Here is a 138,378-nt window from a genome sequence, read left to right as displayed (position 1 = left end):
AGGGCAAGTGAATTTAAAAGTTAATGTCTATCCCTGCAACCCAACTATTATCTTTAAGTTCATATTGCTGTTATACTTGGTGAGTCATTTTAATCAAATATGTGTAATTTAAATATTATTTAACTAAAGATGAATTTAACGAGTGAATGTAGAGAATGAGAGTTTCTTGGTAATGTTATAATTGTATATCATTATAGATCACCTAGCTGTACTTGTGGAAACCATTTATTGGATATTCAAATACAACAATAAATTCAGTGTCATTTCCACGAAAAGGCCTCGGAGTTCTTGTTCCCAAATGTAGCTCAGAATATTACCGTATTTCACGGAATTTTGGTCGATACTTTTTTCCCCTGACATGTGGACCTCGCCCTATTCATCGCTTCGCCCAATTTATGTTTTTTTTTTGGTTGGAATTTTGCAAAAATTTATGCAACCCTCCAATAAAATCATGAGTGTTTACTGTAATACTGCTTGAATTTCTGTGTAAAAATCGTATGGATTTTAATCAATATATTGTAGTAATTTATCATTTAAACAAAATTAAATGTAAATAGATTTATTTCTTCTTACATTTCTTACTTAGATCACTGACTGAATCATTAAATGCTGTCATGCATTTTGATCGTGTGCTTACGATAAACAGGAAATCGATTTCGCGCGGTAAAAGTAAAATGAGAACCGTACAAAGGGTAATTACGGGGGGAAATATCGTCGGGTAGAAATAAAAAAAAAAAAATTGTTTTTATAATAGAATACATGAACAAGTCTTTTTCTGTATATTCAACATAAAACTTTCGATGAAATTTTAGCCAGGTGTCTCTGAAATCAGTCTGGGTAGCGCTGACTTTATTTATACACAGTTGAACTCTCGGCACGTGCTACTCATGCCTGCAGGCTTCAATAAGATCAGAGGTTGACTCATGTATATACACAGTATAAAGTCACATAGAGACACAGGGTGGCATGTGCTACCGTAGTCATGCCTCCAGGCTAGGTAACTATCCCCTGGTTAACACCAGTTTGTACACATGGCAGGGAAGTATAAAAAAACGATCTTAAATTAAAACCGGCCGTACTGAATTATTTGGTTTGAAAATTTTGACGCAATTTCAGACATTTTCTTACGATGTTTTCAAGAAATACATTTTATTTCCCTTTTGTTTAAAACTGTGAAATAAGATTAAAGGCTACTATATGATAACGTTATTGGTTTAAACCATTTATTCATTAGAACTAGCGGTAATTTTTCGACCAATTCTTCGAAGTCGACCTATTTATACTTTTTTTTATTTTATGGCTAAAAACGGCCTCCTTCGCCCAATAAACCGTATCGACCTAAATTCAGTGAAATACGGTATATATCAGCTACCCCTTGACAAAGATATATGCTCTGACTACTAAGTGTTCTAGATATTTCATATTTGGTATTCTGAAGACAGTCAAAAGCTTTTTTGGTCAGTTATGGCTATTGTTGCTCAGGTGAGTGATGTGGCCCTGGAACTATTGTTAAAATTATTACTTATACTCCAGTTATTTTGTGTAATATAACTTTTTCTCATAATGAGCAAATGTTTAAATGAAATCAACTCGATCCACTAGTCCTCTAACTAACCTAAACAAAAAATACCCAAGTAGAGTGCATATAATAATAGTTAGGTATAATGTGCACCATTAAACTTTTATTAAACACTGGAACAGGTAAAAGTCAAAGTAGAAATTGTGGAAGGATGTGTATTCACACAATCGTGACAATTGTTCTGTACAGTAATATTTAAAAAAAGTTGGGATTATTCAAGAGAACTTAACTTAGGCAACATAAAATAAATTTTTAGATCCTCATCCTTGCCTGCCCCTCTGAAAATGGCCCGCCCCGATGTATTTTATTTTATTTTGAAAAAAAATGTGTGGAAAAATATTTTCAGGAAAAAAAATCGAGCAAAGTATACAAAAAATTCATAACATTTTTAATAATGGATGCTTAAGATGGGATTACCATTTAATTCCAGTCATGTTTGTTATCATGAGCATACAAATGTCTTCATGCATTCACAGTAAGGTTGAAATTAAATAGCATTAAAAGATTACAAATGGGTTTGTGTACTCAAATTTTAAGAAAATAGAGCAGTTGTCATTTCTAGAACATGAACTGTGAAAAAGATGTTCTTAAGAAAAATAATAAATAAAATCCACCCCATATTTTTAGCTCACCTGAGCTGAAAGCTCAAGTGAGCTATTCTGATCACATTTTGTCTGTCGTCCGTCTGTCTGTCTGTCTGTCCGTCTGTCCGTCTGTCTGTAAACTTTTCTCAAGAACCACTGGGCCAATTTCAACCAAACTTGGCACAAAGCATCCTTAGCCTAAGGGGATTTAAATTTGTGAAAATTAAGGATCACGCCCTTTTGCAAAGGGAGATAATTAGGAATTTATGAAAATTTTCGAGAAATTTTCAAAAATCTTCTTCTCATGAACCATAAGACCAGGAAAGCTGAAACTTGTGTAGAAGCATCCTCAGGTAGTGTAAATTCTAATTTGTGAAAATCATTATCCCTGGGGGTAGGGTGGGGCCACAATGGGGAATCGAAGTTTAACATAGGAATATATAGAGTAAATCTTTAAAAATCTTCTTCTCAGAAACTAATCAGCCAGGAAAGCTGAAACTTGTGTGGAAGCATCCTCAGTTAGTGTAAATTCATAGTTGTGAAAATCATGATCCCCGAGGGTTAAGTGGGGCCACAATGGGGGATCAAAGTTTTACATAGGAATATATAGAGTAAATCTTTAAAAATCTTCTTCTCAGAAACTAATCATCCAGTAAAGCTGAAACTTGTGTGGAAGCATCCTCAGGTAGTGTAGATTCAAAAATGTGAAAATCATGATCCCCGGGGGTAGGGTGGGGCCACAATGGGGTGTCGAAGTTTAACATAGGAATATATAAAGTAAATCTTTGAAAATCTTCTTCTCATGAACCATAAGACCAGGAAAGCTGAAACTTGTGTGGAAGCATCATCAGGTAGTGTAGATTCTAATTTGTGAAAATCATGACCCCCGAGGGTAAGGTGGGGCCCAAATGGGGGGTCGAGATTTAACATAGGAATATATAGAGTTAATCTTTAAAAATCTTCTTCTCATGAACCGTAAGACCAGGAAAGCTGAAACTTGTGTGGAAGCATCCTCAGGTAGTGTAGATTTTAATTTGTGAAAATTATGACCCCCGGGGGTAGGATGGGGCCACAATGGGGGGTCGAAGTTTTACATAGGAATATACAGAGTAAATCTTTAAAAATCTTCTTCTCATGAACCATAAGACCAGGAAAGCTGAAACTTGTGTGGAAGCATCCTCAGGTAGTGTAGATTCTAATTGTGAAAATCATGACCCCCGGAGGTAGGGTGGGGCCACAATTGGGGGTCGAAATTTAACATAGGAATATACAGAGTAAATCTTTAAAAATCTTCTTCTCAGAAACTAATCAGTCAGTAAAGCTGAAACTTGTGTGGAAGCATCCTCAGGTAGTGTAGAATCAAAGTTGTGAAAATCATGATCCCCGGGGGTAGGGTGGGGCCACAATGGGGTGTCGAAGTTTAAAATAGGAATATATAAAGTAAATCTTTAAAAATCTTCTTCTCAGAAACTAATCAGCCAGGAAAGCTGAAAATTGTGTTGAAGCATTCTCAGTTAGTGTAAATTCATAGTTGTAAAAATCATGATCCCCGGGGGTAGGGTGGGGCCACAATGGGGGATCGAAGTTTTACATAGGAATATATAGAGTAAATCTTTAAAAATCTTCTTCTCAGAAACTAATCAGCCAGTAAAGCTGAAACTTGTGTGGACGCATTCTCAGGTAGTGTAGATTCAAAGTTGTGAAAATCATGACCCCGGGGGGTAGGGTGGGGCCACAATGGGGGATCGAAGTTTTACATAGGAATATATAGAGTAAATCTTTAAAAATCTTCTTCTCAAAAACTAATCAGCCAGTAAAGCTGAAACTTGTGTGGAAGCATCATCAGGTAGTGTAGATTCATAGTTGTGAAAATCATGATCCCCAGGGGTAGGGTGGGGCTACAATGGGGGGGGGGTCAAAGTTTAACCAAGGAATATATATGGTAAATCTTTAAAAATCTTCTTCTCAGAAACTAATCAGCCAGATGATTCTTATTAATTGTTAAGACTTTGGCCCCAGGACAATTCTTAGCCCTCACAAGAAGGTTCAGAGTTTATGTACGTTTATATCCCATATATAAACAATTGTTAAGGATCTTTTTGAGAACTGCAATACTCAACATATGATATGACTATAAAATCATCCTGTTAGAGAAGGGACTAATGATTATAAACATAAGAATATCCAGGGGAAAAATGGATTTTATTTATACAGGATCAACATGTATTATTGTATATTGTCCAGATAGTTTGTATTATGACTCCATTAAGCTGATTTTATCATACCTATTGTTCCTCAGGTGAGCGATGTGGCCCATGGGCCTGTTGTTTGTAAATCAGGATGAGAATCTAAAAATTTATTTTATGTGGCCTAAGCAATCTATGTGAACACTTTTTGGACCACTCAGGACATTTTGGTCCTGTGTAATCAATACACATTGGGGCACATGGCTCAGTGGTCATAGACTTTAGACCAGTAACCAAAAGGTCGCTGGTTCAAACCTCACTGTGGTCACTTGATGTTGTGTGTTGTACACTTAAAAAGGCATTTATCTAAATTGTCTCAATCCACTCAGATGGAATCGGCATATGCAGGGAGTTAACCTGCAAGGGACTGGTGTCCAATCGAGGGGGAGTCAATGACTCTCATCCACTTAATGGAAACTGGGGATAAGTTCGTATATTCACCTTAATGGCATGGAGAAGGAATCAATAAACACGCAGGACCAAGCCAAATTTGAAATTTGTGTCCAGAAATTAAGTTTGTCACATATTTAGTGACTGAGTAAATTGTAGCTATTGATCATTATCTGATCTGGATCGCAGTTTTAGTAATTTTTACTAAACTCACGGTCAGTGTTATGTTTTATGAAATAAAGTCCCAAGGATTTAGATTTAACAGTTACAGTTACAGACAGAAAAAAGAAAGTTGGAATTATTGCAGTTTGGATTTATTAAGAAAGGAAAGAAACCCGACAGCACTAATTAAGATGGAGGATAAAAATAAAAATAAATATCAAAACTGGACAATGAGACATTGGACATTCCAATCTGGTTTTAAAGAAAAAAAATGATGCATTGGACAAGAGGCACTGTACATCGGTCGGGTCCGACAGTCCGATTTTATTTGCATCGACTGCCTTAGAGTTAACAGAGCTTTAGATAATAGATAGAACATTTTCCATGAAATTGTATATTCTACAAATAGTTTTTTAAAAGACAAACATAGTTATATTAGTAGTAGTTAGATCATATTGCATATTATATCTCTTTTATTTATTGCTCTCTTTGCTGTGTATCAAAAATTAACATCGTTTTGAACTTGGAGTAATTATTAAAAGCATCACCTAATAAAATATTAAGAAACTGAAATTTAATGAAAAAGTGGGTTATTTTCAATAATAGTATTTTTTTTACAGTAAGTCATATATAAGTTATATAAGATGCAATTTTAACAGGGTTCTCCAAAGGAAGAATCCAGTGAATGAAATATTGAAAATGTTGTGTGGGTGTGTGGGGTACCCAAATTTTCAAGATAATATGTTTTACGGTGCTACCGTTCTGGCGAGCGCAGCAAGAATTACACATACCTTGCATCATTGTCAACTTATAGTTTTATTTAGGTATCAACGAACGTCAAAGAATTTTTGAGAGAGTATTGCTCTACAATAAGTATGCCAAAGGTACTAATTTTAATGGTTATGATACATACAGAGCAACCCCCTTCCCAGAGAGAGAGAGAGAGAGAGAGAGAGAGAGAGAGAGAGTCCGGTACCTGTTTGTAGGTGTGTATAATTCCCCACTTTTAAATTTAATGGTCTGACTATATGCAATATCTATATAATTTTTTTAAGTGTTTATTTTTTCATTTTATTTAGTTCAAAATGTCCTATTGTTTATTTAAATCCTCCCTACTTATGCATGCACAATTAGCTTAAAAATGGATCGATATGACAGTAAAGTATGGCCCTTGCTAATATATATACATAAAATCTGTATATTAAAAAAAAAAATAATAATCATATGTCAATGAGGCAGGTATCGCAGTCTATACTGAAATAGCTAGTACACGCATAACAGATGTTTGATCCACCTCTAAATTTATCGCGGGAAATATAGCGCGAGTGCACTGTGACGTCATCCATGATTTTGTTCGTCTTTGTTTACGTTTCTCGACTCAATACGGAGGTATGGAAGCATGTAACAAATCTTTTGAGTCTCGCCAAAGCATATGCGGTACTCAAAACGTGTCTTCAAACTTTAGTCACTGTAAATTACGAGTTAAAAGTCGGCCATTTTTGGCATAGCACCACGGGTGAAAACATTAGAGAGCATTATGGGACGTAGACAAAAAATTTTATTTGATGAACCGTAGGTTTAGCTCGTTCTTTTTCCCGCGCACACTGGTTCTTAGAGCTGCGCTCGCTATTAGAAAGTTTTTGTTTTGCTTATCAATTGTACATAAATCATGTGATTTAAAAACAACCTGAGCTTTCAATCCAAAATGTGGCATTTTGTTAAAAATGTACAGCTTGTGTATCTTAAAGGGACTTGGACACGATTTGAGATGAAAAATTTTATTTTTATTTTTTATGTATAAAATGGTTTACTGGTGCATTTTAAATGATTGACCAAAATATTGAATGTTAAAGTCAAGTTACGAGAGAGATACAGAGGTAAGAATTGGTTGTTATGTAAACAAAGCTCGAGTCTTATAGTTGTTTACAAAAAATGTAATGTAGAGAATTACCATTTCTTAGACAAAATGACATGTAAAAACAATTTAAACTAATTCAGTATCTTCATAAATACTATTATCAACAAAAGAAAGATACATTTGATTGAAACTTACACCAATACAACACATATGTAAAAATGACAATATTCGAGCTTTGTTTACAAAACAAAGAATTATGAACTCTGTAACTTGCTTATAGTTTGATATTTGACTTTTGAATTTTGATATAGCATAATAAACTTCTATATTTATCAGAATAAACATTGAAAATGGAAAAATAAAATTTGAAAATTTGAAGTTAAATCATGTCCAAGTCCCTTTAAGAATTTGATACGTTCTAAATCATGTGGATTTTGAATTATATGAAATATTGTGAGATAAATGTTGATATTATGCCTGTAAGGAAATACATTGTAGATTAATATTCAGTAGCCTGTGAATACCAGCAGTCTTTAGTCAGAACTTTGCATTCTAATGAATCATGTATGTACATAACTAAATTTTGTGTAGTTGTGAAAACAATAAAGTAAGGTATAACATTATATAAATAGTGCCTGTTTGGGAGGGTAACAGTTGAAATTGACACCCCGAGGAAACCATTGTCAACCGACGCGAAGCGGAGGTTGACAATGGTTTTCGAGGGGTGTCAATTTCAACTGTTATCCTCCCAAACAGGCACTATTTATTTTGCTATACTGAATGTCTTAATTTTTAAGAAAATTTTACTGCTTTTATATAGGAATAACGTGAATTCTACAGCGAACCGTACGCGCATTATTTTCGCGCATGTAACAATTTTTAATGTTACCCGTTGCTAAGTGCATTGCTAACGCTGAGGGTAATAGAACGGATTATGAACTGCGTCTTAACCAACCAGATTTCAGTATTTAACATGAAAGTATAACAATACAATTTAGCATTTATAGTAGGAAAATTGTAAATGACGATCGTTTTAGTATAAGTGTTAGTAAACTGTTTGATGAGTCATTTTATGAATTAATGAAGAACAGATTTCATTCAAAATGATATTTTGAAAAATACTCCTTATTTTAATATGATGTCAAATCAAAGATATTTCTTTAGGATTAAATTTCATTGACACAAAGAATTCTGTTCCTCAAAGTAATATATTTTGATATTTATTGGGTATTATATATCCAGCATTTTGAAAATTCTATTCCAACAGAAATTTCTCTTTTTCAAGAGTTTTAATGAGAGTTATTTTTCTGTATCAAGTGATATCTATTTAAATTGAAGATGTCCCCATTCTATATATCCTTTAAGAAAAGCTTGACATGAATCTTTGCTAAAAAATGGCAGCAACTGTTGATATAATGCTTAAATGACCTTTCACCTGCTTATTTTGCTTTGCACCTGTCAGTGTAAAGTATACATACTATTCTGCATTCTGTAATGACTCTTTGTGAAATAAAATGATTGTAAAAACATCATGCTTACTGAGTTGTTCTGCCATTTTACAGAGGCTGGTGAAGTGACTGTGGATAGAGTAGATAATGCATGCAATAGTCAGACTCACTCAACTACACACTGCACTCAATGTGAGACTAATCCAAACCTCACTGGTGAGAGTGACATGTCCACTCCTGCACAAGCTCAGAGTAAAGGTGAGACCAATAAGAATTATGGGAAACTGGCTGATGACAAAGAAAAAGGAGAGAAAAATAAAATAACACCAATAGAACAAACTGAGAAACCAGATTCAATAGAAACAAACATTCAATCTGTTGAAAAAGTTGTAAAAATCACAGAGGAAGATTTTGTTGCTGTTGATGCTATGCAGGGAAAAGACAATATTCCATCCAGTAAAAAATACCACGAACAACATTTTCATGAGGAAAAAGGGAAAGTTCTTCAAGCTACACCAGCAGCAGATCAACATTATGGTCAATACAAAAGTAGTAGAAAAATCCACAGAATGGAAGATGTTGAAATATCAACATTGCAAGCAGAGAATCCAAACCTGGTAGATGTTACAACAACATCACATTCAGAAAATTTAAACCTTGCAGATGGTCCAATATTATCACATGCAGACAATGCAAATCTAGGAGATTGTTCAACACTATTACAGGCAAGCAATTTAAATCTAGGAGATGGTGCAACACCATTACAGGCAAACAATTCAAGCCAAGGAAATGGTCCAACAACATCACAGGCAGACAATTCAAATTTAGGAGATGGTCCAACACCATTACAAGCAGACAATTCAAGCCAAAGAGATATTACATCACAGGCAAACAATTCAAGCCAAGGAAATATTACATCACCAACATCACAGGCAAACAATTCAAGCCAAGGAAATGGTCCAACAACATCACAGGCAGACAGTTCAAATCTAGGAGATGGTGCAACACCATTGCAAGCAAACAATTCAAGCCAAGGAGATGGTACAACACCATTACAGGCAGACAGTTCAAATCTAGGAGATGGTGCAACACCATTGCAAGCAAACAATTCAAGCCAAGGAGATGGTACAACACCATTACAGGCAGACAGTTCAAATCTAGGAGATGGTGCAACACCATTGCAAGCAAACAATTCAAGCCAAGGAGATGGTCCAACACCATTACAGGCAGACAGTTCAAATCTAGGAGATGGTGCAACACCATTGCAAGCAAACAATTCAAGCCAAGGAGATGGTACAACACCATTACAGGCAGACAGTTCAAATCTAGGAGATGGTGCAACACCATTGCAAGCAAACAATTCAAGCCAAGGAGATGGTCCAACACCATTACAGGCAGACAGTTCAAATCTAGGAGATGGTGCAACACCATTGCAAGCAAACAATTCAAGCCAAGGAGATGGTCCAACACCATTACAGGCAGACAGTTCAAATCTAGGAGATGGTGCAACACCATTGCAAGCAAACAATTCAAGCCAAGGAGATGGTCCAACACCATCACAGGCAGACAGTTCAAATCTAGGAGATGGTGCAACACCATTGCAAGCAAACAATTCAAGCCAAGGAGATGGTCCAACACCATTACAGGCAGACAGTTCAAATCTAGGAGATGGTGCAACACCATTGCAAGCAAACAATTCAAGCCAAGGAGATGGTCCAACACCATCACAGGCAGACAGTTCAAATCTAGGAGATGGTGCAACACCATTGCAAGCAAACAATTCAAGCCAAGGAGATGGTCCAACACCATTACAGGCAAACAATTCAATCCTTGGAGATGGTCCAATAAAATCACAGGAAAACAAATTAAACCTGGGGGATATTACATCACACACATCACAGGCAAACAATTCAAACCAAGGAAATGGTCCAACAACATCACAGGCAGACAGTTCAAATCTAGGAGATGGTGCAACACCATTGCAAGCAAACAATTCAAGCCAAGGAGATGGTCCAACACCATCACAGGCAGACAGTTCAAATCTAGGAGATGGTGCAACACCATTGCAAGCAAACAATTCAAGCCAAGGAGATGGTCCAACACCATTGCAAGCAAACAATTCAATCCTTGGAGATGGTCCAATAAAATCACAGGCAAACAGTTCAAGCCTAGGAAATATTACATCACCAACATCACAGGCAGACAATTCAAACCAAGGAAATGGTCCAACAACATCACAGGCAGACAGTTCAAATCTAGGAGATGGTGCAACACCATTACAGGCAAACAATTCAAGCCAAGGAAATGGTATAACAACATTGCAGGCAGACAGTTCAAATCTAGGAGATGGTCCAACACCATTGCAAGCAAACAATTCAATCCTTGGAGATGGTCCAATAAAATCACAGGAAAACAAATTAAACCTGGCGGATATTACATCACCAACATCACAGGCAAACAACTCAAGCCTAGGTGATGGTACAACAATATTGGAAGCAAACAATTCAAATCTGGGAGCTATTACATCATCAACATCACAAGCAAACAAACCAAATCAAGGAGATGGTCCAACACCATCACAGGCAGACAATTTAAACCAAACACAAGGAGATAATCCAAACCAAAAACAGGCAGAAATTTCCGACCAAAGCGATGGTATGACATCACTATTGGGAAAATGGGAGAATACTAATAGAGGAGGTGCTGACAACAAACAAACGGTTGAAAATAATGAATTATCTGAATTGCAGGCAGGGAATCTACACAAGCAAAACCTACCGCAATCTAGCAACCAAGCGACAGATTATGCCAGTTGTCAGAGTGAAGAAAGAATGACTCCATCAGAAATTCCCCATATACCTTTTTTATCCAGCCAAAGTCAAGTTGATTTTACTGTAATAAAATATCAGTTTGAACAGATTATTGATGAACTATTAGATGATAACACACTTAATGAAAATAAAGAAGAATGGAAGAAAAAATCAAAGAAGAAACTTAAAGATTTTTTACTTACCAAAGTTGAAGATGGAACTCTGTCTCAGAGATCTTTCCATCCTAATGTTACCCACATCATGCCCTTAACAAATGTTGATTCAGATATTCATTTTGCAGGTAAATTGACCAATAAGCATATCGCATGTGAAATTAAAAAAAATAGGTAGAGTCTTCTCCCTGATTTGTTTTACTTTGATGAGGACTAAGCTCAATGAATGCAACATACATGTACTTTCTATATAAGATGAAAAACCCTTCATAACACAACAAAAAAATTGCTTGTTATATAAAGTTTTGTGTTTTTAATACCAAATTAACAGTTACTGTTAATTCATGCAATTACTATTCATATAATTCAAACCATTGATCTTTTTTTTCTGAATTCAGATGATTTTTCTGACAAATATCTTAGAATTTTTGTAAAAATTTGACATTTTGAAATAATCTTATTACATGTTGAATCTCTAATGTCTGAAAAAAAAATGTGCAAAAAGGCCAAAATATTTCATTTTGTGATAAACTTTTTTTTTTAAATTATGATTAATTTATTAATGTTTGTATTTGATCCCACGATTAATTCCTTTAAAAAAAAATAGAGGAAAAAGCAATTTATATGTAAGTTGCACTTTTATTAGTTAAATGCACTGTAGGGCTGTAAGAAGCATGAAATATACCCCAATTTTTAGCTCACCTGAGCTTTCCACCTGAGCTGAAAGCTCAAGTGAGCTTTTCTGATCACAATTTGTCCGTTGTCTGTCGTCGGCGTTGTCGGCGGCGTTGTTGTTGTAAACTTTTCACATTTTCTTCTTCTCCAGAACCACTGGGCAGATTTCAACCAAATTTGGCACAAAGCATCACTGGGTGAAAGGGATTCAAGTTTGTTCAAATGAAGGGCCACGCCCTCTTTAAAGGGGAGATAATTGAGAAATATTGAAAATTTGTTTGTATTTTTCAAAAATCTTCTTCTCAAAAACTATTTGGCCAGAAAAGCTTAAACTTGTGTGGAGGCATCCACAGGTAGTGTAGATTCAAGTTTGTTCAAATCATGGTCCCCATGGGTAGGGTGGGGCCACAATAGGGGGATCAAGTTTTACATAGGAATATATAGATAAAATCTTTAAAAATCTTCCTCTCAAAAACTGTTTGGCCAGAAAAGCTCAAATTAAAATGGAAGCATCCTCAGGTTGTGTAGATTTAAGTTTGTTCAAATCATGGTCCCCAGGGGGTAGGGTGGGGCCACAACAGGGGGATCAAGTTTTACATAGGAATATTTAGAGAAAATCTATAAAATCTTCTTCTCAAAAACTGTTTGGCCAGAAAAGCTAAAATTAAAATGAAAGCATCCTCAGGTAGTGTAGAATCAAGTTTGTTCAAATCATAGTCCCTGGGGGTATGGCGGGGCCACAATGGGGGAATGGATTTTTACATAGGAATATATAGAGAATATCTTTAAAAATCTTTTTCTCAAAAACTATTAGGCCAGAAAAGCTCAAATATGAGTGGAAGCATCCTCAGATAATGTAGATTCAAGTTTGTTCAAATCATGGTCCCCAGGGGGTAGGGTGGGGCCACAACAGGGGGATCAAGTTTTACATAGGAATATTTAGAGAAAATCTATAAAATCTTCTTCTCAAAAACTGTTTGGCCAGAAAAGCTAAAATTAAAATGAAAGCATCCTCAGGTAGTGTAGAATCAAGTTTGTTCAAATCATAGTCCCTGGGGGTATGGCGGGGCCACAATGGGGGAATGGATTTTTACATAGGAATATATAGAGAATATCTTTAAAAATCTTTTTCTCAAAAACTATTAGGCCAGAAAAGCTCAAATATGAGTGGAAGCATCCTCAGATAATGTAGATTCAAGTTTGTTCAAATCATGGTCCCCGGGGGTAGGGTGGGGCCCCGATTGGGGTTTGAATTTTTATACAGGAATATTTATAGAAAATCTTAATTTTTTTTTTAAACTACCGGTATTAGGCTAGGAAAGCTCAAATTGGTGTGTAAGCATCCTTAGATAGTTTAAATTCAAGTTTGTTCAAATCATAGTCCCTGGGGGTAGGGCGGGGCCACAATGGGGGATAAATTTTTATATAGAGAGAAAATCTTTAAAAATCTTCTTCTGAAAACTATTAGGCCAGGAAAGCCCAAGTTTGAGTGGAAGCATCCCCAGGTCGTATGGATTCAAGTCTGTTTAAATCATAGTGGCTAATGGCTTCCTATTAGGCCAGGAAAGCCCAAGTTTGAGTGGAAGCATCCCCAGGTCGTATGGATTCAAGTCTGTTTAAATCATAGTCCCGGGGTACAGTGAGGCCACAATGGGGGATGAATTTTTATTAAGGAATACATAGAGAAAATCTTTAAAAATCTTCTTTTAAAAAACTATTTGGCCTGAAAAGCTGAAACGTGTGTAGAGGCACCCTCGGGTAGTGTATAAATTCAAGTTTGAAAAATCATAGTCCCTGGAGGAAGGGCAGGGCCGCAATGGCAGGTTGAATTTTTACAGAGGAATATATAGAGAAAATCTTTAAAAATATTCTTGGAAAGTTTTCAGTCCAAAACTCAGTATTTTGTTTGAAACCTCAGGTTATGTAGATTAAAGTTTAATAAAACCATGATTCCATGGGGCCACAAAATAGGGGGGGGGGGGGGTATATAGGATTAGACAAAAATCTTCTTAGAGGTACATCAAAAGGGGCTTGATATTTACCAAAAAAAGATGTGGATAAAAATTGGCAGATTTTCAATTTTTTTTAGCAAAATCTACTGTACTTAGTTGTAAAGATATTTTGATTTCAATACTGTAATGCTAATTTGATCAGTTAAGGCTCAGGTGAGCGATGTGGCCCCTGGGCCTCTTTTTTAATTTTTGTTAAAGCTGACATGAATTCTTAAAAGCCTTTGGTCGCCATATTAGTTTCGATCACTCCTCAACTGCCACTGGCGTATATATATCGGTTGAGAAAGTTAGGGTCGGTTGCTTTCCGATTGAGGCATTCAGGTTGCACGAACCTCTACATGCATGAACTACACATCGTAGGAAAATGTGTGTAATAAAGAATAAAGGAAACAACAATCAATGAAATACAAAATATATTTATTCTTTGAAAGGATTTCCAAAATCCGTTCTAAAATCCATGCGATTATTGACATTGCTCGATCTGCCACCGTGTGTGGTTTGCGCATGTGCGATGTTATAACATTCACAGGAAAACGTTCCCCAATTATCAAGGAATTTTTAAAGTATCTGCGCCTGGATTTCAGTCTGTCTTGTTTCATCGTTTATTGGATATATCTTGCCAGTGAAGTGGTTGTCATATTATTATTCTTCAAAATGCTTTTCTACACGTCTTTCCGTCCAACGTAACGTGTTCGGATGTATGAATTTCCTGATTGCGGTGAAGCATAAATAGTGCTCTTGGCTTTATATAAAGGGTGTGTAGCGATGAGCAGTACAATAAAAATTGACAGCTAATATGGCGGTAGTCAGAGATAAAAGGGAAATAAGCATATTATGAATTCATGTCAGCTTTAAGGTGTGTTTTAAGATTAAAAATATAAAAATCAAAAATATAAGTTTTTTTTTTATATTTTTGATTGCAGGTTTTCAAAAAAAATATAATATTGGAAATTTGTTTTTCATTTGTTTTTTAGAACATGTAGAAACACGCGCAGAAAATGCCAGAGGGGCCAGGGGGAAACAAGGAGATGAGGGTGGAACTTCTCCCACTTCATACACCCAGTCTTACAGTAAATTACTTTGTTGCCAATTTTGTTATTGTTATTCTTCGGATTCTTTTTCTTCTTTTTTTTTCTTAACACTTTTTGTGCACGCAATATCTCAGAAAAGGCTCAACCGATTTGCACGAAATAAATCAAATTTTCAGATCTTACTACCTATGTTCTGAACCTTATTGGAATTTTTTTTGGTTGATGACGTCATTTCCGTTCTTGAGATATTGGCATTTTAAGGATTTTTAGGGGGTTGGTTTGTCCAAGAGTGTTCTCATAAACTACAAACGATATCGATTTCAAAATTTCAAGACAAAAGATTGTTTGTATGCACAAAAGCATGCATGTTTGCCTAGCACAAGAAACGCCGGAGCTCGATAGGGCTCTACAACTGAGATAAAAAAGCGTTATAATTTTGCTTGGTTTTTAGCTCACCTGAGCTGAAAGATCAAGTGAGCTATTCTGATCACATTTTGTCCGTCGTCCGTCTGTCCGTCTGTCTGTCCGTCCGTCCGTCTGTAAACTTTTTACATTTTGAACTTCTTCTCTAAAACCGCTTATCCAATTTCAACCAAATTTGGCACAAAGCATCCTTATGGGATGGCGAATATAAATTGCAGAAATAAAAGTCCGATCTGTATTCAAAGCGGAGAAAACCTTGAAACTGTAGAAAAAGGGGGGGTGCATTTTTAAAAATCTTCTTCTCAAGAACTACCGAGGCAAATTCAACGTAGTTTAGCATAAATTATCCTTATGGGAAGGAAAATATAAATTGCAAAAATTAAGGTCTAATTCAGTTTCAAATCTGATTTATTACGAAAATAATGATAAAGGAAAGGCGTGTTTCAGCTTCGGTTCTGTTCGGCATCCGGTAAAATGGGTAGGCAAGACTTGGCCTGGTCAAAACTAAAGATTGGCAGTTATTAATCTGCCATTCTCATTAAAATTTCAGGATATTTGATGGACCAGTTATATTTGTATTCGCTGTAAATATTGCCGCAAAATAATGCGTATTTGGAATTGACGATTGCCGATCTGCCCCGGCTTTTATTTTGCCAAGGCCCGGGTTTGCATACCCATTTTACCAAGACTCGTATTCCATACTTCTAAAACGAGGTTCTTTGTTTAAAGCAGCCATGACATTATACGAAAAAGGGTCGATCTGACTATGATGAATTTGCTTGTTATGCAACGGGAAATTTTTGAAACATGCAAAATATATTGGTGCCGATTTTGTGAAGTAAATTGAGGCTAAATATTTCAATGCGTTGACAGATTTCACACATGACGTTGGTGTTAGCTTGTTCTGATTTTTGTTTCGTTTTCATTATTTATGCTTTGTAATTTAACCTGGGAACTCTCGTATTTCGTGATTTTTACGTATCAATTCAAACAGAGACTTCGGTAAATCAAACAGTTAACTGTTTACCTGCGCAAATTAAGCAAAATCTGATGTATCAAAAAAAGTACTGAAATACAATTCATTCTATTGGTAATTCGGCATTATCTTTTGCGTAATGGTAGATTAATGGAATAGGTTTTGTTGAGATCGATGCTCGGCATTTTCTCGAGTTTATTCAGTTTAAATAGAGTTTGATATCGCTGAAGGAAATATGTAGGTATATATACATGTATATATATGATTCATTTCGAAAAAATAAATTGTGTTCTTTATTTGTTATAGTGCATGCATGTTTCTTGCGTTTAATTGTTTACAATTTCTATTTACTAACCATATTTGAGTGTTAAGCTTCGAATTATAAGCAAGATACAGAGATTTGCTCACAATTCTATGTTTGTACACAGATCTTAAAAACTAAAGATTAAAAAAGAAGAAAAAATTGTCAAAATTTATTAAGAAAATTTTCAAAGTCTGTTCTTCCAGAAACCAATTTTAACAACTTATTGTATTGTTAACTTAACCTTTTTTCGTCATTATTACTCCTACTGTACATGTGATCCTTGACTGTGTTTGTGTACATTTATATAAACTGATTTTGAACCTTAAATACCAATGAACTGGTCGTGAGTGAATAAAAGAATTGAAAATCTTAGGCCATTCTTTTTTTCCATTTTAAATGCTGAATAGGTAATACCAAGTTAATAATCTTAAGCTGAATGTAATAAAGTCATGTCAACAAAATATGACTCAAACCTAGGGAAACTGTGAGCTCTGTATCTTGCTTATAATTCTACGATTGACGCTGAAATTTTGGTTGAACATTAGAAATTCTATATGAATTAGAGTATGTTAAATACTTGTACAAACAAAATAAAAGAATGATATTCTGTATATACCTACTCTCTTGGGTCCCCTCATTATACAATGAATAATGTGAAATCTACATCAATTTTGATAGTTTTTCAGACACGAGTAAATAAAAACGACATCTTTAAAACAGTTTCCATAGTTCTGACACATTTCTGTTATGGGGATATAATAATTATCGCTATTCCTAAGAAAATATCACAGCGTTTGTACGCACAGTTTGTATGCGAGGTAAATAACAGTCATTTAATTATAATGGAGAAGACAAATTAGATTTTTGAATGTTTTAATTTGAGGAATTGAGCACATTGAGGTACAATTTTCTTCTTCACATCTATACATGTAGGATTTTTTAAATAAAATACAATAACTATTATATATTTTTTTAAATACAATAACAAGTAAGTAGTTGATGAAACAAATGTACCTATATGCTCTCATATATTTTGATCGCTTTACAAATTGGGGGGGGGGGGGGGGGGAGGGCAGAACGAAAATACAGGGAATTGGAAGTTAACAACTTAACAGTGTACCCCTACCAAATGTTTAGTTTTATATCTTGCGTAGGATTTTCTTATTCTGGTAAAAAATAGTATTTCATGGAGGTACAATGTCAATGATTACTTGTATGCAAAAATAAGTGTAAAATTCGAATACTTGACAATATTTATTTTTTGTTATTCTACCGAGGGACCATATGGCACAATATCTTTTGAACGCCCATTGTTGCTCAGGTGAGCGATGTGGCCCCATGGGCCTCTTGTCTTTATTTATTTCTTTTCTCGCAAATATTTTGTAAAGACATGTAGAAGAAAAAATATTTTAAGTTAAAAGATCTTTTGTATGACACCAAGAAAAGGGGCTTTGCAGCAATGTTAAGGCGTCCCGATGCTAAAATACGGCTAGAAAACGATGTTTTTTGAATCTTTGCAAAAATATTTTGACCAGGAGTATTTCTTAAAATCTATGTTACATTTTTGACACATGTTACACATTATATTTAATGCATTTTTGTGACGTCATACTGTGGTTTCATTAATATTCAAGGGCATCAATTTTCGTGGATAAAGTGAAAATCACAGTTTCAATGATACGTAAATTCGATGCCAATGACCCTATCAATACAAAATGATAATACAAATTGAACTTCAATGAACATTTAATTTCGTGGATCAACTAAACAACGAAATCCACGAAAAATGGTATTCAACGAATATTGATGAAACCACAGTATGCACTTTGTAATCACGTGACGTGCGAATCCTAATATTGCAAATGATCTATTTAAATCGCATGGGCGCAGGTGATTAATGACATTAAATCATACATATTTTTAAGAAAAATACTTTCTTAAGTCATATACTTTGAAGTTCTTGCTTAAGAAAGAAATAGATATTTTGTTTATGGAAGATATTGTTGAAACATTCCACAAAATCATTAAGATAATGCACATTTTTACAAATCAAAAGCGATTTACCAAAAATTGGGGCTAATCCGTAGGTTTCCCAAGCACGATTCACATTGGTACATATATTCTCCACCAATTTTACGTAAAATATTCGAAAATTGTGTTGATCTTTCACCTGCGCCTAGGTTGTTTTGCATGCATTAAATTTATTTTCTTCATTCAGTTATTTACACGTATCAGGGAGAGTCTCCAAAACACTAGTTTATATTATGTTCGGTTATTACATAATATGAGTGTAAAAAGCTAGACTTGTTACCATGTATTTGTGTTTTATTTGGCAAATAAACAGGGTATTTGTGCGTATAACTGACATAAAAGGTACCAGATTACATACGGAAAGTGTTTAAACATATAGTTATTTTCTAGTGAAACACGTAATGTTATGGACAAAAGAACTGCTTCTATGCAATTCATTTGAGTTGCATTTAAAATCTAGCTGGATTCCGAGCTGTGTATGTGAACAATTATGTATCTGATCCCTTGCCCGCGGCCGCACGACTATTTAAAAGAACAAAAATAGAGTCGTGTACATTTGTACATTAATAGTTTTGAAGTGAACATTGGCCTGATTAGGCAACATCCGGTTACGAGGACAGTGTAGCAAATTAACTAAGTATTTAATGCAATAGCTCTTGATCTTGTATTCTTGCAAAATTTTCAATTCTTCTGATATATATTAGATTCCATCAATCTTATCTAGGGACCAATTTTAATTTTCGGTTTTTAGCTCACCTGAGCCAAAGGCTCAAGTGAGCTTTTCTGATCACAATTTGTCCGTTGTCTGTCGTCGTTGTCGTCATCGTCGTCGTTGTCGTTGTAAACTTTTCACATTATCATCTTCTTCTCAAGAACCACTGGGCAGATTTCAACCAAATTTGGCACAAAGCACCACTAGGTGAAGGGGATTCAAGTTTGTTCAAATGAAGGGCCACGCCCGTTTTAAAGGGGAGATAATTGAGAATTATTGAAAATTTGTTGGTATTTTTCAAAAATCTTCTTCTCAAAAACTTTTAGGCCGGTAAAGCTTAAACTTGTGTGAAGGCATCATCAGGTAGTGTAGATTCAAGTTTGTTCAAATCATGGTCCCCGGGGGTAGGGTGGGGCCACAATTGGGGGATCAAGTTTCACATAGGAATATATAGAGAAAATCTTTAAAAATCTTCTTCTCAAAAACTATTTGGCCAGAAAAGCTCAAATTAAAATGGGAGCATCCTCATGTAGTGTAGATTCAAGTTTCTTCAAATCATGGTCCCCGGGGGTAGGGTGGGGCCACAATTGGGGGATCAAGTTTTACATAGGAATATATAGAGAAAATCTTTAAAAATTTTCTTCTCAAAAACTATTAGGCCAGGAAAGCTCAACTTTGAGTGGAGGCATCATCAGGTAAGGTAGATTCAAGTTTGTTCAAATCATGGTCCCCGGGGGTAGGGTGGGGCCACAATTGGGGGATCAAGTTTTACATAGGATTATAAAGAGAAAATCTTTAAAAATTTTCTTCTCAAAAACTATTAGGCCAGGAAAGCTCAACTTTGAGTGGAGGCATCATCAGGTAAGGTAGATTCAAGTTTGTTCAAATCATGGTCCCCGGGGGTAGGGTGGGGCCACAATTGGGGGATCAAGTTTTACATAGGAATATATAGAGAAAATCTTTAAAATTTTCTTCTCAAAAACTATTAGGCCAGAAAAACTCAAATTAAAATGGAAGCATCCTCAGGAAGTGTTGATTCAAGTTTGTTCAAATCATGGTCCCCGGGGTTAGGGTGGGGCCACAATTGGGGGATCAAGTTTTACAATCCTTAAAAATATTCTGGGAAAGTTTTGAGTCCAAAACTCAGTACTTAGTGTGAAAGCACAGTTTATGAGATTAAAGGTAGATTTAAGTTTGATGAAACCATGATTCCCTAAAGAATAGTGGGGCCACAAAGTGGGGAGGGGGAGGGTTTATAGGAATAGAGAAAAATCTTCTTACAAGTACAACAACAAAAGAGGCTTTACTAAAAAATAAGAGGTGGATAAAAATTGTCAGATTTTCAATTTTTTTTTAGCAAGATCTACTGTACTCAGTTGTCAAGATATTTTGATACTGTAATGCTAATTTGATCAGAATTAAGGCAATTGTTGCTCAGGTGAGCGATGTGGCCCCTGGGCCTCTTGTTTTGGAAAACAATAAATTCATAATGGATTTTTTATCAATAGCTCTTTACTGAGAAATATTTTGTGAAAGATCATAAAAGCAGATATGTTAATGATTTTATGATGTGTTACGTTATAAATTAAACTTAAGGTTTTTGGAGGTCAAATGTCCAATATTTTAATCACTCATAGATCAGAAATGACCTATCTTTGGAAATGCAGTATAGAAAAAAAGATGCTCAAAATGATGTACTAAACAATATTAAACCTTCAAAATGTCATTAAACGGCCCCTATTAGGAGATAAGGAATTGGCCCCTAAAACTTTCTTTCCCATATATTTCAGGAACGGTAATGAATTTCTAAACACTTGTTGAACAAAATGTGTTTAAAATTAAAGACCTTTCATTTGATATTAAGAAAAAAGGGGCTGACCCCTCAACTTAAGGGACCAGAGGGCTCTAAAGACTTTTTTCTAGTCCTTTACTGAGGATTATTTTTTGAAATGTCATTAAAGCATATATGTTACAGTTATGTATCCAAGCAATGTAATGATTTTATCGTGTGTTACCTAATTAGGTGTTTTTAGAGGTCAAATGTCTGTAAAATTAATTACCCATATTTCAGAAAGTAAAAATCTTTTGAAATGCAGTATAGAAGAAAAATTTCGTTAAAGAGCCCATAAAATAAGGTAATGGATCAGCCTCTAAAACATTTTTAACCAGGTTTTCCAACGGAAAAATCCGGTTATTTAAATGGTGAAAATGGCGGGCGGGCGGGCGGCTGCCAAAAGGGTACCCTCATTGTACGGATAACTTATCCTACAGTTTTCAAGATAAGTTGTTCTTTTGCAGATCAATTGTACATATATCAGAGGTACGCATATTGCTAGGATTTTCATTTCTGATAATTTATCGAAAAAATACCACCTTTTGAAATTAGTCATTTTTTGGCAAAATATTGCATATAGGGGACCCTCATTGTACGGATAACTCATCCTACAGTTCTCAAGATAGGAAGTTGTTCTTTTGCAGACCAATTTTACATATAACAGAGGTGTAGATATTGGTAGGATTTTGATTTCCGATAATTTATTGAAAAAATACCAGCTTTTGAACTTAGTCATTTTTTGGCAAAATATTGGATATAGGGTACCCTCATTGTACGGATAACTCCTCCTACAGTTCTCAAGATAGGAAGTTATTCTTTTGCAGATCAATTGTACATATATCAGAGGTATGAATATTGCTAGGATTTTCATTTCTGATTATTTATGAAAAAAATACTAGCTTTTGAACTGAGTCATTTTTTGGCAAAATATTGCATATAGGGTACCCTCATTGTATGGATAAGTCCTCCTACAGTTTTCAAGATAAGAAGTTGTTCTTTTGCAGATTAATTGTACATATATCAGAGGTGTGCATATATCTAGGATTTTCATTTCTGATTATTTATGAAAAAAATACCAGCTTTTGAACTTAGTCATTTTTTGGCAAAATGTTGCATATAGGGTACTCCATTTCACTGGATACGGGTTGACATGGATTATGGATACAGTTCACATAAAAGAAAACCCGGTTTGCTGTCACATTGACAGCTTTTCACTTGTTTCCCATATATTTCATGAACATTAAGGAATATCCAAAGACTTGTTGAACAAAATATGTTTAAAAATTTAGACCTCCATTTGATATCAAGAAAAAGGGAGTGACACCTCAAATTAGGGATCAAGATGATCCTAAAGTCTTTTATCTATATAGTCATTTACTGAGCGATGTCGAAAATTAAATTCGATGACGTCATATCACCTTCTGAAAATCGAACAGAAGACCTCCTCATTGCTTGCAATGAGATCGTATATAGTTGGAATTTATGATTGTTAGTTGTAATCTATTGTGTGTTAAACTAAATGATCAAAAGTATTCTATTCCTTTCTGTCTCATTGTTTTGTAGAGATGATAGTTGGCATGTAATATGATTATTTTCAGTATTAAAAACATACACTACCGTAAATATACAATCTAGAATTTTCTTCTACCCAGACATAAATGAATGCTATAATTAAGGTATATCTACTGAAAGCATTTTCATAAAGTTGATTACATTTCCACCCGAATGTTTTTATTAAAGTCCAGAAGTCCAGTACTGAAATTTTAGGAAGGCTAATACAGAATGTTGTTTTCTATATGAGATAAACTTGAATCAAAACCATAAAATCTTAACCATTTAATTGTTTTATAAAGGAAAGACAAAAAAGGCTCCCACTCCTAGAGCTGATGGGGCATCTTTATCCAAGTCTTCATTACCAAGGATATCAAATGGTAGGATTTAAACACTTATTTAATTATAAAAAGTTTTTTAGCTCACCTGTGCTGAAAGCTCAAGTGAGCTTTTCTGATCATATTTTGTCTGTTGTCCATCTGTTTGTCCGTCCATATGTCTGTCTATCCGTCCGTCTGTCCGCAAGCATTTCACATTTTCAACACCTTCTCCAGAACCACTGAGCCAATTTCAACCAAAGCATCCTTAGGCAAAAAGTTGTGACAGTTAAGGACCACATCCTTTTTCAAGGGGAAACAAGTAGGAATTATTGAAAAATTTTGAAAATTTTTAAAAAATCTTCTCAAGAACCAATTTGTCAGGAAAGCTGAAACTTATGTGGAAGCATATTCAGCGAATTCAAAATCATGACCCCAGGGGGAAGAGTGGGGCTACAATGGGGGATTACATTTTTACATAGGAAGATGTAGAGTAAATCTTTAATAATCTTCCTCTCAGAAACTAATCAGCCAGGTAATTTGTGTGAAAGCATCCTCAGTGTAGTGTATTGTAGTGTAGACTCAAGTTTGATTAAACCTTATCCCCAGGGGTAGCTTGAGGCCACAATGATGGTTGAATTTTTACATTAGAATAGATTAAAATCAACTCCCAAAAATGTAATTTCATTTTCTTTGTGGGGTTTCTTACCTTTACTTTTTATTGAAATGCCCTGGAAATTTTTGTTTTTATCTTTTTTGATATATAAGATCTTGATGATATGTACGCCTGTTTATGTGGTTAGAAGAATAACAGAGCTGATACACTTTTTAAAAATCAGGATGCCGAGCAATGCACCTTGTGTGCTCATATATGTAGCACACATAATGTTCAAACTCATAAACAAGAAATTCCTGAGTGCAAGAAAAAATAGGTCACAATAATACCGAACCGGGGACATTCCATTCTAGTTTCATGTACGTCACAATCCTCAATAAACACTCTTTCAAAATGACAACTCTTTACATCCATTTCAAGTTTCAATTCACATGTTGATGATGGCATTTTATCTCTGTTACTAAACGTGTGTAAAAATATAATGTGTCTCACTGACGTCAGCATCAGTGCTGCCCTCTCTTAGATGCTTAGAGATAACCCAGCAGGGAGGTAATGATTTTATCAATATGGCAGCGCTTATGAATTGCAAGAATTAGTTATTCAAAGTGGTATATCTTCCTACAGAGGAAAGCTCTGTCTAAACGGTTTTCATATATCTTTATACACATCAAACAGACAAATTTGATCCGTTGATAATTTTTTCATGTTCACTTCCTTTAAAATATTGGGCTTCTGAACCACAGATCATGATTTTGAATACGCCTAGAGCTTTTGTTCATGTTTACTGAATTAAATTTTCGAAAATGTAATTTTTCATCCAAAATTGCACATTTTTGTTGCCTATTTGACTTCAATATCTTCTTATCCATTATGATATTTATCATAATTAAGTAATTTTTTGCTGATTTGAGAAAATATTTGAAGGTGTAGTGAGCCACCTTAAGTCACTTGAGTAAACTAAGGTGACCTATAGCTATCCGTATTCATCTGCCATCATCTGTCTTGCATTAAAATTTTTAAAATTTTAACTTCTTTTTGAAAACTACTAGACTTTGACCCATGCGTGCACGGGTTAACATTGAATATATGATATGATATCGGACATTTACGAAACAGATACATCGACACACAGTATTGTTGCCATTTACATAATAAAGCTTCAAATCTACAATAATACTATTAATTTCACTACACTCTGCTCCTAGAATAATCTAAAAGTGTCTCGTGACAGACCTTTACCACAATTTAAAAATGGCTCCCATATACTCATAGTGTAGCAAAAAATTGCAGAATCGCTCAAAAATGATTTTGGAGAAAATTAACGAATCTGCATTGAAAATAACAGTCAAATTATCATTAATAAACCATTTCGAGGCTGCAATTAATACTTTTCATCTAAAAATTTAATTTGTATTAATGAAGAAATCAACACTTTCTCCAGCAACGTTTTTCATTCGCTACAAGTTGACATTCGGAACTATCGCGATTTTGCATATTAAATGCATGGAGTCAGAGTTATCTCCTGCATTTCCTTTGATGAACAGAATATATATATATATATATATATATATATATATATATATATATATATATATATATATATATATGACAAATTTTCAATGAAAATTTACACGTATTTGAAATATCATTTCCGAGTTTATCCATGAAAATGTGTTACGCGGCTATGTTAAGGCTGCCCGATTAATTTCACAGCGATATGTAGAGAGTCACTTGTCTGTACTTCATAAGATATGACGTCATAGTTAACTTTGACGTCACAATCTGCATTCCTTTCGATCGTTCTTAGGGAATGTATCGTAACGTAATAAGTGATATCCATTGTGCATAATAAAACCGCTTCATTCCTTTACATAGACACTGTTGTAAATGCTAGTGATACTAAATTCAATATCACCGATATAGAGTATAAAAAAAATCAACAGTTTTAAAGCTTCGTAATAGGTAAATAACTATTCATAAACTAATGGTTTTGAGACTCTCCCTGCTACGTGTAATCTAATGAATGGTGATATGTATATGCATATAAAAACGGCTTGGTGCAAGTGAAAGATAAAAATAATCTTAGTATATTTTACGTTAAATCGCGAGAGAAAATAAGTACCAATGTGAAACTTGCTGGGGGATACCTACCAATTGACCCGATTTTGTGTAAATCAAATCTAAAATGTAAAAATGTGCCTAATTTCGATGGCGGTGCGAAATGTTTTGACAATATTTCAAATAAACGAAATATTTATATGAACCCCCAGCAAGAACTGCAAAATACATTACTTATCGAAGGATTTTTCATAAAAATATTTTTGATTTAATGTCATTATTCACTTGTGCCGATGCGATTTTTATAGAGTTTTACCGTGTTAGAATACACCCGTCATGTGCTTAAGAAAAAAATATATGACGCCACAAAAATACATCAAATATAGTGTTGGATATCTGTTAATTTACATGTATGTAATAAAAGTTTAAAGAGACTCGCTCGGTTAAAGTTTTTTTTGATAACTAAAATAGTATCATTTTTCGATATATATTTAGCTTCGGACAGCCTTAACATAGCCGCGTATTGTGGAAACAAACACTAAAGTGCCTTCCGTGATTTTGCATGAGTGTAATGCGCATGCGCAAGATTGAAAAATCCGAAAAATCCATATGATTTCCGGATTTTTTAAAGGAATTATTAATAAGCGAAGCTTGATTAAGAAAAAATTAAAAACAAATTGGTAATCTGCAAGTGCCAATAATGTTTAAAATATATAAAACAAATGACAGTACTCTTCCGAATTTTCAGTATTAAAGCTAAAAATTTCGAGTCAATTATTTTAATGTAGTAGTATAGATAGGCCAAATTGCTACTATTTTATGTGTGGAGCATCCTTATGGTAAGTAGAATCTTAAATGTAAAATTCATTGCTCTATCACCCGGGGCAACCCACGCGGGGCCTAATATGCCAAAAAAAAAAGCCAAATTTTCAAAAATCATCTTCTCTACTCTGACATAAGGAAAAAACTGATTGCATGGTTATGATGTCCATGAATTCCTCTACCAAAATTTTGAAATTCATGGCCCCTGAATGAGTGGGGCCAATATTGTCATATAGTAAAGTATGTATTAAATCTTATTAAACTCTTCTTCTCTACTCCCATATATATCTGCTAAAAACTAAATGCATGGTTATGATGTACATGAAGTATTCTACCTAAATTGTTAAATTGTTAAATTCAAGACCCCTTGGACACCAGTTTAGGCAACAGGGCGTGGCCTTTAAAGACATATAGAGAAAATGTTTATGATAAAAAATCTTATTCTTTACTCTCACACATGTGGGGAAAAAACTGAATGCATGGTTATGATGTCCATGAACTCCTCTATCTAAATTGTGAAATTCATGGCCCCTGGGTCAGGGTTCAGGCTGTATGGGTAAAAGTGCAATATGGCCATATAGTGTTAAAGCATATAATGTTTAAAAATCTTTTTCTCTACTCTTGCACATCTGTAAGAAAACTGACATCATAATTATGTTAAACAGGAAGTCATCTACTGTAATTGTAAATTTAATGTTCTCTGGAGTATGGGTCTTGACTCTAGTTTGGTGCCAAAATGGATGTATAGTATTAATGCAAATAATGTTTAAATATTACCCTCTCTACTCCCACACACCTGGAAAACTGTATGATCTTAAACACTGGATCATGATTAGCTGTAACATGTGTTGAAGCAATCTCAGATACTGTAAATTCAAGTTTTTTTAAATCAGGATGCCCAAAGTTAGGGTCGGGCCACAATTTGGGGGAGGGGGGGTCATACTTTTAGATAGATGATATTAGAAAGGAGTGTAGGCCACTAAATTTTTTTTACCTTGACCTATCTTTTATTTCAAGGTCAGTCAGATTCGGAAAATATTGTACCGACCATACAATGAGATTCCTTAAACAAACCGACTGTATCATAATTACATGGTATATGACCCAGTTGAACCCTACAAAATATTTATCCCCCTTCGAAGAAGAGAGGGCATATTGCTTTGATGCTGTCTGTCTGTCGGTCCACCAATAGTTTCCATTCATTTTCATCGCAGAGGTTGCACGTATTGAAATGAAATTTGGTATACACATTTATTATAATAATATCTAGGTCAAGTACGATATTTGGTATGTTGGAGCAATTTTCAACAGAGTTATGCCCCTTGGATTTAGAAAAATTCCAATTATTTGCAGTTTCCGTTCATTTTCTTTGTGAATGTTTCCAAGAGAGGGGGCACAAGTGTTTCACAAACATTTCTTGTTTATCTTGCCTTAATATTTTTAATCAAATTCATATTAGAAAAAATGCATTCTTAGTCATTTCCGGAATATGCATTGACAGAAGGACTTCAAGCTTAAAACAAAGAACAATAATAATACATGTGCACTTAGATGTACTGTTGTTTGATTTCTTACCTTGACTTTAACTTAAGGTCAAATTAAATTAAATTCGAAATTTGGTCCAGGCCATACCTTTGAAATCCTTTGACTGATAAATTTCAAACTTTGAAAATAGATAGATGATCTAGAGAATATTTTACTTAAATCTATGTTGTATTTCAAGATCAATTACCTTATAAACCATATTGTCTACCCACATGCAGGAGTAAATATTCTTCTCAAGAATGTCATTGCTATCATGATATTACTATGAAAATATCATGATAAAAGTGTTTGTTCTTAATTTTCAAACAATAATTACCTCTTCAAAATCTATGGGGTCTCAAAAGATTTTGAAAAAAGAATACTTTGTACTAATATATAGGATATTTCTCTCAAGAACTGCATTAAAAAATATTCTTTTTATGCAAGAACTGCTATGGTATAATTTGTAGTATTATTTTGTATTTGAGCATCTTACTTTAGTTATTATTCTAAATTGTCGAAACAACACTAGGGCAAAAAAGGAGCTAAATGTTTAATGTAAGAATATGTTGAGAAAAATCTTTAAAAAATGTTTAAAACAAGATTTACTCTACTAAATCTTACAACTATTTTTGGTATTTGACTATTTAAAACTGCTTTGATGGTCTTTTGTAAAAAAAGAAATGCAATTATTGAAGGGAATGTTTTTTTTAGAGGAACAAATTTTAGAAAGATTCATTGTACTTCATTTCTTTTTACAATTGTTCCTATGAATGATAGGTTAAAACAAGGATGATTCTGCATCCATTGTAAAATGAATATGCTTATGTTTTTTGAGCTATTATTCTTGCAATTAAAAGTTTTAATTCTTATCTTAAATATTAAATATAGATACTTTGGTACAATAAATGATACAATTAATGTTTATTCTCTTCAGATCCTGAAATTTTACATATTCATTGGGATATGGAACAAGAAATAAAAGGGAAAGAGCCATTTGAAATATCACTGTATTATGGCAAACGTATTATATATGTCATTCAAATCACATGCATGCCTGAAGATTTCTACAGACTGAAGTTCATGTTTTGCAATACAAATACAGTTGAGGACCTTTCAAAGTGTTTATCGGAAATAGATTGCACACTGAAAAGTGTTATTTATGAAGTGCATCTTGGAAGCAAAATTATATTTGATAAATCAAAGATCATCACGGATAAAATTGAAGGCGTGATAAACAATGTTAAAGCAACCTCCAATATACAAGTTCATTGTGCAGAAACTAGTATTGCAGAAGATAAACTTTTTGAAAAATGTAAAGAATTCAGTTCAGAGTTTAAAAGAGGTAACATAGCAGTCTATGAAGAAGGGAAGCGTGTTTGGATAGTAGGTAGAAATGATGAAGAAATGGAGTTGTTGGAGAAACGATTGATAGAGGACAATGTTTTGCAAAAAGCTCCATATAGTTTAAAAGGTCTGTGCTATTTTTCAATAAGTTTATTTATGAAACTATATTAGTTTTAGACCTGCCAGTTTGCAGAAATTCCTATTGCAGAACAGATAAAGCAAAAATATTTTATTAACATGCTTGATAATAATTTCCTGATAAGCATTGTCACAATATAGAATTCTTATACAACACTGAAACACGTAAAATTATGTGATAGTATATGGTTTTAGAATAGGTGGTTTGTTCAGGGTTTAAGGGACTTGAACACAATTTGACCTAAAATTTTTAAATTTTATTTTTCCATTTTCAATGTTAATACTGATAAATATAGAAGTTTATAATGCTGTGTCAAAATTTGAAAGTCAAATATCAAGTTAAAAGCAAGATACAGAGTTCATAATTCTTTGTTTTGTAAACAAAGCTCGAATATTGTCATTTTTTACATATGTGTTGTATTGGTGTAAGTTTCAATCAAATGTATCTTTCTTTGTTGATAATAGGATTTATGAAGATATCAAATTAGTTTAAATTGTTTTTTACATGTCATTTTGTCTAAGAAATGGTAATTCTCTATATTACATTTTTTGTAAACAACTTTAAGACTCGAGCTTTGTTTACAAAACTATAAATTCTTACCTCTGTATCTCGCTTGTAACTTGACTTTAACATTCAATATTTTGGGCAATCATTTAAAATGCACCAATAAACCATTTTATACAAAAAAAATAATTTTCTTTATCTCAAATCGTGTCCAAGTCACTTTAAAACATCTGTTATTCTACTTGTAGATAAGTATATATAGTGCATGTCATTTGAATTCATTATCTTTCCACCAATCACATTTTTTTAATTCTGTCTATTTACATCATAAAGTCATAAAGATTTCTGACTTATGAGCTTTTTTTGTCCCCCGCCGCAACGCGGTGCGGGGACATAGAAATGCCGGGCGTCCGTCCGTGCGTCCGTGTGTCCGTGTGTCCGTGCGTCCGTGTGTCCGTCCGTCACACTTTTTTTGTAAGCGCTCTCATGCCTACAAATTTTGACGGATTTTCATTAAATTTATACCAAATGTTTATACCACTATTACCTTGGTCAAGTTCGAAAATCAGCATTGGTCGATACTTTTTGTTGGAGTTATGAGACTTTGACCACAATAATGACTGTTTTATCCAAAATTGACCTCGTAAGCGCTCTCATGCCTACAAATTTTGACGGATTTTCATTAAATTTATACCAAATGTTTATACCACTATTACCTTGGTCAAGTTTGAAAATCAGCATTGGTCGATACTTTTTGTTGGAGTTATGGGACTTTGACTGCAATAAAGACTCCGTTTTATCCAAAAATTGACCTTGTAAGCGCTCTCATGCTAAGAAATTTTGTCGGATTTTCATTAAATTTATACCAAATGTTTATACCACTAATACTTTGGTCAAGTTCAAAAATCAGCATTGGTCGATACTTTTTGTTGGAGTTATGGGACTTTGACCGCAATAAAGACTCCGTTTTATCCAAAAATTGACCTTGTGAGTGCTCTCATGCCTACAAATTTTGACAGATTTTCATTAAATTTATACCAAATGTTTATACATACCACTAATACTTTGGTCAAGTTCGAAAATCAGCATTGGTCGATAGACGCGATACTAGTATACTGCTTGACCGGCGGGGGACCCAGGAATTCTATTCTTGTTGAATGCACAATTTGAATTGAACACTTTTAAATTTGGCTATCATTGGGAGGTTGGCAATACTGATATACCCTTACAGGTGCAGATAATTGTGTAATTTTTATGGTGTCTATCGAACAATAAGTAAAAGTATTTAAAAAAAATATTGTTTTTATGCATTTAGTTTGCATCTTGTATAATTAAGAGAAAAATTTGTTTTTTCAGATTGTAAACCAAAATCTTGATAAAGAATGGATGAAGAATATTAATATACTTCCTTACTTTAGAAAAATAACCTGATATTTTGTGGCAACAGACCCCTGACATTGGATTAATCTGATACAATGTATTTTACTCCCAAAAATACAACATACTTCTTAACAAATTTATTTAATGCGTATCCCCAATGAATTTTTCTCTTAAAACAATGCTTCACAATTTTTTTTACCTTGAACTTCCCTTACATTATGACTTCACTTTTTGGGAGTTGATTTTAATCAACTCTCCTATGCAGTCACTCAGACAAACCGAAAGTGAAACAGTGTTTGGACCTCAGCACAAATCATTGCTGCTGACAAGACTTAGTTCTTGAAAATAATTGATGAATTCGATGTAATGTATTCTAAAGCATTGTTTTTAATGGAAACTTATTTATAAATACCTTGAAAATAGTCAGATTTTTAATGGTACGAACAATTTAAATATTTTTTGTAGTCGTATGTATTCCTACGCCAGAGTTCAATATTGTCTCGTCCAACTCGACGCTCGGCTGTCTCCGTAAATCCTTGTCAGAGATTTACGGTGTCAGCCGAACGTTTGGTTGAACGAGACTAGAGTTCAATATTGCTTGGATCCATACAATTTTCAAGAAATATTTCTATCACTGATACATAGTTTGATTGAATTAATTTTATCTTTAAATATTATTTAACATGATTCATATTGGGGTTTCTCGACATTCTTGTCGAAAAAGTCCAAAAATTCATATTATAAAAATGTGCGTACTTCAAATTAGAAACTACATGTACTTGTCATGCAAAATAACCTCTCATTGATTTTAAAATAAATAAACATCGACAAAATGAACTCCCGTCAGTTCTTCAGTACTTTCACATTTTCAACATCTTCTCAAGAACCACTCGGCCAATTTTGATTAAACTTGGCACAAAGCATCCGTAGGCTAAGGGGATTTACAGTTGGGAAAATTAAGAACCACGCCCTTTTGCAAAGGGAAATAATTAGGAATTATTGAAAAATTTTGAGAATTTTTCAAAAATCTTCTCAAAAACCATTAGGCAAGGAAAGCTGAAACTTTTGTAGAAGCGTTCTCAGGTAGAGTAGATTCAAATGCTGACCTTCAAGAGTAGGATTGGGCCACATTTGGAAGTCGACTTTTTACATAGAAAAATCTTTAAAAATCTTTTTCTCAGAAAGCAATCAGCCAAGAAAGCTGAAACTTGTGTGAATCTGAAGCATTCTCGGGTAGTGTAGATTCAACGTTGTGAAAATCATGACCCTTGGGGGTGAAATAGTGTTATTCAAATCATGATTCCCGGGGGGTAGGATGGGGTCCCTTATTTTTACAGAATATATAGAAAAATATTTTTAAATCTTTTTCTGAAAGTACGTTTGTCTAGAAAAGCTGTGACTTTAGTGAAAGCAACTTCAGATAGTTAAGATTCAAATTTGTTTAAATCACAATCTTTAGGAGTAGCGTGGGGCCACATTGGGGATTCAGTTGTACAAAGGAAAACATTTTAATTATTCACAAAAACTGAAATGTTATTATATATTCTTTTACTTATATGCAAGCATTTTTATATATTGCTGATTCTTAAAATTGTTTAAACTTTGGCCCCTGGACGATTATTTGGCCTCACAAGGGGTTCAGAGTTTGATGTAGGTTTATATCCTGTATATAAACAATTGTTAAGGGTCTTTTTGAGAACTGCAATGCTGAATTTGATATGACTATAAAATCATCCTTAGAAAGGGACTTGATTATAAATATAAGAATATCCAAGCGGAGACAGATTTTTTTGTACAGGTTCTACATGTATTATTGTACATTGTCCAGATATTTTGTATTATGACTCCATGAAGCTGATTTTATCATGCTATTGTTGCTCAGGTGAGCGATGTGGCCCGTGAGCCTCTTGTTTTCTTTTTCTTTTGTAAATTAGAGCTAGCTTTCATATTTCAACTAGTAATAATGAAGTGCCTGTCAACGGTTACAGACTGAATGTTCAAACTAAGCTATATGATGCAGATTAAGTTTGAAAGCTAAAACTATTTAGTTAATTATGCTAATAACAGCTGGTTAAAAGATAACAGCAAATGATTAAAAATATCATAGACTAAAATCTATTTCCTTCAAAATCAAATATGATTATACAAATCTGTAAATAATTTTTAATAAAAGTAGTTAGAACTTCTTGTTTTTAAATTGCCATATTTTATCATATAGATTCCAAAGGATACACAACTAGGTATGAAGAGAATCCTAGGGGTCCACCAGGACAGACAACATTGCCAGATTCCTCAGAAACAATGGATGCAAAATTACTTCATGGTGAGTCGTGTTGACTGCAACTTGTGTGATATCAAATCATTTTGATGTCATTACTTAGCAGTTTTAGGTCACCAAGACGAAGTTGTGGCGAGCTGATGCTATACCACTGGCAACGGTGCCAGGACCTGGTTAAAGTTTTTGTTGCAGGTCCTGTAGCTAAGTAATTACTTGTCCTATCTTCACCAAATTTGAATGGATGATGCATCTGGACCTTAATTTCATTTAATATGATGAGAGTGATCTCATGTAGGTGTTGCCTCATCTCATTGAGCGCTGACATTTCTGATTACCGATGTTTATGATGATGAATGCAATGTATAATGATGTTATGAACAACAACAGAGTATCATTATAAAAGAAATAGATGTAATAAATTAATACATAATATCACTAAATTAAGTCTAATTGTATCTCCAAACTTCGATATCAATTTGTTATCTCAGTTAATTTTATGTCATAAATATATGGTAAGTTAAATGACTACTGTATCAGTTCTTAAGGATTTGTGCAGGTACAGGTGAATCTCGAGAACTCAAACTTCAGGGGACCATGATTAAACTTCGAGATCAAGAGTTCAAGAGTTATGTCTCCCCTTTCAAAGGGGAGACATATTGTTTTTGTCGACTTTCTTTTTCTTCTTCTTCTTATTCTTCTTATTCTTCTTATTCTTATTCTTCTTCATCCAAATTTGTCCAAGCCGTAACTTAAATACCTTTTGACATTAAGACTTCAAACTTGGAACATAGGTAGATGGTATTTAGAAGGAGTGCACGCCACCAAAATGTTTGACCTTGACCTATTTTCTTTTTCAAGGTCAAGCATTTTATAAAAAATAGAGTTTGGACTATAACACAAGATTCCTTAAACATACAAACTTTTAACTTGTATCATAGATAGATGGTATATTGTCCAGTTGAACCTTACCAAAAATTTTGACCTTGACCTTAAAATTTTATTTCAAGGTCAAATCAGAAAAAACTTCATTGTTCACTTCCTAAATATTCTTTGACAGAAGGACTTCAAACTTTACACAAAGAACAATTATAATACACTGAGGTGTACTATTGATTAATATTTGACCTTGAACTTGTTTTACTCAAGGTCAACTTGAGAAAAAATAATTAAGTTTTGTCTGGGTGGTAACTTAGATACCTTTTGACATTAAGACTTCAAACTTTGAACATAGGTAGATGGTATTGGGAAGAAGTGCACGCCATCAAAATTTTTGACCTTGACCTATTATCTTCTTCAAGGTCAAGCGTTTTATAAAAAATATAGTCCGGACCATAACACAAGACTCCTTAATCATACAATCTTTAAATTTGTATCATACATAGATGGTATATAGTCCAGTTCAACCTTACCAAAATTTTTGACCTTGACTTAAAATTTTATTTCAAGGTCAAATTAGAAAAAAACTTCATTGTTCACCTCCTAAATATTCTTTGACAGAAGGACTTCAAACTTTACACAAAGAACAATTATAATACACTGAGGTGTACTATTGATAAATATATGACCTTGACCTTGTTTTTTACTCAAGGTCAACTTGAGAAAAAATAATTAAATTTTGTCTGGGTGGTAACTTGGATACCTTTTGACATTAAGACTTCAAACTTGGAACGTAGGTAGATGGTATTGAGAAAAAGTGCACGCCATCAAAATTTTTGACCTTGACCTATTCTTCAAGGTCAAGCGTTTTATAAAAAATATAGTCCGGACCATAACACAAGACTCCTTAATCATACAATCTTTTAACTTGTATCATACACAGATGGTAGTTAGTCCAGTTCAACCTTACCAAAATTTTTGACCTTGACCTAAAAAAATTATTTCAAGGTCAAATTAGAAAAAAACTTCATTGTTCACCTCCTAAATATTCTTTGACAGAAGGACTTCAAACTTTACACAAAGAACAATTATAATACACTGAGGTGTACTATTGATTAATATTTGACCTTGACCTTGTTTTACTCAAGGTCAAATTAAGAAAAAATAATTAAATTTTGTCTGGGTGGTAACTTGGATACCTTTTGACATTAAGGCTTCAAACTTGGAACATAGGTAGATGGTATTGAGAAGGAGTGCACGCCTCCATAATTTTTGACCTTGACCAATCTTGTGTCTCAAGTTAATTCATTTTCTAAACTGTATCATATATGGATTATATCTAACATATAGCTGACTTCATTCTTTTTCACTTTTTAAATTTGCCCCATATTACAATCCTTGGGGAGAAGGGGAGACATGTGTTTTTTTGTATAAAAAAACAATACCCACTAGTTACATTTATTTTAAATTCCCTAAGCTGATAAAACATTTCATAGCGAGAGTTAGTTTAAGATTGAGTGGTAGCTTTTACAATATTTTGAAATAAAATTCTTTCAAATTCTGTATACTAATGCTGCAGATTGTGAATTATGAAATTTATGCAAAATTACATTTTTATGATTATAGAGAAAGGTATGAAAAATGAAAAAGAAATTAGGAGACTACCAATTCCTCCAACGAGTGGATCAGGCGTAGCACATATGTCTAAGACCTACAGTAAGTCTATATATTTTAATATTTTTTATTTTTTTGATCTACGAAGATTTAATTAAGATAGTAAGGGACATTATTGTTTATCGAAATAAACAATACAACGAAGTGTAATTATAAAAGAACTGGTAGTTTCTTTCCCAATAATGTCACAATAATGTCACCTAACAGCGTAGCGCAGTGGTTTAGAGGGTTTACTACGAATTCGAACCTGTAACTCATGAGTTCGAATCCTGCAGATTGTCTAATTATAATCTACGGTAATCCACATTAATACTGACAGATGCCCCATACCACCTTAATACAGACCCTGAAATTTTCAAACACACCAATAAGAATGCACTCCCGTTGGAGAAACATTTAGCATTTTGTGCGAACAATGAAGCATTTTGTGTAAACAGTTTAGCGTTTTGGAAAAGGCATACAGTGTTTTGGGCAAAGTGACAATAATAGAGTGGTTTTATCAGATTTCATTTGGAAACTTTTCTTAAAATCTATTGTTTCAAAATTGCACCGAGTTTTACAACTTACCAAATGGTCTGCGATTGGCAAAACACTAATGTATGTATATTCATGAAAATAATGCAGAAAACAATAAACTACAAACTTGTACTCCTTTAAAAAAAAATAATATTAGGTAGGCTGTAAACAAAGATATACAGTTTAGAATTTATAATATAATAACTGTCAATAATAATATCAATGCCCAAGTGTTAACAAATACATGCATGTCTGTAAAATATAAGTTTTTTCTCCAAATTCAAGTCATTTTAAATCAATTCAAAATGTTTGAAAAATGCCGAACACTGTTTTTTTGTAACAGCTAGAGAAATCAAAGTACTGAAGAACTGACGGGAGTTGATTTTGTCGATGTTTGTTTATCTTAAAATCAATGATATGTTATTTTGCATGACAAGTACATGTAGTTTCTAATTTGTATTTAAATAACGCAAATTTTTATAATATGAATTTTTTGACTTTTTCGACAAGAATTCGAGAAACCCCCCATATGAATCATGTTAAATAATATTTAGAGTAAAATTAATTCAATCAAACTATGTATCAGTAATACAAAATATTTCTCGAAAATTGTATGGATCCATGCAATATTGAACTCTAGTCTCGTTCAACCAAACGCTCGTCTGACACCATAAATCTTCGACAAGCATTTACGGAGACATCCGGGCGACGAGTTGAACGAGACTATATTGAACTCTTGCGTAGGAATACATACGGCTACAAAAAATATTTAAATTCTTCGTACCATTTAAAATCTGACTATTTTCAAGGTATTTATAAATAAGTTTCCTCGAAAAACAATGCTTTAGCATACATTACATCAAAATCAATCATTTTCAAGAACTAAATCTTGTCAGCGGTGATGATTTGTGCTGAGATCCAAACACTGTTTCACTTTCGGTTTGTCTGAGTAACTGCATAGGAGAGTTGATTACAATCAACTCCCAAAAATCTGAGTGGACCAAATTGAAACGAAAATCGATCAATATAAAAGTGTGTCCAATGTGTGTGAAAAGCAACCATATGCATATTGTTTCGTGCAAGAAAATGTTTATGTAAACTGTTCAGCGTTTTGTGTAAACCATTTAGCGTCTCCGGCAAAGCTTGTAGCATTTTGTGTAAACCGTTTAGCAAGTGTGCTGCACACACCCACATATTATATATGTGCAATATTTGTTTTCCTTTAAAGGCATGTGATTAATTTATGAGGAATTTGGAAAATGAATAAGAATTTAAAAGTTTTTTTTCACATTTAATGCTGTAAAGACAACAGAAAGAAATTTTATGCTGAGTGATGTGTTTTCTTTTAAAGTTAAAGGACCCAGCACTTCATCCATGAAAGATTCAGAGATGAATCAACGTCATGAGAGGGACAATTTTAATCCTACACTTTCAACAACACATGGTAAATCTAGAACGTTATAGACCTTACAAGTTTATTTCATTGTTGTTAACTTTTTGCAATGTCTTCAACCAATTTTCAAATGACTTAAATGGTATACATGTTTATATATGTGTCAGCATTGAACTTATCAAAGAGCTTAAAGTCCATAGTAAATGGTTGCAGAAAATTTAATGGATTGCTGGTACATGTTCTTGTTTTTGCAATTGTTTTCATTAGAGGATCTAATAAATGTATTGCATGAATGACTTATATATACCCATATGTTGTAAATAATGATATTGTTGGACATAAGTCATTAGATGTAATTCTAAAAATTATTGAAAGATTTTGTTCTTGGATCATTAGGTCATTCCTTCCTTCAGTTAAAAGATCTTTTGAGTTTAGGTCCCGTGATTCACTCTATCGAAGTGTCTACTTTGGCTGATCAAAATAACTTAAATGTCAAAGGCCAAGGTCATTCAAAAATGTGTATGATAATGAGTTTTGATATATCTTTTGTTGAAGAGTGAAAAGGAAAATAATCAAAATGAAGTCGAAGTAAAGTCAAGATCAATAGAAAAAATCATACTAAATCTAAAGGAATGCAGGGAAAGAATTTCATCAATTTTATCAAAACAAAAATGCTTTGAACAGAAAAGATAAGGTGGAAAGACCTCTACTTGTTCGAGAACAAAAAGTCTATTAGTATGTTATTTGATATCTTTAAAGATAACAAAAGTGTGGTGGTTGAAGACAAAGGAGGAGGATCACCTATATCACCAGGTTCATTGAAGGCATCAGGTCATGAATCATGTGCTGGTAAGACATGGCATTTCGCCATGTGTAAAGCTCACTTTTACTTTAAGGTGAAATAACACATCATCAAAAAATGGCTGACTGCTGATCGAAACAGCATTTATATGTCTTATGATGCTTTATAATGCACATGACAGGCTTTTGAATACTTAATCTGAGCCATTGGTTTTGGACCAAATGCTGGAGGAGGTTAAGGTTTTTTAAACAGCTTAAAATGTTTGGAGATGGTGCAATTTGATGACTATATCTTAGTTATTACTTGTTCATACTTGTTTATTACTTCACCAAATTTTCATTACTGGTTGGTCTTATGATACTGATGCACTTGACAGGTTTAATATTAATCTGAGCCATCTGAGGTTTTTGGATGCTGGATGACGTTAAAGTTTTTGGATCTTGTTAAAGGTTTTGGAGCAGATGCACTTTGATAGACACATTTTATAAATGATTGGTTCAATCTTTATCAGATTTGGATAGAAAATGCATCTTGTGATACTGATGCATTCCACAGGTACTCTCCGTCCAAACACAATGTAGGCAAAATAATGGGAAAATGCGATATACCTACCTTATTGAATAATGGTACAGGTATATTGCAGGTATAAAACTTGTCCAAATTTTATGACTATACATGTGCCGAACATTAATTCAGAAAGCCAAAGACACAACCTAGCTGTAATGCTTTGTAACAATCTTATATAAATGTTGTATGAATTGAATACTCCCCAGTAAATCTATTTATACTTGGTTGGAAAGTGCCCATGCATGAAATAACCAGTCTTGAAGTAAACCAGATATTATGGAAACTATCGGAAATTAACGAAGTTAAAAACGTAAATAAATAAATTTATGTTTAAACATTCAAGAATACATTTTCTAATCAAAATGTTTCTGTTGTCACTGAAATTGTCTGCTTTTTACATTTTCATTTATAGAATACATAGGGTAATCCATTAAATTTGGCTTAGAAAAAGAACATCAGTGTGTTTTTTCAGGTGAAGGACCAAACCTTCTTACAAAAGGTGATGATAATAAAAAAAAAATATACAAAAGGGGATTTAAAAAAAAATTCTCAGTTATGTCCAAACTTTTGCATTAGCTTTTTGATGCATGGTAGTGTTTGCAGCTTTAGAGAGACGACTGTTCATTTTGCCCTTATATTAAGTAGCCTCTATTTCAAATATGCATATGACATCAATATTTATATCATGTAAGAATTGATTTCACACATATTACCATTAGCTAGTTTACCATAGAAGAAATTCAAACAATGAAACCGCATGATTTAATAAAGTTCAATTTGTTAAAATCAAGACCCCTGAGAGTTAAAAAGGTGCTATAAAGGCATGGTATTGAAAAGAAAAGGAGTTTTAAATACTTTTTCTGAAAAATATATAGACTAATTTGTAAATTACAGTGAAAACAAAGATTTGTAGAAAATGTTTTTTCATGCCATTTATTATGTGATAGCTGAAATCGAGGCGGTCCAATTCTATGAATGTATTCTTAACTTGCAAAACTAATGTTTTCTGAAGCTAATAGTTTGCAGGTCTGATAGGTTAAATTATCATTGGAAGGCAATATGAGGATTTAAAAATTTATTCATGCTATATCAACCTTATAAAGATATTATCTTTGATTGTACACATCAGATGCCAAGTTATGCTTTTCTGTAAGTGATCCTTTTTAAAAACAGTTATCTTCAACCTTTCTCTTTGGCTTTGCGCTGTTGTAGATATGTATTTTAATCAAATTGGTATCATCTGCAGGTCCTGGAATTCTATCAGTTCAATGGACCAGGGAACAAGAAACGATGGAATTTGAGATTGCATTATATCAAGATGAAACTTTGACTTTCATCATTCAAATTGCATGTAGGCCATCTGAAAACTACATTTTGAGGTTCATATTTGACAATGAAAATACAGCCAAAAACCTTCAGAAGATTTTATCAGAGCAAGGCTATGAACTGAAAACTGGTACTAATAAAATGCATATTAAAAAATCAACAAAACCTCCAGAGCTTATCAGAGATGAAATAGAAAAAGCAATTATCACTGTGAAAGGAATATGGAAAATACATGTTCACTGTACAGTGACCACTTTTGCAGATTATGAACTTGTTGAGAAATGTAAAACAATTAGTACTGCGTGTGCTGAAGGCAATGTAGCAGTGTATGTTGAAGACAAGAAAATATGGATGATAGGTAGAAATGAGAAGGAATTAAAGAAACTGGAAGAAAAATTGATGGAAAAATGTTTTGTGTACAAAGATCAGATTCAAGACTTGACTGAAACCATGTACAATTCAAAAGGTATGAGCTATTTTCTACAATTTTATTCATTTAAGTTTTATAAAATGAGCCAAAAATTATATCACTTTCATATACACTTGTGTACACCATTCACATGTTACTAGAGAAGCCTTTAGCTTTTCTTTAACTTTATTAATAAATCATTTCATAGATAATTTTTGTTGCTATATGACAATTGCGTTATACTGATACATGTTATTGATACAACATGTTCCATAATGCAATGAAGTAGATTCAATGTGTTCAATTAAGAAAGACTTTATGGTAGCATACTACTACATTAAGGCTTATACTGTTTAGGACACAAAGATGGTGATATAATTAAATGGTATGTGAAATTGATGTTATAGATCAATTTGATTCAGTATCATAACTCATGGTATTGGGGTTGTGAAATGCAGACCCCGATTTCAAATCCACATGATGCTTTCGTTCATACGGACTGAATCAAATTCTAGAAAATCATATTCCCCTTCCCCTGAATTGCTTATCTTCTCACCTATTTGACTTGTATACTTCTTACGCATCATGCTATCTTTCATAATAAAGGCATTTTCTGTTGATTTGAGAAACTCTTTTAAGGTAATGACTGCCTTAAAGTACTGAATGTAAGAATACAGTTGAAAAGTGGATTAATACTTCTACTTTTAAGTAAATTTACTTCATTGCCAGAATTAAATACATTATTGACATGCTATGCATAGAAATGTAAATCACAATTTATTGTATAATTTTGTCAGTATTTACCATATGTTAAGATAAAATCTATGTGTACTGTCTTATGTTGCATAAATAAAAGGAAATGCGATCCACTCCCCCCTCCCACGCCCCCCCCCCCCCCCCCCCCCCCAAAAAAAAAAACCCCAAAAAACCCCAAAAATCCCCAAATAACAAAAAACAAAACAGTATAAAAAAAATGTCCTTCAACTTTATTTCATAACTTTTGCAAGCATCAGGATTGTGTTTGCATGTTTGTGTGTTAAACTGTGATCTTTAAATAAGAAATAAATGATAAAAGTATTAGGCCCTTCACTCAGGTCTACCTCTAAAAATAGAATTCAAAATGAATATTGTAGTTACTGAAGAAATATGAATATTCGTCATTGCATGCTTTCCATTTATATAAATAATCTAAAATGCCATTGAACTTTGATATCTCAATCACTGATACCTTAATACAATAGATGTGTCGAAGTGATTTGTAAGTCCCAACACTTATTTAGTCCCCTACCGGTTTTCACCGGAGGGGACTGTAGCTTTCCTCTGCGTCCGTCTGTCCATCCGTCCGTCTGTCTGTCCCACTTCAGTTTTCCACACTTTTTTTCTTTATGCGTTTGAGGAATAATATGAAATTTGCTGAACAGCTTCAAAATGTCAAACTACAGATCAAGTTTACACTTTTGTAGCGTCTGGTTGACATATTTTCGAGAAAATTAATTTTTTATATTCCAATTTCTTAATGTTCGGGTTCATTGTTGGTTTCGGTGTGTATTGAATAAACGACGAAAGTAATATGTAGTCAGGAATAATATCGTGCATTACTTGAAGTGGGACAGACAAACGGACGGTCAGACAGACGGACGGACAGACGGACTGACGGACGCAGAGGAAAGCTTTAGTCCCCTCCGGTGAAAACCGGTAGGGGACTTATAATAATAATGGAAAGGCGTGTTTCGATCAGTTTATAGCTTCGGGTTCGGTATTTCGTATGAGTTTTGGTAAAATGGGTAGGCAAACCCAGGCCGGGACAAAATAAAAGCCGGAGCAGGTCGAGATTTTTAACTCGGTTTTCGGAAAAATCCGGTTATTGAAATGGTGAAAATGGCGGGCGGGTGGCTGCCAAAAGGTTGTAACTCCCCCTTCAGTTTTCAAGTTAGGAGGTTATTCTTTTGCAGATCAATTGTACATATATCAGAGGTGTGCATATTGCTAGGATTTTGATTTCTGATAATTTATGAAAAAATATACCCCTCATTGTACGGATAACCCCTCCTACAGTTTTCAATAAAGGAAGTTGTTCTTTTGCAGATCAATTGTACATATATTGTACATATATTAGAGGTGTGCATATTGCTAGGATTTTGATTTCGGCAAAATATTGCATTTAGGGTATTCAATTTCACTGGATACGTAAGGTAGTGTTTATCAATTTAGGGTTGACATGGAATATGGATACAGTTCACATAAAAGAAAATCCGGTTTGCTGTCACACTTACAGCTTTTCACTTGTTCAGTTAAAATCGATAGTAGTTAACCAATGTCATTGACATTTTCAGGATATGTTGCCGACCGGTATATTTGTATTCTCTGTGAATATTGATAGACAACAATGCAAATTTTAAAATTGACGATTGTTGATTTCCAAGTTGTTAAAATGGGTAGGCAAACTCGGGTCAACATTTTAAAAGGGTCTGTGGTATTTCTTAAGAAGAAATTTAACAAATCATATTTAATTCCATTCTTCTTAAACGAGGTTTGTTGTTTAAAGCAGGCATGACGTATGATAAACGGGTCGATTGACAAAGATGAATTTGTTTGTTGTGCAACAGTTTGCATGCGAAGGGAATCTTTGAAACATACAAAATATATTGGGGTTAATTTTGTGAATTAAATTTAGATTAAATATTTCAAAGCGTTGACAGTTTTCACATATGACTGTGGTGTTAGCTTGTTTTGATTTTCGTTTCGTTTTCATTATTTATGATTTGTAACCTGGGAACTATCGCCTATATTTTGTAATTTTTAGGTACCAATCAAACAGAGACTTCGGTAAATCAGACAGTTGACTGTTTACCTACGCAAATTAAGCAAAATCTGATGTATTGACAAAGTACTAAAATACAATTAATTCTATCTGCAATTCGGTATGATCTTTTGCGTAAAGGTTGATTAGTGCAATGTGTTTTGTTGAGATGCGCTCAGGATTTATATAGAGTTTAATAACGATGATTCAAATTGAAAAATAAATTGTGCTTTTTGAAGCGCTAAGCATAGCTGCAGCGCTTTTTTGTCGCCAGATTTCTAAACCTACTTCCACTTTCGTTTTCGCGTTTCCTATATACCGCCACCTACTGGCGGATGCTGGAGAGGTCGTACCCTGGAGATGACGTACTCTTGAAATATCATAACTTTGCAGTAGGGAGACTTATTTAAATTGAAGTTATACTGCATGCAGATGCATTTGTTCTACAAGTATTAAATTAACAATAAGTTTTAAATGTCATTATTATGTATCAGATACGGGTGCTCCAAAAGCCATATCATGATGATTTATTTCGAGAAAAAAATGGATTTTATATGCATTAAGTTGTGTTTTAGGTGTTTATTGATAATTGGAATAATTCTACAACATCAATAGGTTTTGAGTGTTTTAAATTTAATATGTTACAGTTATGAACACCATACTGTATATAAAAATGCAGAATTTTTTATACAAATTTTTTTTTATAAACACCTCTTCCACGATAATTTTTGCTGCTTTTTATTAACATTATTTTAGGCTTCGTTTTCTGTTTGCAATATTTCAGGAATAGTTTTCTATCAATTTGCATTGATATGTAATATTTTAATTCTCCAAAACCAATGATTTGATTATTATTTATAAAAAAAAATGTAACTGTCAGTTACTTGAAATACTACTGTGAATATATGTAATAATCTTTATAAAGTGATACCAGCTAACCTCGTTTAATTTGCAAATATGATTTCATTAATGATCTAATTTATGTGCAGATTGGACAAATTACGCAGTAATATAAACACTTAGTAACAGTAAAAACTGAAAGTGATTTGTAAGATTCAACATTGCTATGAATTAAATATACATGTAACTTATTAGATATTTAAATAAATTCGCGTATTATGTGATAACTGTACCCATTATATTGACATATATGAAATGAAACTGTGCTTGATAACGTCGAAAAAAACACTAAAAGTTTTTTATCTGGGTTCAATTTTTCTAAAAAGAACCCGTATCCTATTACATGGCTACGAGTTTTCTTTAATACGACCTCTGATACGCTGGTGAAAACAGTTCTTCCATCCAATGGCAACTTCTCGGGCCTTTCCGGCAGACCTTGTATGTATTGCAGGTGTCACTACAGTATTCAAGATTACTATATATCCCTGCCATAAATGCGCATCTTTAGATACAAGTTATAAATTCAAAACAAACATCTGCGAAAATCCTTTTGATATTTTTTAAATCAAAGCTTCTACAATTTAGTAGCAAAACACAGGTACATCCAGCAAGGAACGAGAGTTTGTTTAAGTCGAAGTTACACGTGTGCTCGAAAACCACAAGACCACAAGCCAAGAACCTATCATCCCTCTTCCCCACAGGGGCTTGGTTGTTGGATAGTGAAGTTCTTAATTATTTGTTCCCGAAGAAAAAAATGGTTAACATTGGTAATCTTAGATGTATTTCTGTGTATTGCATTAAATAAATACACTGAAACCCCCCGTTTCAGTCATGTTAAAAAAGTGTATTCAATGTACATTATATAAAAGTAAAGGGGCGACACTCGCCATCTTGGATTTATAGGGGGTCCTCGTTTCAAGCTATGTTTTAAAAAAGTTCTTCCATTTCTCCAACGATTTCTGACGAGATCTAGGTTGTAAAATGTTAAAATAACTTATTCCTATCGTCTGACTACATCTGTATGCTGCATAATAAACACATCGTTCCGAAATGTACTAGATACTCGCCAAACTTATCGAAAGCAACGGAAGTTGATGCAAACTCTCCATATAATCACTGAGGAGATCCGAAAGCATTGGATAAACCAAGAGGAATACCTTTTCGCGGAATTGTTGTCCTCTCTAGATTTATCATACATTTTCGGAACATCTCATTGATTATATAGAGAATTAACGTCACTCAAAAGTAAACTTCCGTTGCTTTCGATAAGTTTGGCAAGTATATAGTACATTTCGGAACGATGTGTTTATTATGCAGCATACAGATGTAGTCAGACGATAGGAATAAGTTATTTGAATATTTTCCAACCTAGATCTTGTCAGAAATCGTTGGAGAAATGGAAGAACTTGTTTAAAACATAGCTTGAAACGAGGACCCCCTATAAATCCAAGATGGCGAGTGTCGCCCCTTTACTTTTTTTAATGTACATTGATTACACTTTTTTAACATGACTGAAACGGGGGGTTTTAGTGAATTTATTTATTGCAATACACAGAAATACACATAAGATTACCAATTTTAATCACTTTTTTCTTCGGGAACAAATAATTAGGAAATTCACTATCCAACAACCAAGCCCCTGTGCTCTTCCCATAAAAATCAACACGCATCACGAAAATGACCTAGCTCGCATTATTACAAAACGTGAATAGTCTGACATCTTACACATACCGGTATTTTTTCATTTCATAAAAAGGTAGCAGTTTGAAACGGCCCAATTCGAAGAGGAATTCGAATGGTTTTGCCTCAGCTAGGTTTTGACGTGAACCTACATGTACGGTGAAATACTGTTGTGACATCTGCATAGGCGTCCATGACAACATCCTTTTAATAATACGTGTTAAAAACGCGATACCTTTTACGTCTGATGAGATGTGAGCTAGACTTCATCGAATTCAATCATATACCCTAAAATATACCCCAGAAGAGACCGTATAGTTGATGCTTAAATGAAAAGAATTAAGCGACTCCATTTTGATATTCTAACATCTGGTAATGTTTATTCATTAGGGGTCTTTGCATGGTGTATTATTAAATAAGGCTGGAAATGTTGTTCGAATACCAAAGCTTATATTTTAAAGAATAAGTAGCATTCCCTGCAAGGAAGATCTTTATTCCGATTAGTATTATCTTACTTTTGTCAAAACTTTTTGGCTTTTTATTTTGCAATAATATTGGTATCGTAATTTGTCACTGTATTTTTTAGTGTTCATCTTTTTTTGTTTGGAAGTTGTCAGATGCAAAAACAAAGAAATTATGAAAATTAGCAAATAAACATAAATAAATATTAATCATCATTTTAACATTGTTATTGGCGACAATCTAATTTTACAAGAAACATGCACTCAGTAGCTCTGTTAAACAGTAGCGAAATCTGTTTAAAACTAACCAGCAATATCATTATAAATTTACTACAAATGATCTCGATTTCAAGATATTGCTAAAATTTTAAAATCAAGCAATATCTTTTTAAACACTCTTTAAGGCAGATTGTTATATAATTGTAAATTTGAAATTTCGATTTTATATTAAGTGCATTTTTCTCAATAACGAACAATATGATTCTTTACATGTATTTTCATATCAATCGATATATTTTTAACAATTTCTTACCGGCTTAGCGCTTTTCAGTACTTTCAGTACTTTGATTATTTTTTATAGTGCAGGTTTCTAATATTTAATTGTTTACAATTTCTATTTACGAACCATATTTGAGTGTTAAGCTTCGTATTATAAGCAAGATACAGAGCTTTGCTCCAAATTCTATGTTTGTACACAGATCCAAGGCCATTTCGTTGTTGTTTCCATTTGAAATGCTGAATAGGAAATACCAACTTAAAAATCTTAAGCTTAAAGATCATATGAAACGATATCCTGACCAAATTGAATTATATACGGGATTGAGTTCATAAGTGCCTATTTAACAAGACTGACATTGTTTTTTGAATATTTTATTCATGATGTGGTCGCCACAGTCGATCAAAATCCCTTAATCGGGAAAAGGAATATTGACTTACGCGGCTTACCTCCCTTGTTTTTGACGTCAGTAAGACCCAATGGCCTTATAAGGCTATGTTGTGAACACAAATATCCAGGTCTTTTTGTGGTATTTTAAAAGAAACCATGGCAGTATTTTTTCTCTCAAGAAATGAAATCGTGTGAGTTTATATTTGATAGCGTGTACCTATTCAGTTTAGAGACTGCACGGAGAATGAATGATTTTCTTCATAGATCTACATGCAAGTATAATATAATTTTAATATATGCATGTATATATGTTTTATTACAATCTTTTTAATGAAATTGTCAAATTAAAAAAATAACTGATCGTTTTCTCCCATTTGCACGTTCATGCAATTCATTAAGAATTTTCTTTTCTAAAGAACTTATAGACCTCGTGGTGCCTAATTCGCTTCACGATTAAATTGTTTGTTGCGCTTTCAAATTCACAAACATGTTACCATTTAATTATTTTAAGTCTAAAAGAAATTTCTTCAAATGTTTTGATTTTGAAACGTGTACTTATATGTGTGGTGTTTTGATTTTACAGCGTAAACATGTGCGGTGTTTACTCACAGATCCCTTCTATTTACCTTTCTTCTGAAATGTTTTTCTTTCGTTCTTTTATTATTATTGATGCTTGTTCTTAATAAAATCTGTTGATTATCTTCACATTCGTTCACAAGAATTTTTATCAAACAAACAATTTATTTTACCGATACATTTCTAAATCCTTAAATGCCATATTTCCGCGATCTAATTTAATAAAACGTTAATGCACGTGTACAACAAAGTATTTTCTATAGATATTGTTACATGAATAAGTCATAAATTTATATTATTTTAAAATAACATTTGAGAATAATTTTGCGGCATTTTATAGCAGCTCTTAATTACAAACTATGTACACAATGCCTCAAACATTTTCATTGGCCTGCCTTATACTTTTTTATGTGACAAAATAAATCAAATGAATTAAATGCTTTAATTCCGTTTAAATGTAGCTCAATCATTATACGTATCGAAGAAGAAAATTATGTTTCCATTCAAAAGGATTAGGATAATTCATTAATCAGCTGTTAATGTTGGAGCATTTTTTTCGTTAAATTTTCACTGCAGTACGGGGTCTTCATCATGATGATCTCATTTGAAAAGAAGGACGCGTTTATATATGCAAAAATTACTTAAATCAAATCGATAAACTACTGAAAAATTACAGTAGTTTTGATGCATTGTTTACATCGGTGGGTCTGTGTGACGTCATAAATCCCCAAAATCAAGAACGATAAACGAGGGAGAATTTTTTCAGGTGCTGAGTTTTCACGGGTATTTCTCAGTAATGCAAAGGCAAAAATATCTTACTTCAAGTATTTCAACATTTGTTTATACCAAGCTTTATATTTATGAAAGAAAATCATCGTGTAAAAAATCGTTTTATATGACCTTTCATATGACCTTTAATGTAATAAACTTATGTTAACAAAATATGACTCAAATCTAGCTGAATTGTGAGCTCTGTATCTTGCTTTTAATTCTACGATTGACGCTGAAATTTTGGTTGATCATTAGAACGTAAATATAGGGAATTGGAAGAACAGTGTTCCCTTACCAAATGTTTAGTTTTATATCTTGCGTAGGATGTTCTTATTCTTGGTAAAAATGGTATTCCATTAAGGTACAATGTCAAAGATTACGTGTATGCAAAAAAGTGTAAAATTCAAATACTTTACAATATTTATTTTTTGTTATTCTATTGAGGGGCCATATGGCACAATATCTTTTGAACGCCCATTTACGTCATTGTTGCTTAGGTGAGCAATGTGGGCCCATGGGCCTCTTGTTATTAACTATGTTTCTAGGGTAATAGAAAACAATTCAAAACAATATTTAGTATTCTACTGATGTTGATATGAGTATTTAGATGTTTCAAATTTGCATAAGCTTTTTTATTCATTTTCAGTTTGAAATCTATTTTGGTTTGAATTCTTTTATCTTTTGAATTGTTTTCTGTCCTATACTTTAAAAAAGCTTTGTTGTCAAACTGCAATTAAATGCAGTGAAATACAATACCTTTAACAGTTTGTTTTTCATTTTTAGATGATTTGGTTATTGCACTAGGTGGAAAAGAAATGAAACTTGGATCTTTAAAAATAGGTTCTTCCCAAAAGTTAAGACCTCTGGAGATACGTTGCAGTAAAGAAGATTATTATAAACTCCTCCTAATCTTTGAAAGTGAAAGTTTTAGGAATAAAGCTGCACAGTTAAGATTCACTGGAAAGTTACCAGCGCTGACAATTGTATTAAATCCTTCATTTCGGGATGTTGATGATGGTGTTCGATATGTTGAAAACTTTTTAAAAAATATACTGCCAACTGTCACATCATCATGCCAAAAACTTAAACAGAAAGTGGTTGATTCATACATAAAAGAAGTTTTGAAGTGCTTTAATGGAGATGTGCAGGTGTATTATGATGAAGATGATAACACATGCTTGTGGTGTGTGTGTGAAGAAAAAAATTCTCATTTAATTGGCGAAGCTTTTGACCTGTTGGCTCATGGTGATTATCATGAAAGGGTCTCCAATGATCCACCAAGCCATGATCATGATGAAACATTGATAACATGTCGTTTGATTCCATTGGAATTGGAACTTTGCAAAAAATTCAATATCTCAGAGACATTGAGAGCTTATCATGGGAAAGCAATCAAACATATTTCTATTGATGAAGACAAATGTGAATTTAAGATTAGTGTAATAAATGGTGATGGCTCTGTTGTCAAAAAAGATATCCAACGCTTCCTTGATGTGAAGAAAGATACAAAGATGGCCATCAAAAAGATTCCTAAATGCTGCATTAATTTCTTGAAAATGCCTGTAGTAAAGAAAGAAATTGGCACAGAGGTGCCATACTATGTTCATGTTCAAAATGACGAATGTAATCCTGATGTATACAGTGATACACAAGAGAATGCCAACAAAGTTGTTTGCATAATTGAAGGCTTGTTTCTGCAGGAAAAGGTTGATTTGAAAATTTTTAAATGTGGTTCAGATATTTTAAAGACAAAGGTTGAAGAATGGAGAAAAGAATTGTCTGACATGGTTGGTATTGACTTTACTGCAGAGCACTTTGAAATATGGGGTCTAAGAAGATATGTAGAAAAGATATTATCTCAGCTGGAAAACGAGTGTCAACAAAATACAAAGGCATCGTCATTAGAATTGAGTGGCAAAGATAAATTTCTCACAGCATGTGAAGGAGGAGAAATCCCATTTTCAAAAGAAGAAGATGTTAATTGTTTGGAAAGTAGGGCCTTCCAAAACAAAATTGTAGAAATCCAAGATAAACACAATTGTTTAATAAAACTTGATATGGAAAATGCCTACCCTTTAGAGAATAGAATAACAAATGGATGGAGTTGGTATTTCCAAAGTGGACAAAGAGTCTCATTTGAAAATTCTGAAGTAATAGCTATGCAACCAAACCAGACATCATGTGTAGTCAAATTTCTTCCACAGACTCAACAAACAAAATCAGGTATGTTTGTTGGATAAGTTTAAAATTAAAATGGTCTATCAAGAACTTTCTTAATAATAGTAATAAGTGCTTCACATATGAGTTTTAAGATGACATGAATTAGATAGTTCGTATTATTACCCTATCATTCCAACTACTGCGCCTTATTATTTGTCAATTTTTTTTTTGTTCCCATAATTGCTACTCACCCTCTATATAAGATTCATGCTTCACCCAAACACATTACATTGGACGTGATGATTTATAGAAACCTGTATTGAAGAATATTTGACAGTCATTGCAGTGGTAGGGAATATCCCATGATTTGAAGAAAAAAACCAGAAATCATTCTCCCATTACAAAAACTTTCTTTGAAAATCAACATGGCTATTGAACTGTAAATAAGTATCACTACTGCCTTCAGTTAGGACTTTGCTTTCAGCAGAGCCCGACTAAACACCATCAAAATCATTTGCCAACAGAGAGTCATGTTGATTGTTAGTTATATCTAATTAGTTCTGATAAAAAATATTCTCTGAAAAAAACTTTTCAAAATCATTGGCCAATAAAGATGAAACTTTTAGAACCGTTGGAAAAATTATTAGGTTAATTGTGTTGATTCAAGTTTGTGCAAATCAATAGCAATGTACAGTAAAACTTGTTGAATCCGGATGTCGTGCAATCCGGCATGTTGTCCAATCCGGCTGAATTATTCAATCCCTTGACATTTTCTTATCATTTTATGTTAAAACAATGTTGTGCAGTCTGGATCTATTCTGTAAACTGGCCAGGATTAAAAGAACCGACTGCTAATAATAAGTGAGAGTTATCTCCTGTAATCCAGATCGGTAATATCGGTAAATTTTCCCATCATTGCTATTAATTTAAACAACTGTGGATGTAAATCCGTACTAGCAACTCATTCCAGTTTATTCCATTAAGTCTTGTTATAAATAAATACATATTTTTTTTGTCCCCCGCCGCAACGCGGAGCGGGGACATAGAAATGCCGGGCGTCCGTCCGTGTGTCCGTGGGTCCGTGTGTCCGTGGGTCCGTCCGTCACACTTTTTTGTAAGCGCTCTCATGCCTACAAATTTTGACGGATTTTCATTAAATTTATACCAAATGTTTATACCACTATTACCTTGGTCAAGTTCGAAAATCAGCATTGGTCGATACTTTTTGTTGGAGTTATGGGACTTTGACCGCAATAATGACTCCATTTTATCCAAAAATTGACCTTGTAAGCGCTCTCATGCCTACAAATTTTGACGGATTTTCATTAAATTTATACCAAATGTTTATACCTCTAATATGTTTTACGGTGCTACCGTTATGGCGAGCGCAGCAAGAATTACAATACCTTGCATCATTGTCAACTTATAGTTTTATTTAGGTATCAACGAACGTCAAATAATTTTGAGAGTATTGCTCTACAATAAGTATGCCAAATGTACTAATTTTAATGGTTATGATACATACAGCGCAACCCCCTTCCCAGAGAGAGAGAGAGAGAGAGAGCCAGAGAGAGAGAGAGAGAGAGAGAGAGAGAGAGAGAGAGACAGAGAGAGCCCGGTACCTGTTTGTAGGTGTTTATATTCCCACTTTTAAATTTAATGGTCTGACTATATGCAATATCTACATAATTCTTTTAACTGTTTATTTTTTCATTTTATTCCTTTTTATTTATTTCAAAATGTCCTATTGTTTATTTCCTCCCTACTCATGCATGCACAATTAGCTTAAAAATGGATCTTTATGACAGTAAAGTATGGCTATTGCTAATATATATATACATAAAATCTCTATATTAAAAAAAATTAAAAACAAATCAACCTTCAATGAGGCAGGTATCGCAGTCTATTCTGGAATAGCTAGTACACGCATATACAGATGTTTGATCCACCTCTAAATTTATCGCGGGAAATATAGCGCGAGTGCACTGTGACGTCATCCATGACTTTGTTCGTCTTTGTTTACGTTTCTCGACTCATTACGGAGGTATGGAAGCATGTAACAAATCTTTTGAGGCTTGCCAAAGCATATGCGATACTCAAAACGTGTCTTCAGACTTTAAGTCACTGTAAATTACGAATTAAAAGTCGGCCATTTTTGGCATAGCACCACGGGTGAAAACATTAGAGAGCATTATGGGACGTAGACAAAAAATTTTGTTTGATTAACTGTAGGTTTAGCTCGTTCTTTTTCCCGCGCACACTGGTTCTTAGAGCTCGCTTCGCTCGCCGGCGCTGCGCGCCGGCGAGCTGCGCTCACTATTACCTTGGTCAAGTTAGAAAATCAGCATTAGTCGATACTTTTTGTTGGCGTTATGGGACTTTGACCACAATCATGACTCCGTTTTATCCAAAAATTGACCTTGTAAGCGCTCTCATGCCTACAAATTTTGACGGATTTTCATTAAATTTATACCAAATGTTTATACCACTATTATCTTGGTCAAGTTCGAAAATCAGCGTTAGTTGATACTTTTTGTTGGCGTTATAGGACTTTGACCGCAATAATGACTCCGTTTTATCAAAAAATTGACCTTGTAAGCGCTCTCATGCCTCCAAATTTTGACGGATTTTCATTAAATTTATACCAAATGTTTATACCACTAATACCTTGGTCAAGTTCGAAAATCAGCATTGGTCGATACTTTTTGTTGGAGTTATGGTACTTTGACCGCAATAATGACTACGTTTTATCCAAAAATTGACCTTGTAAGCGCTCTCATGCCTACAAATTTTGACAGATTTTCATTTAATTTATACCAAATGTTTATACCACTAATACCTTGGTCAAGTTCCTAAATCAGCCTTGGTCGATAGACTTGATACTAGTATACTGCTTGACCGGCGGGGGACCCTGGAATTCTATTCTTGTTCAGCCAAAATTTGATCAATAGTGGGGGCTGCGTATTTTCCTTTATTCCATTTTTTAGGCCGTGATTCTGGATACCATGGGAGTACATGTAAACTGCCGATATATCGTTTGTAATGTTTTATGGTTACACTTACAGAGTTTCATTTTATTCTGTCAAAAATGCTTCATTCTTTATTAAATTCCCATGTATTTGATTATTTATACTATTTCCTGTTTCAAAAGTTCTTGCCATTACATAAACAGCCACCTGTTTACTTGTCCTATGGTCAATGTTTGTTAACAATTTCCGGTGACTCATGCACTTGTCTCGTGTTGGACTTCTCAGGTTAATCTGGTATTGGAAAACATATCAAGCACGATGATTTGAATGAAAAAGTATTTCCATTCATGATTGTACTTTTTCTGTAATGCAATTTTTGTTTTCAAAATAAAACATGAATATAAAAATTGGCTCTGTATTCGCGATTGAGGAGGTTTAATATATTTCCGAAGAATTTTAAACTTTGCAGTAGACGATAAAGACCTACTGCATGAAATACTAAAATTAATTTGCATCAGTGCCCTCCAAACCAAATGTTAATTGCTTAATCTGGCCTTTTTCAGAACCACCCTTGGCCGGATTAGACAAGTTTTACTGTATTCTTCTTAACTGTCAAGATATTTTGTATTTAAAGTCACACATTTGCATTGATCTAAGGTACAAGAATTGTTTCAGGGGAGTGATGTGGCCTCAGGGCCTTTTATTGTATTTGAAAGGTCATTTAAAGATTTTAAAAAATTATTTTTGAAGTGATACATATTCAAAAAGGCAACACAACCCACTCCAAAAATGCATTGCAAGCAACAATTTCTCTGCCGGTGTGGAGAGATGGACAAAGTAAGGAAAAGGAGTTTTTAAGAAAATTCATTCAATTGCTTTTTCTAAGACTTCGAGACCAAAATATTTCAACAGTTGTTTTCGAATTGGTGATGGATAGTACTCCCCAGTGGCCAGAAAAACAAGTTTTAAAATCCATTCTCTATTGGAGGCGACATTTCATGGATTTGACAGTGTTTTGTCATCCTGACAGCGACAAATACAAAAAACTTTTGCCTATTTTTCAAGAATTGAAAGGTAAGTTAGTTTATTATTATGAAGATTCGCACACATTAAATGATTTGATGATGATGATGATGATGATGATGATGATGATGAGAAAATAGTCAGAATACTATGTAAAATTGGTTTATTGGCTGGATGCTAGTTTGGCTGATCCTGGCGACACACACTTCATTACTTTTAACAGAATTTAATGAATAGTATTTAATATATGCCAGATAAAAGTATACCTTATTAACAAACAATTTTAGTTTCATTATTGGGAGTCTATAATGGATCACATGTCTCCTAAAACAACACAAGTAGACTCCACATGTCACTTTGGTTAATAATACACCTTACATGAAATCAAAGTACTGAGAGTACTGAAGGCTTTTTTTGTAATTGTCTGATACTTTGTCTAGAATTTACTCAATCCCGGCCTTCATAATTGTAGAAAATTGACACAACGGTATATTATGTAAAATAAGACCTCAAAGAAAAATTTTAAAAATTACATCTAACCGGGAAAATCAAAACAACTATATCAAAGTAGATAGTTTTAATCATTAGATTTATTCAATTTTGTGATCCAAAGGAAAATCCTTAAATGGGATGGTATCCGTAATAAAAGTTTTATGAAAACCCCAAAAACTCTAAAACTGCTGAATTAACAAACAAAGTAAACATTTGTGTACCGATAACAAACACAGGCACCTGACATTAGAAATATTTTTTGTTATACAATAAGATTCCAAGACAATAAAAAGATTTGTCACGGTCGCCTTTTTGATTTTTAATACCGACTTATCTGACACGATTTTCTTCATTTGCGATTCATGTAAATGTAATAGGTAAAAATAAATCCGTTCGCCACTTACTACTTTTTTGTGTAAACTCGTGCATCACCTACACGTATTATGGAACAACCGTTTCTTTCATTAACACAAAATCATTTACCAACAGACAGGACGGGATCAACCTTACTTTGAGAACTACAAAAGCAACAGCAATCTTGTATAAGTCATTGAATTTGATCCTGATAGTGAACATGAATCTGTAAATATTTTAAGCATGTTTTATTTATGAAATATTTACAAAAACTCTTTATTTAGTTTTAAATTACTTTTTTAAAACTTATTGACTTTTCACACAATAATGGTAATGCATTACTTTACTCATGTAATGGTAATGTAATGCATTACTTCAAGAAAATTAAGTAATGGTAATGGTTATTGAATGCCCTAATTAATGAAGTAATGGTAATGTAATGCATTATTTTACAATGTCATTCACTCCAAGCCTGATTCCAACTAAGCAGGAAAACATGAACATTAACATTTAACTTTTTTTTTTTCACATTACAAATCAGCCCATTAACAAAATCCAACTATCTCGGGCAAAGATAGTTAGTCATAGAGTAAGATTACATGTATTATAACAATTACAGCATATCTGCAAATTTCACAATATTAATTTTAAACATTTGTATTTTTGACATATTTATGTCTCCCCTTTCAAACGGGAGACATATTGTTTTTGTCGACTTTCTTTTTAGGGTCTTCCGTCTTCAGCGGAAGACCCTTCTATTATTCTATTGTTTCTTTTTCACTTTTTTTATTGTTAGGGTTTTCCGTTTTCAACGGAAAACCCTTCGGTTATTCTACTGTTTCTTATTTATTTTTTTTTTTCCCGCAAATTTTGTGAAGGCCATTTCTCGAACATTTTTTGTCTGATTGCTATGAAACTTTCAGGGTATGTAGATGATATTAAGATCTCTAGACGTTTTTTTCAGATTTTTAATATTCACTTCCGGTTATGAGTTATTGTCCTTTAATTGAAAATTGGGGGGGTCTTTTGTCCAGAGTTGATCTCGGGAACTACAGATGATAGGTGAATGAAATTTGGCGAAATTGTCTGTAACATTTTATAGTTTTGCTGGCATGAAAATTTTGGTAATTTCTTTGTTAGTTTTTGAGCTATTTGTCGCCAAAGTTTAAGATTTTTTCGGGGCTGAAATTTTGTTGCTTTTTGTATTATAACTTTTAAACTAAAAATATTTTGTTAAAACACATAGAATAAAAGTTGTTTAGAATAACAAGAGCTTTCATTTAAAATTAAGAAAAAAGGGCTGGCCCTATAATTAGGGGTCAGCAGTCCATAAACGTTTTTTTCTGATTGCTAAAAAAATTATCATTTTATGAAAAAAAAATAACTAGATTACTTTTAATAGATTAAATTTTGTCATTTGGTATGAAATCAAACAAGCTCTGTGCTATATTTATTTGTAATTTCATAAAACAAATATGCGAGAATCGTACATGAACGAGTTAATTGTCTACATAGACACACAAGCGAACAATGCCGCTCCCAGGCGTAGCATTTGTTATTCGGCCCGCCCATCCAATTGTATGCATTAAGATTACATGTAGGATATGTAAATGTACATTTGACTTTGAAATAACATCTGCTATGATAATTACTTTTGAAATGAACAAGAAACAACCTATTTCTACCTTTCTAAGGTATATATGCATAAAAAAAGTAGAAAAACATGTCAAATTTGAACATTTTTCATGGAAATCAACTCGATCTGTCTCCAGCTACCTTGGTGTGTTTGAATTTAATTTTAATTTAAGGCAGATGTCTAACTTGTAGGTTGTAACGTACTGTTTTAGCATGGTTAGAAGGAGACTAGAAATCAGAATAGATTAGATATTCACTAAATATGATTGTTAGCTTACTTTTTTCATGAAAACAAGAAATCACAAGCAGGACAGCTGTCTTTTTGTTTATTAAAATGGTACATATCATACAATAAACAAATAAAGATCAAATTTTAGAATCATTGATGATTGTTTTCAAATATATGTGAGAAATGACTCAAGGAAATTGCCACAAGTTTCATAAAATTAGGTAAAACATTTCAAACCATTACTTTTTGTGAAAATCAAAAGATGGGGGGTGGGGGTATACATATAAGGGCATTTCTAAGTGATGTGAAGCTTTTTATCATGATTATATCATGTAGATGTATGTTGTATTGAATAAGGTTTCTTTTTAAAGGTGGTTGAACAACAATTGACCTCTAAAAGGTCAGGTAATGATGTTTTACTATGGAGAACCATATAAATCTGTGTTTACTAAAGGAAATTGGAAATGGTGGGTTCACTTAAATGGCCATTTTTTTATTAAACCTCAATGGAATTGGCAATATGTGGTATTCTTTTTCTCAGAATTGCATTAGCTTTCTTATTCTAAGACAAACCGTCTTTTCATAAAATGTTAGTGTATAAAGTTAAAGGTACATGTACAAGGAACAGTTTCGGATAAAGTACCGTCATTATTTTTGTAAAATTGAGAGTGACTGTACTTGAAGGTTTATCAGTGTTGCATAGATTCATGAAATGAATTTTAATGATTATCATTAGTTAGAGGGATGTCTCTTGTTGGAATTGGTAAGCAATATTAAGGCCCTCTTGTTGGAATTGGTAAGCAATATCAAGGCCCCTAATTTTAAGTACATGTACATGAGAAGCAGTAAATAAATAAATTGTGAAACTTGCGACTATGACTGTTGTTTTGACTTTACACAGTGAAATTGAAGGTTACAAACACAGGTTATATAACATGAAATGTAGGTGGATGGGATATTATATACCTATTTACTGGGTATGAGGACAATAGCAAGTTTATTGTCCCCCAAGACAGCAACTATTTCATGAGGCAAAGCCAAGGGAAAGGGACATTAAGTGGGACAATAAACTTGCTATTGTCCGAATAGTCAGTTAATTTGTATTTTATTATACCAAAGAAAACTTTATTTGTCAGCGATACAGAATTTCTTGATGATAAACAAATTAGAGTTATCAAACTTTGTATTTAATGCAGTGATCTGATTAGGTCAGAGGTGTTCCTAATTTAAAAAGGAGGGAAATCGAATTCTGCTGATGAATGGTTTTGGTGACTATTCACCATGGGCAGATAGCATGGATACTATTTCAAATTAAGGTCAAGGTCAAGAATCATTAAAACAATTTGGCCGGACCATAACACAAGACACAAGACTCCTTTAAACAAAGAACTATAATAATACACTTAGGTGTACTATTGAATAATATTTGACCTTGACCTTGTTTTACTCAAGGTCAAATTAAGAAAAAAATAATAAAATTTTGTCTGGGTCATAACTTTAATACCCTTTGACATTAAGACTTTAAACTTGGAACATATGTAGATTGTATTAAGAAGGAGTGCACGTCACCAAAAGTTTGACCTTGACCTATTTTGTTTTTCAAGGTCAAGCTTTTCATAAAAAATATTGTCTGGACCATAACACAAGACTCCTTTAACATACAGACTTTTAACTTGTATCATAGATAGATAGTATATAACCTAGTATAACCTTTTCAAAATTTTTGACCTTGACCTAGAATTTTTATTTCGAGGTCAAATTAGAAAAAACTTCATTGTTCAACTTCTTAATATACTTTGACAGAAGGACTTCAAACTTAAAACAAAGAACAATTATAATACACTTAGGTGTACTATTGAAAAATATTTGACCTTGACCTTGTTTTACTCAAGGTCAAATTAAGAAAGAAATAATAAAATTTTGTCTTGGTTAAACTTTGATACCCTTTGACATTAAGACTTCAAACTTAGAACATAGGTAGATGGTATTTAGAAGGAGTGCGCGTCACCAAATGTTTGACCTTGACCTATTTTGTTCTTCAAGGTCAAGCTTTTCATATAAAATATTGTCTGGACCATAACACAAGACTCCTTTAACATACAGACTTTTAACTTGTATCGTAGATAGATGGTATATAACTTAGTTGAAACTTACCAATATTTTTGACCTTGACCTAGAATTTTTATTTCGAGGTCAAATTAGAAAAAACTTCATTGTTCTACTTCTGAATATACTTTGACAGATGGACTTCAATCTTTAAACAAAGAACAATAATAATACACTTAGGTGAACTATTGAATAATATTTGACCTTGTCCTTGTTTTACTCCAGGTCAAATTAATAGAAATAAATAATAAAATTTTATCTGGGTTATAACTTTAATACCCTTTAACATTAAGACTTCAAACTTGGAACATATGTAGATAGTATTAAGAAGGAGTGCACGCTACCAAAAGTTTTGACTTTGACCTATTTTGTTTTTCAAGGTCTAGCTTTTCATAAAAAATATTGTCTGGACCATAACACAAGACTCCTTTAACATACAGACTTTTAACTTGTATCATAGATAGATGGTATATAACCTAGTTTAACCTTACCAATATTTTTGACATTGACCTAGAATTTTTATTTCAAGGTCATATTAGAAAAAACTTCATGTTCAACTTCTGAATATACTTTGAAAGAAGGACTTCATACTTTAAACAAAGAACAATAATAATACACTTAACGAGGCCAGGTCTAATTTGTTTTGCCCTAGATTTTTGGATGAGACTTTTTACATGAATTTCTACTGATATAATTATTATTTTAAGATTAAAAAATAAGACATTTACCACACCGTTTGTTTAGGGGGTCATCTCAAAGTTTGTTAATCTTTAACATAGGACCCTATGGGATTTTGCTTGAACTGTATCAATTTTGCATATTTTTTACATTTTTTCAAAACTTCTGCCCTAGGGATTTCTTTTTCTGTTCTACATATTAAAGTTATTGCTAAAAGGTATCAAATGGTCAAATAAAAAAAACCTTTTACCTCCTGGTTTGTTCCAGGGGTCTTATCAAAGTTGATTTTTGTATGCCCAATTTCCCAGATTCGTCAGATAATGGCTATTTTTAATTTGACAAAGGCGGAAAAGGTGATCTATATAGTATTATTAAAATATTCAGACATATTTAAGTAATAAAAAAATATATAGCATCACATATTAAGGGTCATTAATATAAAATACATAATTACTGTCTTGAATTATATGAATTAAGCTATATTTAGGCGGGTTAAGAAAACGTGACAGAGGGCTAGGCTTGCTGAACCCTCTTCACGTTTTCGACCCGAGCCCTAATATAGCTTATACTTCGAGACATTTATGTTTATTCCACAATATAACATTCTTTTTATGCATCAAACGAGATATTTTCAACAATTTTCGCTGAATATCTGCAGTTGAAACTATCACGCCATGGCGTCAACCAAGCAAAAAGATGACGTCACAATACAAATGAAACGCTGCACGAAAGCGTGCGTACTCGTTCTGTACTCGGCCTCGTTAAGTGAACTATTGAATAATATTTGACCATGACCTTGTTTTACTCCAGGTCAAATTAATAGAAAAAAATAATAAAATTTTATCTGGGTCATAACTTTAATACCCTTTGACATTAAGACTTCAAACTTGGAACATATGTAGATAGTATTAAGAAGGGGTGCACGCTACCAAATGTTTTGACCTTGACCTATTTTGTTCTTCAAGGTCAAGCTTTTCATAAAAAATATTGTCTGGACCATAACACAAGACTCCTTTAACATACAGACTTTTAACTTGTATCATAGATAGATGGTATATAACCTAGTTTAACCTTACCAAAATTTTTGACCTTAGCCAACAATTTTTATTTCAAGGTCAAATTAGAAAAAAACTTCATTGTTCAACTTCTGAACATACTTTGACAGAAGGACTTCAAACTTTAAACAAAGAACAATAATAATACACTTAGGTGTACTTTTGATTTATATATGACCTTGACCATGTTTTACTCAAGGTCAAATTAGGAAAAAGATAAGAACATTTTGTCTTGATCTGGGTAACATATAGCTGACATCATTCTTTTTCAATTGTTTAATTTGCCCCATATTACAATCCTTGGGGAGAAGGTGAGACATGTGTTTTTTTGTTATAAAAAACAATACCCACTAGTTACAAGTACATCGATATTGTATCTGATATTGTTTTTCAAATATAAAACTAATTCATTATATGTCTCTGTTTTCTTTTGAGATCTACAACACATTTTATATTTAAATATCTTGTATGCTATGAATGACACAATAGTATTAAAATAGCGTATTTTTGTATTTCTTTCAAAATAAAAACCCAAAATAACACGTTTCCACTGTATATCAAATCCTATAACTAAGCTTAAAGTTGACCATATCATCTTAACATGTTCACACTCAAAAACCAAATGTTTTACATCTTCAATTTCGCTTAACATTTAACTTGGTTCTTCAATCGATAAGATTGTATATACTAGATCTTGATACGAATAACGAGTAGGTTCTCCGTCCTATTTTGTTTTTATATGATACGATGAAATATCAAAATTCTCTCCCAAATCTGCAATCTTGGTAAATCTAGGTTTTTTGTCCCGAGACCGGAAACGGACGAACGAAAGGGATTTATAAAATTAAAAGCTGTTTTTTTTTATACATTTGTCTAGTGTACACCACTGTTAATCATGGAAGATGAAACACCAAAGATAATCGGTTAAACTTGTGAAAAAATGAATTGTTTGAACTCTTTTGGTGAGCACCGGAAGTGACGGTTGGCAAAAGAAACCCCGTTAAATCGATTGTCTATCATTTATAAAAGTTCGTGTCTCAATCACTTACAGTGACTAAAATCTCGCGGTTAAAAAAATTGTAAAAAGGCTAGGTACCGAAGATATTTGATATTACTGACCGGAAGTAGAATATCTTTGCTTATTTAACATATATAAGATCGTGTAATTATATACCGGTATTTAGTTCATGCAAAAAAAAGAATAGGGAAAAAATATTTGAAGTAGTTTCGGTGACGACCAGAAGTGACGACAATTCAAACAAAAAATGTAAACACGGATTCATATTTAGGGCTATCATCCCACAAAGTTTGGTTGTTCAAGTCATCACCGTTTTTGAGATCTTGTGAAGTCATTGTTTTTTGTGTTTTTGTTTCTTGACAGGAAACGGACAAACGGAAATGCTCAGTCAAAATAAAAAGTTAGTATTTCATGAACATTAGACACTTATACTTTATTGTTTATCAATTTAACTAAAATTGTCAAAGAAAAACAGTGAAACTTTCAAACAGCTTGATTTGTTTGAACCCTTCCGGTGAGGACCGGAAGTGACGATTGACAAAATGAAAACGATTAAACGCATTTTCTGTCGAATGTCTATTATCTATATAAGTTTTGTGTATTGATCACTTGACTTTCTGAAATTTCGTAGGTAAAACATTTATCTAAAAAACGCTTTCTGAGATGTTTGAGATATCTCACCGGAAGTCGAGTTTGTTTTATTTAACATCGGATACATCACTTATGTAAGGATTATTACTTATATATCAATTTCATATGAATTAAATTTAATGCAAAAGAAAAAATAATTTTTGAAGTGCTTCCGGTGACGACCGGACGTTATGACGAACAAAAACAAAATAGTTGAAAGTCATCTACAACTTTAGGTCTATAATCCTACACAGTCTGAATGTTCAATTCCTTATCATTTTTGAGATCTCTGAGTGTCACAAGTTTTTTTTCGCAGGACAGGAAACGGACGACAGGAAATTAATTTTGAAAAAATAAAAAATGGATACTTCAGATATAAACTTTTTCTATCACTCCTCAAAATTTTAAGAAAATCTAGCGAGCCATCTCTGAGAAATCGTGTGTACAAAGAATGGGAACAAAATTCGTACCCAACTTTCGAGCCATAGTGAGCTCTTAAGAACGGCGCCAGTGGCGTAAAACAAAAACAATAGGCACAACTTCAGACTATGGTCTACCAATCCTGAAAATTTCATATTCATATATCTGATAGTTTTCGAGATGAAGCGTGCACAAGATGGGTCGAAAAAGTGACAAAATCACCAATAAATGGGTACCGGAAATGACGACGGCAAAAACATTAAAAACAAAATAAATTCAGATCACTTCCTATTAGGGCTGGGACGATACTGTACTGAGCCGATTCGGTACATATCACGATACATGAGATGCGATACGATACATATCACGATACATTGCAATTAAATGAAAACATGAATAAAAGTTTAAAATTTATTCAATCTGCCGATGTATTACCGCATGTCCAAAGTTATTTTGTTATATTCATAATGAGCGTTGCACAATTTACAAATTACTTTAGTCTCGTGTACACTAGTTTTTCATAAACAAGTACTCCAAAAGTTTTCTACACTCCATTTTTAGCTTCCTAACAGTTTTGACAACTTTACGAGGTTTTCCGCCATCTTTGTACTTTCATATTAGGCGCGCGGACTAAAAATAGCCGATATATGAAGCTCGGATATTTTTGAAAAATAAAAAAAGTTCGGTAAGGTATCGTTGTATTAATGGTAAACGTATCGATCTAAATATCGTCAAAATAAATACCGCGATGCACCGGTGCATCGGTGGATCGTCCCATCCCTACTTCCTATCATCTGTGAGAAATTGGTTTAAATCGGTTGGATAGTTTCCGAGAAATCGCGTGCACAAAATTTGTGGAAAAAAAATAATAACTATATACGATTTCGTTACGAGTAACGAGTAGGTCTTCCGTTGAGTTTTTAGCTCACCTGAGCTGGAAGCTCAAGTGAGCTATTCTGATCACTTTTTGTCCTTCGTCCGTCTGTCCGTCAGTCCGTCTGTCCGTCCGTCCGTCTGTCCGTCTGTCTGTCCGTCTGTAAACTTTTTACATTTTGAACTTCTTCTCTAAAACCGCTTACCCAGTTTCAACCAAATTTGGCACGAAGCATCCTTTTGGGAGGGCGAATATAAATTGCAGAAATAAAAGTCCGATCTGTATTTAAAGCGGAGAAAACCTTGAAACTGTAGAAAAAGGGGGTGCATTTTTAAAAATCTTCTTCTCAAGAACTACTGATTCCAATTCAACGTAGTTTAGCATAAATTATCCTTATGGGAAGGAAAATATAAATTGCAAAAATTAAGGTCTGATTCTGTTTTAAATCTGAGTTATTACGAAAATAATAATAAAGGAAAGGCGTGTTTCAATCAGTTTAATAGCTTCGGGCTCGGCATCCGGTAAAATGGGTAGACAAGACATCCTTATTGGAAGGAAGACATATGGGCAAACAAAAGATTGGCAGTTATTAATCTGCCAATCTCATTAAAATTTGATATTTGATGGACTAGTATATTTGTATTTGCTGTAGATATTGCTGCAAAATAATGCGTATTTGGAATTGACGATTGCCGATCTGCCCCGGCTTTTATTTTGCCACGGCCCGGGTTTGCATACTCATTTTACCAAGACTCGTATTCCATACTTCTAAAACGAGGTTCTTTGTTTAAAGCAGCCATGACATTATACGAAAAAGGGTCGATCTGACTATGATGAATTTGCTTGTTGTGCTTGTTGTGCAACAGTTCGCGAATGAAGGGAAATTTTTGAAACATGCAAAATATATTCGTGCCGATTTTGTGAAGTAAATTGAGGCTAAATATTTCAATGCCATGAATGCGTTGACAGTTTTCACACATGACGTGGGTGTTATAGCTTGTTCTGATTTTCGTTTCGTTTTCATTATGTATGCTTTGTAACCTGGGAACTATCGTCTGTATTTCGTGACTTTTACGTATCAAATCAAACAGAGACTTCGGTAAATCAAACAGTTAACTGTTTACCTGCGCAAATTAATAATACAATTCATTCTATCGGTATTTCGGCATTATCTTTTGCGTAATGGTAGATTAATGCAATAGGTTTTGTTGAGATGCTCGAACGGCATTTTCTCGAGTTTATTCAGTTTAAATAGAGTTTGATATCGCTGTCGGAAATATGTAGGTATATACAAGTACATGTATATAAATGATTCATTTCGAAAAAATAAATTGTGTTCTTAATTTGTTATAGTGCATGTTTCTTGTGTTTAATTGTGTATAGTTTTTATTTACTAACCATATTTGAGTGTTAAGCTTCGAATTATAAGCAAGATACAGAGATTTGCTCAAAATTCTGTTTGTACACAGATCTTAAAAACTAAAGATTAAAAAAGTAAAAAAAAATTGTCAATATTTATTAAGAAAATTTTCAAAGTCTGTTCTTCCAGAAACCAACTTATTGAATTGTAAACTTAGACTTTTTTAGCTCACCTGAGCCAAAGGCTCAAGTGAGCTTTTCTGATCACAATTTGTCTGTCGTCGTCGTTGTTGTCGTCGTTGTTGTAAACTTTTCACATTTTCATCTTCTTCTCAAGAACCACTGAGCAGATTTCAACCAAAGGACGAGTGCACTTATGGGCCCCGGTGAAAAGTGAAAAAATGAAGAATCAAATTAAGCATATTTTTATCCTTAATATTATCTATTGATATCTATTCCATAAGAATTAACAAGTTTTAGCGCTGAAATTATTGTTTATGAAAAGCACGAAGCTTTAAAACATAGTAGGGGTCAGCAGACATTCGTGATTCTGTATAGTAAATCGAGGACAGGCATTCATTTTAAAGCCTTTGTTTACTGTCAGCCTAACCGAGTACAAACTTGTGGAAAAGACAATATACGCATTATACATTTAGTAAACTCCTGTGAAAGTAAGAAGATTGTACTCGGTTAGGCTGGTACCTAAAAAATGAAAAACGTATGAAAATTTCAAGGTTTTTCCTATAGCAAGCGAAATCTATTACCTGCGTGACCCATGTTTGAACTCACGCATGGAATAAATTATTTCAAACAATCACGTGGTTTCTATCCAGGTAAACGTTTGTCAAATGTGCTCACTGTAAAGCATTGACACGTTTTAGATCGCTTTCCTTCATCTTTGTATGGTCAGGAATATTTGATTGTCACTATGGTAAGATGCAACTTCAAAGCTTCATTCAATTTTTTTTTCAGACGTAAAATAATGCATAAAGTATAATTCAGCAAACGCGCCAATCGATCCACCAACAGAGCAATGTTGATTTAATTGTCTCCTCCCTCTGATTTAAATAGACACAATTCAATTAGGTTCGGTTCGATTTTTCCGGATTTAGACTATTTATAGGCATTTAAAAATCCTCAATTTTTTTAATTGTATTCTAATTTTGGTAAATTTAAGCGTGCATATAAATCAGAAGTATCCATGAGTGCTTAACTATTATGAGAAAAAAGCAATTTGATGATATTTTCTACATATAAACGGCACTGAAAAAGGGCCCATTCTCTATAGCTTAAGTGCACTTGTTCTTTGGCACAAAGCACCACTTGGTGAAGGGGATTCAAGTTTGTTCAAATGAAGTGCCACGCCCTCTTTACAGGGGAGATAATTGAGAATTATTGAAAATTTGTTGGTATTTTTCAAAAATCTTCTTCTCAAAAACTATTCGGCCTGAAAAGCTTAAACTTATGTTGAGGCATCATTAGGTAGTGTAGATTCAAGTTTGTTCAAATCATGGTCCCCGGGGGTAGGGTGGGGCCACAATAGGGGGATCAAGTTTAACATAGGTATATATAGAAACAATCTTAAAAAATCTTCTTATCTAAAACTATTAGACCAGAAAAGCTCAAATTAAAATGGAATCGTCCTAAGGAAATGTAGATTCAAGTTTGTTCAAATCATGGTCCCTGGGGGAAGGGCGGGGCCACAATAGGGGGATCATGTTTTACATAAGAATATATAGAGAAAATCTTTAAAAATCTTCTCAAAAACTATTAGGCCAGAAGGCTCAAATTAAAATGGAAGCATCCTCAGGTAGTGTAGATTCAAGTGTGTTCAAATCATAGTTCCCGGGGGTAGGGTGGGGCCACAATTGGGGGATCAAGTTTTACATAGGAATATATAAAGAAGATCTTTAAAAATTTTCTTCTCAAAAACTATTAGGCCAGGAAAGCTCAAATTTGAGTGGAAGCATCCTCAGATAGTGTAGATTCAAGTTTGTTCAAATCAGGGGCCACAATTGGGGGATCAATTTTTATAAAGGATTATATAGAGAAAATCTTTTAAAAATCTTCTTCTCAAAATTATTTGGCCAAGAAAGCTTAAATTGGCATGTAACCATCCTAAGGAAGTGTAGATTCAAGTTTTTTCAAATCATGGTCCCTGGGGGTAGGGTGGGGCCACACAATAGGGGGATCAAGTTTTACATAGTTTTACATAGGAATATAATAGAGAAAATCTTTAAAAACCTTCTTTTTAAAAACTATTAGGCCAGGAAAACTCAAAATTGAATGGAAGCATCCTCAGATAGTGTAGATTCAAGTTTGTTCAAATCATGGTCCCTGGGGGTAGGGTGGGGCCACAATAGGGGGATCATGTTTTACATAAGAATATATAGAGAAAATCTTTAAAAATCTTCTCAAAAACTATTGGGCCAGAAAAGCTCAAATTAAAATGGAAGCATCCTCAGGTAGTGTAGATTCATGTGTGTTCAAATCATAGTTCCCGGGGGTAGGGTGGGGCCACAATTGGGGGATCAAGTTTTACATAGGAATATATAGAGAAAATCTTTAAAAATCTTCTTCTCAAAAACTATTAGGCCAGGAAAGCTCAAATTTTAGTGGAAGCATCCTCAGATAGTGTAGATTCAAGTTTGTTCAAATCAGGGGCCACAATTGGGGGATCAAGTTTTATATAGGAATATATATATAGAGGAAATCTTTAAAAATCTTCTTCTCTAAATTATTTCGCCAAGAAAGCTCAAATTGGCATGTATACATCCTTAGGAAGTGTAGATTCAAGTTTGTTCAAATCATGGTCCCTGGGGGTAGGGCAGGGTCACGATGGGGGATGCATTTTTATAGATAGATAAAATCTTAAAAAGTCTTCTTCTCAAAACTATTAGGCCAGGAAAGCCCAAATTTGAGTGGAAGCATCCCCAGATCGTATAGATTCAAGTTTGTTTAAATAATAGTCCAGGGGTAGGGTGAGGCCACAATGGGGGATGAATTTTTACTTAGGAATATATAGAGAAAATCTTTAAAAATCTTCTTTTTAAAGACTATTTGGCCAGAAAAGGTTTAAACTTGTGTAGAGGCATCCTCGGGTAATGTAAATTCAAGTTTGCAAAATCACAGTCCCTAGTGGTAGGGCGGGACCGTGATGGCGGTTTGAATTTTTACATAGGAATTTAAAGAGAAAATCTTTAAAAGTACATGTATTCTGGGAAAGTTTTCGGTTCAAAACTCAGTACTTAGTGTGAAAGCACAGGTTATGCAGATTTAAGTTTGATGAAACCATGATTCCTTAGAGAAAAGTGGGGCCATGAAATGGTGGTGGTGGTGGTGGGGGGGGGGGGGGGTTATATAGGAATAGAGAAAAATCTTCTTACAGGTACAACAACAAAAGGGGCTTGGTATTTACCAAAAAATAAGAGGTGGATAAAAATTGGCAGATTTTCAATTTTTTTAGCAAGATCTACTGTACTCAGTTGTCAAGATATTTTGATACTGTAATGCTAATTTGATCAGAATTAAGGCAATTGTTGCTCAGGTGAGCGATGTGGCCCCTGGGCCTCTTGTTAAACGATACGATTAAGATATCAATGAAATTTCAAAATTCCCCCTCAACCACTCCATTTCAGATAATGTATGCAATTGTCAATATCCTTTACAGTGATTAACAAAGTGTTTTGCTTTTTCACCTACAGCACATTAAAGATTTACGATTTTAGTCCCCTAAAATCCCTAAATACGTCATCAATCGATCTGGCAATGAGTTTTACAAACTGATATTGTTACGATCAATAACTTTGTTTCTATAATACATTACAAAATTTTGATCGTTTTTAAGGTATGTGTAAAATACTTTACGAGTCTTTTGGCCCCTAATTTAAGGGGCTAGGCCCTTTTTCTTAAGTTCATTTGAAAGGTCTTACGAATACTAACATTTTTTGTTCTTGCACACATCTAAAAAAAGTTGTTCATTTTTTAGATACAAATGATTGAATTTTTAGGGTCCAGACCTCTAGATCCTTAATGGGGACATGTATTGGTGTTTTAATAAGTGGAATCGATTAGAATTATCAATACTGACATTTGCTATTCTACAATGCTTAACAAATTTGTCTCCTTCTCTAGATATATTGCGTCAAAGTTTGAGTACTTTGGCCCCTAAGAATCTCTAATTGTTTAATAAATGGGCGTGGCAATGATTTTTTCTGATAGATATTGTTACGATCAACAACTTTGCTTCAATAATGCATTACAAAATCTTTATCGTTTTTAAGTTATTTGTAATAGAGTTTAAGAGTGCCTTGGCCCCTAAATAAATGGGCCAGCCCATTTTTCTTCATTTTGATGTAAAGAACTTTTAATTCTCTACCACTTTTGTTATATGTCTTAACAAAATATCAACGGATAAAAAGATACAGATCAACACGCTTTAAAAATTTGATTCAAAATTCGTACCCAATGTTCTTGCCTAGGCGAGGTGAAAAAATTGCGCCACTAGTGTAAAGCAACATAATAGTGCATAACCTTAAACTATAGACTACTTATCCTGAAAAATTCATAGTCATATCTCTGATAGTTTTGGAGATCAACTCTGCACAAAACAGGTCGTAAAAATGTACAAAATGGCCGATAAATCGGTACTGGAAGTGACGACTACAAAAATTTCATAAAACATATAAAATTCAGATACATCTCCTCACCTGTGAAGAAATGTTGAAATCAGGCCAATAGTTTTTGAGAAATCGCGTGCACAAAATTTGTGGAAAAGAAAACAATAAAAATTGGTACCCAATTTTCGGACGTAGGCTAGCTCCAAGAAATGGCGCCACTGGCGTAAAACGAAAACAAAAGGCACAACTTCAAACAATAATCTAGGTATCCTGAAAATGTCATGATGATAACTCTGATAGTCTCTGGGTCTATGCGTGCCCAAACTTGGTCGTATAAAAATTACAAAATCGGCCGTAAATCCGGACCGGAAGTGACGACAGCAAAAATTTCAAAAGCATATAAAATTCAAACGATGTTTCAGTATCTGTGAAAAAATGGTCGAAATCAGTCAAATAGTTTTCGAGAAATCGCGTGCACAAAATTTGGGGAAAAAATAAGAAAAATAAACAGTACGAAAACTAGATACTATCTCGTTACGAGTAACAAGTAGGTCTTCCGTTCAATTTTTTAACGATACAATTAAAATATCAAAGAAATTTAAGAATTTCCACTCAACCCCCCCCCCCCTTTTTAGCTCACCTGAGCTGAAAGCTCAAGTGAGCTATTCTGATCACTTTTTGTCCGTCGTCCGTCTGTCCGTCCGTCCGTCCGTCTGTCCGTCTGTAAACTTTTTACATTTTGAACTTCTTCTCTAAAACCGCTTATCCAATTTCAACCAAATTTGGCACAAAGCATCCTTATGGGAGGGCGAATATAAATTGCAGAAATAAAAGTCCGATCTGTATTCAAAGCGGAGAAAACCTTGAAACTGTAGAAAAAGGGGGGTGCATTTTTAAAAATCTTCTTCTCAAGAACTACTGATTCCAATTCAACGTAGTTTAGCATAAATTATCCTTATGGGAAGGAAAATATAAATTGCAAAAATAAAGGTCTAATTCTGTTTCAAATCTGAGTTATTACGAAAATAATAATAAAGGAAAGGCGTGTTTCAATCAGTTTAATAGCCTCGGATTCAGCATCCGGTAAAATGGATAGACAAGACTTGGCCTGGGCAAAACAAAAGATAAGCAGTTATTAATCTGCCAATCTCATTAAAATTTCAGGATATTTGATGGACCAGTATATTTGTATTTGCTGTAAATATTGCTGCAAAATAATGCGTATTTGGAATTGACGATTGCCGATCTGCCCCGGCTTTTATTTTGCCACGGCCCGGTTTTGCCTACCCATTTTACCAAGACTCGTATTCCATACTTCTAAAACGAGGTTCTTTGTTTAAAGCAGCCATGACATTATACGAAAAAGGGTCGATCTGACTATGATGAATTTGCTTGTTGTGCAACAGTTCGCGTATGAAGGGAAATTTTTGAAACATGAAAAATATATTGGTGCCGATTTTGTGAAGTAAATTGAGGCCAAATATTTCAATGCGTTGACAGTTTTCACACATGACGTTGATGTTAGCTTGTTCTGATTTTCGTTTCGTTTTCATTATTTATGCTTTGTAACCTGGAAACTGTCGTCTGTATTTCGTGATTTTTACGCATCAAATCAAACAGAGACTTCGGTAAATCAAACAGTTACGTTAACTGTTTACCTGCGCAAATTAAGCAAAATCTGATGTAGGAGTACTGAAATACAATTCATTCTATCGGTAATTCGGCAGTATTTTTTGCGTAATGGTAGATTAATGCAATAGGTTTTTGTTGAGATGCTCGGCATTTTCTCTAGTTTATTCAGTTTAAATAGAGTTTGATATCGCTTACGGAAATATGTAGGTATATACATGTATATATATAATTCATTTCGAAAAAATAAATTGTGTTCTTTATTTGTTATACATGTAGTGCATGTTTCTTGTGTTTAATTGTTAACAATATCTATTTACTAACCATTTTTGAGTGTTTGCTTCGAATTATAAACAAGATGCAGAGATTTGCTAACAATTCTATGTTTGTACACAGATCTTAAAAGCTAAAGATTAAATCAAAGTACTGATAGTACTGAAAAGCGCTAACCCAGCTTCTGTATGTATATAACAGATATATGTATATAGCATTTCAGCTTCTGTATACGCACTATATTTCCTCATCACTGCATGACAGTCCCTGCAATGATGTATGTAAGCCCCGTACATAAATTTCACAATAACCCGTAAATTAGATTCACAATAGCCCGTGCAGTTATGTGCATAAACCCCTGAAACTGGTTCCCTAACCAGTTTAAATGATGTATACTTTTGCTTAGAGGGGGCGGTTATTCGATGCACCGGAAGTTGAAGTCTAACGACAATAAAGGGCTGAGCTATGCTTAGCGCTTTAAAAAGTAAAAAAAATGTCAATATTTATTACGAAAATCTGTTCTTCCAGAAACCAACTTATTGAATTGTAAACTTAACCTTTTTAGCTCACCTGAGAATGGGGCCACAATGGGGGGTCGAAGTTTAACAAATGAATATATAGAGTAAATCTTTAGAAATCCTCTTCTCAGAAACTAATCGGCCAGGAAAGCTGAAACTTGTGTGGAAGCATCCTCAGGTAGTGTAGATTCAAAGATGTGAAAATGATGACCCCTGGGGATATGGTGGGGCCACAATGGAGGGTCGAAGTTTAACATATGAATATAAAAAGTAAATCTTTAAAAATCATCTTCTCAGAAACTAATTGGCCAGGAAAGCTGACACTTGTGAGGATGCATCCTTATGTAGTGAAGATTCAAATTTGTGAAAACCATGACCCCCGGGGGTAGGTTTGGGCCACAATGGGAGATCGACGTTTTACATAGGAATATACACAGTTAATCTTTAAAAATCTTCTTCTCAGAAACTAATCAGCCAGGAAAGCTGACACTTGTGTGGATGCATCCTCAGATAGTGTAAATTCAAAGTTGTAAAAATCATGACCCCCGGGGGTAGGGTTGGGCCACAATGGGGGATCGAAGTTTAACATAGGAATATATACAGTAAATCTTTAAAAATCTTCTTCTCAGTACCTAATTCGAAGGCAAAGCTGGAACTTGTGTGGAAGCATCCTCAGGTAGTGAAGATTCAAAGTTGTGAAAATCATGACCCCTGGGGGTAGGTTGGGGCCACAATGGGGGATTGAAGTTAAACATATGATTATATACAGTAAATCTTTAAAAATCTTCTTCTCAGAAACTAATTGGCCAGGAAAGCTAAAACTTGTGTGGAAGCATCCTCAGTTAGTGTAGATTCAAAGTTGTGAAAGGCATGACCCCCGGGGTAGGTTTGGGCCACAATGGGAGGTCGATGTTTTACATAGGAATAAACAGTCATCTTTAAAAATCTTCTTCTCAGAAACTAATCAGCCAGGAAAGCTGGAACTTGTGTAAAAGCATCCTCAGGTAGTGTAGATTCAAAGTTGTGAAAATAATGATCCCCAGGGGTAGGGTGGGGCCACAATGGGGGGGGGGGGGTCAAAGTTTAACAAAGGAATTTATAGGGTAAATCTTTAAAAATCTTCTCAGAAACTAATCAGCCAGATGATTCTTTATAATTGTTAAGACTTTGGCCCCAGGACAATTCTTTGGCCTCACGAGAAGGTTGAGAGTTTACTGTACGTTTATATCCCATATATAAACTTTTGTTAGGGATCTTTTTGAGAACTGCAATGCTCAACACATGATATGACTATAAAATCATCCTGTTAGAAAAGGGACTAATGATTATAAACATAAGAATATCCAGGGGAAAATGGATTTTATTTATACAGGATTTACATGAATTATTGTATATTGTCCAGATAGTTTGTATTATGACTCCATTGAGCTGATTTTATCATACCTATTGTTCCTCAGGTGAGCGATGTGGCCCATGGGCCTCTTGTAGATAATGTATACGATTGTCAATATCCTTTCAAATGCCTGACAAAGAGTATTGCTTTTTCACATATGGCACATTAAAGATTTAATATTTTAGTCCCCTAAAATCCCTAATGACGTCATCAGTTGGTGTTGCAATGAGTTTTACAACTAATATTGTTACCATCAACAACTTTGCTTCTGTAATGCATTACAAAATCTTGATTGTTTTTAAGGTATTTGTAAGAGACTTTACGAGTCTCTTGGTCCCTAATTTAAAGGGCCAGCCCATTTTCCTAGAGTTCATTCAAAAGGTCACACGAATACTAAAATTTTTTGTTCTTACACCACCTTAAATGGTTGTTCATTTCTGAGATACAAATGATTGAATATTTTAGGGGCCAGTCCTCTAGATCCTTAATGGGGACAGACATTGGTGCTTTGATTATTGGAATCGATTAGAATCATCAATGCAAACATTTTCTTTTCTATAATGCTGAACAAAATATATCTCCTTTTTTAGATATATTGCGCCCTATTATTAAGTACTTTGGCCCCTAAAAATCCCTTATTAGGTAATAAAGGGGCGTAGCAATACATTTTTCTGATAGATATTGGTATTATCAACAACTTTGCTTCTATAATGGATAACTATATCTTTATCGTTTTTAAGTTATTTGTTATAGAGTTTATCAGTCTCTTGGCCCCTAATTAAAGGGACCAGCCCCTTTTTCTTGAGTTCTTTGAAAAGGTCTTAGGAATATAAACATTTTTTGTTTTTACACCCATCTTAAATTGTTGTTCATTTTTAAGATACAAATATTTGAATATTTTAGGGCGCCAGCCCTGTAGATCCCTAATCGGGACAGACATTGGTGTTTTGATAAGTGGAATCGATTTAAATCATTAATTCAAACATTTTCTCTTTTATGATGTTAAACAAAATTTTTCTACTTCTCTAGTTATATTGCGTCAAAGTTTAAGTACTTTGGCCCCTAAAAATCCCTTATTACGATATAAATGGGCGTGGCAATAAATTTTTCTGATAGATATTGTTACGATCAGCAACTTTGCTTCTATAATGCATTACAAAATCTTTATCGTTTTTAAGTTATTTGTATGAGAGTTTACGAGTGCCGTGGCCCCTAATTTAAGGGGCCAGCCCCTTTTTCTTGATTTTGTTGGAAAGAACTTATGATTTTCTACCACTTTTGTTATATATGTTATAACAAAATATTAACAGATAAAAAGATACAGATCAAAACGTATGAAAATTTTGAATAAAATTTCGTAACCAATTTTCATGCCTAGGCGAGCTCCAAGAAATAGCGCCACTGGCGTAAAACAGCATATTAGTGCAAAACTTCAAACTATAGACTACCTATCCTAAAAATTTCATAGTCATATCTCTGATAGTTTCTGAGATCAACTCTGCACAAAAAAGGTCGTAAAAATGTGCAAAATGGCCGATAAATCGGTACCGGAAGTGACGACAGGAAATTCTATGTATGAAGTTTATCTCAAGTGTCATCTGCTGTGAAAAAATGGTTGAAATCGGTCGAATAGTTTTGGAAAAATCACGTGCACAAAATTTGTGAAAAAAAAAAAGAAGAAGAAGAAGAAATCGTACGAAAACTATAAGGTCGTCCGTTGGAAACGGAAGACCTTAACAATAAGGTCTTCCGTTGGAAACGGAAGACCTTAATAAGAAACAGTACGAAAAAATAAGGTCTTCCGATGGAAACCGAAGACCTTAATAAGAAACAGTACAAAAACTATATGGTCTTCCGTTTTCAACGGAAGACCTTAATAATAATAAGAAACTGAACTAAAACTACAAGGTCTTCCGTTGGAAACGGAAGACCTTATTAATAATAAGAAACTGTACCAAAACTAAAAGGTCTTCCGTTGGAAACGGAAGACCTTAATTATATGATTTATAAGTCTTCCAAAATGTATAGTCTACATATATGTATTATAGATTTTGCTTACAATGCATTGTTTAAAATTTAAATTCAGTTTAATCAACTAAAGAGCCAACGAACGAGAAGGCAAATTCAGACTTGTTTTTATTTTCTTTGTACAACATTCCTTTAGAGACGAACAGCAGTTATACTGCAGGTAGACTGGAAGCCAATGAAACACATATTTAATTTGTAAAACATCTGTGTATAATGTAAGACTTCTTCCGCAGAAAGTCTCCCCGTCTGTACTTGTTATTGACAAAGTCAAAAGTCCGGTAAAAAGCTTCACAAGTTAAGTGGATCGTATAGTGGTATCAAAGCTGGTCTAATTCCGTTATCATCTAATTCAATTCTCATTTACTAACAATTTGACATGCATATATATACCCTTTCGGCTGGGACAGACAGTTTCGGTTACTCATGACCACTTGCGCTGGTCATGAGTGTAGATTTAGTGATCAAATTCCTAAACAATATTTTAACTCTAAATACAGTATAAAAACTGTCAAACTGTCCATCACAGCGTCGGGGGATGCGGGCTTACAATCTCCCGCATCAGTACAAAACATGAGTATAGGTTAAAAGGTTAACAGAAAACATGTGCTATGTGACAAGCTTGCAATATCAGGACTCCATAGAGTCTGTAAATATGACAAATATAGCATTACTGTCCCACACCTGGACGTGTGAGATCATGCTGCTGCGCAATTTATTTCCAAAATATAATTTCCCAAGGACTTTCCAACATAGTGATTGACATATTAATAATTGCGCAGTTTGCATATACAGCTTACTTGTTCATTTCATAGTACCTATCAAGGTCACCTTACTGTAATATGTTTACAATAACCCGTCCCGATTTTAGCTTCGGCTTGCGCATGAAGTTTGGTAGTATTCAGGTGAAAGATTGTCAAAATTAAATTCACAACTTTTCAAAAATGGCACATTGCGTTTGGGAACTTTAATTTCACCTCTTCCATTGATTAATGAGCTCGTACACCGACTGAATCGTCAACGGCGATGTGCATTCAGTTACGTAACTCATTCCATATTTGAACCCGAGCAAGAACATTTTGATCAATAAAACTATTTGTTTATTTTTTAAGTAGAATTTTGTTTATACACAGAGGACTTAAAAAGATTTTATGCGTGTTTTTATGATACATATTTACGAAAATGCATGAAAACTTTCTGCACTATTTTCTTTCGCGTAGACTGAATTCATGTGTTCTACGCGTGCCTTCCGGTTTGAGACTTCGGCTGACAGTAAACCAATAGACGGGGTCACGTGACCCCGTCTAAAAAGTGATATGGTTTGTAAACAGTTGATCTTCTTATTTATAGTACTGTTTAAGAAATAAAGTACGAGTTTTCATGAATGTGGCAGAATAACCTCTGAGGTCGAGCAATGTTGTTTTGAAATATAAAAGCTGAGGCATTTATGTTTATTTTAATTATAATCAACTTGACAAATGCCATAAAAATTGTTTTTCTGTGACAAACTGTTAAACAAGACTAGTGTTTTCTGATTTTTAGTATTATTCAGTCATAATGTGGAATTTATGGATATTGACCATTCTTCTTGCAAACCACATGTTTTTCTCTTCTGTATTTTTTCATATTAGGAGGCAGTGCAGTTGATAAGAAAACCAATGCCTGAAATGATGAACATTTATCAGTATCAAATTTAATTTCAATAAATATCAATGAAAAATATTATGATAGGTTTCTTTATAGAAATATGATTTTTAAAAGCAACCAAATATACATGACGTTAGTGAGTAAAAGAAATATTTATAGCTAGAGTATCTACTTTTTATCAATACTCCAACAAGTGTTTTCAGTGGACCATTTAAATAACCCTGAAAATGAATCATGTGTCATAATTAGCAAGCTATTGTGCTAATGATAACATAAAAATGGAAAATTAATCTATTATTGTGCATACTAATGGCGGTTTCAATTTCATATTACAACAGGCTTAATCAAATGTTTATTCTTTTAAATGTGTAGATATTCAGTTTTAACAACACTTTGATTTTGTCTATTCATACAGTCATGTAATACATACAATCTTCATAAAAGAAGGCTGAATGAAATAACACAATTCTATTTACTTAAACAACAATACAATCTTGTCTTTATTCAATCCAGAGTCTCAAAGAAATCTTTGTAGTGCTAGCACATACAGTGTTTGGCCATGACTTTCTATTGATTACATTTTCTTTAAACATGGAGGAAATGCGAGCTAATATTATCGCGACATGAGACCAGTAAAATGCTACAATGAGCCTCAATGCTCTTTATGATGAAAATTAGCGAAACTCAGAACATTTACTTTGCCTGAACGAGCCACCAAACTGAGGTTTAAGCACAATATTGCATGAAAAACAAATTTAAACAAGTAAACATTATTTCGCTTTGTTTCTGTTTCATCCCACAGTATTAAATAATATAAAACAATATCTAGGGGAAGTACATATAAATCCTACCTTGTTCAGTTAAATCTTATGGCGATTTCCGCCCACACTGGTTGTAATTGAGTTTTAATTCCCAAATATACCACTGAAGTCCACATGTTTATTCTGCATCACAGCTGCAAGCGCTGATGTGACATATTCAACCTCGACACGTCATCAGACCACTTACGAATTTTATGATTTCGCAAGATATCATAGTTGATATTTTTATTTCAGTACACTTTTCTTGAACCAACCAAACCCAATAATTAATCATATTCATTTTGGTAGATGTTTGTTAATTACCAAAATACCACATCTCGTAAAATCTCAAGAATAAAGGGCGGGGCTTATGCAAATTTTTCTAAATAACACGTGGTAGAATTCTGATACCTTCCTTAACATAGCTGAGCGGCATCTCTTTGATCTCAGCAATAACTGTAGTGGAATTAGTTTTAATTTACGTAAACTTGTAATGATAAGGAGTAAACGTACAGTTGTATCAATAAAACTGTATGCATGTAGGAATTGTCCTTTTTTAGCCACCTGAACCAAAGGTTCAAGTGAGCTTTTCTTATCAACCGCTGTCCGTCTGTTCCTCCGTCCATCAGTCCATCTGTTCCTCCGTCCGTCAATCCATCTGTCTGTCTGTGAACTTCACAATTTCGACGTCTTCTCTAGAACCACAGGGCCAAATTTAACCAAACTTCGTACAAAGCATTCTTATGGTAAGGGGATTCAAAATTGTAAAAATGAAGGGCAAAACCCTATATTAAAGGGAAATAATTGCGAAACAGTGAAAATAGGGTGAGTGTCTTAAAAATTCTTCTTCACAAGAACCACTGCACCAGAAATGCCAATATTTAAAGCAAAGCTCTTATATATAGCGAAGATTCCAAATTTTTAAAAATTGTGACCCCCGATGTTCAGTGTGTAGAGAAAAAAGAAAAGATTATATTGGGAGAGATAAGTTGTATCACAGACTAAATCATTTATTTAGCAGTGCTTGCCCTAATTGTCTATACTATATACTATAGGTAAGGCAAGTACAAGGAGACTAGCTTGTACTGATTTATCAGTTTTTATACCCCCTGCAAACAAAGTTTGGGGGGGGGGGGTATATAGGAATCACCTAGTCCGTCCGTCCGTCTGTCCGTCCGTCTGTCTGTGCAATCGTCAATCGTGTCCGGTCCATATCTTTCTTATGGAGAAACATTGGAAGTTCTTACATCACACAAAGATTGCTTATGACTTAAGGGTGTGTCATGACCTTGACCCAAGGTTATTCGGGCAAGGTCAAGGTCACTGGCAGAAAAAGTGCAAAATTCGTGACCGGTCCATATCTTTCTTATGGAGAAACATAGGAAGTTCGTACTTCACACAAAGATTGCTTATGACGTAAGGGTGTGTCATGACCTTGACCCAAGGTTATTCGGGCAAGGTCAAGGTCACTGGCAGAAAAAGTGCTAAATTCGTGTCCGGTCCATATCTTTCTTATGGAGAAACATAGGAAGTTCGTACTTCACACAAAGATTGCTTATGACGTAAGGGTGTGTCATGACCTTGACCCAAGGTTATTTGGGCAAGGTCAAGGTCACTGGCAGAAAAGTGCAAGATTCGTGTCCGGTCCATATCTTTCTAATGGGGAAACATTGGAAGTTCTTACTTCACACAAAGATTGCTTATGATTAAAGGGTGTGTCATGACCTTGACCCAAGGTCGATAGAGAAAGATCAAGGTCATTGTTCCAAAAAAGCTAAATTCTGTCTGTGTCATGTCTTGTATTAATGGAAATTTTAGAAGCTAAAAATTAACAGTTTTCAAAAATAAAGCAGTTGTTATTTATAGAAAATGGACAGTTAAATAGATTCATCTAATATTTTCTAAAATAGCAAAAATACAAGCGTTGTGATTTTTTTCTTAGCGGGGGTTATCAATTGCGAGCTTGCTCACAGTACCTCTAGTTTTCTCTAAAGACAATTGTCAGGGTTTTGTTAACTTAACATTGAACCTCAAGAGAGCTTTTCTATTTACAGTTTGTCTATTTACGGATTTCAATTATCTGTCTTAGGTTTTGTTTTTAAGTCAACTGTTGCTTTAAAAGAAGCACATGCAGGGCCGAGTTCAACCAAAATTTACCTAAAAACAATTTTTGGATGAAGATGAAGGGCATTTCCGTTTGTTTAAATGAAGAGCAACATTCAGATTAGGTTTCTAAGTATATAATAAAAAGGTCATGTCGTAAACATTTTGAAGAGTCATTGCTTGTGATGTGCATACATTTACAGAAAAGCTTCATAAATTCCACTGAATAGCAATTGTGTATTTTAGGTATTCCCTCAAAATTGAATGTTTTGAGTGTCACAGTGACTCTTGTTTACAATCGAGTTATAATTATTTATAAAATCTCTCGTATGTATAATTAGGTTTGTGCTACGCTCATGTGTCGATTTATCCAAATGGGCTCTCGAAATGACAACTGTTTTAGAATATGGGGTGCAGATATTGATGTTTTTTTGCAATACTATTAGACTTGATATATTACTTCAGATTGTGAATTTGTAGAAAGTATGACTGATAGTGATCTGTGTGAATGTTGTTTCAACCAATGAACTACTGAGCTTTCAATATGTATTGATTAGCAACACAATTTCTTCTCTCTCACTCACAGACATTAAATAAGCAGCTTTAAAAGGCTGAAGATAGTAAGCACCCCTTTCAAATTTACTTGGTCTGTATACCCCTGCCTGTCAAATAACTGTTAGTGTAGCGGCTTAGATCAATATTTCAGCAAGATATTTCACTGGTGGAGACAAGCACCAAATTTTGCATGAAGGTTCCTTGAACATTACTTGATTAAAAAATATCGTTTTGCCATTCAAGTTTTGATCATTTTCAAGAAGGCCGCCTCTTATTTCAAAATGGCGTCTTTTTTCATAAAGTTTTCATGATATTTTAAATATTTCTAGATAATATTTTTATTTTCTGTGAAATTATGAAGAAGAATATGTTGTATGATATAATTTGATATTTATTCCATATATGAGCACTCTGCGCATGCGTTTAAAAACATGCTGCAGCTCATTTTTTAATGTACATGATCTAATCGTCTAAGCAGTCGCACTGCAAAGAGCAGTGCAAAATGTTTCGGACCTGAAACATTTGCATTCCCTAAAACACTAATATTACATCAACATTTCAGTAGTTTTTGACCTGAAGCCGCCGTTGGTGGTAAGAGTGTCCCGTGTGAAAACGATAAACCGCAATCTTATCCCAACCCCATCTGGAAGGGGACGCTGTGGTTTTTTACTTACATAGTAACTGACCCAATGTATGTTTATCTTGCAATACAGATCTCTTAATATGCTTACAAGAGCAGCTCTTGGGGGATCGAGGGATGCCATTGTATGGAAGCTGCTTACGAGCAAAGAGGCCAAGGTGCGTGTCATTTACTCTATTGGAAGTGCTAGACCGAACGTACAAAATGACTACAAATTCTTCTAGTTTACTAATTATATGTTCTGTCACACTGTCAACAAGGAAACTTTAAGAATCTGAATACCTCTGTTACGTTCTCAAACACATTTCAGCCTGCCATTCTGTCATTTTACCTGTCTCAACAAGTGGAACTCTGTATCCCAGTCAGTGAATGCATGAAAGAATGACAGTGCTTTGATCTTGGACCCAGTGATCTAACAATGTCATGAACTGGTATCCATCGCAAATCCTTGCCATTTCCAAATGTCACCCATAACTCATCAACTTTCAAATCATCAAAAACAACCACACCAATAACAACAACAATCTGTATCCGAACTTACTACAATGATTGAATTGATACTACGCAAGGCTGCATGTTTTGCATTTGCATTTTGCATTGATTTGCATTTTTTGCTTTGTTACAACTATACTAGTTTCTGTCGTAATAGTTGCAGATAAGATTTGGTCAGCTCAAATCCAGATGGTCTTGTTTTGTTCTCGTTACACCGAAGAAAAGTGTTTCAAGAGTTTGGCGGTCTAGTGTTTCTAGTTATCTTCCATCTAGATCTTATGCCTCGTTTTCGTTTAGTTTCACCTTTATGACTATCATCTTTGTAAACATTGAAGACAGTATCTACTCTCCAATGGACTTGCGCAAGCGAAGTGATGTGCGTTAAGATAATGTCATTGGCATAGTTATCAAAGGTTTGACATTGTTCGGTTGTTTTCACTACTGGCTCTAAAATCCCCTGTCCGTATGAAAACCCCCTGTCTTCCCCTGTAACCCCCTGTGTTTTCACTGTCATCCCCTGTACATCCCCTGTGTACCACTGTACAGAGCCCCTTTATACCCTGTCATCCCCTGTGCGCCACTGTACACAACCCATGTGTGGTACTGTAAGCCCCTGTCAGCCCCTGTACGCCCCTGTCATCCCCTGTAAGCCACTGTATACCCCTGTGCATGCCCCTGACATCCCATGTACGGTCTTTAACTGTTCGCTAAGTAAATAAATAGCTTTTAATTAATTCGGATTTTTAAAAATTTACATTTAGCATTCATGTTTTAGACGGTGCTTGTTTTTCTTTGCATTTCATAGAGGGTAATATTATTACAAACGTAAATAATTTTGACTCAACATTGACACAAACCAAGATATACTTGTATACCGATAAACCGCTTATTTTATTACATGCATTTAGACAAATGACCGTGTACTGTAATTTAAAAAAAAAAAAAAGAAAGAAAGAAAAATAAGTGGAGGAGTGCGTGAAATCTGCAATGTTCTGTTCCATGATTTGTAACATGACTGAGATAAAGCGCATATATAATAACACAACATGATCAGCACGTGCAGATAACCACACACCGATCGAAATGATGAAATGATCACCCATATTTTGAATGTTTTGACCAGTGTAATGATGAATAAAATTAAACAGCCTTTATGAAGTTCATGTAAATCGCTGATAATTGCTGTGAGTATTGTTTTTTTATACATCATGAGAGAGAGAGAGAGTTTATTTTTTTCGGAAAGGGGGATTAGACCGGTCCATTGACACTTTTAACTTATATCAGCTAGTGTGCATTTTCCAGTTGAGTTATCTATATGCATTATTCTATAGAATTGTCCTCATGCATATACACTGTAGAGCAATGATACCGTTAATGAATGATTTAATGCATGACTGTATGCAAGTGCCGGTAACGAGGCACCATTTAATTATACACACATGCATTATCTTTAACAATGGTCCGGGTTTCGGATCAGAAAAATATCAGGCATTTATCTAAATTTTATTTCATTTGAAAAATGAAAAATATAAAAGAGCAATATACAGTTTTATTTTATATCACTGTGCCAAATAAGTTCTGAATTTAAAGCTTTTCAATCTTTTCATGTTTGAAATTCTCAGAACTGAAAAATTAAAATTTTCAATTTCTTGTTTCTTTACTTGACACTCTGTGAAAATGGTCATAAAGGGTGTTTCAACAACATATTGCATTATTGTGTAGCATTACCGTGCATCCAGACCTAAGGACGTGTGTGTATATACAAGTACGCGTGTGTCTGTCACCTCATTGTTCTTAATCTCGCTACCGTGCACTGCAAACTGTCAAGGGTTGTATACAGTATATAGCTATTATATGATCACTGACCGACCATTCAGATCTGAGGAACTGTGTGTATATATACGTGTACACGTGTGTCTATCATCTCTTGCTACAGTGAACTGGAAATTGTCAAGAAGGGCTGTATACAGTAGCTATTATATAATCACTGACAGAGTGAAATAATGTCAACATCCTTTCCTTTGAAAACTGTAGCTTCAATCAGCTATTTGTTAATTATGTGTCTTCAAGTTTTTTTTATCAATTGATCTGGTCTAGTATAAAACATTGATGTATTAAAAATCAATATGACAGCTCTAAGTTAATCTAAATAATTATAGAAAATTGGTTATGAAAATTAATTAGGATTGCACGTTTACTTAATAGGAAATGAATTCCCGGTTAAACTATTAGTAACTTTTAATTCAAAATCAATGCAAACTCTCTCTCTCTCTCTATCTCTATCTCTCTTTCTCTCTCTCTCTCTCGACTAATCAGGGTTTTTTTTGTATTTCTCAATATCTATAAAACCTCCTACATGTATAGAAAACACATTTACATTTTTTAATCTTGGCGACAGATTTCTGTTCAGTGGCAATTAATTAAATTGTCTTTGATATCTTCCACTTTGCAGTAAAAAGAAGTATGCCAATTAGATTTTGGAAATTAATGAAATTGATTATGATATTAAAACATCAGTTTAAAGTCAATTCAAGAGTCCAATAAGCCGGTCAGAAACGTATTGAACAAACATAATAGAATAATTTCTTAGGCAAATTTATATAAGCTATTGAAGCTTTATTTTGCTATTCACGGGAAACTAATAAAGGTATAACCAAGAACTTGAAAAGAAAAAAGAAGAAAGGTGTACTCTATCGTTACATAGCTGATTATAAATTCTACATTCTGACTGATTTATTGGTTTTAGTGCGCACCTATATGTTTAGATATATACAAAATTAAAAACCATGTGCCGCGCTTGATCTTAGTCTCTAGTACGTATGTTGTTTATTACCAAGAATCATATGATTCATAGGCTTAAGATATTTATAAGTAAAGTGTACATATATCTGTAGACAATTTTAAAAATAAATAATTCACTCCATGTTATATTTTTATGTCTGTTTTTCAAACATTAGGGAGTAGCGATGTTCCCGAGCTCCAAAGGACTACATGCCCTGAGGGCTTGCACACCTAATATAAAAAATAATTCCCGCCTTCACCTGAGGTATACCACCCGGTGAATCTCAAATCTTTAGTTGTTAGCATGATTATTAAAATATCAATAAATTATCAACTAAAACATGTGATTTCTAAAATTACGATAACAATGTGTCTTGTGATTCGGCGCTGTTGAGTGCAAATATAGCTCAAAATATAACACATGTGATTTCAATAGCTGAATTAAGAAAATGATATTGAAAAAAAAACCCCAGTCAAAAGCCGTACAGGGGATGTCAGGGGCATGCACAGGGGTATACAGTGGCTTACAGAGGATGACAGGGGCGTACAGGGGGTGACAGGGGCTAGCAGTGGCACACAGGGGGATGTGTACAGGGGCGCACAGGGGATGACAGGGTATACAGGGGCTCTGTACAGTGGCACACAGGGGATGTACAGGGGATGACAGTGAAAACACGGGGTGACAGGGGATTTTCATACGGACAGGGGTTTTTATAGTTTTTTTACTTTTTATATAGTAGTGTTTGAATTGACTAATGATGGGCCGTCAATAACAAGTGAGAGAACTGTCGGTACACTGTTTGGCAATACTTGACTAGCTTTCAAAATAGGCATCGACTGAGATTTCACACCAGTATTGAAAAAAACATTTTGAGAAAGCGAAGGGGGAATTTCTGATGTTCATATTCCAAAAATTCTTGTAAGCACATTGCTATGACAGGAAATAAGAGTCTAGAAAACAGGCTACAGTCATCTTCTAAATTTGCTAACTATGTCTTTGAAGAATCAGCTTTTTGTTTGGAAACTTTACCATTAGAAAAACGGAATCACTGAATTTTTCAAGCATAGCCATTGCACAAGCCCATGAGCAGAACAGTGCAATTGTAAAAGGTGATGTTGGTGCGATATTGCTAACTGTCTAGAATCTAGAGGATAGGTAACTGGAAACACTAGACTTGGAACTCTTTTCTTCGGTATATCGAGATAAAAACTGAACTATTCGGTTTTTAGCAAACAAAATCGTATCTGCAACTATAACGACAGAAACTACTATAGTTGTAACAAAGGAAAAAATGTTGTCAGTAACAGAGCTAAAGATACAGACTTTGTATCATCTTGAAACCATGAAGAAGCTGACACATGCAGCTTTGGGTAGTATCAATTCAAGTTCGGATACAGATTGTGTTTGTTATTGGTGTGGGTGTTTTTGATGATTTGAAAGTTGATGAGTTATGGGTGAAAGGGCAGGAATTTGCAATGGATACCAATTCATGATAATGTTTGATCAGTGGGTCCAAGATCATCAAAAGCACTTTAATTCTTTCATGCATTCACGGATTGTGATACAGAGTCCGTATTTGATGGGACAGGTAAAATGACAGCATGGCAGGCTGAAATGTGTTTGAGAGCGTTACAGAGATATCTGGATTCTTAAGTTTTCCTTGTGACAGTGTGACAGAACATATAATCAATTTGTACACATCATGTACGTTCGGCCCAGCATTGCCAATAGAGTAAATGACACGCGCCTTGACCTCTTTGCTCGTAAGCAGCGTCCGTACAGTGGCCTCCATCGATCCCTCAAGAGCTGCTCTTTTAGAGCATATTAAAAGATCTGTATTGCAAGCTAAACATACATTGGGTCAGTCACTTTACATATGACAAATCTCACCATCCCCTTCCAGATGGGGTTGAGAAAAAAATTACGGTTTTTGGATTGCACACTGGACATCCTTACCACCAATGGCGGCTTCATGTTCAGAACCACTGAAATGTTGATGGAATAATAGTTGTTCTGGGGAATGCAAATGTTTCAAGTCCGAATTAATTCGCACTGCTCTTTGCAGTGCAACTGCTTAGACGATTAGATCATGTACATTCAAAAGTGAGCTGCAGCATGTTTTTAAACGCATGCGCAGAATGTTCATATATGAAATGAACATCAAATTATATCATACAACAAATTCTTCTTCATAATGTCACAGAAAATAAAAACATTACCCAGAAATATTTTAAATATCATGAAAACATTATGAAAAAGACGCCATTTTGAAATAAGAGGGGGCCATCTTGAAAGTGACCAAAACTTGAATGGCCAACGATATTTTTTTATCAAGTAATGTTCAAGGAACCTTCATGCAAAATTTGGTGCTTGTCTCCACAAGTGAAATATTTCATCCACTATCCGCTACACTATGTGTTGAGGCCCTAGATTGGATGTAAAAAAAGATTTATCACTCGTCTTGTGTATATCATGTCTATGATCATGGGTATTGCATGTAAAGAGTGTACCCTTCCATGGATATTGATGTATATTTTTTATGTTATTAGACGGGGTCACGTGACCCCGTCTATTGGTTTACTGTCAGCCGAAGTCTCAAACCGGAAGGCACGCGTAGAACACATGAATTGAGTCTACGCGTAAGAAAATGGTGCAGAAAGTTTTCATGCATTGCAGTAAATATGTATTATAAAAACACGCATAAAATCTTTTTAAGTCCTCTGTGTATAAACAAAATTCTATTTAGAAAATATGATAGCCAGCCACATTGTCTTCGTATTTTTTGATTGACCCTTGTACCTATTAATTATGCATGAATCGCAAATGAAGAAAATCGTGTCAGATAAGTCGGTCTTAAAAATCAAAATGGCGACCGTGACAAATCTTTTTATTGTCAAAGTTCTTGGAATCTTATTTAAAAAAAAATGTTTCTAACGTCAGGTGCCTGTGTTTGTTATCGGTATACAAATGTTCACTTTGTTTGTTAATTCAGCAGTTTTAGAGTTTTCGGGGTTTTCATAAAACTTTTATTACGGATACCGTACGTCCAACTTGTGGATTTTCCCTTGGATCACAAAATTGAATAAGGTAATGATTAAAATTATCTACTTTGATATAGTTTCCCGGGTAGATGTAATTTTTAAAAAACTTCCTTGAGGTCCTATTTTACATAATATACCGTTGTGTCAATTTTCTACAATTATGAAGACCGTGATTGAGTAAAATTTAGACAAAGTATCAGACAATTGCAAAAAAGCCGAATTAACATAGATTGTAACAACTAAATAATTCAAACTCATAAATTTTGGAAGCATACTAGTATTCGAGGAAATCCAGGACACTTCCAAGACTGATTGTTTTATCTGAAACAAAAAGGAGATTATATTATTCAAATATCAAAGATTAGGTACATGCAAGATTAAACAGTAATTCCGAAATTCATTTTTGTGTCAATATACAGGGCTCTGTAATTCACATCATCCTTTGTTTTTTCAATGATTTATAAGCATTTGATTTGTTTGAGAAGCAGGTACAGTCAACTCTGGAACATGCGCAACTGGTACATATTGAACACATGAGCAGCTGATCAGAGAAGCTAATCAAATTGATGCCACAGTTATTGCATCTTCACAAAATATAACACCAAAAAAAAGAAAAAGATTTGAGTTATTTTAATCTGGGGCTAGAATGTCAAACATCGTAATGCATTTTCAGTCAATCCAATCAGAAAACTTGCATCTGATGAGTAACATATTGTCCATATTACATGCTTTAAATTTTTACACCATCTGTATATAGACAAATGTATACACAAACATGCTTCACATCTCAACCTATAAAAAAGGTTATTTTTGGTATATCTCACAGGACCTAATTACGATTTTGTTGTTAATTTTTAGGTCACATAAAATGATTCTGAATGAGAAAGATTGAGCTATTTCAATCACTACTAGAATAGTGTTTGTGTGTGTGTGTGTATGTGTGTATTTATACGTATATGTTTTAATATATATATATATATATATATATATATATATATATATATATATATATATATATATATATATATATATATATGGATACATATATTTATTGTAATGATACATTTTTGTGTTTTTTCTTTTTTGTTTTTAAAGATGAGCCCGAAAGAGAAACAATCTGTATAAGAATAGAGAAGAAAAGATTTACAGATGTGAAGGTAAGAAACAGTGGATAACAGCCAAATTTTATGCACTGCAATGTTGACCTGAAAGGTTCGCTTTGTGTTCTCTCAGAGTTCTCCGAGTTTGCTGTCAGTGCCTTTTAAGCTTGCCTAATTGTTCCAATCTGGGTTTGGTTTACCAGTGTCCTCTTTTAAGACTTCATATTCTAACTGCCCTTAAATCACATTTTTATACATATTTGAATATGGTGCACTTAACTTTTAAGCATGAATCGGTGGCATGGTCATATGAAGGGCAATGAGTGAATTTTTTCTTTAAAATAACATAAACATGTATATATTTTGTCTTAGCATAGTCAATGAGTGAGAGTAAAACAATTCAATACCACGTGTTTAATATGGGCCTCGGGAATGGATGATATATTTGTTGTTGTGCTAGAAAGAGTGCAGTGGTAATATCAGATGTATTTTTCTTGTTTTTTCTTGTTTTAATAGAATACTGTTTCATTTAATATAATTGTGTACAATTTGATAAAGATAAAGTGTAAAAGCTATAAAAAAAAAAAGGAGTTTCCGGAAAATATATCAATAAAATTAGACAAATGATATTCTAATCATACTGAGTTCTAAACGGAATAAATTCATAATATTGTGAAATCATCATTGTTCGTGGGGGACCATTGTTCGTGGCTTTGTGGGTAACCCTTGCCTATGAATTTGCATCCTCACGAACGCATAAACAAACATCCGTTTAATATTTATTAAAATTATCCCGAACTTTCTACCAACGAAATTTCGTCCCAAGGAACCGGGAAAAGTTTGACTACCCAGGAACATTGACCCCTATGAAAAAAAAATTATTCAACAGTAGTTTATTGGCGTGGATTTAAGATATTATCAAAGGGTAGCACAGTATATATTAAGTTATTTAGTCAGAAAAATCTTAATAGTTTTTCAATCTCCATTTGGTTACAATATTAGTAATTAAGGTGTAGTTGAGAGAGAAAGAGATATAAAGACAAAGGCAGAGAGATATTAGTGAGCCTTTCATTTAATAATACTCAGTATATTAAAATTTAATGTAAAATACCTTTGTTTTGAATTAGTTTATATGTGCAAAGGCTTATATCTGTTATTTTGTAAAAAATAATCCAACCTTAATTTATATTAACCTGTTATTAGTCAATCACCAGTTTCACTGGAGGGGACTATAGCTTTCCTCTGCGTCCGTCAGTCCGTCTGTCCGTCCGTCCGTCTGTCTGTCCCACTTCAGTTTTCCACACTTTTTTTCTTTATGCGTTTGAGGAATAATATGAAATTTGCTGAACAGCTTAAAAATGTCAAACTACAGATCAACTTTACACTTTTGTAGCGTCTGGTTGACATATTTTCGAGAAAATTAATTTTTTATATTCCAATTTTTTAATGTTCGGGTTCGTTATCGGGTTCGGTGTGTACTGAATTAACGGGAAAAGTATATTATAGTCAGTAATAATGTCGTGCATTACTTGTACCATTCCTTTTATTGTTTATAACAAACAAATAAGTTCTGTAAAATAGTGTCAAACATTGTGTTGTAAATTTAATCGACAGTGTTTTTGTATTATTACAATCGGGTTCGTTATCGCGTTGGTCTGTTGAAATGATATTCTGCATAACAGTGCATTGTTTTCACAAATTTCTACCAGCAAATACTTAATGGACTTGGCGAAATTACACGAGATAAAATAAAGTGTATATTACCCATTTTTTCATTTCCATATCAATGATGTAGTTTGAATTTCCTCTGTTCTTTTATTTCTGATTACAGCATAACATCTCGTTTATAACAGTTTTGAAATAGATGTATGCTTCGAAGCTTTCGTAGAATCATACAGACCGGTAGGGGACGTATATTGCTTATGCAATACTCTCAGAATGCTTGTTATATTTAAATCATTCAGCCTAAATTTATATTTTATCACGTTTACAATTATATATTTTTATACTTTACAAATATGGACTGGGGTTTTAATGCAACATTGATTATTACAGTTCCGAATGGACGAAATATTGATCATGTGAAGAGGAGAATTATGTAACCCATATGTTTCATATCAACATTTCTACTAAATATACAACAATTAACCACACGACAATTTAGAAAATATGTATGCAGCACTAAATTTGGAAAGAAAGTGTCACTTCTTTATTATTGTAATTTTGTTATGTGACTTGAAAAAAAAATTTTTTTCCTTAATTGTTTTACCTTTTCCAAAAAAAATTGCATTCTGATTTTCAGATGTTTTCAAAAACATATCATGCTAATTTAAAAAAAAACATTAAGAAAAAAGAGGAGAAAAAATATGTCTTAGATGCATTAAATAGTCTTGTTTAAGAGAAACTGTTTGATGGATTCAAATAACAATGATCATAGTAGTTAATATTCTCACAAGATACTCATGTTTATAAATTCAGCAGATGTCTTTAGAAAAAAAAATGTTAACTTTACCTTCAATATTCCTCCTAGACAAATACATTATTGCCGATACATGTAAATTAGTTACTCCATGATTTAATTAAGACAATTTTGAAACATGCCAACATATAGAAAGTTAAAAATAAAACTTAATTTTTAATATAACACAAGAGAAATATGCACGAGGGTTGTCCCAAAGGAGCGTAGACAGGATACATAACTTAAAATCTGTTCACTGCAATTTCATTAGACTTCTATGTTTTCTTCAATGACCCTTTGGGCAACAATGCTGAAAAAATCAAACCTGTACTTTATTTATTTATTGAGAAAATGAATAATTAGTAACAACCGGCTGTCCGTCCGTCTGGTCATCTGTGTGTGAAAAATTCGTGTCTGGTCCATATCTTTCTGATAGAGAGACATTGGAAGTTCTTATTTTACACAAAGATTGCTTATGACCCGAGGATGTGTCATGACCTTGACATAAGGTCATTCGGTCAAGGTCACTGGCAGAAAGAAGTGCAAAATTCGTGTCCGGTCCATATCCTTCTTATGGAGAGACATTAGCAATTCTTAATTCACTCGAAGGTTGTCTAAATCCTGAACCTATGTCATTACCTTGACACAAGGTCATTTGAGCAAATTCAAAGTCATTGTTTAAACAATGCTTAATTTTTGGGAGTTGATTTTAATCAACTCTCATATGCAGTTACTCTGGCAAACCGAAAATGAAACAGTGTTTGGACCTAAGCACAAATCATCACCGCCGACAAGTCTTAGTTCTTGAATATAATAGAAAAATTCGATTTAATGTATGCTGAAGCATTGTTTTTCAAGGAAACTTATATATAAACACTTTGAAAATACTCAGATTTTATATGATACGAACAGTTCAGATATTTTTGTAGTCTCATGTATTCCTACGCTAGAGTTTAATATAGTCTCGTTCAACCAAACGTTTGGCTCTCTCCGTAAATCTCCGACAAACAGATAGGCTCTGCTTGTTGGAGATTAAAGGTAACAGCTTAGCGTATGGTTAAACGAAACTGGAGTTCAATATCAATAGTGCTTGGACCCATACAATTTTTAGAATTGTTTTGATTACTAATACATAGTTGAAATCTATCTTTAAATATTACACAACATGATTCATATGGGGTTTCTCGAAATTCTTGTCGGAAAAGTCTAAAAATTCATATAATAAAAAAGTGCGCAATTCAAATACAGAGTAGAAACTAAATGCCATGCAAGGTAAGTTGATTTTAAAATAAATGATAATCGATAAAATCAACTCCCGTCAGTACTTCAGTACTTTGATTGTTTTTGACATTGCGCTGCATGTTGAATTTCTGATATTAAATGCATTCATTTCACTAATTTGATTTTTGAGTTTTAAAACATTATTTGAATACAAATTTCTTGAACCCTTTTTGGCGCAAATTTCATCTTCCTGTGTCTTCGATTAACTGAATAATGTCACTTGTCTATGCTATTTAGGGACAACCTTTGTGTCTTGCAAAAAAACCAAACCCAAGCATGATGATCATAAAAAACTCCCACACATTTTGAATACAGAGAATTGTATATTTTACATATTCTTTATTCAGGTTTTCAAGCATATATATGCCAAAACTAATTATCACTGTTCACATGTACGAAGAAAAATCAAAATATCAAGAAACTGTTGTTCTAGTTTGCTGATCCTGATTTTTGATCTCTAGCTAACTTGCATCACATGAAAGATTATTTCACATTTATTAAAGGTTCAGGTTTTGGTGAACACTGTTGGAATGGATCTCATTCTTAAAAAGGGGCATGTCTCTAATTCAATCTTGCTGGCAGCAGGGAATGAGATTCAAATGGAGGCAAATGAGAAGTTCCCTAGTGGATTATCAGGAGGAGAGGTGCTTGTTACTGATGCATATAAACTGTGTGAGAGAGGGATTCTGAAGGTGTTCCATGGAAGTCTTTTACCGTGGAAGGACTTTGAAAGCATTGCAGTAAGAAACATCATTGTTTAAAATGCTTTATGACTCAATAAAACAGTAAATAACATTTTCGTTTTATAAATACTGTATTCTCAGTTTTCACAATTTATGAAAATGCCATCATTTAGCTAACGGAGACCAAGTTGGGGGAGCTCATGCTATACAACCGGCGTCGGCTTCGGCGTCAGGACCTAGTTATGGTTTTTGTTGCAGGTCCTGAATCTAAGTTATTACGTGCCCTATCATCACCAGACTTGCATGGATGATGCATCTGGACCTACTTACGAACTTAAATGACTTGGATGCTAAATCTGGGCCATGGATTTTAGATGCTTGAGGAGGTTAAGGTTTTTGGAGCAGGTTAAAGTTTTTAGCTCACCTGAACTGAATGTTCAAGTGAGCTTTTCTGATCACCTGTTGTCCGGCGTCCGTCCGTCCGTCTGTAAAGTTTTCACATGTTTGACCTCTTCTCTAAAACCACTGGGCAAATTTTATCCAAACTTTGTACAAAGCATCCTTATGAAAAGAGGATTCTAAATTGTTAAAATAAAGGACGTAACCCTTTTTAAAAGGGAGGTAATTGCGAAACAGTGAGTATAGGTGTGTGTCTTTAAAAATAATTTTCAAGAGCCACTGCCCCAGAAATGCAAAATTTTACACAAAAGCTTGCTTACTTAGTGAAGATTCAAAATTGTATAAATCATGACCCTCAGACCAAAACTGGGGCCCCAGGCAGGGTTCAAAGTTTAACATTGAAATACGTAGAAAAAATGTTAAAACATTTTCTTCTCGAGAACCACTGAACCAGAAATGCCAATATTTAGACCAAAGTTTGTTTCTATAATGAAAATTTTAGATTGTAAAAATCTTGACCCTCAGACCAAAACTGGGGCCCCGGGCGGGGTTCAAAGTTTTAACATAGAATTACATAGTTAAAATGTTTTAAAATCTTCTTCTCAAAAACCACTGCACCAGGAATTCCAATATTTTACACCAAAGCTTTTTTAGTGAAAATTTAAAATTATAAATAACATGGTCCTCGAACCAAAACTGGGGCCCCAGACGCATTTCAAAGTATCATAGAAATACAAAGGAAAAATGTTTAAAAATCTTCTTCTCAAGAACCACTGCACCAGGCTCCGGGATCATGAAACTGTCTTAGATTTTAAGTCAGACTTAAGTCAATAAATTTGCACTTAAATTTTAAGATTGTTCTTAAAGTGGATCACAAAAAAATGACTTAGGGTTAAGTCTGAAATATTGTCTTAAATCTTAAGACTGCTATTAGGCAGACTTAAGTTCATAGATTGTTACTAAGTAAGTTCAAAATGGCGACACTCGTTGGATTTTTAAGAAGAAATGATCAGCAAAGAAGGTTGCTCCCTCGTCCTCGGGTTTTCTATTTATAGTCTAGTACTCTAGGTTTTTCCCCTTTGTGGACTTGCTATTGAAGTTATTTCCCTTTGTTAAAGTGAAAGTGTGTAAACACGTCTGTATAATGACTGATATGTTATCCAGTTAGAAACTATGCTAATATTTGTGTGAAGCATCTTTTAAATATAATTTTTTAAACTTTGTGATATATGATAATGTTTACGATGCAGCCGATAGGAATCTTCAAACGAAGAAGAGTTCCACTTTTAACAAATTCTGTCGAAAAATCGCGCGAGTTACTATGGAGTTTAGCTAAGACAAATCTTAGCTAAGTTTTTTCTTAGATCGTTTTGTGATCCACTTAAGTAAGCAATCTTAACTAAGTCTATATCTTAGGTTTAAGACAGAATTCTAACTTAAATTTAAGACAGTTTCATGATCCCGGAGCCTGAAATGCCAATTTAAAGACCAAAGCTTGTTTGTATAGTGAATATTCTTAATTGTAAAAATAGTGACCCTGAGACCAAAACTGCGACCCCAGGTGGGGCTCAAATTTTAACATAGAAATACATAGTAAAAATGTTTTAAAAATTTTATCATTAAGAATTACTCCATCAGAAATACAAATATTAACAAATAAGCTTGTTTAAATAGTGAACAATTGTTGCCTTAGGGGGGGTTCATATTTTAACATATATATAGAAAAAAAAGTTTAAAAATCTTCTTCTCAAGAACATCAAAACAATTACTATGCAAGCATCCTTAAATAATGTAATCAATAAAGGCGTGACCACTTGACTAATGCTGGGGCCAAAAGAGGGGTTCAAAGTTTAACATAGAAATATATATTATGGAAAATGTTTAAAAATTTTCTTTTCGAGAACTACAAAGCTACAATTCGTGAGATTACTAAGCAAGCATTATAATACAGTGTAGATTTTAAATTGGTAAAAGCCAGCCAAAAACCACGGAATAATTCTGGGGCCCCAGAAGGAATTCAAAGTTTAAAATAGAAATGGTAATGCTACAAAATAGAATGTTACAAGGAGCTGTTGTTCAGGTGAGCGATGTTGCCTATATGCCTCTTGTTGGTGCAGGTGCCCTTTGATAGCCATTTTTAAGTTATTACTGGTCTTTACTTCACAAAACTTGCAAGGATGGTGCATCTTACGATACTGATTCACCTGACAAACATGGATGCTAAATCTGAGTCATAGAATTTGGATGCTGGAGGAGGTTAAGGTTTTTAGTGCTGGTTAAATTTATATAGCAGGTGCCCTCTGATGGTTTTATCTTAATTATACCCCCGCTCCGAAGGAGAGGGGGTATACTGTTTTACCCTTGTGGGTCTGTCTGTCTGAATTTTCATTTTTTTGTGCGAATATTAAAATTATATGCATGTTGTAGAGTTTGCAAAGCTAAATGCAAAACTGAAATTTGTTTTCAAATCGAACGATGCATTACAGAGATATCGGGGTTTAAAAATTGATTTTTCCGGAAATTTTGATTCCGCGTCCTTGGTTTAAAAAATAGCGTAATGTTTAAAGTAAAATTAACTCGTACCAAAAATAATCGTTAAGTCGTACTTGAACACATTCGGATTTTTTTGTTAAGTCGTTCTTGAAATCAGGAAGGATTTTGTTAAGTCGTACTTAAAATCATTCGGATTTTGTCAAGTCGTACCAGGAATATTCGATTTTTTTCATCTTTTTATTTTTGTTAATCTTGTTATTGGTTTAAGAGCTCTGCTTCTTACAGGAACTTCAAGCTTTACTTTCACATTAACGGAAGACCCACTCGTTGCTTTGCAACGAGCTTTGCTCTAGTTTTTTTCTTTTTTTTTTTTCTGACTCCTTTTCGGCTTTATAACTCAAAAAGTTTTCAACTTATTTAATGGAAATTTTCAGGGATTATGTGCAATTATAATGCCTCAAAGATGTTTAAGTTTCCATAACAACGTCACTTCCGTTTTGACGTTACGTCATTTTTAAACTTTAAAAAAAGTCATTTTGTCCGCGACATTTCTCAAAAACGCTTTAAGATAGAGTCTTGAAATTTTCTGTGGTTATGAATTCGGCAATTTACATGTGCAATAAGGCTGGAAATATGAATCCGTCACTTCCGGTCGAAGCCGGAAGTGAAACAAATTTTTCGAAAAAATGAATTTTCTGATCAAATCAAAAATATGTGTTTTATAGAGCTTATCAAGCTGAATCTAACACTGAAATCCGTTTTAAAATCGGACAATGCATTAAAGAGATATCGGGGTTTAAAAATTGATTTTTCTGGAATTTTTTTTCCGCGTCCTTGGTTTAAAAAATAGCGTAATGTTCAAAGTAAATTTAACTCGTACCAAAAATAATTGTTAAGTCGTGCTTGAACACATTTGGATTTTTTTTGTTAAGTCGTTCTTGAAATCAGGAAGGGTTTTGTTAAGTCGTACTTAAAATCATTCGGATTTTGTTAAGTCGTACCAGGAATAATGCGATTTTATCATCTTTTTATTTTAGTTACACTTGTTATTGGTTCAAGAGCTCTGCTTCTTACAGGAACTTCCAGCTTTACTTCCGACATTAACGGAAGACCCACTCGTTGCAAAGCAACGAGCTTTGCTCTAGTTCTTCTTTTTTTTTAAAAACACTTTTTGTGCACGCCATATCTCGGAAATGGCTCGACCGATTTGCACGAAATGTTCAGATCTTACTACCTATGTTCTGAACCTTATCGGAAATTTTAATGGTTGATGACGTCATTTCCGTTTTTGAGATATTGGCTTTCTAAGGAGTTTTAGGGGGTTGGTTTGTCCAAGAGTGTTCTCATAAACTACAAACGATATCGATTTCAAAATTTCAGGGATGATAGACAAAAAATTGTTTGTATGCACAAAAGCATTCATGTTTGCCTAGCACAAGAAGCGCCGGAGCTCGATAGGGCTCGAAAATTGAAATAAAAAAGCGTTTTAATTTTGCTTGGTTTTCTTAGTTTATCTCTTTTCTCGCAAATATTTTGTTAAGACATGTAGAAGAAAAAATATTTTAAGTTAAAAGATCTTTTGTTTGACATCAAGAAAAGGGGGCTGGCCTCTCAAATTAGGGACCTAGAACCCTTGAAAGTTTTAACTTTATAACTCAAAAGCGGTTAAGATTTCGATATGGCTGTCGCTGCAAAAGTTGTTCATTATGATCTTATCAATGTTGTAACAATAATAAGAATTTGTTTGGGTATTGCGTAATATGAGTGTAAAAAGCTAGACTTGTTACCATGTATTTGTGTTTTATTTGGCAAATAAACGAGGTATTTGTGCATATAACTGACATAAAGGGTACCAGATTACATACGGAAAGTGTTTAAACATTTAGTTATGTTCTAGTAAAACACATTATGGACAAAAGAATTGCTTCTATTCAATGCTGGATTCCGAAGTTTGTATGTGAACAATTACATATCCGATACCTTGCCCGCGGCGGCATGACTTTTTAAAAGAACAAAAACAGAGCAGTGTACATTTGTTCATTAATAGTTTTGACGTTTACATATTTTATTTCTTATAATAGATCATGTGAAAAAGACAGATGTCAATGTCGTTATACAACCATACTAGCTACGACGTAAGGGGTCAGTTTTAACACGAGGCGAAATAATTTTGTAAATCTATATAGTAGTTTACTGAGAGATGTTTTGTAACAGGATATACAAGCAAAATTAAGTATAATACGTTTATGCATCCTGATTTTCTCAAACGCTACCTAACTAGGGTTTAATTGGAAGAAATGCAAGTATTTAAAAAAGGAACGTAAGAGAACTTATAAAAAGCATTACAGGAAAGCATTATTACTCAACTCCTATTTCCAGATCATGTTTTGTTGTCAAAAATTAAAGTCGATGACGTCATTTCACCTTCTGAAAATCGAACGGAAGACCTCCTCGTTGCTCGCAACGAGATCGTGTCTAGTTCTTCTTATTCTTCTTCATCCAAATTTGTCTAGGCCGTAACTTAAATACCCTTTGACATTAAGACTTCAAACTTGGAACATAGGTAGATGGTATTGAGAAGGAGTGCACGGCACCAACAGTTTTGACCTTGACCTATTTTGTTTTTCAAGGTCAAGCTTAACATAAAAAATATTGTCCAGACCATAGCACAAGACTCCTTTAACATACATACTTTTAACTTGTATCATAGATAGATGGTATATAACCTAGTTGAACCATACCAACATATTTGACCTCGACCTAAAATTTTTATTTCAAGGTCATATTAGAAAAAAACTTCATTGTTCAACTCCTGAATATACTTTGACAGAAGGACTCCAAACTTTAAACAAAGAACAATAATAATACACTTAGGTGTACTATTGAATAATATTTGACCTTGACCTTGTTATACTCAAGGTCAAATTAAGAAAAAAAATAATAAAATGTTGTCTGGGTCGTAATTTTAATGCCCTTTGACATTAAGACTTCAAATTTGGAACATAGGTAGATGGTATTGAGAAAGAGTGCACGCAACTAAAAGTTATGACCTTGACCTATTTTGTTCTTCAAGGTCAAGCTTTTCATAAAAAATAGTGTCCAGACCATAGCACAAGACTCCTTTAACATACATACTTTTAACTTGTATCATAGATAGATGGTATATAACCTAGATGAACCATACCAACATATTTGACCTTGACCTAAAATTTTTATTTCAAGGTCATATTAGAAAAAACTTCATTGTTCAACTCCTGAATATACTTTGACAGAAGGACTCCAAACTTTAAACAAAGAACAATAATAATACACGTAGGGGTACTATTAATTTATATATGACCTTGACTATGTTTGACTCAAGATCAAATTAAGAAAAAGATTATTAAATTTTGTCTGGGTCTGGGTAACATATAGCTGACATCATTCTTTTTCAATTGTTAAATTTGCCCCATATTACAATCCTTGGGGAGAAGGGGAGACATGTGTTTTTTTGTAAAAAAAAAGAAAACCCCAATACCCACTAGTTATATATAATAATATTGTATTATATCACATAAAATTCTATCATATGATAATGTCTTGTTATATTGTATCATACGATATTGTATAATATGAAATTGTATCAAATTTTATGATACAAATAATATAATGTATCATATATGATACAATTTCATACAATACCATTTTAAATTGTATCAAACAATATGTAATATTATTTAATATATAGTTTTGTATCATATATTTAATTTTCTGATAGTGTATCATATGATCAAATACAATATTGTTATACATGACATAATAACATATCATAGTATATGATCATATCATGTCTTGGTACGATGTCATATTATATGATACAATATCATATTGTATCATAATGTATTACAGTATTATATTGTATCATATGATATATATTTATAGCATCATAGGATGCAATATCGTATTTTATATTATTGTATTGATTGTATTGTATCTTACAATACTGTATTAAATGAACATATTATTTTCAAATTATTTTTAATACATGATATACAGTATTGTGTCAATTGAAAACAATATCTATGAATTTCTAATATCATTACTTTTGATTTTCATATAATATTATAAAGCTGATGCCTCGTCTCCATGAGCTTTGTACTCTCTGAATACTTATGTTTGTTAACAAATTATGATTTCCTAATGTATAGCGCTGTTGAATTTTCTGAGAAAAACTTTAAAAAACTTCAACATCGAAAAATAAAACTAATCTGTTGGTTTCTGAACTTTTTTTAGGCTATAAAGTTATTTGTGGCGAAGTGTTTGTGTCTTGCAACAGAGAATGGCTTGACTTCAATTGCATTCCCTGCACTTGGTACAGGAAATTTAGGATATGAACATAGAAATGTAGCCGCTGCTATGTTTGAAACTGTTCGAAGTTTCATGGAGGGTTCGGTCTACACGTCTGTGAAAGAAGTGGTCTTCAATGTGTTTGATGAAAAAAGTATAGAGGTAATGTTTAAAGGGAATATATATATAAATATATATAAACTTATAGCGTTATATAATAATATAATATATATATTATATAGAGGATATCTATATTGTGTGATTTTATCTTTGCTTTATCCAACGCGTTGAAATTGTGTATATGTTTGTGAGGCTTGCAGAGCGAATATAATCAGTTCAACGAGTTGGATAAAGCAAATAATAAATCACACAATTATAGATGTTCTATTTATCTCATACAATTTGATTTCTATTATGAAGCTTTTGAGAAAGTCCCCTATATGACCATTTTTTTCAAAGGTTTAAAAACGATGATTCAACGTTGTGTTCTGCGGTTATTGTGACCTTGCGCTATACAATTTAGGACGTCATTTCGGAGATAAATCTAACTGTTTTAATGTAAAGTTTCACTGAAATTAACCTTGAAATAATTTTTTAGCTCAAAGTAATTTTTCTTAGAGCTTAATTACCTGATTAAATGGAAATACTGGTCGATCAGAAGACTTAAATAATCAAGTTTGTTTACAAGGTGTGAATGCGCGTTAGTATAAATAAACGTTAGCATAATGATTCAAAATTGAAAATATTAAATAAGAATGCTAAGTGATGGTGGAATAAAAGACGTAAGAAACATGATTTTGATAAGTTCTTGTATTTAAACACAACCAAAGCGTTCTGTTTTCATGGCGTCGTCAGAATGAACTCCTTCATAGCTATTAAAAACATGATTTGCAGTTTTATACACTACACAGTGGCGTACAGAGCAAATTGATAGTTGGGAGGGGGGAGGGGGGTATCAAAAATCTTGATAAGCAAAGAAGGTCTTTGGTTAGGTTATGTATAACTCGAAAAAAATATTTGTAATTTAAATTTTTGAAAAAATCCATTTTATATCAATTTTTGGTAGTATAATATAGTTATGTTAAAAGTACTAGCAAATCTTCGAAAATAGGTCACTGAAGCGTTGTAGCAAGGGGCTGTGTCAAAAATAGTTCGGACCGAAAGTACTTGATAAAGCATCACCCGTTTGATAAAGCAAAGGTTTATCACACGGGTAATATACACCACAGGTATGAGATAAATTAACTATACTTTACTTTATCATATTTTTTTCTTTTTTCTTGTAAGAAAAGAATTTTTGTGGTCATTTGAAGTATTCCAAATAGCACTTTATACTGTGACTGTCAAATTAACAATGATTGGAGTTGATAGAGTAGAGTGAGAAAGAAATTTACATCCCAAAATGATGCTTTCTTCAACTGTCCAATCGAATAACTTTTTAGTTCACCTGAGCCAAAGGCTCAAGCTAGCTTTTCTGATCAAGATTTGTCGTTGTTGGTGGCGTTATAAACTTTTACATTTTCATCTTCTAATTTGTAACTCGTGGGCTGATTTCAACCTAACTTAGCACAAAGCAACACTGACTGAAGAGGATTCAAATTTCTTCAAATGAAAAGCCAAGCCCTCTGTAAAATGTTTTGGTATTTTTCAAAAATCTTCTTCTATAAAATAATTCATACGGAAAAGCTGGAACTTTTTGGGAAGCGTCGTCAGATAGTGTAGATTCAGGATTGTTCAAATCATTGGCCCTTGAGCAAAGGTGCAGTGACAATGGGGAAATCATATTTTACCTAGGAATATATACAGAAAATCTTAAAAATGGACTATGTGCGATATGGTCAAATATCTGCCCCCGATTTCAACCAATTTTTAAATAGTATTGTATAAAAATCAAATCTTCACAAATCATTGTATAGAGGATGCCTATAACTTTAATCTTGATTTTAGTCATCATTGCTCATTCGTTGTTTATCTATGACGTCACCTAAATGACCTAATTTCCGCAAATTTGCAAAGAAATGAAAATATTCTCATTTTTGCTCTATATTTTGCATTCGGTAATATAGAGCGCAGGTCTGCTCTAGTGCTATTTTAACATATGTTTTTCTTCAGATAGTTATACACATTATACTTAAAAATTGTACTTGAGCAAGCCTGCGCTCGATGTTTCCCAGGCGAAAAACCATCGGAAAACACCCATATTTTGCTACAAAACATCAATTTATCAAAATAATGCAATCTTCATGACGTCATTTCTACATTATGACGTCACTGTAGTGATAACCTTTTACACCTTTATTTTCCATATGATTTTAACTATCTTTCACCTTATTTTTACAGCTCTTTCGAAAAATTTGATTTTGGGGGCAAAAAATGCACAAAACCGCACATAGTCCTTTTCTTTTCGAAAACAATTTGGTCAGATAAGCTCAAATTTGTGTGGAAGCATCCTCAGGTAGTGTTGATTTAAATTTGATCAAAAGGTGCTCACCAGGGGTAGGTTGGGACCACAATATATACATAGGAATATATTCAGAAAATCTTTAAAAATCTTCCTCTAAAAATATTTGAGGCTTAAATTGCTCAAATGTGTGTTGAAACATCCACAGGTTGTGTAGATTTGAGTTTGTTCAAATCATGCTTCCTGGGGGTAGGTTGGGTCACAAGAGGGGGGGGGGGGGGGGGTTGGTGGATGAATTTCTTGCTAATATTGTTCTGAATATAAAGTGAAATTTTTCCGATTTCTAATTCTATATCTGAAATTAGAACACTTCCAGGCAGATTTCAGAAATTCCTGTACAAAAAATCAGCAAATTTTTCGGCAGTATTTCAGTCTTTTTTCAGTAAATAATAAAACTAAGATATCTGCCTGTAATTTGAACATTCCAGGCAGTTTTCAGAATTCAGCGAAGTTCAGAAAAATTTCCAGCAATTACTCAGCAATGGTTCAGCAGCATTTAGGATAAAAAATTCAATAGCATAAAAAATCTTCTTTACTATTGCCACAGGAATGGTACAAAAACTAAATGCATGAATATAATTTTTATATTGAAGTGCTTTACTAAAATTGTGAAATTCATGGAACCTGTGTCAGGGTTTTAGCCCTTGGAATATATGACCATAAAGTGAAAAGGTATTAAATCTCTGAAAATCTTCCTCTACTTTCAGAGTAGAGGGGGATAAACTGTATGCATGGATATGATGTCCATTCATAAACACCCTCTACTCAATTAGTAAAATTTATGACCCAAAGATCAGGGTATCTGGCCCTTGGATAGGGCCAATATGGCCACATAATGAAAATGTATAAAAATTATAATATTTTTCTCCCGTACTTTCACAGTTGTGGGAAATAAAATAATGTATATGTTCATAACGTCCTCTTCTTCAATTGTGAGTTCTCTATTTTTGGGGCAGGGTATCAGGCTCTTTTCGCTCATCAAGACAAAGTGGGGAAGGGGGGGGGGGGTTGACTTATGTTCCGTTAGCATCCACACCTGGTTTAAGATTTTTGAGAAGGTCCTGTATCAAAGTTATTACTTGTTCTATCGTCACCAAACTTGCATGGATGGGGCATATGGACTTACTTATGGACTGAAAAGAACTGGAACTGTATCATTTGACACAATGACTCAATATTTTACAGTAACTTAGAGTACAATATTGTATTGCATGGTTGTGTATTGATAAATATTGTATCATAAAATACAGTATGAATTTAACATGTAATATGATATTGATACAATTTTGTATCATATGACATAATGCAATATTGTGTTAAACCACAGTTCAATATCCAATATTTCAATAAAGGTCATTAACTATGATTTTCATAAAATATGATAAAGGGGCTGTATTAAAGGTGATCCTCATCTTAAAGAGCTTTCATTACTTATATTCATTCTTTTTTTAGGAGGGCGGGGGGTAAACAAATATGGCCATAAAGTGAACATTTATTTTTATAGGGCTCTTAAATCACTCTGGTAATTGGCCTCCTGTTGGTATATGGTACCTGGGTGACCGTCAAGGCCTCCAAGCCTCTTGTTATAACTATTTATAGTAAATTTTCCAATTTAAATGTTATCTTTGATATATTGCGGCATTGGATTACAAAATGTTCATTTGATGCATTTTAGATACTAGAAAATGATGTAAAAAAAGTTTTTTGATGAATTGTTTTTATGTATTTTAAACTTTTGGATTATTTGAGGTTTTTTGCGAGTCTTAAAATATTTTACAAGAGTTTTATCTTTTAAAATTTTGAAGAAATGCAAGAACTGTTGTTAAGGTGAGTGATGTTGCCCATGGACCTCTTGTTAGTTTTGATGACTATAATGTAATAAAATTTGGTATTATTTATTATTTCCAGGCATTCTGTCAGGAGGAAAGGAAATACTTAAATAAGCCTTGTGAAAGTAAATATAAAAAAATTTCTTGTAAATGTGACATAAGAACTAATTAATTGATTTTAATGTCTTATTACCATGTGAATTATGAAATTAGTGTACAAATGCTTTTTATTACATGAATTTTTTGCATAAATTCTGTTTAATGGAACTCATGACAAGAATAATGTATGAAAGAGGGTAGATTTAATTGTTGTTCATACATAAACCGGATCTATAATGCTTTTTTTTTTACCTAAGATCTAGAAAAATTACAGTAGTTATCTACATAGATAACATGTTCAAAACATAGTACTATAATGGTATATCAGAATTGATTTATATATATACGCCTGAAATTATCAATATGTTTTTCAAATCTTTTAAGGTGGAACATTTTTACCTCGGACTTATAGGTTTTCTAACAATAACTTGACATTTGAATTATACTTTGGCGAAGTTTGGGCACAAGACGTTAAAGGACTGGTAGTCTTATATGAAAGCAGTGAGATTTTCAAGAAAGGTACATTTAAGAATATGCAAATATAATAAACGCTGATAATAAAAGCAAAATATCATGAAATTTTTTTGGTATGTATTCATCATACAATTCCTGGATGTCAGAAAGGGCTATAATTTAGGAAATGGTAAATGATACTTTAAAAACCTCACATCATTCTCACATTCTCTCTCTTCAACCTCACAAAATTCTTTACTTGTTTTTAATTGAAAGATTTATCTGGTTTCTAAAAAATATTATACCATGACGCTTCAACATGCATTAAAGCATTGTATTGTATTTAATGCATACAGCATTATAATTTTGTCATAAAAATGTTGCTCAGATGAGAGATTTTCATTGGTAAACATGGTCATCCTGATTATAAATGTTATTGGTTATAAACTGTAGAAGCACATGTTTTCGTTGGGTCAAAATTTCGTTGTTTTTACACTAAATAAAATTGGCATTTAATTTCGTCATATCATAATCTCTTTGTAATCATTAATACTTGGGTTAAAAATTAGTGATGGATTTGATTTCGTTGATTTTTACTGCCAACGAAAATAACGAACTTTAATCCTCAGCGAATATTTATGCTTCTACAGTATTGTAGGAATAATTACTTTGTTATATTAATATTTTAGATGAGAAAATATGTATTGCTGAATGTGGAGCATTGGCCAGAAATTTTGATGGAGACAATACAAGTATGTAAATACTTTTTTTTAATAAATGGACTTCACAATTTGGCTTTATATATTGAAGAAATTAGTCAACAGCATAACAGTAAGAAGCATAAGCGATCAAAAAGTTTGGTTTAGTTGCTGCTGAATCTATCATTATAAAAATAAAATTTCCATCGTTTTATATTCAATACGAAATAATAATTTATTTATAATAAAGTCATTTGTAAAAAGAGCTTAATTGTTTTCAACACAAGAAATACTTTTAATCATAAAATTTTCTATAAGCTTACATTTGAAACAATCTGAATCTTTTTTCCTAAACTTTAAAACAATGTGCATTTTTTATCGACATATTTTAAACACTCATAAACTACTAACAGATATATAATATACGTACAATTTGAATTTTCTTGTTGAATAGAACAACAACTACAGAGTGGCAAATTAGATGTTGTAAAGATAAAGGTTTGGAGACCTGTTGAATGGATATTTTGCTTGAACTGGAAATATGGACGTGAATTGGAAACAGCGGGCTTAGCTCTTAAATCTGTAGAGGAGGAAAAGTTAGACTCAGTTGCTTTTGCTATTACAAAAAAAGGTAGATGTTAAAAGCTTTTGTATTTTCTTTCTTTTTTTTTATTATTCAATATTTATTACTTTATTAAGGTAAAGATGCATCTAATTGGTGGAAAAATTCTTTTGGTAACTTGCATCAAACAATCTAGACGGATCTAGTTTGCTGACTTAGCAATATAAATTTGATGGATATTTCTAAAACATACACTATTAATTTTCGGGTTACTGGCTGTTACAAAAAAAAGAAGAAAATAAACCCATTGATAATCTACTGCCTTGGCACATGTAACCATTGAAATGTCTTTACGACAAGAAATTTAATTTGACTCATGCATGTACATAATCAAATATTTAAAAAGCATCGTTCAGTGTCCCCACACCCCTTCCAAATTTTCCATCAGGGCAGACATTCCATTTAAATACCGCACTTGCATTCATTGCTTAAGTCACACATACATACTCTTCACTGTTGACATGTCATAAGTGGTTTTCCATGATCTTGTCCCCTTGCATCCAGTTTATGCCTAATCTCAGCCGCTAAGTTGGATACAATTGGTCCAATTAATTGGCTAACAATAAACAGTATTCAAAGCAACTTGCTTCACAATGCAGCACATTTTATACTGCCTGTTCTCTTTCTTCGTTTCCCTATCATCAGTTTCAAATAACAGACAATCTTCTTGTTTTCATGTGCAAAAATTTTTTTTCAGTTACTATGCAACAGCTTAATGCCCGTCCAGTTTGAATGTTGATGTTGTTGTGTATTCCTATGGATCACTTCAATAAAGTTTTAAAAACATAAGAATCAATACGTACCAAACAAGTGCATTGATAAAGTGTTCCGAACTTTTTTTATCCTGAAAAGTTGATCAGAACAAAACTTTTTGAGTTTAATTTTATATTCTTTAAAAAATAAGTACATGTGTATTGATTTTTATGCCCCCCTATAAAAAAGGAGGGCATATTGCTTTGCTTGGGTCGGTCAGTCGGTCATCCAATAGTTTCCGTTCATTTTCTTCGTAGAGGTTGCACGTATTGCAATGAAATTTGGTATACAGATTCATCATGATACTATCTATGTCAAGTTCGATATTGGTTACAATCGAGTTACCTTTGACTTTAAAACATTCCATTTATTTGCAGTTTCCGTTCATTTTCTTCGCAGTGGTTTCCAAAGGAGGGGGGCATAAGTGTTTAACAAGCATCTCTTGTTTCAATAAGTCGTGCCCTTTTGAAGAAAATGTTAAACACTTCTTTTGCAACATGCTTAGTACAAATATGTAGCCATAACATTAAATTCAATAACTTTTTCAAAGAAATAACATGGAAGTATATATCTTAAATTATTTCATGCCTTATTTTTTAAATTTATTTACATGTACATGCTAAATATAACCGGTTCTATTTTGTAATGAAATACTTGCACAATGTTTTTCTTTTCTAGATGGAGTAGCAGGACAGTTAAAAAAAATCATTGAATCTGTTTTTGCTGCCACCAAACAGATAAGGAAAGCTTCCCCTTTAAGAAAAGTGATCATTGTCGTTGACCAGCCATTACGTTCAGCTGCTTGCAAGATTGTAGAAGGTAAACATAGTAGAATTGTTTAAAGTTGACTTGAATAAATCCCATTTTTATCTCCAACAACCAGCTTGACCCATGTCAAGACCCATAATACATAATCATCGGTCGTTGAATGTTTTTCTTCCTTGCACTGTTATTTCTTCACAGATGTGCAAACCGGTACTGTAGTAGGTCATGTGTTGAAAGCATGGACTTCAGAGATATGGTGTTTATTTGTAGAAACTGTTAAAAAGGATAACGTGCTGTTGCTCTCATTGATCAATTACCACTAGGTTACTATTTATTTCTTTATCTATCAGGATACCATAGCAGTATAGAAACAATAAAAGACCAGTTTGGGAAAATAACCATGATTTATCAGGCACACATGGTAATGAAAAAAAGCATTAGAATCATGGTAAATCTCATCTTTAACTATAATGACAATAGACAAACGAAAATACTTTAAAAAAACCAAATATAAACAATACAAAAATACAATGCAAACTGAAGTTAAAAGCCTTTAAAGCAGTAGAATAAATTGGCGTGGCTTTGTCTATGGCATGATTTTTTTTAAAGTGACGCTCAACAAAGATACATAAATGTAAAAGGGCACTGATAAATTTGAATGGCTGATAGAAGTTGTTATTTTATAATAAGAAGATTGAATTATTGGATAATTGAAATTGTTATTATTTAGAATTATAATTTAGCGAATTTTGATTGGCTGAGGGATACCCCCGCTAGGTGGCGTTAGCATTAGGGGCCTAAGGGGATATCCCTATTGCTGGTCAAAGGCAAAAACAATGGGCTAACTTTATTGGTCAATTACTAAGGATTATTAAATTACTTATGCCAAGTACGGGGCCACAATACAAAACACAAAGAGGGGCCACAATTCAAATTCAAGATGGCGCTGCTCTAATATTTTACAGAAATATAAAGTTTAATTACACATGTAGGATGTAGTGCTAGGGTCTACAATATGGGGCAGATGTTATGCACATGGTATGAACAACACACATATTTTATGTATGGGCGAAGTAAGACAGCACTATATGTGCAAGATTATTATTATATATCAAAAAGGTATTCACACTTCTACTAGAAACGCTGTTATTTGTGATCACTATGTAAGCATGCTGATATAGTTAAGATTCTTATTGTTTAAACCATGACTTCATGCCAATGTTATGACCATGCTTAAACCCGTAGACCTCTTGGTTATTGTTGAAATGATAAGAAAAAAATATATATTCAGATATTCAAGTCTTCTGCAGTATTTAATTGAAAATTGAATTTGATGATTCCTATTGGAAAATTGTGTATGTTGTGAGTAATGAATAAACAACTGCTAGCGCTGTAATTAAGGTATCTAACTCCTCATGTTTTGATTTCATTGCACAGATGATCATTATATTTTAAATAAATATGATTTTATTTATGTCATCATAACAGAAAGATAAATATTTCATAACTACACAACATTTTTAAAGAAAATATCCATCTGAATTCGAGAAACGAACAAGTTTTTGGTGGAACTATTTTTTCGTGCGGAAGATTTTATAGACTATAGACAGAAACGAGTAATTTTATGAATTTTCAATAGACTTTTCTTTTTTCATACTTTGTTCATTATTCACATTTTTAACATTCGATAAGTTTGTAATATATTCAAAAGGTTCTGTTTGACATGAACAAAATTAAATCTTGAAAGAGTGATAGACGTTTAGCATAAGATAATGCAAATACATAGAAAATGTCTGATTTTTTTTTAAATCCACATTTTCCGAGAATTTTACCTTTGAAACCATATTTCTAAAATTTGACATCACTGACCCCCATGTTTTATTACGTTAAAATGATAGTAAATTCATATCAAGGCAAACTAGATAAATCTTTTAAAATTGTTGATATTCTAAAAGTTTTTATTTCAAATCAAATTGTAACTGCTGTAGAAATTGTCCATTTTAAGTACAAAAAGGTCCCACAAAAATTAATGCAGCTTCGTACAATTTTTTCCGTAATTCCTCTATTTAGTGTGATCTTTGTGTATAATGAAAAACAAAATAAATTGGCCATGACTTAGAGGGATGAACACTGACGACCCCCCCCCCCCCCCCCCCCCATTATCTTTGTATTTTCAGCCGGGCTCTGCTGAAAGCAGAGTCGTGGCTGTAGGCAGGCAAATCGCCAATGTTACTATAAATAGCACAACTTAAAAAGTAAAAACAAAAAAAAACAAACAGCGTCCAAGTGAAAGCTTCCGCTGTACCAAAAAGTTACATAAAAAGCCACGTTTTGTCAAAAGTGTTGGCATTTTGTTTCTTTTTTTTTAATTTTGAGAGAATTGTCTATCTTTTTTAATTTTCTTGTTAATATCGTGTTTTAAAAACAAGATTTTGCATTTTGGACACATACAGTGTGCATCAATTTCCATGAACTACTTTGCTGCACGTTAAAGAAATTGAATATATAACGCTTCTTGCAAAATTCAAGGCAACAACAAAATTTGGTCGCTCTCGACATTAAAAGCATATGAGAGAGAGAGAGAGAGAGAGAGAGAGAGAGAGAGAGAGAGAGATTTTCAGTCTTTACCACACAATATACATTAAGACACACTAAAAGAGCCCGGCTTCCAGTACTTCAGTACTTTGATTTAAATATAGTTTGTCCATAGATTTAAATTATATACTTCTGAAGAAATTCTTGATAAAAACAGTGATGAGTGGGATACCTTAAATTTTTCATTCAGGTATTATAGTTTAATTTTATTTTTACAGATCATCGTTATGAAATGCATAACATTGAAAAGAAAAGATACCGTATGTCTTTTACATGTAATTCACAAAACAGCCTACAAAATGCGAAAGCAGAAGTTATTTCAGCTTTGGATAGTCTAGTAAGTATAGATTGATATGTATATTTTGTACACAAACATTTATTTGTGAGGTCATACTTTGAAGTTTGATTTATCGCAAATCTAGCATGGATGTCCATGCTGTGACTGATAGACTGATGCGTTTGAGTGACGACACTATTGGGATCGCGATTGAGTTGCAGTTTAATATGTTTTACGGTTTATTGTAAAAAATCTCTTGGGTCTAATAAAAGCTTGTGCGGCACTCAAAACGTGTCTTCAAACCTCCAGGCATCGTAAAGTACGAGTTAAGTTTCAGCAATTTTGGCATAGCACCACAGATGAAAACATTAGAGAGCATTATGTAATGTAGACAAAAACATTTTCTTGATGAATCTGTAGGTTTAGCCCGTTCTTTTTCCTGCACGCACTGGTTCTTAGAGCTCGCTTGCTGCGCTCGCTGAAAAAGCAAAAAGAACAACAATTGTCTAAAACACACTGTTTAAACCAATTCATTTCTCACCACATTGCTTCATCGAGAAATTCAATCATTTGAACTCATTTAGGGCAGTATTTATTTTGTTGTAGCTTATTCCAAAGAATTCATGACATATACTGACAAAAAATGTTATATAAATTGCATTTTAAGGAGCTTCCGTTGCTCAATCTTCTACAAGTGTGCATGTTTTTTCAAACTGGGATATTAAGTTGGTTGGTACGTGATCAAGTCTACCGAGAAGCCCTTTGGGCTTTACAGGATTTGATCACGTGACCAACTAACTTCATATCCCGGTAAACTTTCTAAATTGCTGTTTATTTCTTAATTGATCTGTAATTAACTTTATTTTTAAACTCAGTCTATAGATACATCATATCATTATATGTAATCAGACAATATTTACTACTGATGTTTGCGCTTTACGTGACATGACTTTCTCTCAAACACGCTAATCGATCTCGGATTGTAAAACGTGCAGATCGAGTCGCCATTTTACAGTTTTACATATATATAAACAAACCACACTTCTTCATTTTACGGAGTTGTTGACGATGTTTCCAAGATTTTTAGTAAAGATTTATTGTAAACAAATAAGTAAAGACAGATGCTGTAAAATGATGAATGGATAACGTAGCCTGTCAACCTGAATTTTCCCGTGGATCAACATTTTGCAGCAAGCTTTTTGTGAGTCAAGACAGTCTGTTCAACTCATGCGATTCTCCACAAATAGTACATTATGAACAGTAACGTAAAAATATTTGTTCACTTAACAGTTGCTGACAAGTTTCTTTACAATAAGCTGATTAACGTTATTCAATGAGCAATGCACAATCTGTGACTTTAATCTACATGTACTTGCGCCCATTCCAGGCTTTAGAGAACTTTTTCTTACTTTTTTTCAATTAACATTATTTAAACATGTATGTAAACTTGCCCCGTATGTTCTCAAGTAACTTAGTATGTAATTTTGTACTTTATTATAAGTTTTCTTTCTCCGACATTGGTTTCCACATGTTAGCATTAAATTCTCGACATGCATTTGATAAATAGGCAGTCTATATAAATGCACCAATGAGAATTATTGTTGCAAATGGCAATTGAAATGCCCACCGATAAGAAAGTGTCACTACTCAAAGCAATGCAACATCGGCGGTAGCATTTATGAACATGCTAGATTTGCGATAAGGTCAGTAAGGTCGAATCATGAGTTTAAAGGGGCATGGTCAAAAATTATTTTTTCGATTTTAATGTTTATAATGCTTCAGTAAGGCATTTTTGATATGCAACCAAAATTTGAGTGTCATTTGTTGAGTTATAAGCGAGTTACAGTGCTGACAATTCCTCGCTATGTAAACAAAACTTTTGTTTACATTTTGAATGTTGAAGTGAAAATTCCAGTTTTAGACCTCAAATGAACGTGTTAATCGTTTGAAACTGTTTATTTATGCTTAAAATGAATAAGCATATAGACAAATCATCTTAAAAAAGATTTTAACTGGTATATTGAACTTATGTAAACAAAAACAGAGCACGAGCCTTGTTTACATGACGAAGAATTGTAAGCCCTGTATCTTGCTTAAAACTCATCGACGGGCACCCAAATTTCATTTGATCATCAGAAATGCATTCATAAAGCATTGTAAATAATAAAAAAAATAAAAATAAAATTTGACCAAAATCGTGACCTTGCCCCTTTAAGGATAACTACAGTTTTAGCTCTTCTGAGCTGAAAACTCGTGTGCTATTCTGATCACTTTTTGTCTGGCATCTGTCTGTCCATCTGTTTGTAAACTTTTTTAAGTTTTCGACTTCTTCTCTAGAAACACTTGTCCTATTTCAACCAAACTTGCCACAAAGCATTTTTATGATTAAGATGTGTTAAAATGGTCACGCCTTTCTTCAAAGGGAGATGATTAAAAATTATTGATAATTTTCTTTAAAAAATTCTTATTCTCAAAAACCAATCAGCCTGAAAAGCTGGAACAAACTTGTGTCGAAACATCCTTAGGTAGTGTAGATTCAAGATTGTTTTAAATCATGATCTTTGGGGGTAGGTTGGGGTCACGATGGGGGGGGGGGGGTCGAAATTTTACATGGAAATTATAGAGAAACATATTAATATTTTACATAGAAATATATAGAGAAACATATTTTTATTTTTTATTTATTTTATACCCCGCTTCGAAGGAGAAGGTGGTATACTGTTGTACCCTTGTGTGTCTGTCTGTCCGTCAGTCCTTCTTTCTGTCTGTTCGTCCGTAACAAAAATTGCTGTTGCATTTTTATCAGCAACTATTTGTCGCAGATGCTTGAAATTTTAAGACAGTATTTCTCTATGCATGCCATATCATAGGATATATTTTTTACCAATTGGACATCAACTTCCTGTTAAATGACGACTTTGTTTATTTTTAGCCAAAATTTTCAAACAAATTTCCGTCGAAGTTTTCTCAGCAACTATTTATTGCAGGTGCTTGAAATTTTAACACACTATTAGTTTAGGCATGCCATATTGTGAGATATATTTTTGTCCCAATCAGATGCCAACTTTTTGTTAAAGCTGCTTGGTCCGATTTTTTTTGTAATTACAGTATCTTTTCATACAAATCATTTATCTTAGAAAGTTATGGACTTTCTCCTATTTACACCAGCAGAATCAGTCTCCTTTCCAAGTTAGAAATATTGAAAGTAAATAAAAATAATTTCTCTTTGGGCAAACGAAAAAACAAACATAAATGCATGACGGGAATGTTTAGAAAAGGAAACCGCTTGGTTTCGTCCCCCGGATGATTGGGGTTATTCAACCCGCATGCTATGCATCGATTGTAAAGAAAGCAAACTTTAGAAATATTAGGGAACAAAACGTACACATGTTTATTTGTAATTTGTCTGATCATTTCGACCTTTATTTAAGCGGTGTCAAATTCGTAATACAACCATACCCGTCTCGTCGTCAGGGGTGAAATTTAACATGAGGCGAAATAATGCGGTACCTTTTAATGTCGTTTGTTTTGTTAGCAAATTTTGTACGTATCTTTCTTCATTGAAATTTGGCATAATTGACTACTTCAGTGTCTATTATTATACATATACTAAGCATAGCCATCGTTTAAAAGCGTGCATTAAATTTTATATAAAATCGGACCAAGCAGCTTTAAATGTCAACTTTGCTTATTTTGCATATTCACATCAGAGCAGGGGTATCACTAGTGAGCATTGGCCAACAGATATCTTGTTAAAAATCCTCTTCCCAAAACCGCAAATTGGTGAGAGTGTAGATTCAAGTTTGTAAAAGTCATGATCTTTGTGTGGGTCGGGGGGCACTTTTGAGGGTCAAAATTTTCATAAAGGAAACATTTTTCAATTATTCATAAAAGCCAGATGTTAAAATTTATGGTATTACATGTACTTATATTCAAGAATTTTGACAAATTGTTCATTCCTAATTTTCTACTGGTTATTGTTTATAGATTCCCTGACCCTCCCCCGGGAACAATTCTAAAGCAACACAAGGGTATAAAAGTTAGATGTTGGTTCATATTTATATTCAATTGTTTAATATCTTCTTGAGAGCTGCCATGTTCAATACGTGATATGACTATAAAATCATCCTTTTACAAAAGAGGCTTAAAGTCTTTGATATGAATATATGGAGAAAATTTTTAAAATCTTTTTACACAAGATCCATTCTGGTACTTTGTCGAGTTACTTTGTATATGACTTCATTAAGCTGATTTCTTTTAAAGTGAGCAATGTGACCCATGGGCCTCTTGTAAAAGTAAAAAGAAAAGTTTATGAGAAAAATTAACTTGCAATTTTTTGGTTAATATTTATATTATTTAATGTTCAAAATAAGGTGGTTTTTTCATGACTATATTTATATTACAAAGAAGGAGGAAACATTAAACCAGAATAATGATGGTGATGGTGTTGATGAAACTGTTGATGAGGAAACCCAGTACAATCAGAAAGGCATGTATTATAAATCTAGTATGCAAAATTTAATACCAAAACATGGTTTAAAATATGTTGTAAACAGGTGATGTCAGTTTTTAACCTCTTCTTGAAAATTAAATGGCATATTCTTTTCAAATTTGGCATGATGCATCTTTATGGCTCAAGGAGTCCCTAGGGTCGGGACAAAAATTGCTAAGATTGACAATTTTTCAAAAATCTTCTATTCTCCTCCTGCACATCTGGAAGAAAAACCGAATTCATATTTATGTAGACCAGGAATCCCATCTATCAAAATTGTAAATTTCATGATGATAGGGTTTCTTTCTGCATGGAGGGCCAAAATTGTCGTATAGTGTTAATGTATAGTTAATGTTTAAAAAATCTTCTTCTTTACTTGGACTGAAACTAGATTGAAACTGACTGCAAATATAAAGAAAGTAAAGCCCTCTTCCAAAATTCTAAACTTCATGACCCCCAGGGTTGTAAAACCCCGCAGCAGGATAGGACTATCATAGTCATGTATCTATAGTATAAGAATGTTCAAGGATAAATTTCAGGTGTTAGAGGGGTCACAATCTGGACCTTGAAACACAGCTTGTGAACAGAACTCCTCTGAAGGAAACAGATTTTTAAATTTCCGAAAATATCTGTTACAGTATTTAACCCCACATAACAAGTTGAGGAACATTTTGTATTTTATCTGTCTGTCTGTCAGTCAGTAAAACCAGTGGAATTTGTTTACTAAGGTTTGAGATATTTAAATTTTTTATTTGTCTTGCATAATTTTTTTTATAACGAGTTATGTGAAAAAGTCAAGTTTCTATGCGTTTTGTCGCATCATTTAACATATTTTGTGTTTGTATAAATTTATCTTGTGTATAATTTCAGTGAACTGACTGACACGTAATAAGAATAATCCAAAAATACCTAAATGTACCGTAATTCAAGATAGCATATCTCAAAAGGTTTATCATTGACCTCGTATAATTTCAATACATGTACCAGTCTGATTCAAGCTACCCCCTTCTCCTTACACTCATCAGAGTCTGACATGTATAAATAGGAGGGTATCTTCACGACCTCTACTTCTGACCACCCGGGAAGGGTTTTAGAAAATCTATTGGAATTCTTCAAACGGAGATTGAATGTTATGTTACCTCCAGTATTGAATAGTAACACCTCTCATAACTTTGATAAAAGCATGTCTTCGTGTTTTTCTCAAACTCCATAAAATTGATGTATTTAATTAAAACAGATCATTGATTCTGTTAACAAACATATGTAAATTAAAAGGATGCATTACAGTCTGAATATTTATTTTTGATGCATTAGCTAAATGACAAGGTCTAGGCTAATAAAGGGTATTTGCGAGTGGTAAAATGCAAATATAAGTAATCAACAACGTTATGTAGTGAACATGGCGTTATGAATAGCAATTGCTCTGTTGGCATATTCCATGATGCGCGCATATATATATATATATATATATATATATATATATATATATACACACACGCACACATACACACACACACACACACAGATGCTTTTACAAGATAAAAAAGTGTTGTTTATATGTAGGCATAAATGTACCAAGCAAGGAGAGTGTGAAGAATGAAGGTGCAAGAAAGAAAGAGAGGGAAAGGTAATTGATTTTTATGTTCCTTCCTCTACAATTTATATATATTTCTGCATCTACTCAAAATAGTAAAAGCTGAACGTATATGGTATTGCTTGTTTAAATTTCATTCCATTTTGGCCATTGTTTCAGTATTAGCCAAACTTAACATTTAATCACTTTGTTTGCTTTTCCCGTTGGATAGTTATTGGAAATTGTTTGCATCGGTTTTTGGCAGAAAACTTAAGTGAGCTTTTCTGATAAACTAATGTCTGTTATCCATCTGTCTGTAACTTATAACTTCTTCACAAGAACAGCTTTCTCAATCCTTGGTCGAAGGTTCAAGTATGTTAAAATGAATTATCGCACCTAGTGAGGTAATTAACAAATACAGTCAAACTTGTGTTAAGCATTCACCTGTGGGAAGCACCTTAAGTGACCTCTTAACAGAGATGACTCTGATTAGAGACTAATGAATTTGCCAACATCAAATACATTATTTAAACAATTATTGGATTTTTTATATACTTGCTATTTAGCTAATGTATTAAAATAGTAGATAAAGTAATTGATTTGGATTATTTTTGGCTTTTATACCCCAAGCAAACGAAGTTTATTGCCATTTGGGTTAATCTTCACGAAAATGAACTCCATGTACAGGGCGACTTTGACTTTTCAAACTTTTCGTGGGTTTATAGGAATCACCTTGTTCTGTTTGTCCGTCTGTCTGTGCAAAATTTGTGTTTGGCCCATATCTTGCTTATGGAGAAACATTGGAAGTTCCTACTTCACACGAAAAATTTTTAAGATCTGAGGGTGTGTCATATAGATAACCCAAGGCTATTCAGGCAAGGTCAAGGTTACTGGCAGAAAAGTGCAAAATTTGTGTCCGGTGCATATCTTTGTAATGAATAAACATCCGGTGCATATCTTTTTAATGATAAAACATTGAAGTTCCTAGTTCACGTAGAGATTGTTTATGACTTGATGGTGTGTCGTGACCTTGATCCAATGTCATTTGGGCAAGATCAAGGTTACTGACAAGTGAAGTGAGAATTTTTTGTCTGCTTTACATTTTTTTATGTAGAAACATTAGAAGTTCTTATTTCACACAAAGATTGCTTATAACCTGAAGGTGTCATGACCTTGACCCAAGGTCATTTGGGCAAGTTCAATGTCATTGTTTATAAATATGCTTCTTTTCTGTCTGTGTCATGTCTTGTATTAATGGAAATAATTAGAAGGTAAAATTTTACACAAAGCTTACTCATGTTATGTCACATAAAATTAATTATTAGATTATCATCCTCGTTCCTCTGAATTTGACCTGCCCTGATGCATTTTATCTTCTCTTTTGTATGTGGAAAAAATTATTGAAAAAATCGGGCTCGGTATACCAAAAATTCGAAATGTATAGTGGCTACTTGACATGAGGATTAGGTTGCACTACAGTATTAAATTTTACTATGTATTCTTACCAAAATTGCACAACTTTACATGCAGATTAAAAATTCAAAACGAACTTCTGGAAAAATCCTCTTGACATCGTTTTAAACAACGCCTCATTTATAATTTTCTAGCAAAATACACACGTGCATCTAGCAAGGCGTGATACTTTGTTTACCTCGAAGTTACACATGTGCTTGAAAATCAAGCCCGGACCTTTTCACCCCTCTCCGGAAACAACACGCATCAAATATTCAAATGACCTCCCATTATTACAAAACGGGGATAGTTAGACCTCTTACACATTGTTTTTCATGTCATTAAAACAATCAGCACCTGTCTTGAGCGGAAACGCCTCAAATTCAAAGAAAAACTCGGGAATTATTTTGCCTCAGTCATGTTTTGACGTGAAACTTCAGTGAAATACAGTTATGACACCTTACCGTTTGATTCCAGTCATGTTTGTTATCATAAGGATGCAAATGTCTTCATGCAGAGCAGCTGTTATCGATAGAACATGGACTGTTAAATAGATAGCATTAATCATTTTCTTTTATAGAAAATATTTGAGTTATAATGTTTTTCTTAGCGGGGGTATCATTTATGAGCTTGCTAGATTTTTTAGTATTTATTATATTTAGAAATATTAAGTACAAGTACTTAACAATGCATTGTGCATGCAATTGTTTATATTTTTAGAAATTTGGAAAAAGTCAATACGTTGTTAAAGGGGCATGGTCACGATTTTGGTCAAATTTTATTTTTATGTTTTTATTATTTACAATGCGTTAGAAATGATATCTAATAATCAAATTAAATTTGAGAGTCATTCGTAGAGTAATTAGCAAGATACAGGGCTCACAAGTCTTTAACATGTAAACAAAGCTCGTGCCCTGTTTTTGTTTGCATAGGTTCAATATACCAGTAAAAAATCTTTTTCCAGCTTCTTTGTCTATCTTTTTATTTATTTTAAGCATTGATAAACAGTTCCTTACGTTTAAAACATTCGTGTTAGGTTTTAGACTGATATATTTACTTCAACGTTCAAAATGTAAACAAATGCTTTGTTTACATAGCGAAGAATTTCAAGCTCTGTAACTTGCTTATAACTCAACAAATGACACTCAAATTTTGGTTGCCTATTAAGAATGCCTTTCTGATGCATTGTAAATATATCCAAATCGGAAAAATAATTGTTGACCAAAATCGGGACCATACCCTTTTAAACCTTGACGCTGACATTTTTCACAATAATAACACTAACTATTGTCATGAGTACCATCTATTTAGAAAATAAACACTGTTAATATAGTTCAAAAATTTATTTTTAACCTACCGTATATATATATATGTTCTTGATAACCATATGATTACCATATGTTTATAAATATATGTTAGACATATGTTGAACATATGTTAATTCCATTTTTGTGTTTACTCATTTTCTTTATCCTTTGGGATTGTTTACACAACATGTATCACATATGTCTTATGCATATTTGAAAATATGCCTTTAAATATTTTTTTTATTTTTTAATTCATTGTTGGTACAAATTCTCTTTCTGAATTACCCTCTTCAACTGATTATCCTGTTTTTTCAACACCGAGTCTTTTAAAAATTGCAGTAATTTTGCAGCTCCAGCTATCTGATGAAAAAAAACAGAGATAAAAATACATATCATTTTTATTGTTGCAAATATCATATAGACAAGTTTGTTATTCTCCTGTGAATGGTTCTCACTCACTGCAGCTTTAATAGTTCCTGAAAAAGAAACAGAGCATGTAACACTTTTTAAGATGGTTTATAAGTTTGTTCCATTATTAAAATAAAAGTTTGAAGAGTATCAAGATCAAGTTGCAAATACAACATGAGTTAAGTTTTTTCATTCTATTCCTTAAGTAAATTTTGTTGAATACTTACATCATTGTAAGTTCTGGAGAGAGAGAGAGAGAGAGAGAGAGAGAGAGAGGAGAGAGAAATTAATAATTATATACCTGCATTAATCCCACTTTTTGTCCAACTTCTTTTTCGATGTGCTGTTTATCATTTCACAAGTCAAGTCTAAACTTCTGTCTAAAATATTAATACTAATGCAAGTAACCACCATCAGACCTTTTAAAATTTTGCAAATTAAGAAGTGGAAAACCATTGATTTACGAGGGTTGTCCAAAAATAGCGTAGACAAGTGGCGTTATTCAGTTAATCGAAGACAAAGGAAGATGAAATTTGTGCCACAAAGGGTTTAAGAAATTAGCATTCAAATAATGTTGTAAAATCAAATATTGTTTGAGATTAAATTAGTGAAATGAAAGCATGTTAGATCAGAAATTCGACATGCGGCGCAATGTCAAAAACAAAAAGTTAAAATCAACATAATGAAATGAAAATTGCGAGGAAAAGTACTTTTTGAATGAAAAAATTCAAATAACACATACATTGATATTTGATAACTATTCTATTATTTACTCAAAAAATGTTTTGACTATAACAAAACTTTTAAATATTTTATAGCGCGTTTTGTGACAAGTTGAAAAGTTAACTCGGAATAAAATGACGATGTCAGCGTTTAAGGCGGCGCAGCAGTAATTGATACAAATTTGTAAAGACCATGAAATAAATCCTAAGCGGCTTTGGAAGTAAATGAAATTAACAAAATCGATGAGAAATGCGTTTTGTGAATAATTAGTTAAACAACATTGAACATATTTGAAAAAGTATGATGACAATAAGTGGAAAAAAGAAACCCCGAACGATTTCAATGGACGTCAAAATGTTGAACGACACATTTCGGCAAGACAGACGTTAGACAACAAGTAATACAGGGCAAGTTTGGAGACGACAGATCGTTTGTACTTAGAAAATATTTTTAAAAAAAAACAAAAACTAGAAATTTATGTTGAATGTGCACTCAGGGTACATGTTCAAAGATAATATTTTTTCTAAGACATTTTCGGAAATAAATCGTAAATGTTATAGGATTTGGAGGTTTTAGCAACAACGTAAAACTGGAATTTTTCGACGTCGCACATTGCGCCGCCTGACAAAACTTGTTACTAATTATTCATTTTCTCGAGAAATAAATAAAGTGCAGATTTGAACTTTTCAGCATTGTTTACCAAAGGGTCATGGAAGAAAACATAGAAGTCTAATGAAATTGCAGTGAACAGATTATAAATTATGTGTCCTGTCTACATTATTTTATGACAACCCTCGTATTTGTGTTATTTTTACAAAGTGAGATTTTAAAATCTTACAAAAAATCATTAGAATTAAGAAAATTTTATAATTAGCATCAATCATACAGTCAGAGCCATGTTTAAATTTAATTACCATAACTTGTATAGCAAATGTAGTGCAGATATCTTTGAGCTCAGGACGAATATCTGGATCCTGGATCTTTCATCACTTCATCGTCTTCAGACTGCATCCAAGAAATCTTACAAACCTCTGCACTACTACATCCATTTGCTACAATTTATAATACTCTGTCAAACAGTGTTACTCATTATTTGATATTCATTGAACCTAATTAACTTTACTACAATAATATTACAAGTTTAAAAAATATACATCATGCTGCAGTTTTGAAGAAATGTAAGAAATTTTAATAATTATGTACTTACTTCTTCATAATCTCTGACACTGTGTTATTTGATGCCATCTGTGATGTGTCAACTAGTCACTGCATTCCTAAAATAAAAACACTTTTTTCAATTAGCATGTAATATAAATTACACTATCAATATTGATAAAGATTTTTTAAAAAGAAAAATGAATTGAATTGATATAAATATTTAAATGAAAAGATATAAATCATTGTACAATTTGTGTTGACACAAAATAATTCAGTAGGAATTTTCTTGTGGGATTGTAAAGACTTTTTCCAATAATAACTGATTTAAAACGGCAATATAAGACATACTCGTTGCTTTGCAATGAGCTTTGCTCTAGTTTTGGGGGCTACTTTCACTTTCCAAGTTTTTAAATGCGTCTGATCTTAATATATTTTTCAAATCTACATTTTTATGCTTGTTTACCATTAAACTTGTAAGGTCTAAATAAACTATAGACAGTAAGCTGTTGAGTTGTAGCTTTGTGTGAAGACATTTACAGACCTAACCTTTTCTGAGATATTCTACATTCTGTCATTCGTAAACATGGTAATTACTGTTTGATTTATTCACTGTAATTTTAAAACAATTTCAACAGCCTTAGAGGTTCAATTGTAGAGCTGGTTTTTAAAACGTTTAACAACAATGATGACCGTCGCGTCGGTTGTTGACATTACATTATTTTATACAGTATGGTTTTTCAATCCGAATTTTCTAGAAGAACACAACTACAGCCCGTAGTTTGAATTATTACCAATATATAATTTTAAATATGTAAATGAACACGCATTCTTACCTTATAAGTACAAGTTAAAATCCATCCTGCAGATTCATCTTCTGCCTCCGTGACGTAAAATATGACGAATGTTTATGAACACTAAATTTAAAACCGATTAAGGCTTAAATCCGGATTTGTTAACGAAACACTTCATATGAAAAAAATGCATGGCTAAAGTTGATTATATAATTTGTTTATACACGTATTCATTACTACATTTGTAAAAATTTAAGCCAACAAACATGTTTAATCAACATAACGCAAATTGAAAACATATGCTGATCATATGTTTTAAACAAACATATGTTCAAAATATGTTAAATATATGTTGAACATATGATAACCACAAATATATGTTCAACATATGCTTTGAGTCTGTAATATGTTTAACGTATTTTTCAAACATATGTTAACAACATATTTCAAACATAGGTTCAACATACTGTGAAAATTCATATGTTTAACGTATGTTCAACATATGTTACTCGAAACATATGTTGAACATATGTTGCAATTTTACCTGTGTATGCCAGCTTGTTTGACACTTAGTGTTGCCCTCTGAATTGACAGTCACATGATATGTGTTGACAATTCACCCGAATGAAGGTCATTAACAAATTTTCAATATCGCAAGGTCACACCCCTTTTTGAAACAAACACTTATATGACAATTAAATTCTACGTATTAAGTAAATTCTAAAAAGTTAAGTGCTGCTGCTTTGTATAGAGGGTATATTGCTTTGCTGCTGTCCTTCTGTCTCTATGTAGGTCGGTCCACTAACAGTTTCCGTTCATTTTCTTCGCAGATTTATATAAACAATAAAATGCTTTCTTTGGTGATTCATGCGTGATATGAAAGTTGCGACATAGCAGTACAAATACATTGCAAGCACCATTTGTATCTTTATGTCAAGGTCGCAACACCCTACTTTTGGTATTTCATAATTAGTTTTTAGAATCTGCGGGCGAAGACATGTGTCTATTCTCTGTCCATCCATCTGCGCATCACAGATAACTTGTCCGGAACATATCTCCTCTTTCTTTGACCCAATCTGACACAAAGTGATTGCCTTTAATCAAAGGGTGTAAAGAGACTTTAAATGAAGTTGCTAGATCAAGGGTCAAAGTAATATCAGACCACGGTAAACTGTTTTAATTCAGAGCATATATGCTATCATCTAGGTCTGGTCTGGCTATGTTATCTTTGATAGGTTGAAGCTTAGGTATGAAGATGCATCTTAGAACTTGGGAAAAGATGTCTCAGTTTTACAATATACTAGAAAAGTTTCATATTAAAAAACCTTTTGAAAGGGATTCATGAAATGTTGTTTAGCATAGCAATGCTAACTTAGAAATTTTGCCCATGTACTCCATGTTTAGTTTAAATTAAAAAAAATTACATTCAAAGAAACACGGGATAAGGAGATAATATTAATATTTGCTTTAATATTTTAAATAAATCGGATTTCTGATTGGCCCAAAGAAAAAAAGAAAGTATAGCTCTTTAAATACTTAGTTTTGTAATATGTGGTCTTGATAATTTTCACGCATTTATAAATTTAAATTTTTTTTTACAACTTAACCTTTTTTCTGTTTCATTAGGAATCAAGAGGAAAACTCTACCATAAAGATAGCTTCAGAAAAATGCTCTTTGATATTAAGAATTAGTAGTGTGCAGTTACTTGAGAGAGGTGAGGATTTCATAAGACAGAGACTCCAAAAAGATGTATCGGAATTGAAGGTGCCTGTAAAAATAATTTTTCCATTCCTGAAGGAAGGAGATGCTCTTTTAAAATTTCAAACCCAAGATGGTAAATTTATTGTTATTTTTGATTACCTTATATGAGATATGATTTTAGTTATTCATTGATCTGCATATCTTCAATTATGAAAATAGCTTAAGAACTAATATTGAACACATACCAGTTTCTTAGAATTTAAATGATAGAAATGGTTTCAACTCAACATTTTATCTAACTTTCAAATTTAGGGTTGAAGCTTACTTTTTAGTCATTATGGTAATGATTCAATGTATGTTATTTTTTTTTTAGTTCATCTGAACCAATGGTTCAAGTGAATTTTTCTGATCACATGTTGTCCATCGTCCGTTTGTCTGTCTGTTTGTCTGTAAACCTTTTTTGACATCTTCTTTGGAACCCCTGGGCAAAATTGATAAAACTTGGTACAAGTCATTGTTAAATGTGATACTTAATTGTTAAAATAAAGGGAAACCCTGTTAAAAGAGATATTATTGTGAACCACTAAAAATTGGCTGTGCGTCTTAAAAAATCATCTATGAGTTACACCTAATTGGGATTGAAGTTTAGTAATTTCAACAATTTTCATGGTGTAGATCTTGGTTCTTACGAAGGTTTGACTCGCGACACACAATGGAACAAAATATATTAAGGATTATTGAAAGAAAAAGGATTTTTACAGTGAATGAATCATTGATAGGCATGTCATTGATATGACTCTCTATTTTTTTTGTCTTGAAAACAGCTAAAAATGCAACATTTAATGGCAAATAGAAAAGGTTCCTAGACACACTAAAATTATATTTGATGGATTGACGAAAACCTTATTTTAAGATATGTTAATTTATTTTACAAAACAGAGATCATTGTGGCAACTTTGAAAAAATTACGCACTTTAAATTTTTTTTTCAAAGGGTGTAAAATTTTGAACCAAGTTAACCCACTTTGAAAAAAAAAACAATATTTAAAGTGTGTTATGAAGGTACATCAACATTGTTAGTTTCGAGACACTTAACGCACTTTGAAAAAATATGTATAAATCACAAATTCTGGAATTTAATTCCTAATTTGTTGGAAGTATGATGTTTTGTTAACGCTAATGATTCTTATTTACCGTCTTTGGGATCGAGGATGTAGGTTGGGGTGGGGGCTAACCAATATACAGGTCGATTACCAGTACATAATTTAATTGATTGCAGGAAGAAAGTCCCCTAACCGTCTTTTTACTTTCAAAACATTTATGATATTTAGCAACTTGATGTAAATGTTTTAAAAATCGGAAAAAACGCTTTGTTGCAAATTAAGTAAAGTGATATTTTAAAAACGAGCTAGTCAAAGTGCGTTAATATCGACGATATCAACACAATTGAATTTTTTTTTTCAAATCGCGTTGACTTGGTCCCCAAAATTAGCGCCTTTGAAAAAAAATATATTCCAAAGTGCGTTATAACAGACCATAATCTGCTCTCAATTATTTTATATGAATTTCATATGAACTTTTTCCAGTAAAATGAATACGTTTTATTGATTCCAAGTAGGATGAAGCTCAATTGATGTGTAATATAAAAATAATTATATACATGGCAAAGTCTTGACTTTTTTGAATTAAAAAGGTTTTTCAAAATTTTAATTGTGATTCTTTTTATCTTTTAGATCTGTAGATAAATTTTAGAGAATAACAAATATATAGTCACGTCAGAAACAACAAAAAGCACTCATCAAACAACCTTCAAAATTGATAGAGGATGTGAAACGTTTACATGCCGCATTTTATTCTATTTTTAAAAAGTTCATGACAATTTAATGGAAAGATAGTGGCATTACCGGGTCTTTTCGAATATTTTTAGAATAAATAACGTCCATACCAGCTTCATATAAAGTTGACATACATTTACAAAATTGTTAGCATTTTCATCAAAATGACATTATGAATTTTTTTGGACATTTTAACAGAAAATATAAACAGCGTTTTTGCTGTGAACAAGATATAATTAAGCTAAAAAGTTTGGTATAAAAAGAGGTAATGGACAAACATTTATCAATGCATGTTAAAAAACGGCCAAAAAACTTAATAGTATTTTTGATAAAAGAAAATATTTATGATAACGAAAATTGAGAATTATAGATATTTTTAAACCTATGGATAAAATCTACAAATCGCCTGTCGCTCGCCGTAAACAGTTATAGCAACACAAACTTGAAACGAAATTGTGAAACTGAGAAAAAAAAATAAAATTTTCTATTCGACCCGATTCTGATTTTAATAAACTTATCCCGAACGCATATACAGATACGATGAAGCCATCTTTTAGTGCTAACCTTATGCATGGGCTTAAACAACGTTTTCTTTCCAGTTAAATATACATATCTGGATGTTTTAAAAACTAAATAGAAACAAAAATTGAATAAAGTCATGATATTAATTTATTATGTCTCCCCTTTGAAAGGGGAGACATATTGTTTTTGTCGACTTTCTTATTCTTCTTATTAGGGTCTTCCGTTTCCAACGGAAGACCCTCTTGTTTTTCTTCAGTTTCTTTTTATTATTATTTTATTTTTTATTTTTTTTCTGACTCCTTCTCGGCTTTATATCTCAAAACGTTTTCATCCGATTTCAATGAAATTTTCAGAGCTTTTGTTAAGTGACCGTGCCTAAAAGATGCTAAAAATTCAGCATTTACGTCACTTCCGTTCAAATTTGGCAGCCATTTTTAAATTTTAAAAAAGTGATTTTGTCCGGAAGAAATCTCCGTAAACTTTAATGATATCGCTTTGAAATTTTTACTGATGATAGATGTATCAATTCTATAATGTACTGGGGGGTTTAAAATTTTGTTCATCAATTTTGCTCAAAACCGGAAGCAGTTCCAATTTTTGGAAATTTTCATTTTTTTCAACAAAATAAGACAATACAACAGTCTTATAGAACTTGCCATGGTGAATTCAAATCTGAAATCCGTTTGAAAATCGGACGATGCATTACAGAGATATCGGGGTTTAAAAATTGATTTTTCCGGAAATTTTGATTCCGCGTCCTTGGTTTAAAAAATAGCGTAATGTTCAAAGTAAAATTAATTCGTACCAAAAATAATTGTTAAGTCGTACTTGAACACATTCGGATTTTTTTTGTCAAGTCGTTCTTGAAATCAGAAAGGTTTTTGTTAATTCGTACTTAAAATCATTCGGATTTTGTTAAGTCGTACCAGGAATAATCGATTTTTTCATCTTTTTCATTTAGTTACTCTTGTTGTTGGTTTAAGAGCTCTGCTTCTTACAGGAACTTCCGGCTTTACTTCCGACATTAACGGAAGACCCACTCGTTGCTTTGCAACGAGCTTTGCTCTAGTTCTTATTCTTCTTCTTCTTATTCTTCTTCATCCAAATTTGTCCAAGCCGTAACTTAAATACCCTTTGACATTAAGACTTCAAACTTGGAACATAGGTAGATGGTATTGAGAAGGAGTGCACGCCACCAAAAGTTTTGACCTTGACCTATTTTGTTCTTCAAGGTCAAGCTTTTTATAAAAAATATTGTCTGGACATTAACACAAGACTCCTTTAACATACAGACTTTAAACTTGTATCATAGATAGATGGTATATAACCTAGTTGAACCTTACCAAAATTTTTGACCTTGACGTATTTTTTTTATTTCAAGGTCATATTAGAAAAAACTTCATTGTTCAACTCCTGAATATACTTTGACAGAAGGACTTCAAACTTTAAACAAAGAACAATAATAATACACTTAGGTGTACATATTGAATAATATTTGACCTTGACCTTGTTTTACTCAAGGTCAAATTAAGAAAAAAATAATAAAATTTTGTCTGGGTCATAACTTTAATACCCTTTGACATTTAGACTTCAAACTTAGAACATAGGTAGATGGTATTGAGAAGGATTGCACGCCACCAAAAGTTTTGACCTTGACCTATTTTGTTCTTCAAGGTCAAGCTTTTCATAAAAAATATTGTCCGGACCATAACACAAGACTCCTTTAACACACAGACTTTAAACTTGTATCATAGATAGATGGTATATAACCTAGTTGAACCTTACCAAAATTTTTGACCTTGACTAAGAATTTTTATTTCAAGGTCATATTAGGAAAACCTTCATTGTTCAACTCCTGAATATACTTTGATAGAAGGACCTCAAACTTTAAACAAAGAACAATAATAATACACTTAGGTGTACTATTGAATAATATTTGACCTTGACCTTGTTTTACTCAAGGTCAAATTAAGAAAAAAGAATAAAATAATAAAATTTTGTCTGGGTCATAACTTTAATACCCTTTGACATTAAGACTTCAAACTTGGAACATAGGTAGATGGTATTGAGAAGGAGTGCACGCCACCAAAAGTTGACCTATTTTGTTCTTCAAGGTCAAGCTTTTCATAAAAAAATATTGTCTGGACCATAACACAAGACTCCTTTAACATACAGACTTTTAACTTGTATCATGGATAGATGGTATATAACCTAGTTGAACCTTACCAAAATGTTTGACCATGACCTTAAAATTTTTATTTCAAGGTCAAATTAGAAAAAAACTTCATTGTTCAACTCCTGAATATACTTTGACAGAAGGACTTCAAACTTTAAACAAAGAACAATAATAATAGACTTAGGTGTTTTATTGATTTATATATGACCCTGACCATGTTTTACTCAAGGTCAAATTAAGAAAAAGATGGGTCTGGGTAACATAGCTGACATTATTCTTTTTCAATTGTTAAAATTGCCCCATATTACAATCCTTGGGGAGAAGGGGAGACATGTGTTTTTTTTGTTAAAAAAACAATACCCACTAGTTTTATGCATCATATTATGACCAGATTGTGCATTACTACTGGACTGCGTGACAACATGTCGTACATGTATATTATATTTTCAAAATGGCTGCCGGTGTTGAAAACCCAGCTGTGCATTATTTAAATTTTACCTTTTGCAGTGCATGCCATAAATTTTCGATATGGTAACATTTAGGGTTTTGTAGGATAAACGAAATGGGTTAACAAATTTCCCACATCAGGTGTTCTACATGCAAACACTATTTCATTATTTTTTCTTACAAATGAATGGCATGCAATACGGCACCTCGCATTAAATGGCATCTTCTATGTCCATGCATTTGTATGTTGTGGTAAGAAATGAATGCCACATTCCTAGATGCGCCTCCAAAATGCAATTAGAATTAAAGCCAGGCCAGTCATTAAATACTTTGCTTTCAGTCAAATTTTTTTTTTTTATCCCCTCGCACAACTTGTTGCGAAGGGGATATAGCAACGCTGCTGTGCGTGTGTGTGTGTATGCGTGTGTGTGTGTGTGTGTGTGTGTGTGTGTGTTCAGTTTGGAAGCAAGTTTAAAAGAAAACCCTTGCACGGATATTTATTAAACTTCGTAAGCTTTTTTGGGGCATGGGAAAAGGACAGAGCCTGGTAATTTTCAAATCAATTAGTTGAGTACTTTTCAATGTATCGTTCTAATACCACAATTTTAAACAGAAATTTTATGTACGACTTGACAATAAATAGTTCCGCTTCACTTCTGTGAAACCAAAGTGAAAGTAAGCAGTTCAAATCAACAACTTGGTATTTATTGGAATTAGATCAAGCATAGGTAAATAAAAAGTAGTTTTTGTAGTAATGGAGGGTTAGCAGAGTGTGATCTCCTCATTTACGTAACTATAAATTCCTAAAATAGCATCCCCCACACAATAACTCATGTCGCGAGGGGATGCTCCGCTTAGCGGCGCCCTTGTTACATCTATAGTAAGACCATAAAGAATTTAATTGTTGGGAGTGTTGAAATAATGGTATTGATGTCATCATAAGATTTTAACTGTATGCAGATCATGTTGACATTCTGATATTTACACAGCTGTTAAGGAAAGAGAAGTGGAAAAACAATTATGTAACTAAGAGATGGAGATTTAGAAAATATGCGTATTTGTTTATTTGTTATCAAGAGTACACGATACGTGTCGTATTATATTGTCTCTATCGTGTAACATATCATATTGTGAAGCAAGTTTGTTGAACCCCTAAGTCGCTAGCCTATAAACAGCCACTTCGAGGTATCAAATGTAAAAAAAATAGATTATGCATAACGGGACTACAGTCTGGCTTCGAGGGATTAAGGGTTCCGAGAAATCAAGAGTTCGAGAAACTAAGAGTAAATTAGCTTAGTTATATAGAGAAAAAAAAAATCGGGACCGGAGACTACTTCCAGCGATCAAGAACTTCAAGGGATCGAAGTTCGAGCTATCAAGAGTTATTTTTTGTCCATCGATTGAAAAGATAAAAAAGAATAACGATTTTAATTTTTAGAAATGTTGATAAATTAAAAAATCAACAACTTGTATATATGTATTTGCAGTCAAAGATGTTTTACCGTTTCACTGAAAAAATACCAAAAAAAATCATGTTAAAAAATTAAAAGCTGAATTGGTCTCTGTTTTGTGAAATCATATTTGAAAAAAAAGTTTCTTCATTAATCCATCAATTAAGGTGGCATGGGACAATTTAGTGTTGTGACGTATTGTTAAATCGAATTAAATAACAAAGCAAAGTCTAATTATATAAGTTTTTTCTTTCCCAATATTGACCCCTAAGAGCGTAGCGCAGTGGGTTAGGATCAATATTGGAAAATATGAAAAATCTAAACCGGTAAAAGTATTTCAATTATAATGTTCTTTAATCCACATATCCCGAACCACCTTAAGATGATGTGCACAAAAAGGTTACCCCTTTTGTGCGGATAACTCCTCCTACATTTTTCAAGATTTTAAGTTTTTAACCGGGTTTTCCAACGAAAAAAAATTCGGTTATTAAAATGGTGAAAATGGCTGGCGGGCGGGCGGCTGCCAAAAGGGTGCCCTCATTGTACGGATAACTCCTCCTACAGTTTCCAAGATAGGAAGTTGTTCCTTTGCAGATCAATTGTACATATATCAGAGGTGTGCATATTGCTAGGATTTTGATTTCTGATAATTTATGAAAAAATACCAGCTTTTGAACTTAGTCATTTTTTGGAAAAATATTGCATATAGGGTACCCTCATTGTACGGATAACTCCTCCTACAGTTTTCAAGATAGGAAGTTGTTCTTTTGCAGATCAATTGTACATATATCAGAGGTGTGCATATTGCTAGGATTTCACTTTCCGATAATTTATGAAAAAAATACTAGCTACTAGTCATTTTTTGGCAAAATGTTGCATATAGGGTACTCCATTTCACTGGATACGGGTTGACATGGATACTGTTCACATAAAAGAAAACCCGGTTCGCTGTCACATTGACAGCTTTTCACTTGTTGTTTGTTAGATCAATTACACTTTTATCCGAGATGTGTAAATTTGATTTTGACTGTTGTTGATGTAAGATAGGTTGTGTTTTAAAATTCAGTGTTGACAAATAGAATAATTATTAATTAATTATATTTGCTACTGGTCACACAAAAGAAACCCGGTTTGCTGTCACAGAGACAGCTTTTCTTTGTTTACTGGAATATACGAGTAACGGAATATAATTTTCTCGTCACTGAAAGTGATAGTTTATAATATAAAGCTATACTTTTTTGAAATATGATATTTTCAAGTTGGTTTTGAACTTGTATTGTGCTATTATAATTATCTCATCAACTAATATATTTCATAAGGGTTAGTTAAAGTTCGTTTAAGTAATTTCATACAAAATTTAATCGATGGTACCGAGCTTTATACAAGAAAAAAAAAATCCTTTCTAAAGGATGACTTATGCAACTATATGATTACTATGGTGTATGTTGCATTATATTTTAACGCCTAGGGTTACATTCAATATCTAATATTAAATAGTATGTGAAATTATTCATTAACGCAACTTATCACTAACTCACGTAAATCTTTTTAAAATGCTTGAGCTAATTTACATGAAATAAGATAAAATCTTAAGAGTATAATTCTATTGATACGCATTTGATAATTTTGTAATGATATAGCTTGCGTTACAAGGGATTTTGCAATGCAATCTAGTAATATGTAGTCTTTGTTTTTCAGATTTAGTTGAATTCAAACAAAAGTTCAAGCAAGACGATCTCTTTTTTAAAGACCAAGATGTTCAGGTATGTACTGTTTTTTTATGATTAAAAACTAAATTCATAGCCATTTAGACCGAGAAGTCCTCTACAAAAATTGTAATTTCCAGATCCCAAGGTGAAGAGGCTTTAGTGCATGACTTGAGTGCGTATATAGTATAATTGTTTTTAATGTTTAAAAATATAACTTATTCCTATAATGCTTATTTGAAACTTTTTCAAGAAGATGGAAAACTGAATTTAGTTAGAAATTGTGCTTTTGCAAACTTATATTATAATATATTTGAATAGATTTAAATGGGAAAAAATAAATTCAAAATTGTATTTCACGACTAAACCGAATGGGCATTTAAGTCATCGTATTCCCTCATCTTCTTTAAAGAAATACAAGCACTATACCATAAATAGTTTAAATATCATAACCTTCGGGTTATGACCTCTGTCTGCACAGCGGGGCCAAATTGGTCATATAGTTGAACCAATTGTATGACATGCTGGAAAATATCCTTTCTTTTTACTGACACTAAATAGTATTTTACTGCATATCAAGAGAGATCATGTAACTGTCTTTACTTGAAACTTAAATCTACTGATATCCTAGTCAGGGTTCTGGCCCAAAATGGTAAAGGATAATGTCATAGAATTTGTAATGTTTAAGTGTCCTCTTCATTTCTTATGTTGATTTTGAATAAACAAGAATGCATATTTAGAGGAAAAAATGAAGAATCAAAGTAACAATATTATGATGCTCAACAGGCGAAAGTTCATTTTTGGAAGGAGAGAGGAAGGATGACCAAAGACAAAATTCTATTCTTTCAATATGCTGGCATTAAGGTCATTATCCATACGTCACAAAACAACGTCTGACGTAATTCACGCGTTATTACGTCTTATCCGTGCCCGATCTAATTGAGACCTAACGTTAAAAGGCGTATTTCAAAACAAAGAAATCAAGCTGACATAGAAATTGATTCAAAACAAATATATCAAAAATCCTGCAAAACTGCAATCAATTAGGCCCACCGGGGTATTAATCAGCGAAATAACATGACTAGGTTGTGTCGATTGCGTACTCGTTTTGAAAATATAGACCGCTTACTTTTGTGCTGCATAAACATCAATCCATTATAAGGTTGAATTTAATCAAATTCTTTTAACATTAATCCCTGAAAGTCTATAAACATCCAAAATGAAATCCTGATCGAGATCTATATTTCAGTGCATAAGGGAGATAAAAACACAAGGGGAAATAATTTGACCTATATCATCTTTATCCTATTCGCTTAGCAACGAGCATAGATTTGTTTTCCACAAAAAAAATGTTTTTAGAATTAAAAACCATGCGCTGAAGAGAAGTTATTTCATTATAAGAACAGTCTTTAAAACCAGTAAAAAAAAAGTTTGAATAGAGGTTTTGTCTTGAAGGCATATATCAGGTAGTTAGCATTATCCACGCATGTATCCGCAATTTCTAAATACCGATCTCGATCCATAATACTAACCGATATCCAAAGAAACCATCTTTTGCGATTTAAATGATACAGATTAATCTACAGTTTGTTTAAATCATATTTTCTATTTAACAATAATGAAAACATATTTGTTTAGAGTTATGAAATAATTAACCTATGCACAGTTTTATTTTTACGGATCTTTTTTCAAAATATATATTTTAATGATTTTACCAAAAATATGCCAATTGTGATCCTGTAAAGGCCGGTCCCTTGGGTAATTTTATTTCCAATTGAGTAATGGCGTAAAGATGTAAATAATATCAAAATTTTAGAGAATTCTGTACGTAAATAAAATCATAAGAGCTTATATTCTCTTTGAAAATGTATTCATTTTATCTAATCTGTATGCAGATTTATCTATTTTTTGATAAATAAGCAAGTGTAACATAAAAAATTTTGTTTTGAAATAATAATTCCTTTATTTTACATAGGATATAAGTCAAAAAAAGAATTTGTAAAAGTCAAATTTCAGGCTTAGGCTTATATTCTTTTTGTATGAGAAAATTTTCGCAATCGGTTCTATTTTTAGCAACGGCCCTAGCTTTTATAATACCGATGGACCAGCCAACAGGGTAAAATTTGATAAGAACATATCCTCAGATACACGTTTGAAAAATATGAAAAAATTCTGTACGCATTTTATTTATCTAGTGGGGTATGGACCATTACCTTAAATGAAAATTATTTGTAATTCAAAATTAGTAAAGAAAGTAAATTCATAAAGTAAATAAGTCAGTCTTGTATTTTTTATTATTTTAAATTTACTGATAAAAAGATTTCTCTCCGCTCTGGAGTTGGGGGTTGAGAAGGTAAGATATGTATACAGAGGTTTTGATACTTAGACAATTATACCCTCGTTACTGTAAAGACCCGTGGATCTATTGGTTTTTGCGATATTTAGACAATTTAGTTGTTGCGACCTTTTTTTAATATGAGCGTTGTTTTTTATTTAGGCTGTGACCTGTGTAAATGCAACAGTTTCAGAAACTGCAAGGACAAAACTTCTTGAACAAGGATGGACTGAAAATGATATATCTGAAAGAAGTGGTGTTGAATTGAGGAGCGATAATGATATTTTAGTGCTCGAGGGTAGTTTACCAGAAATACAAGCTGCAAGAGAGTTTTTGAAAATTGCTTGTTTCAAGTGCAAGCCAGCTGCTAGAAAAAACGAAACCTCAAAAGTTGTTGAAAATGAGTCGTTAGATTTTGTAAACGTTTTGGACAAGCAGGGATCAATAAACAAAGACCTTCATTATGAAAATGAATTTTCATACTCTATTCAGGACAAATCGAAGTTTATAAAAGAAGCTTTAAAAGAGAATAAAGATGTGGAAGATTTTAAAGGCGATAATACAAACCCAGAGTCAAGATTGGTTGATAATCGTAATAACAAATTAGCCAATCAAGCTAGCCCTTCTGGTTTTCTTGCGAAAAGCGTCAACATACAAGAACCTGGCGATCAATCGATCAGACCTAAAAAGAGGGTATTTTTTTCTCATTTCGATTATGCAATTTTAGAAAACTTGTTTCCTTTACATGTTGATATCACTTCTAAAGTTCACATTAGCATGACAGATCGTGCACATGTAGAAGTTGTCGGAATGTACGAGTCAATTCAACCCTTCATAGATGCCAAGAGCAGAATACAAGGTCTGACAAAAATACCACTTGAAGTAAACAAAAAAACAATCAATCAGATTGAAAAAAATTTACAAACCTATCAAGCAAAAGTTCAATCACTTTACCCGAATGTATATGTATTAATTCATGAAGGGAAAATTCACCTCATATCAACAGAAGAGGCTCCTGATCTCGTACCTAATGTATTATCAATACTAACATCAAAACCGAAAAACAGGAGAGAAGTCAAAACCGGTCTTGGAGTTCCTAATTATGATTCAAATTTAAAAGGAGAACCAACAGCACCATTACAAGCATGTGTCCAGGAACAATTTGGTAATCCTGTACTCAAGAAGAAAGGCACTCGTGTGTTTGTTATACATGGGAATGTATTTACGTTGGATGTATTTGACTGTTTAGTTAATCCAACTAATGAATCGCTTGATTTGAAGAAAACTGGAGGGCTTTCGGCAGCAGTACACATGAAAGCTGGAGAAGATGTTCAGCGAGAATGTTTTAAAATTATTAAAGACAAGGGAAAATTACAAGTTGGAAAATGTGTCAGCACTACAGCTGGAAATTTGAAGTACAGACGCATTATTCACACAACTGTCCGTCCTTGGAAAAGTTTCAAACTTACTAAAAATCGATGTCAAGAGGCAATGGATCATATTAAAAATGTAGTGATTGAATGTTTGAAATTAGCTTCAACATTAAAAATTAAATCTATGGTATTTCCTGCTATTGGATCAGGCAAGTAGTTTTATTATTCATATTTTACAATGACAAATATAAATAAATATATATATATATATATATATATATATATATATATATATATATATATATATATATATATATATATATATATATATATATATTTTCCTTTGGTATACGCTGTCTTTCACTAAAAGTAACCTTTAAAACTTTTACTACAACATTTCCTCTTTAAATACTAATAAATAGCAGGATGCAAGTATACAAATTAAACTAGGCGAAAAATATGTAATTTGTAATAATTAAAAAACGCAACGATTTTCAGAAATTCATTAAATTCAAACAAAAGCCGTACGCGGATTTGGACTCGCGGTCTGTGGTTCACAAATCCAGTACTTTAGCCACTAAGCTATGGTGAAATGCTATCAAGTCCATTGACAAAACAATTTTTCGAAATATCACAATTGTCACTTTGAGATGATTAATTTCCGTTTTTAAAGTTTACAATGCTTCAGTGAGGCAT

At 33.2% G+C, this 138,378-nt stretch overlaps 2 protein-coding genes and 2 long non-coding RNA genes across 4 annotated transcripts; 3 read left to right on the top strand and 1 right to left on the bottom strand.

Annotated features, from left to right (window-relative positions):
• Positions 1-29,543: 29,543 nt before the first annotated feature.
• LOC128180573 (uncharacterized) lies at positions 29,544-102,107 on the top strand. The gene is made up of 12 exons (XM_052848692.1): positions 29,544-29,610; positions 33,725-33,829; positions 36,287-36,376; positions 38,202-38,294; positions 39,003-39,092; positions 40,859-41,404; positions 50,205-51,644; positions 55,301-55,624; positions 90,036-90,097; positions 94,283-94,519; positions 101,627-101,847; positions 102,101-102,107. Exons 1-12 carry the CDS (start codon positions 29,544-29,546, stop codon positions 102,105-102,107), a joined length of 3,282 nt encoding a protein of 1,093 aa, XP_052704652.1.
• A 3,940-nt stretch (positions 102,108-106,047) lies between these two features.
• On the top strand, positions 106,048-107,274 carry LOC128180162 (uncharacterized). The gene is made up of 3 exons (XR_008243196.1): positions 106,048-106,095; positions 106,454-106,588; positions 107,212-107,274. It is a non-coding gene; the product is annotated as an uncharacterized LOC128180162 (long non-coding RNA).
• A 25-nt stretch (positions 107,275-107,299) lies between these two features.
• LOC128180572 (uncharacterized) lies at positions 107,300-112,658 on the top strand. Its single transcript, XM_052848691.1, has 5 exons — positions 107,300-107,360; positions 107,675-107,851; positions 109,274-109,414; positions 112,174-112,292; positions 112,653-112,658. The coding sequence occupies exons 1-5, from the start codon at positions 107,300-107,302 to the stop codon at positions 112,656-112,658; spliced, it is 504 nt and encodes a 167-aa protein (XP_052704651.1).
• Positions 112,659-121,293: 8,635 nt separating this feature from the next.
• LOC128180161 (uncharacterized) lies at positions 121,294-124,239 on the bottom strand. The gene is made up of 5 exons (XR_008243195.1): positions 124,179-124,239; positions 123,395-123,461; positions 123,102-123,239; positions 121,766-121,844; positions 121,294-121,532 (listed from the first exon to the last, which is right to left on the bottom strand). It is a non-coding gene; the product is annotated as an uncharacterized LOC128180161 (long non-coding RNA).
• Between the last annotated feature and the right edge of the window lie 14,139 nt (positions 124,240-138,378).

Source organism: Crassostrea angulata, chromosome 4, assembly GCF_025612915.1.
Source record: "Crassostrea angulata isolate pt1a10 chromosome 4, ASM2561291v2, whole genome shotgun sequence".
Lineage (NCBI taxonomy): Eukaryota > Metazoa > Mollusca > Bivalvia > Ostreida > Ostreidae > Magallana > Magallana angulata.
The sequence above is the reverse complement of the archived record's forward strand: the minus strand, read 5'-3'. Positions and strand labels throughout refer to the sequence as shown.

What these genes read in the sequence shown, in the direction of transcription:
- LOC128180572 (XM_052848691.1), top strand. Translation starts at nt 107,300, where the DNA reads ATGGACTTCACAATTTGGCTTTATATATTGAAGAAATTAGTCAACAGC. An exon ending in CAACAGCATAACAGTAAGAA is followed by an intron (nt 107,361 to 107,674) that starts GCATAAGCGATC and finishes CTTGTTGAATAG; the next exon opens with AACAACAACTACAGAGTGGC. An exon ending in TTTTGCTATTACAAAAAAAG is followed by an intron (nt 107,852 to 109,273) that starts GTAGATGTTAAA and finishes TTTCTTTTCTAG; the next exon opens with ATGGAGTAGCAGGACAGTTA.
- LOC128180573 (XM_052848692.1), top strand. Translation starts at nt 29,544, where the DNA reads ATGGAGTTGTTGGAGAAACGATTGATAGAGGACAATGTTTTGCAAAAA. An exon ending in GGATGCAAAATTACTTCATG is followed by an intron (nt 33,830 to 36,286) that starts GTGAGTCGTGTT and finishes TTATGATTATAG; the next exon opens with AGAAAGGTATGAAAAATGAA. An exon ending in AAAGATTTACAGATGTGAAG is followed by an intron (nt 90,098 to 94,282) that starts GTAAGAAACAGT and finishes CATTTATTAAAG; the next exon opens with GTTCAGGTTTTGGTGAACAC.